Source organism: Sceloporus occidentalis, unplaced genomic scaffold (assembly GCF_023333645.1).
Source record: "Sceloporus occidentalis isolate IW3139 unplaced genomic scaffold, rSceOcc1.0.p SCAF_430, whole genome shotgun sequence".
Lineage (NCBI taxonomy): Eukaryota > Metazoa > Chordata > Lepidosauria > Squamata > Phrynosomatidae > Sceloporus > Sceloporus occidentalis.
Window position 1 is genome coordinate 107,298 of NW_028317410.1, and position 143,408 is coordinate 250,705.

Below are 143,408 nucleotides of genomic sequence, written 5' to 3' on the forward strand. Positions count from 1 at the left end.
TCGGAGGCCCTTGGCGTGGCAGTGTCCTCTTTACACGTTGATCAAAGGAAGGGCTTCTGGTTAATTAAATATTGTCCTAATTTAGTTGTTTGTCGGTTTGTTACGGACTGAAAGGCGCTCATTACAACTGCAGAATATAAATATTTAATTAATTAAACATCCAGTCACTTAATGTATCTGGCAATGGGGTCATCACCCTAAATACTTGAGCCGAATCCAACATTTATAAAAAAAAAACCAAACATAAAATATAATTGGTTTTAGGACATCCCGGTGTGGGCAGAATAACTACCCTGACTTCAATGATCACTTCAAAGCAATTTTACCGTCTGAGCAAAACCTTAAACGTAGTGATGTGTCTATTGATTCAAATCAAGTAATAGAATATAAAATGGACACCTTGATCTGCTGTGGAATGTGGTTTGGGGCTGCCCTCTAGCCGCTTTACCACTAGGAGACCTCATCAGCTCCTAGATACTCCATTACTGCCAGGAGACTCCATCACTGCCAGGAGAACCCATCACTGCCAGGAGAACCCATCACTGCTAAGAGAACCCATCACTGCCAGGAGAACCCATCACTGCCAGGAGAACCCATCACTGCTAAGAGAACCCATCACTGCCAGGAGAACCCATCACTGCCAGGAGAACCCATCACTGCTAAGAGAACCCATCACTGCCAGGAGAACCCATCACTGCTAAGAGAACCCATCACTGCTAAGAGAACCCATCACTGCCAGGAGAACCCATCACTGCCAGGAGAACCCATCACTGCCAGGAGAACCCATCATTGTCAGTAGACCCCATCACTGCTAGGAGAACCCATCACTGCTATGAGAATCCATCACCTTCTGGAGACACTATCACTGCCAGGAGATCGCATGACTGCCAGTCTGTCTCTCTCTCTCTCTTGGTGCCACCAATATTGAAGTGTTGCCATTTTACTGCCATTCATTGTCACGTTATTGCCCTGTTTCTCCCATTCTCTTGACATTGCCCTCTATTACTCTCTCACTCATTGCTGCGATGCCGCTCTGTCACCCCATTGTCATGGGTCTCTCTCTCTCTGTTGCTCTTTGTCCGGTGTCTTTCAGTGTCTCCTTCTCTCTCTGCGCTGCCCCGTCTTGGTGCCCATTTACGCATTAACCCCATGAGCTTGCTCTGCTCCCTGCTGTGCTGCTAAAATATAACCTGTTAGCAGCCAGCCCTCACACAACTGCATATTTTCTGGCAGTGCCGATGGCGCATGTCCACCTCCGGCTCCTGATGCCCTCTATGCGTAGACAGACTAAAATGACAGCCTTTGTCCCCTGCTTGGCCAGCGTCGTCTCCCAGAAGCAGTTAGAAGGGTGAGAGTTTCCAACAAGCGTCTCTTTGTGTCGAGTTAATTAACGATTTAACACACTGGGAAGTTTGTGCTTAGAATTCCATGTTTTCCTCCATCTGATTTGACATCATTAGGACACGCTGCGTGAAGCCGGCATGGGGACAGTCAGACACAAGTGTGCACGTGTGCCCCTATCACTCGGCCCCTGACGCAGGTTTCCATGTCGTCTTCTGCTAGAAACACGACTGCCCCACGAACGCCCCCCACGCAGCTCATTAGCGAGTCTCAGATTCAAGTGTGGGGCTCTCTGCGGGGTGACATCTAACGGGCCTTTAACACGAAGAAGAATTTCTGTCTGTGAAATGTTCCAGGTAATCCGAGCCTGTTATGGTTTGGAGAAATGGCTGAAGGGAGAGGGCTATGAATATTTCCACCTGTCAGCGGCAAAAGCCGCCCCATTGTAACGGCTCCAACAAAGGAGAGGGGTGTCAGTGCGGATTAAATGTCACATTGAGAGAAAATTTACTGGTAGAAATGACGAATTCTCATAAATTGAGCAGATGCCGCACTTGATGGGGGAGAAATGTAGCCTGTGCATCGCGCACAATCCTTTCCCAGCGAATGCACCACATGATGGGGCTAATATTATTATTAATAAATATTATAATAATAATAATATCGCTCAGCAAACCAGCAGGAAACGTCACATATGCTACGTGAACCTATACTGGGCACTGCGTTATCGCGCCGTATATTTCAGCCTTTAGACCGGTTCATTGTGGTGCATTCAGTAAAAGCTGAGAATTCTGCCTGCGAGTGTGAAATTCTAGTTGTGCGAGAGTCCTCTCTGAGGATTGTGTGATGGTTATCACGGGGTTGGGGCGTCTGTACGTATCGTTTATCCAGAGGCGGTTTATTTTCTCAGTCTGAGGCCCGGTGCCTGAAACTCGAGGCGGCGTCGGTCGCATTCTAGAGAAATAATGCCGCGCATGTTGTAACGCTATCACCTGTATTCTGGAAGTTGGAAGGTCTTAGATGTTCCACAAACGGCTCCTTTCCAGAAAATGACCCGGGGACCGCAGAGCTGCCATTCAGATGCTGAAACACAATGGGTCAGGCGACCGGCCGCGGCGTTTGTCACAATTACCAAATTCTCCGGCCCGGGGAGGCAGCTGTTTTCTTCAGCTGTTTGTCTTGTAATGCCAAGCGTTCTGGTGACCCTCATGGACAGAATATGACACCCGCCAGCCCGTAACAGGGATCACGTTACAAATGAAAGTTTTATAAACGAGACGGGCAAATCTCCACGTGGGCTTTTCAAGGATTCGGTTTCCCACGTGAGTGACAATTTGTAGAACAAAAGCCCAGCCGACCCAGATCAATGATTAATGCGCCGATATAGATACTTAACGTCAGTCCGCACCAACGAGCAATTCGGAGTATGGAGGCGGCTCTGGGCTTAGGGGACCCCGTGGACACTCGAACCCCGCGGACCTGATGTAAAATCCAGGATTACGGCCTTCGCCATTACATTTTATACTTATTTTAAGAAAAATTGCTTCTCAAAGAGACAGTGTGAATGAACATTTACAAAGTAAGGCAAGAGCAGTTAGAGCAGCCCGTACTTGTACTAGAACATTTCTAAGCTGGATGAGCCCATCTGTTATATCTGAGAGCCAGCGTCCGGCCAAAGGCTGATAAAGTGGGGTCAGAGGGTGTTTGTGTCGCGACGCGACAACATAAAGGAGCGTTACTCACCAGATAATGTGTAGGAAGGAATCACTTCTCATATTAACACCGACCCGGTGGGAGACGGAACCAATATTCTGCTTTCAGAGGAACCTGCGCAGCTGTGAAATCAACTCCATTCCCGCCGTTAAAATAAAATTAGAGGATTAAACGCACGCGTCCCGGTGATACGGAAAATGGTATTATCATGTGAAATCTTCACATTGCTCGAGATTTATTTTCCGGATAAAAGTCTGAGCCGTGGATGGCCGGTAAAGCTACATTCGCTTGCGAAGGTCATGCTTTGCCAATAAAAGCTCAGCCTCCAGTACTTAGCAAGATCCTCCGGACCCCCACTGGGTCTCTAATGGAGGCTGCAGGACCCCTGCCTTAGAAAGAGCTTTTAAAACAAATGCATTCAGATCACGCAAAAGAAAATGAATTCTCTGTATCAGGACGGACACAGAATCTGTGGAAGGTAGCTCTGAGCCCATCGTGTGGGGCGACCGGGGCAGCCCCGTTAGCAGCGTGTGTGCCACATACCTTAACATATGTATTACATACTCTCCCAATACGGGTTTACATGCTACATACAGAGTGATTCAGCAGTTTAGCCTGCTGAGGAGGCATAATCACAGACTGGACTGTCCAGCGGGCACTCCAGGCAAACACCCTCTGGGCCGGTGCCTTTTGTGCCTCCCGCTTACCATAAGCGGCGCTCCTGTGGCAGACCCGGCACTTTAGCGTGTGGCCGCCAACTGGATACACGTGGCATCAGTCCCTTCCTGTAAGTGTTGCTGTGGCTACCTGGCCCTTCTGTGGCCCGTTAGGAGGCTTATATGTCTTTAGTGCCGTCCTGTTATGACCCCTTCTCAGGGCCTTGCGTCAGGGGCTGACATTGGAGCAATGCAGCCGCTCCTCGTTTGTGTCTAATTTACCTTCTTTCTGGGTTCGTTTGCAGCTTCTAATTAATTCCTTTAACAGCTGCATGATTTCCATTATCGCACTTAATGGATTCCGGGATATAAATGGGTCAGTTGGTTTTCTAGTTTTTGTTGCCTTTTACATATAAACTTCCTCGCTCTGAGAGTGGAAATGCTCTACTGAGACAGGCACAATCCGCTGTCTTAATTAATGCATTTTATTAACAGTCACGTTGCATTTAATTAGAGCAGCATTTGTTTTCATTGGCGTCTGAAACAGACCCTCCCCAGATTCATATTTTGGCCCCATGTCCCATGTATTTGCCCCTTCATCGTTTCCACTCATTCCAAAGAATCTTTAAGTGTTATTATCAGGACCTGTCTTAGTACCAGGCAGCTTCCCCAGGACACCAGCATACCTCCCAACAGTCCTGAATTTTGCAGGACTGTGAATATTTGACATCACTGTGTTGTGGGGTCTTGCCTTAGGATCACCTGGTTGAGGTTTAAATGGAATTCTCCATCACAGCAGCCCCATCACCTGTTAAAGTCAAAGTATCTCCGCTCCTCTGACTGCGCAGAGTATCTCCCCTCCTGTGACTGCGCAGAGTATCTCCGCTCCTGTGACTGCGCAAAGTATCTCCGCTCCTGTGTTTTACCATCATAAACACGCTTAACATAAAACGCAGAGTATCTCCGCTCCTGTGACTGCAGAGTATCTCCCCTCCTGTGTCTGCACAGAGTATCTCCACTCCTGGGACTGCAGAGTATCTCCCCTCCTGTGTCTGCACAGAGTATCTCCCCTCCTGTGTCTGCGCAGAGTATCTCCGCTCCTGGGACTGCAGAGTATCTCCCCTCCTGTGTCTGCACAGAGTATCTCCCCTCCTGTGTCTGCGCAGAGTATCTCCGCTCCTGGGACTGCAGAGTATCTCCGCTCCTGTGTCTGCACAGAGTATCTCCCCTCCTGTGTCTGCACAGAGTATCTCCGCTCCTGGGACTGCAGAGTATCTCCCCTCCTGTGTCTGCGCAGAGTATCTCCGCTCCTGGGACTGCAGAGTATCTCCCCTCCTGTGACCACGCAAAGTATCTCCCCTCCTGTGACCACGCAAAGTATCTCCGCTCCTGTGTCTGCGCAGAGTATCTCCGCTCCTGTGACTGCAGAGTATCTCTGCTCCTGTGACTGGGCAGAGTATCTCCCCTCCTGTGACTGCTGGTTGAGAGTCCTGACACAGTGACTTGAACCCTTTTCTGTACAAGCAGAAAGCTTGGCAGCTTCCACTCTTACTGACTGCATCATGTGACTACAAAAGGAGCTTCTTACTGGCAGATCCTGTCACATGACAGGAAGCAGTAATTTTACTCTGATCTCATTGATCATAATCTCACAACTGAGTCTGTCAGTGTGTCTGCAAACACTCCTGCTGCAGGAGAGGGGCCCCATGCACCGAGGGGCCCCCATCTGGCTTTTTACACCTCAACAGCCAAGCAACAAGTGGGGGTCCCCTTATGACCAGGAGCCATGGGGCAAATACCTCATTTACCCAATTTTAATCCTCTGAGAACCCAAAATTTGTTGGCAAACTGGTTATTGCTGTAATGTTTGATCTCTGTGTTCAGAGGTTCCTCGCCCTACAAACATTTCATCTACCGGGAGTATAACTGACTCCAATAATGTCAAATGACCCCTCGCCTTTTCGGACGGGTCCCGTCCGTATTTCCGCTTTTCATCTGTTTTTTGTGCGTCCTGCGGCTCTCCCGACATTCAGCTTGGCCTCCGCGGCCCCTTCCGAAAATCCAGCACACAATGCGTGTGAGGAGAAGGAGGACAGCGGCGTAATATATGAGAGTGCGTTCCAGCCGGAGTTTGGGACTGGCATTTAGCGGCATAATTCCTTCCCATGCACCATTACTTCTGTTTTATAGCCGCAGCCTGATCGCCATTAGGTTTTTTTTCTTTCGCTAATGCTTTTTCCCATTTGGTTTTTACAATTAACAAAATGAGCTTTTCAGGGTATTTTTAAGCGCAGCAGTTACACAAAATGTCACGCCGCTTCCAGAGTCTTTTCTTAAAGCAACTGTCACCCAAAACAATGACTCAGACCCTGACTCTCTCATCAGAGACGCCGTCCCATCCTCGCACTCGCCTCCGTACCGAGTGAAGCCGAAGGGGTGATTACCCTCGGAGTGGTTGGTTCAACGTCCTCTTTTTGGTAATTATCTATTGACCGTTCCTTAAACTCGAGACGCAGTGTAAACGTATCGGGACAGGAGCAGCCTCTTGTCACGTTGACCGCTGGCGGCGCAGGTTGAGGAGACGCGTTTTCATTCACATGTTAACATCTGGACTCGGCGAACCGCGATGAGAACATTTCTCAAATAAAATTCACGTTGTCCGAAAAGAAATGGTATTTTGCTCTCCTTTAAGAATTGGCGTTATTAGAATAAGGTAAACAATGGGTTAACACCCCTCGATGTAACCCAAGCTTTTTGCATGCGGTTTAAATACAGACGTCAGGTGGCATTAAAACGACAATTTGATTTATTTAAAAGAAGAAAAACACAACTGCGTGCCCCAAACGCTTAAGCGACGTGTGGAACCTGTGACTGGCACCCGACGCGGTTTGCGTATTTTGGGTTGATCCCGTTGCATGCGCAGCCAAAAAATAGAAACTGGTCTCTGGCTCAGTGTTTTTAAAAACTGATTTAAAACTTGTGCGGGCGTTTGCGTTACTGGGAAGCATTTTGTGTCATGGTATAGATACGAACAGCATTGATGGATTATTGGTAGATTATTGGTGGATTATTGGTATATTATTGATGGATTATTGGTAGATTATTGATGGATTATTGGTAGATTATTGGTGGATTCTTGGTGTTTTGATTAATTATTGGTGGATTCTTGGTGTATTATTGATGGATTATTGGTGGATTCTTGGTGTATTATTGGTGTATTATTGATGGATTATTGGTAGATTATTGATGGATTATTGGTAGATTATTGATGGATTATTGGTGTATTATTGGTGTATTATTGGTGGATTCTTGGTGTATTATTGGTGGATTCTTGGTGTATTATTGATGGATTATTGGTGTATTATTGGTGGATTCTTGGTGGATTATTGGTGGATTCTTGGTGTATTATTGATGGATTATTGGTAGATTATTGATGGATTATTGGTGGATTCTTGGTGGATTATTGATGGATTCTTGGTGTATTATTGATGGATTATTTGTAGATTATTGATCGATTATTGGTGGATTCTTGGTGTATTATTGATGGATTATTAGTAGATTATTGATGGATTATTGGTGGATTCTTGGTGTATTATTGATGGATTATTGGTGGATTGCGGGGTTCATAATACCCCCGTTATCAGAATATGGATTCTCACGAGCCGGTTCGCTGTTTACAGACGGAGAATGTTAAGAACGGCATTAAAACTGGAAATGTGACGCCTCGTCCACATCCTCAGCTATATATTGATTTCTAATTTCCTTTTTCTTGTAGATGCGGATCCGTCCAGATGGGCCAGTAACGGTGAGTCTCGTTCTGAATCACGTTTTATTATGTGGGTTTTATGTGAATGAAATCATCTGTTCCCAAAATGTAAGACTCCTAATTCCCTGCTTTAACCCAGGTGAGTGACTGCCGGCAGACCATATACTTGCATCACCCCCCACCATAGCTGCGCTGTATCCGTTTCACATGGTGTCGAATGTGTCAGAATCCTGCGGGTATTTAATGAGACGATTCGCAGGGCGAGGATTTCTTACATGATCTTACATTTTAAATTATACATTACTGGAAACTCAGACCCTCGGGGGCCCCATCAGCACGCGGGACCCCATCAGCACGCGGGGCCCTATCAGTGCGTAGAGCGCTATCAGCACGTAGAGCGCTATCAGCACATGGGGCGCTATCAGCACGTAGAGCGCCATCAGCACATGGGGTGCTATAAGGGGGATACAGGGAACCCTCCCCACTGTGCTATCGGACACTTTCTTTGCATTAGGAAGTGCTTAGTAGAATGTGCCCAAACATTAGATCTTGGAAGGGTCCGTGTGGATGGCTCTGTCTCTTCTTACCCACGATGACCTGGCTGGAGGCAAAGCTATAGCTTAGGTTTTAGTGGAGGCTGGAGCTGACCCTGGAGTAGAGGCTGGAGTAGAGTCTGGAGTAGAGGCTGGAGTAGAAGCAGGATACTCTGCACTAGGCTGGAGGTGGCACAGAGGAGTATGAACGTCTCCCCCGGGTACTGGAGGCTGGAGGTGGCACTGAGGAGTATGAGCGTCTCCCCCGGGTAGCGGAGGCTGGAGGTGGCACTGAGGAGTATGAGCGTCTCCCCCGGGTAGCGGAGGCTGGAGGTGGCACTGAGGAGTATGAGCGTCTCCCCCGGGTAGCGGACGCTGGAGGTGGCACTGAGGAGTATGAGCGTCTCCCCCGGGTACCGGAGGCTGGAGGTGGCACTGAGGAGTATGAGCGTCTCCCCCGGGTACCGGAGGCTGGAGGTGGCACCGTGGAGTATGGGCGTCTCTCCCTGGTACTGGAGGTGGCACAGAGGAGTGTGAGCGTTTCCCCGGGTAGCGGAGGCTGGAGGTGGCACCGAGGAGTATGAGCGTCTCCCCCGGGGAGCGGAGGCTGGAGGTGGCACAGAGGAGTATGAGCGTCTCCCCCGGGTACCGGAGGCTGGAGGTGGCACCGTGGAGTATGGGCGTCTCTCCCTGGTACTGGAGGTGGCACAGAGGAGTGTGAGCGTCTCTCACTGGTACTGGAGGTGGCACAGAGGAGTGTGAGCGTTTCCCCGGGTAGCGGAGGCTGGAGGTGGCACCGAGGAATATGAGCGTCTCCCCCGGGGAGCGGAGGCTGGAGGTGGCACAGAGGAGTATGAGCGTCTCCTCCGGGTACCGGAGGCTGGAGGTGGCACCGAGGAGGAGTATGAGCTGGTACCGGAGGCTGGAGGTGGCACAGAGGAGTATGAGCATCTTCCCCGGGTAGCGGAGGCTGGAGGTGGCACAGAGGAGGAGTATGAGCGTCTCTCCCTGGTACCGGAGGCTGGAGGTGGCACCGAGGAGTATGAGCGTCTCCCCCGGGGAGCGGAGGCTGGAGGTGGCACAGAGGAGTATGAGCGTCTCTCACTGGTACCGGAGGCTGGAGGTGGCACAGAGGAGTATGAGCGTCTCCCCTGGGTACCGGAGGCTGGAGGTGGCACCGAGGAGGAGTATGAGCTGGTACCGGAGGCTGGAGGTGGCACTGAGGAGTATGAGCGTCTCCCCCGGGTACTGGAGGCTGGAGGTGGCACCGAGGAGTGTAAGTGGTCTCTCTAGCCTCTTCCATTCTTGGGGTTCATTGTGAGGGGAGAGCTCGCTGACTCTCCGTTTGACTCCTGTGAGAAGAGTCATTCGGAGGCGCTGCGTGGCCGTTTCTTTTAAATAACGTAATCCCCGAATTAATTAACAATTGGCTCAAAGACAACAAGCGCCTCTGCCTTTAACTCAGTCTAATGATCACGTTAAACTCTCTGTGCGTCTCTCCGGGCCCCCAACCTGCGCGCCTCCCACGCCTTTCCAAGCGCTCGCCATATGACGGGAATCCAGATTTTCGGGATTACAGCAGTGTTGCCGAGTGTCTCGTGTCTGCGTAGGTGGCCCCCACATCGCGTGGATTTATAACATTAATTAAAACTTTTTCACAGACGGAGCGAGCTGTCGGCAGACGTCATGTGTCGCTCTGACTCTTTCATGAATTCTCCTTCCCGGTTATTATATATATTATTATATGCCATAGTTACATAGGTACTGCGGATTTAGTAATAAACTGACATATCTATTTAAATCAAAACTTAATGTTTTCGGCAGAGAATTTGATGTTAAACGGCCAGAAACACCTCGGATAATGAAGACGAGACCCCCCGATGCCCCGTGAGATCCCCCGCTATGCTCTGTTTGGCGTAACCTCCGGGTATTACGGGGCCGGAAAGTTAATTCGTGGAACTTTTTGTTTCCGATTTGAAAGGGAAAAATTCCCAACGATTCACTTTTTGAAGCAAACCCCCCCAGAATGTATTGGGAAGTGCCCCCCCGTGTGCGTTAGCGGAGATGATCAGCATGTTACCCCTGATTACTGCCCTGGGGGGGCTGCTTACAATTTACGTAAAAGAAACAGACAATTAAAGTTTTTAAAAATCATTATTATTTATTTGGTTTAAAAAAAACATACAGAAGAAAAAAGGAAAATCAGGGATTGAAAATATTATTGTAAAAAGGTAAAATCAGATGCTTGTGGGCGATGTATATTCTTACCATATTTTATATATTTATAAATTATATATATATATGTTAATAAACACAATTTTGTTTGGCCGATAGTGGTTATTTTCTGCAGTTTTATCTCGTTTTAGTAGCTCTGTAAATACAGTTTCGAGGATTTGCTGAAATGAGTGGTTTTCACGGCGAATCTGTGAAATTCCTCTGAGAATTCATACTTTTATTCTGTTGTTTTGAGAAGTGGTGTGAAAACCCGCGGAGGGCGAATTCATGGGGCGCAGCATGTTAAGGTGACGAGCCCTTCATTCACAATTTGCAAGTTTAACTTTCACATAAATAATTTTCCCTTTTCCCCGAGTATTTAAAGAAAAAACTAAACAAGTAACAACGAGGCTTCTTTGTCCTCTAAAATTACGTAGGGATTACCGGGTCATTTATTTCACTTTTTTGGACCAAACTTTAATTTTCTAATGATGTTTTTAGACTCCAGCGATTAGAAACCTCCCAAAAATGACCTGAATCTTCCCGTGTTTGTTTATATGAAATGTTATTTTTGGGGAATTTTTTGGATAGAATTAAATTAAATCTCACGGAAAGTCGGCGCCTCGTTTTCTCCCTGGATTTTTTTTCTAATTACCTCTCTTTTCATAGAATATTTTTTCTTCTATCCCAGACTTTAGGCTTTACACGGAAGCTTTTTACTGAGTAATACTCCCAGAAAATACTGCAATGAAAAATAAAGAAATAGAAATCCGCCTCCATTTTCATTCATTGTCGGCGAATGAATGTAATTTAGTTCTATTGATGTTCAATTATTTACGTTCCCTGAATAATCGCGGGATTTAATGCTGACGGTATTACGGACGCGGCTTCAGTCTCCACTGATGAACGAGGGTCCATCGAGTAAATGTACCTAATGTGCCGGCCCGTCGCAGTCTGTTGGTCCTGGCTGTGAATGTAAGGACTGTAGGAAGCGCTGCAGAGATTGTTGGCGCTATAAGTAAAAGATGATAACCCTAGATGTGGGGGTTAGGGCTTGGAGCGTATTTTGTGTTTTTAGTACATTTAGTGGTTTGTCGGCTCTCGGCCCCGCACCTCAGCGAAGGGGCCAGAAGTGTTTGGAGGCAGCAGCCGGCCCTAATCCACGAGGCCTCAGCCGTGGAACGGACTCTGGGGATTTCAGAAGCATTTCTGGGGAATGAAAATAAAACAGAAACGTACGCGATCCGAGGAAGCTGCGGCCCCCTGAACGAGCGGCTTTGTTAACGGCCCCCTTGTCCGGCGGGGTATTGTCTTACGGATAATTACTAATGAAATCTCCCCACAGGGACGCCGCAGGCTGTATAAACATTGCTTCCCTCGGACCGGGCCCTAAAATTCATTTGTTTGCTTTTCTTGTCCCGTTTTTGGGGCCGTGTTTGTTTTCTGACGCCGCAGCCGTTTTACAGACACTTTATACCCGGTGGCGAGGATTTCCCCGGAACGTCCAAAAAACCCACGTTATGCCTCTTATTGCCCCGTGATTTACAGATCCTCTTGCACTGATGGCAAATCGGCCCCATCCGGCCCCCATCTAGTCACCCGTTTCTCCTGCTGTAAAGACTCAAACCTTAGTCGTTGGTCTCGTCTTAGATTCAGGAGCCGTATGTCTATCCCATGCGTGTTTAATCCCCTCACTGTATTACCCTCTACCACCTCTGCTGGGAGGCTGTTCCACTTATCTACAACCCTCCTACTAAAGTAACAAGTGTGTGTTCAGACAGACATGGTACCCGTTCTCCACGTTGTCATTTTCCTGAAGCCTTTAATCACGTAAAGGTCACGTATATCTGGAATATACACGTATGTAACGTCGTGCGGAGCGCGTCTCACAGGCCGAGCCGTCCGCAAACTGCGAATCTCATTCTTTTTCCACAGAAGAAATAAAGTGAAATGTGCTGCTCGGCGATTGGAGACGGAGAGGATCGCGATAAAAACATCAGCCTGAAAAATTCATTCGACTCCTTTATTGTCTTTACGGAAACCTCAACATTTTAGAGAATTTCGTCGTCCCGCTCTTTAAAGCATATATATATATATATATATATATATATATATATATATATATATATTGAGTTGCACCATAAACTGCCCCTCCCCCATCCTACCCCCTCTCGTAGCAGGATCCCGGGCGAGCGGCCAGCCCCAGTAATCAGTCGGGGCGGCTGAAAGGCTTGGGTTTCAGGCCACCTGTTGAGATGGCTTTAGCCTCCATTTCCAAATGCATCTCTTGGAGACGGCACAAGCTCCGTGCGCCAGAGCGAAAGCGAGAGATTGAAGGTCTATTTCAGGGCCGACTTTCTAATTCGGGGTTTGAATCCGTTTTATAAACATTTTAAACTTTAAACCCATTCTGCCAGAAACTTCAAGCCGTGTGTCCAGGCCGTGTGCAGCCGCCGTGTGTCCAGGCCGTGTGCAGCCGCCGTGTGTCCAGGCCGTGTGCAGCCGCCGTGTGTTCAGGCCGGGCGCGCTCGCCGTGTGTTCAGGCCGGGCGCGCTCGCCGTGTGTTCAGGCCGGGCGCGCTCGCCGTGTGTTCAGGCCGGGCGCGCTCGCCGTGTGTTCAGGCCGGGCGCAGCCGCCATGTGTTCAGGCCGGGCGCGCTCGCCGTGTGCAGTCGCTGCGTGTTCAGGCCGTGTGCAGCCAACGCGTGTTCAGGCCGGGCGCGCTCGCCGTGTGCAGCCGCGTGTTCAGGCCGTTTGCTCCCGATTTCTAAATTAAATTGCATCGATTTTTAATAGAAATGCAAAAAAATCATAAACCGTGTTTTGAAATCAGAGACGCAGAGACATTATTTACATTTTTAATAACCGTTTCGCGGTCGGCATCTGCCAAGCGGATAACATGGAGATAAAAGATTAACTAATAGTCGGCAGACGCCGCGATCTGCAGATAGGGTGAGGCCCTCCGAGGCCCATGTTCTCCATTATGAGATGGAATCGGACGTTACCTGCTCAGTATGAACCGGCCTACACAGCCTGGGGGGAGAGAAGAGAGAGAGGGGATGGGAGAGAGATAAGGAAGAGAGATGAGGGGGAGAAGAAAGAGAGAGGGGATAGAAAAGATACAAGGGATGGGAAAAAGAGACATGAGAAAGGGAATGGGGAGAGAAGAGAGAGATGGGATGGAAAAGAGAGGGGGAGAGAAGAGAGAGATGGGATGGGAAAGAGAAGGGGAGAGAGAGGATGAGAGATAATGACAGGAGACAGAAAAGAGACAAGGAATGGGAAAAAAGAGATGAGGGGAGAGATGAGAAAGGGAATGTGAGAGAGATGGGGAGAGAAGAGGGTAATACAGTAAGGGTATTAAACATGCATGGGGTAGACATCCGGCTCCTGAATCTAAGACGAGACCAACGACTGATTAAGGATTAAGGTTTGAGTCTTTACAGCAGGAAAAACAGACGACTAGGCGGGGGCCGCTGGGGGCCAGATGTGTAGCTTTTAAAACCTTTTTTATAATTATGATATGTGGATCACGGCTGTTTATTATTTTGTGTCTGCTGCATTCTTGCCACCCCAAGGGATCCTTGGCTGGCTCTTTTCTGGTTTGGGGTTTGTGGAAGAACCATGAGAAAAAGCCCCTATGTCAGGTTATGTAACGAGCGCCGTGCGTGCGCAGAATATAAGATTAACTCAGATTAAAGGCTCATTCCCATTGCTAGGGGAGGATCCCGATGCCCCGTGCATTTACCCTCCGATCGGGTAATAGTTGTGGCCGTTATTCCGTTATTGATCAGCTTCACTAAGGAAACGGAATGGAAGCCTCTGGATGATCCGGCTCCCTGCGGGTCGGACAGAGATTCCCATTATCTGGGAAATCCCAATGAATCGGCCAATCAGGTGTAGAATTAGGTGCCCCGCGTGGGAGAGCACATTGCGTTTAACCCTGGGGGCTGCGTTTAGTATAACAGGACTTAACGCGATGGAATTGCTTAAGTGCTGAATGCAGCCGAGGATCCTGCCGGCACACGGGACGAGAGGCGGACATTTTTGCTTCAATGCTCCGTTCGTTTCCACGATTGGCCCTCACAGGCGTCTGCGCATTAACCCGTCCCGTGACAGAGATTCCTCGTCAGATGCGATTTTACTCCTGGGCTGGGGTATCCTGACACGCTGGGCATGCAGCAGGTGCAGCCTGAATCGTGTTTCTGATGGTCAGTAGAGATGTAACTCTGCAGCGGTGGGCCAGTGGCCAAGGGATTTGGTGGTCCGTCTCTGTAGTCATTAGTCCATCGAGCAGGCTCGGCTAGCGATGGCGTTAATCTCAGATGGCCCCCCCCCCGTCCGGCGCTCTGCCGCCCGCTGTCTGTTTTTCCTCACTACGGTTCACTTGTAATTATGTTGATTTTGGGCTCCCACCCCGCGTGGAAGCTTATTAGTGGGAATATTTTTTATTTATTATCATTTCTGCAGACCCCCGCCAGCATTTCCAATTACTCTCCCGGCTTCGTTGTAATTGTCTTCCTGTAATGGTTCTGAAACAATTGCACTAAATGAGGTGTCTCCAGAAAGATGAGAGTTTCACTTCATTAAAGGCTAATGTATTCCGGGCTCGCGCTCCGTGGGCCCCGGCTCCGGAGTGACGGAGTTTAAACAGCTTGCTTCTTCATTTTATGGAGAGACGGGGAGATTTCCTGCGCTTTGTGGCCGCAACAGAGGTTATAGATTGTGTGCGTCTGTAACGGCGACCGCAGCCGCGAGAACCGAGAAAACTGCCAGAACCGAGACAACCACAAGAGCCGCGAGAACCACGAGAACTGTGAGAGCCACGAGAACCTCCAGAACCCGCGAGAACTGCAAGAGAACCGAGAGAGCTGTGAGAACCGGGAGAACTGAGAGCGAACCACAAGAACCTCCAGAACCGTGAAAACTGCAAGAGAACCGCGAGAGCTGTGAGAACCAAGAGAACTGCAAGAGAACCACCAGAACCAAGAGAACCGTAAGAGCCACGAGAACCTCCAGAACCGTGAAAACTGCGAGAGCTGGGAGAACTGCAAGAGAACCACCAGAACCGAGAGAACCGTAAGAGCAACGAGAACCTCCAGAATCGTGAGAACCGCGAGAGCTGGGAGAACCGCGAGAGCTGGGAGAACTGGGAGAACCGCGAGAGCTGTGAGAACTGTGACAACTGCAAGAGAATGCCGAGAACCACGGGAACCGCAAGAGACCCGCGAGGGCCGCGCTGTTAGCGATCGCACCGCGTTCCTGAGCACTTTGCTGAAGGGGAATGAATTCGGTTAAAGTGACGGTTATTTCCATGTTGCTTCCGGGGCCGTTCCGGTGCGAGGGGACGAGCATTTCTGGCAATTAGCTGGGTTTACCCCAGTGTCAGGGTCCCGGGGGCAACGGGCAGATTCTCAGGGTTATTACTCCAGTGTCAGGGTCTTGGGGGGAACAGGCCGATTCTCAGGGTTATTACCCCAGTGTCAGGGTCTCGGGGGGGAACGGGCAGATTCTCAGGGTTATTACCCCAGTGTCAGGGTCTTGGGGGGAACAGGCCGATTCTCAGGGTTATTACCCCAGTGTCAGGGTCTCGGGGGGGAACGGGCAGATTCTCAGGGTTATTACCCCAGTGTCAGGGTCTCGGGGGGAACGGGCAGATTCTCAGGGTTATTACCCCAGTGTCAGGGTCTCGGGGGGGAATGGGCAGATTCTCAGGGTTATTACCCCAGTCTCGGGGTGAACGGGCAGATTCTCAGGGTTATTACCCCAGTCTTGGGGTGAACGGGGAGATTTTCAGTGTTTTACCCCAGTGTCAGGGTCCCGGGGGGGAACGGGCAGATTCTCAGGGTCCTCTGATTTACTGGTATCTGAGAGCCCTGATTGGTGCTTTTCTCTCTGCTATATCACGGCTGGAATCCCTGCTTGAATACAAGTGACTTCATTCAGAATATCTCTATATCTTTCCATGGGGCCTGCTATTAGGCCATTGGCTGCCTTTATTAATCTGTGTGAGGGGCTAATAAAGGGTTAGGGGAGTCTCTGGTCTCTAAACCGGTGTCTGCATCCCCCAAACCCCCGCCAGCCCCCAGTAATTGCCCCGTATTAATGCCCCAGTATATCTCCCGGCGCGGGGATAGAAATTGTGCGTGTCGGCACCTGGAATATTTAATTAGCGCCCTTTCCCGGGGGGGGGATTGCCCCTTTTCCGCGGGTTGCAGTAATTGGGAGGCCGGCGGAGGGGGGTTTATCTAGACGCAGGAATGCGTCCGTCTCCCGTGTAAACATGGACCCTGGCCAGGATCTGTGCCTCTCCGAGACGGAAGATCCATTTCAGCCGCGACCGCACGTCCACGGGGGCCAGTTACACGTCCTGATTACCGGGCCGAGTGCTTTCTAACCCCCCACAAGACAGACATGGAGCCGTGAAAGGGGCCCCTGGAGACCCAAATCCGGCCCTACGGACTCTGTTACATCTAACTTTCTTCTGGAATTTCTTTTCTAAAAATGTTTCCATAGATTGGTGCGTGATTCCCTGTGCACCTCACGGCGTGGTGCGTGATTCCCTGTACACGCCAAGGCTTGGTGCATGATTCCCTGTACACATCACGGCATGGTGCGTGATTCCCTTTACACGCCAAGGCTTGTTGCGTGATTCCCTGTACACATCACGGCTTGGTGCGTGATTCCCTGTACACTTCACGGTTTGGTGCGTGATTCCCTGTGCACCTCACGACTTGGTGCGTGATTCCCTGTACACGTCACGGCTTTGTGCGTGATTCCCTGTGCACCTCACGGCTTGGTGCGTGATTCCCTGTGCACCTCACGGCTTGGTGCGTGATTCCCTGTGCACCTCACGGCTTGGTGCGTGATTCCATGTACACGCCAAGGCTTGGTGCGTGATTCCCTGTACACGCCAAGGCTTGGTGCGTGATTCCCTGTACACGCCAAGTCTTGGTGCGTGATTCCCTGTACACGTCACGGCTTGGTGCGTGATTCCCTGTACACGTCACAGCTTGGTGCGTGATTCCCTGTACACGTCACGGCTTGGTGCGTGATTCCCTGTGCACATCACGGCATGGTGCGTGATTCCCTGTACACGTCACGGCTTGGTGCGTGATTCCCTGTACACGTCACAGCTTGGTGCGTGATTCCCTGTACACGTCACGGCTTGGTGCGTGATTCCCTGTACACATCACAACGTGGTGCGTGATTCCCTGTACACGTCACGGCTTGGTGCGTGATTCCCTGTACACGTCACGGCTTGGTGCGTGATTCCCTGTACACGTCACGGCTTAGTGCGTGATTCCCTGTACACGTCACGGCTGGTGTGTGTAATATGGGCGTGTATTTTGCGTGTGATTGTCGTCTCGCTGATCACGCGCCGCGTGGTCCGGTCTCTCTCTTTGTGCGTTTAGTCCCCCGGGGGGGCCGGCGGATGGCTGGAGCATCGTTAGGGATCCGCTGGAGCGCGGAGACGTTTTACATATTTTAACTCTAATGGCTTAATTCTGGGTGTCCGTTCCCGGCCCGCTGAGAGAAATCTCCGGAACGCTCGCTTCTTTCTACCTGATTTTCATATAACTATCGGTTCCGTTCTTTTCAGACAATTCCGGGCATTAATCTGAAATGTGCGGAAATGTTTGGGATTTGTCGGAATATTAATGAGATTCCCGGCGGAGGCGACGCGTCTCTCACCTCAATCTCACGAAGCGGGAAATCACTAATCCAACTCCTGGCGCGGGGCAAATCTTTCCCCGATTCCCGTAGTTACTTAAAAAAGCCTTTTCTCCAGATTCGTCGAATCCAAGAAGCCTCAGATCTCAAACTCCCGGCCCTGGCGGGCGTGTTGGATGCGGGTCACCCAATGTCCGCCATAAGCAGAAAAACCCTGTTGTGAAAATGGGAATGGACGAGGGCCCGGAGCCGTAGCTGCTGAGCATGTTACCCCGGCTCCTGTTCTTTCGATGCCCCTCACATCTCACACGTTTACTGTTGGTTGCCCGGCTCCTGACCCATAGGCATCATGGCGGCCTCCAGGAGGGTCTTTGCGTCAGAACTTGGGATCTGCTGATCGTCACTTGGGTTACTATCCTAAGAGCTGAAGAGCGCGTTCTAGAGCCGTGTGTATGTTCTAGATTTCCATGTATATGAATGGAGAGTTAGTTCCACACCGGCCCCGTGACTCCTGTGAATCAGTATTAGCGCATCACTGGCCAGCGTGTGACCTGTTACCGAGCTCATTAACGATCTTCTGACGATGTCGCCTTTTAGTCCGTAAAGAAACATAAATATCTGAAGATTAGAAATTATTATGTTTCTCCGTCCTGAAAAAGCCGAAACCGTTCTCGCGATAGAAATAGTCTCTCCGTGTAAACGCGCTCCGCCAAGCGATCCGCAGAGTGATCTTTGTTTAAAGCGTAAGCTCCCTGTCCCCTAACTGGCCGGTTCACAGGGCGGCCATCTTGTTCTACGCGTTCTTACTTGACGTAGGTGCTGTAATCTGCCCCGGTATCATTAATACCCCCAGGCGAGGTATAAAGGAACATTTCTTTTGCCCTGTGTTACCTCATTGGTGGTTTTGCAGCCAAGATATGAGCATCCCATTTATAATGTAAAAGCGAGTCTGATGATATCGGGCCCCGGATCGGCCCCATGGTGTAACAGCTCGTGGTGAGCCTGTGGTTTATGGGACCGCGGGAAATCCCACCTTTAATGTTTTTTTCGTATGAATTCCCCCGTTCCCTGTTGGGGTACCGCTGATGCCCCAGTGCCCGGTACCCCCCACCTGATTGTTTTATTTTCCTGTTTTGGGGGTTTCAGCGTCCGTCTCCCCAGCCAGAGCTTTTAGATGTTTCTGCCGGCCGTCTCGCTAACAGCTGTGGTCCAGCTGCCGGAGCCCCTGCCGGGGAGGCTGTTAAAACCTCTCAGGGGTCAGAGCTGTGGTATGTCTGTTTCCATAGCAACCAGCCAAAGGGCCACTTTCTCCAAACAATCCCCCAGTCAGCCCTCAGCTGAGGGGTATGGGGGGGGCGGGCGAGGACAGATGCGTCAGGGATAAATCAGCCCTTTTACCCCAATTCGCTGTAAACGCTGGCTCTGCATTAACCTCTTCACTGACGTGGGGCAGCGCCCATGTCTGCTTTAACCTGCTCAGTGCCAGAGAGCAGGGGAACAATTCAAGAGCTAAACCTCAGGATTTGGGAAATTGACCAAATATTTGTTTGCATCGTACAGCGGCCCACTGCAGGGAGGGGTGTAATGTGTATATGGGGAGGAATGACCCCATTTGAAATAAAAAGATCTCTAGATTGTAAGCTCCTGTGCGCGGGGCATGCACATTGAGTTAACCAGTTGCCGTATCTCTGGCTCCGCAGGCGGTTAGTTCCCTCGCTACCCGCTGGGTTAATCTCCGGTAAACTGCCTCGCTGTGCCCTTTAAATCTGCCGCTGTCTCTATGTTTATTGCATCTCTGGGGTTTAAGATTTTAGGATTTTAGGAGCAATCATCAGATTTAAACCCAAATGAAAGTATATTTTATTAGAAGTAACCCCCCGTTTGCTGGAATGTATTTTCTGTACGTCTGCGGTTGGACCTGGAGCTGCCGGAATGGAGAGCTGATTGCCGGTATCACTGGGAGAGAAGTTTTGGGATTCGTTTTGGGGTCAGATGATCCGTTCATTAACAGGGAGACACATAGAGACCCCCCGGAGACGCACAGAGACCTCCAGGGACAAGCACGGGGGCCGCCAGGGACACGCACGGACACCGCCAGGGACACGCACGGAGACCGCCAGGCAGACTCACGGAGACCGCCAGAGACACGCATGGAGACCGCCAGGGACACGCACGGAGACCGCCAGGGACACGCACGGAGACCGCCAGGGAGACGCACGGAGACCGCCAGGGACACGCACGGAGACCTCCAGGGACAAGCACGGGGGCCGCCAGGGACACGCACGGAGACCGCCAGGGACACGCACGGAGACCGCCAGGGACACGCAAGGAGAACGCCAGAGACACGCACGGAGACCTCCAGGGACAAGCACGGGGGCCGCCAGGGAGACGCACGGAGACCGCCAGGGACACGCACGGAGACCGCCAGGGACAAGCACGGAGACCGCCAGGGACACGCACGGAGACCGCCAGGGAGACGCACGGAGACCGCCAGGGACACGCACGGAGACCTCCAGGGACAAGCACGGGGGCCGCCAGGGACACGCACGGAGACCGCCAGGGACACGCAAGGAGAACGCCAGAGACACGCACGGAGACCTCCAGGGACAAGCACGGGGGCCGCCAGGGACACGCATGGGGGCCGCCAGGGACACGCATTGAGACCGCCAGGGACACGCAAGGAGAACGCCAGAGACACGCACGGAGACCTCCAGTGAGACGCACGGAGACCGCCAGGGACAAGCACGGGGCAGCCAGGGACACGCACGGAGACCGCCAGGGAGACGCACGGAGACCGCCAGGGAGACGCACGGAGACCGCCAGGGAGACGCACGGAGACCGCCAGGGACATGCACGGAGACCGCCAGGGACACGCACGGAGACTGCCAGGGACACGCACGGAGACTGTCACCGATGCTCTAAAAACGGAAGAGCCCGACACTTGACATCTCCCAACGACAAATGGCGGCAAATCCAAGGTTTTAATGAGGCTGAACCGGGCAATTCTGCAAAAAACAATGCGTTTGGAGCAATGTACAAACATTTTAAATCTGGGAGACCTGGATAAAGGTCACGCCGAGGCCTCTGATTTATGTGACTCTTTATTCACCCCAGTAAATATTCCATCGGTTTCTCCACACAAGGATAGTTAGCCACGTAATTCCAGGTGACCCAAGGAAGGGCACACAGGTTTTGCCCCCATCCCTAAACTCGTGAGGCAGCAGTGAATACTTGTGGCCCCCCCTTTGCCGGCAGGGGCCCCACATCCCCAGTGACCCTGCTTGCTTAGTGTTTATTCCACTGAGATACCACAAGGGATATGCCCCGAGCCAGGGTCTGGGGGTGACAGGTTAACCCTTTGCTGTTGTTTCAGGAGGCGGCGGGTTATTTAACGCTCTTATTATTTGCTCAGCATCTGCTGAACAATCTGATGGAGATCATACTATTTACTGAAACAATCGGAATACGAAGAGATTCGCTCTCCGGACGCGCCTGTCGAGAATATGAAAAAATCAAGCGATCTCCTTCAATAGGATTATTGGGGCCGAAGAATTCTCGCCCTCAGTTGTTAAACCATTTGGGAATCTGATGATTGAGTCGACAGTAGAACATCTGCTGAATTTTTGTGATTTCACATCCAGAAGAGTCGTGTTTTCTGGGAAATTTAAACAAAATTCACCTCAGGAAACTAAAATCAAACTTTGGGGGAAGGGGGTTTGTGGACTGTACATCGAGGAAGGGAGGCATGGGCTGTGAATTGGGGAAAATGGGCTTGTGGATTTTAATAAGGGAATTTGGTCTTGTGGACTGTACATGGGGGGGGTTATTGGCTTGTGGACTGTACATTGGGGGGTTATTGGCTTGTGGACTGTACATCGGGGGGGTTATTGGCTTGTGGACTGTACATCGGGGGGGTTATTGGCTTGTGGACTGTACATTGAGGGATGTTGGCTTGTGGACTGTACATCGGGGGGGTTATTGGCTTGTGGACTGTACATCGGGTGGTTGTTGGCTTGTGGAGTGTACATTGAGGGATGTTGGCTTGTGGACTGTACATTGGGGGGTGTTGGCTTGTGGACTGTACATCCGGGAGGTTATTGGCTTGTGGACTGTACACTGGGGAGCGTTGGCTTGTGGACTGTACATCGGGTGGTTGTTGGCTTGTGGACTGTGTTAGAAAAATGCTTATGTAATCATAAATATTATTGCTGACAGACAGTAGAAAATGTCTAGTCTATGATGTATCACAAGTTGCGCCAACATATCTACTAAGAGGCGTAACCTGCTTAAAAAGTAACCAATCAGAATGATGCATGCTATTAGAAGCAGATAAGAAATATAAGAAGTTATATAAACCATGTAATCCAAACACATAATTAGACAACGCTTCGACTTTTGTGTGCTGTGTGCCTTGTCTCGATTATGCGCATAATCTATTAAAGGAAATAACTTTTTCTGAGGAGAATTCGACCATTAATTCAACCAACAGACTGTACATGGGGGGAGTTATTAGCTTGTGGACTGTACATCGGGGGGTTATTGGCTTGTGGACTGTACATCGGGGGGTTATTGGCTTGTGGACTGTACATTGAGGGGTGTTGGCTTGTGGACTGTACATCGGGTGGTTGTTGGCTTGTGGACTGTACATCGGGGAGCGTTGGCTTGTGGACTGTACATTGAGGGATGTTGGCTTGTGGACTGTACATCGGGTGGTTGTTGGCTTGTGGACTGTACATCGGGGAGCGTTGGCTTGTGGACTGTACATTGAGGGATGTTGGCTTGTGGACTGTACATTGGGGAGTGTTGGCTTGTGGTCTGTACATTGGGTGGTTGTTGGCTTGTGTACTGTACATCGGGGGGGTTATTGGCTTGTGCACTGTACATTGAGGGATGTTGGCTTGTGGACTGTACATCATGGGGTTATTGGCTTGTGGACTGTACATCGGGGGGGTTATTGGCTTGTGGACTGTACATTGAGGGATGTTGGCTTGTGGACTGTACATTGGGGGGTTGTTGGCTTTTACCCTGTCCAATTTTGGTTGCTTTACTATCTGCAGGGAAAACGGGGCGAAGGGTCTTCTTTATGAAATGACCCTGAGTACCTTCCGTCAGGTATGGACTTTCTGAGAGTAAAGGAAGGTTTCTTGAGCGCAGTAATTGTACCTGCGCAAGCCGTTTCATCGAACTGATCGAGTCGTGAATACCACTTCTGAGTGAAGTAACCCTCCTCATATTACGAGATTAGAGCGTCTATTAAGGACATTCCCGGCTGAAAGGACATCCCGTGTCAACATTTTTATTTTTGGCTCAGAACATGCTGGTCATTGAAAGAGCTCGCTGTCGGCCCCGACGCCTCTGACTGGCAGCTTTTTCCAGAGAGTGAATGGTGGAAGCTGCTACCGCCCCGTGGAATTAAAAATTCAAATTCAATTATTTTATAGTTATATAATATTAGATTTTTATTATAGTTAGCGCCTTTTTTTAAAAGCCAAGAATCTGCGTCATGCAAAAATATTGATTTTCTGCACATAAATAGCATATTTTTTTACAAATGCAAACACAGCGTGCGTGGCAGAGTAGACGAGGAGCATCGGTGTCACGCGATCAGCTGGGTTTTAGCACTTCGGACGTGTCTGTTTACAGCTGGCCTTTCTGTGAGGACTCCATAATCTACCCGGGGAGTGATCAGAATTCCCCCAAACCTCAGGGTTTCTTACCCCGTATCTGGGAACTGTCAGGATTTTGGGGTGAATGATGAGTCCTCTGGGTTTTACCCTAGTCTCAGGTCCCTGGGGTGAACGGGCAGCTTTTCAGGGTCATTTAGTAAGTCTCTTTGTACGATCTCCTGGCAGGAAAGCCCCCCACCCACCGAATGCACGAGGGCTCTAGTTAGACCTCCTGGAAACTGAGCGATTGCTGGAGCTGCCGGGGGTCAGCGTCTCGTGCATGCGCAGTCCTGAGCTGGAAGGGGCTGGAGCCGGGGCAGGAACCTTGCCAAGAGTATATCGAGCGTTGTGGGGAATCATGCTGCGCGTTAGCGTTCAATAAAGCTTGTTTTAGGGGAACGCTCAGCCATCATGCGCATTAAAGTGCACAAGCTTTATAGTGATCCTTTACGGCTGAGTGACAGAAACGGTTAATTGTTTCTTTTCCTTGAACGAGATGAATTAGTCATTAAGCGTATGTCTCGCTCTCGGAATTCTTCCTCGCAAACACCTTGTAAATGTGTGATTGGGGTGTTTAAATCTTCTGTAACGTCGCCCTACGCAGCTCTCGCAGGCCACGGAAGGCCCATTAAATCAGACAATTTACCCATTTAAAAGGAAAAAAATCATTGACTGACACCGGAGTTACTCTGCATGTGCCACGTTACTGTCTGCCAGCAGTGTACACGGCACTGTGCACGTCAGCAGCCAGACCGGGCGCACACTGCTGGGGGCAGCATTCACAGAGAGGGCTCATGGGGCAGGTGGGACGAGGGGCAGTATAGCCAGGGCTGCTCCTATGGGGTTGCAAGCAGAGTCTGTTATATAAAATATTACAATTTTGTAACTAAAAAAATCCCACCTAAAAGTGAACGTTAGTGCGAAGTCACCTTCTGACACGTTAAGCAAATCATACATGATTCAGCGAAACGCTTGTTCTGTAACAATACGGTTGCCATAGCAACAGCCTTTCCTGAGAAAAGGTCACCAGCAGGCGAGTGTTAGGAGGGAGTGTGTGTATATACAGTATATATATTTATAAATGCATAATATCTTGGCGAGCATTAAGCTCCGCCCTCGGGTTTGCTGCGGTTTCTCGTGCCGGTTTGCGGTACCGGCTGCTGTGTGAAGCTGCGTCCCCCTCGGCGAGGGCTGACGCTGCCGGGAGCGAGTATTGGCGTAAACTCCCAATCTTTGGTAAACGTGATGTTTGATCTTCCAGGAGCCTCTCCGGGGCGCGGAAGCCGTTCCATGTCCTGCGTCCGGTCTGCATTTGGGTTTCGGTCCTGATAAAAGCCTGACGATGGTTCTCATCATCCGCTGGAAAAGTATCTGCGTACCGGCGCGTCCCAAATCCACGGGCAAAGTTTGAGAGTTCGGAAAGCAGACTTATCACCAACAAATGGAATTCCCCTGTTGATTAGATCATTCCGTTAGTTGCTATGGTGATTAGACCACATCTTAAACCGGATTCACTTTTTATGCACGATTCCCGATACCAAAAATTGTTACTTTAACCCAAGAATTTGGCAATAAAATGAACAATCTCCATGAAAGACGATGCAGTCCGCGTCCGGCTGGGGGGCTTTTGGGAGAAGCTCGGGGGTCTGTAAGATTCACTCGCGTGTTTCAGCATTTTATTGGAAACTGTATTCCGACAGCAAATCCCTAAAAGCCGAATAGTTCAGGGTTAGGGCCCGGGGCCCCGTGCAGCCAACGAGGAAAGCGGACTTTGTAAGCATGCGTCCATCTACCTTTTAGTAGAAGCTGCAGCTCAAGTGCATCGGCCCCTCCATGATTGAGAAACCAATCCGTGGCTGGAAAGCGCTGCCTACCCCCCCCCCCCCGAGTCTTGCCCAAAGCTGGATGTTGGAGAATGCCCCCGACGCGCCGGTCTCCATGGAGACAAATACCCCGCAGGAGGAAACTCCCTCCATCACACAGCCCTCGGACCTGTACATACCCCGGGCAAATCTCCCGAGGGGGCATCATTCACAGCTGGATCCATTGGGTTGACTGTACCTATAATGTGGGTTTGCACGGCGCTTACTGAACGGTAATGGCATCCACCAGCGCGGGTTCGTGTAAACTCGGCTCTCTTTGCCCGCGGCCGCCTATTTCATGACATTTGGAAGTTAATTACGTTAAATCCCCCCAGCCGTTTAATTTTCTGCAGCTGCCGCTAGTTAAATCTGCTTTTTTGCATTGTTTTTCCCCAAAGTTATGTCCCTTCTGCTGTAGTTTTAGAGACCTTTTCAGACTGACGAGATACGTTTGGGTAACAGTTTGCTCTGCGCTTGTCCAAGGAATCGAGATTAAATGGCGTTTCTTGGAGATCACGCTGAGTGTAAACGATCCAAACAGGAAACGAACCCTGAATTTGTGCAGATTTGAGGGAAATGGCCGCGCATGGCACAGCGGGGGCCGTTTAATAGTAAGGTCATTGCCTCGAAACGTCGGCGACCCAGTTCAAGCCGCTGCGTCGTCTGCTGTGGTTTTGGGTAAGTCATTCTATTTCCATGTTCATTAGGCACCAAAATAGAGTGCAAGCTCTGCGGGAGAGTAATTGTTTTTCTCTCCGTAACGTTCTGCACAGCTGGCCAAAGACCAGGATGAGATTCTCCGCGTTCAGTGAGTGCAGCAAGGACACAAAGTCTTGGTAGTGCCTATAGGGACATCCATGCGCAGGGCCCGACGTCAGCTCTGCCTCTAGCCCCTCATTGTTGGGGGAGGGGGATTGTCCGACTTTAAGATTATCGTTCTAACCTCAGCATTCCGAAGCCCCTGGGAGGGCCGCGTGTTCCGTGTCTGTTGGGTTATATGAGATATGTGTATATATGTGTGTGTATGTATATATGTGTCATACCCCGAGACGGTAACGTGAATGAGGATGTAAATGGGGTCGGGATGGTTCAGGTCTCTGTAGAGCCGGCAGCGTCTTTGTTCTGGTGACTCGGCGGATGTTCAGTCGCCGGCTCGGGGATCGCTCTCACCTGTCGTCGGCACCTTTTCTGCCGAGCTCGGCTCTGACTCCCAGAAGAGTTGGCGGCTTTTATCCGTCTCAAGTACTCTATTCTCGCAAACAAGTAACATTGTAACGTAAAGCTTTAACTCTTTGTGTGCGAGGCATGGGACAGGAAGTTCGAGGAGAAGACGCAGGAAGTGAGGTTTCCACGGAAGATAATTGATACCAAGTAACCTAAACGGATACAAATCGCTGCGGTGTTAAAGCGGCTGATTGTGAGCTTTTGTGGCGTCACATTAGGAGCCGTCTCCAGGTTCCGCCGGTCTGTCCGTGGCTCGGGGCCGCTGGCTGACAGCTGCATTTTCCTATCAGTGCGAATCGGTGGCCCCGACGGCCATAAAGTGTAATCTTAGTGTCCCATGTGATTGCATTGTTAATGTCAGGGGGTAATGCGATCGCCTCTCGGCTATGAATAATGACACTTTTTATGTGTTGGACATTTTTGAATCTCGCTGCCAGTGTTCCTCGGAACTTTCCTTCCAGAGCCCGATGTTCTTATCGTTAGGATCCCTGTCCTGGTTGGACCTCGCCCCGGGGCAGCGTTATTTGCCCCTGATTACGCGTTGAAGTTGGACAGTGATTGGAGCGGGATCCAGCGTTCACTTATAGAGCTCTATACATGCATTTCATTCAATAAAAATGTAACTGGAAACGGGTTCATTATGTTTTTGCTGTTTAACCATTTCATGTTCTGCTGCGATAGCACAGTACAGGCGATTAGGGCAGAGCCTTGTCCCACATATATATATATTCTTCTCTGTACCTATATATATATATATATAGATATATATAGATATATATAGATATATATAGATATAGATTCTTCTCTGTACCTATATATATATGTACAGCTGGGGAATTATATTTAATTATATTTAATGGCGTCGCTGCTCTTTAATTCTCTTTTCTCTATGTTTTGCACACGCGGTGCAGAGGGAAACATTTGGATGACACATTCAGACAGGAGTCTTGCCTTTGCCCTAAAGGTAATCCTTTGCCCCTCTTTGTGGCGATAGTCTGCGGGGAAGTTTTTCGTGGGCTTTTGCTGATCTTATTTCTGATTATTCCTGAAATTCTTCTCCTGTGGCACCCGCTGGAGAGGAGATTCTCATTCAGACCCTTTGGATTGAGCTTGCTGTATGCACCCAGGGCATTCACATACACAGAATTCACTTATAGTGGGCCCTATATTGTCTGGGGGCTGCCGTACCCTCCATATTGTCCGGGGGCTGCCATGGGCCCCATACTGTCCGGGGACTGCCGTGGGGCCCCATACTGCCTGTGAGCTGCCGTTGGCCCCATACTGCCCGTGAGCTGCCGTTGGCCCCATACCATATAGAACTGTGCGCCCGTGATTGCTTTATCACCTTAATACAGCGCAGAGGCGGCTGCTTTAGAGCTCGTTACTAGACCCGGATCATCGCACAGAACCGATTCACCATTCTTTATGTTTTTTGTTTTGATTGACGCGATGAATAGTAAAAGACGGTTTGAAATCCTTCACAAAGTTTGCTCAATCAGTACCCAGCGTGGCGCCGGCTAATTGCGCAGTAATGGTGTTTATTTGCTGCCGGCGTTATGAGTTATAACATGACAGCGCATCAATATTAATGCTGCATCTCGCATGGAAATGGCTGCCAAGGATCCTGTTTGATGCTCCGGGAGCCATCATCGGGAGATAAAGAAACAAAGCTGCCTTTAAAGGGACCCGGCGAGCAGAGGCACGGACTCATTATACATCGGGGAATTCAGCCGTACCCCAACATACAGCATCCCTGCAAATACATTCATTTCTCTCAAACAAATATTTTTTCCTCCAATGTCGGCGGGTGGCTGGGATGTCGGCGGGTGGCTGGGATGTCGGCGGGTGGCTGGGATGTCGGCGGGTGGCTGGGATGTCGGCGGGTGGCTGGGATGTCGGCGGGTGGCTGGGATGTCGGCGGGTGGCAGGGATGGCGACGGGTGGCAGGGATGTTGACGGGTGGCAGGGATGTCGGCGGGTGGCAGAGATGGCGGCGGGTGGCAGGGATGTCGGCGGGTGGCAGAGATGGCGGCGGGTGGCAGAGATGTCGGAGGGTGGCTGGGATATCGCTGGGTGGCAGAGATGGCGGTGGGTGGCAGGGATGGGGACGGGTGGCAGGGATGGCGACGGGTGGCAGAGAGGCAGAATTTCCAGTTTTATTGGTAGATAATATGGACTCCTGGCCTGTCCACTCGCCGCGCATGGTTTACGCTCTCAGACCGCCGCCTCCTCCTGGTGGAAGCGAATGTTTTCGGAAGCCTCGCTCGCAGCTGTCGAAAGGATTTCATTTCTCGCTGATCGGGCTGTTAATGGCTTGATTTAGGGATCAGCTTTGCAGAAATCGTTTCATATTTTGGGCTGTTTCAGTTGTTTTCAGATGTGCCCCTGGGGGCCCGGAGCGGTGTTAGTGATCTGTCAGCGCCGAGCCCCCGGCCTCTCCGTCATGTCAATACTTTGGCTCTGTAGAAAGGTCTAATCCCGGCCACCCAGGGCATGCGGCGAGCGCAGAGTCCAAGTACCTGCGCGTGATATGAAACATGCCACCGACGCCAAATGCGAACCAGATGTGCCGATTCCGCGGACCCCACTCCTCTAACAAGGGGAAGGTGCAGGGCCAGTAATTACCAACCGTCTCGGGGCTCAGAGAAAGGAGAGGGGGCCGCAGGGGCAACATTTTCTTGGCTTGTGAGCTAACAATCTACTGCAAAATTAGTCCAAGCCTGGTTTGTTGTAACATTTCTCATTAATATTTACATAGATATAAAAAAAAAATATTAATATTATTATTTTAGTCTTTTATATAATTTATGCCTCAATGGTACATATTAATCGCAGTCCGTGCGGCCCTCTAAGGGGCTGCCGCAGATTTCTCTACTGAATTTCAGGAAACTTTTCCGGGTTGAAGTAGAGGACTCGCTGCCGCCGCCGCTTAATCAAATCCCTTTTATGTGATATCTGCCGCGGAATGATTACCTTTAACCCGAAGAGCCGGAATTCAGATTTATTTATTTAAGGATATTAAATAAAATCGTATAAATTATGACTTTGAATTTAAATTGAAATTCAGGCGGAGCCTCACCAGTCCGCCCGCCTGGTGTTACAGCTTATGGGGGGTTTGGTTTATTGCCCCCTTTTCTGTTTCGAGGGGGTCTCGCCCCGGGGAATGCCGGGAACAGTCAGTGTTGGCTTTTATTTCATTTTTGTTTCTAGAAATGCGGGATCTGAGTCCAAACACCAGCGGCCGCCAAACAGGACCAATTTACCTAAACGCCATGAAATCGCATTAACTGTTTAAAGCACGTCATGCAGCAGAGCCATTTTAATGTAACGCAGAATGCCGAGCGTTTTCTGTATTAATAATGGGGAATTTCACCTTTTTCCCTGCTTTCTCTGGTTATTGGCGGCTCGGAGCAGCCTGTGTATAATGGCGTGCGGCGGCGGCGTCTTCGCGGAGCTTTATATTGCAGGTTATAATTAGGAAATTGTGTTTTTAATGTTCCTCCGTAGCGGCTGCAATAAACGTTTCGGGGGAATGATTTGTATTTGTGCGGAATTTAATGGAATGTACCTGAAATGGGAGCGTTCGTCGAGCCGTAAGGAAGTCCGTCTGAGCTCTTTCCAGACGCAGTAAGCGGCAGGACGCCTTCGCTCTGCATCTCGTAATAACGTTCTCGCTGCCATTAAGAAGTTTGAGGGCCTGCTGGCTGCCGGGACGCGGCGGCTCTCGCCGGCAAACAGATGTGTCGCAGCGGGGGGACGCTACCCACTCCAGGGGCACTAAACGTCCCGGAGGAAGAGAGCGCCGGCGTGACATTCCATTCATGGAGCCTTAAACATTATTGTTCTAAAGATGCCAAAAAAAGTTATCTGCACCTAATCGGAAGCTTTTTAAGTTTCAGGGAGAAAGGAAAATAGAAACTTTAAGTTTCTTTACTGCACTTTTATTATTTTGTGGGGGAAAAAAACCCTTGATAGCGTTTCAAGCCACCAGATAGCGGAGCGTTGGGGCGAATCAATTCTTATCGGATGGTAAATCGGGTTTGGGGAATTTTAGCTGCAAATACTAATTTCTTTGTCTGGATTTTGTGGCTCCTTTTCCTTCTCCTCATCTAAATCAATTTGAGAAGAAACAGAGTTCGTTTTATACAAGACGAGGTCTCCATGTAAGCGCCGAAGAAAAATAATATTAATCTTGCGGACCAGGACCCCCCGTGCGGAGACTCCAAGCCGTGCACGCGCTCAGATGGAAGCCCCGGTAACGGAGCGTCTGTATTTTATTAACCCTTTTCATTTGCATCATGATCTTCACCTGAACGTCTTGACTAAGATTCATAATTAAGGTTTGTGTTTCAACTTGGAGGAGATAATTAGGACCCGGCAGATTAATTACGTTCAGGCAGCGGATGGTTCGGTTACCGTCCCCTGGCGACTTACCTCGTGCGACCTCAGACGGCATGAACTTTAACCCTGTCGGCGAGCTCCAATATCACGCTTATTAAAGGTCTTGTTCAGCGTCATCTTGGAGTCTCAGGTCCCCGGGGTTTGAGCGTGAAGCTGGGGATATGGGGGGGCGAAGCCGGGGATATTGAGGGCGAAGCCAGGGATTGCGGGCGAAGCCGGGGATATGGGGGGCAAAACCAGAATATTGGGAGCGAAGCCAGGGATATGGGGGGGCAAAGCCGGGATATTGGGAGCGAAGCCGGGGATTGTGGGGGAAGCCAGGAATTGCGGGCGAAGCTGGGGATATTGAGAGTGAAGCCGGGGATATGGGGGGCGAAGCTGGGGATATGGGGGGCGAAGCTGGGGATGCGTTTATAGCTGGGAATCAAGTTATTTCCTAAATAATGAATAAACAAAAATAGATTCAGAGAGGGCCGGCTGGACTGGCCAGTTCTCCTCTGCCATCACTGCGCTTGTATCGTTGTACAAAACCACTAGATTTATCTCCCAATCATAACCGGTTTCTACCCGAATACAGACGCAGAATTTGCTGTTTCTGTCCCAGATTGTCGCTCGGCGGGGAGGAGGCTACTAAATCTCTACAGCGGGAAAACAAAACTCGTTAAAACGCGATGGAAGCGAAAACGCTCACAGTCTGAAATAATTTGTATTTTTCCTCTCTTGTTATGGCCGCTGCTTCTTTATACCGAGGCCGTTACTCGCCTCGTTTCTGCCAAAGAAATTAACCAATGTTTTCCAAAATCTACATATTTCGCTCAAGGAAATTCTGCCGATTCCATCATGAAAATAATAATCACAAAGAGCCGGCCGCGTGTATCGATGGTCGGGAGCTCGGGGTCCGCGGTCTGTTCTTTACAATCCACTCGTGGGATTTGGGGGATCAGATTACAGGGTCAGAATGGGGGTCTCAGCAAAAGGGCAATTGGTATTAGTGACTGCCCCCCCATATACCGTGATTATACGACGACCGGTCCCGTTACTGACATTGGCCGCCGCAGGAACAGCCATTATCTCAAAATGTACACATTTCTAATTTGTTTGAAAAAAGGGAATTAATTTGATTTGTTGATTTGTGTAAATTATTTGCAGGTTTGTGTAATCGTTTAACTTATTAGCAAGTTTGTATAGTTGCGTAAGTTTTTGCCGGGGTGTGTAACTATAATTTATTGTGGGTTTGTGATATTGTGTAATTTAATAATGTGTTTGTGTAATTTATTTGCAGGTTTGTGTTATTGTGCGATTTATTCGCAGGTTTGTGTGATTGTGAGATTTGTTTGCCGGTTTGTGTTATTGTGCGATTTATTCGCAGGTTTGTGTTATTATGCGATTTATTTGCAGGTTTGTGTTATTGTGAGATTTATTCGCAGGTTTGTGTTATTGTGCGATTTATTCGCAGGTTTGTGTTATTATGCGATTTATTTGCCGGTTTGTGTGATTGTGAGATTTATTCGCAGGTTAGCTTTATTCTGTATTTTATTTGCAGGTTTGTGTTATTGTACGATTTATTCACAGGTTTGTGTTATTGTGAGATTTATTGGCTGGTTTGTGTTATTGTGAGATCTATTTGCAGGTTTGTGTTATTGTATTCATAATATTCTGGCTCCTCGTTACCCCCCCCGCCGTCAGACGCAAACATTCACTCTGCTAATTGTAAAGCATGAAGAGCCGCCATTAAATCTGCGTCTGCTGCCGGCGCTCTCTGTAGGTACCGGTCTGCCGGCACTCTCTGTAGGTACCGGTCTGCCGGCACTCTCTGTAGGTACCGGTCTGCCGGCACTCTCTGTAGGTACCGGTCTGCCGGCACTCTCTGTAGGTACCGGTCTGCCAGCACTCTCTGTAGGTACCGGTCTGTCTGCCGGCACTCTCTGTAGGTACCGGTCTGCCAGCACTCTCTGTAGGTACCGGTCTGTCTGCCGGCACTCTCTGTAGGTACCGGTCTGCCAGCACTCTCTGTAGGTACCGGTCTGTCTGCCGGCACTCTCTGTAGGTACCGGTCTGCCAGCACTCTCTGTAGGTACCGGTCTGTCTGCCGGCACTCTCTGTAGGTACCGGTCTGCCAGCACTCTCTGTAGGTACCGGTCTGCCGGCGCTCTCTGTAGGTACCGGTCTGCCGGCGCTCTCTGTAGGTACCCGTCTGTCGGCGCGCTCTGTAGGTACCGGTCTGCCGGCATTGTCTGTAGGTACCGGTCTGCCGGCGCTCTCTGTGGGTACCGGTCTGTCTGCCGGCGCTCTCTGTGGGTACCGGTCTGTCTGCCGGCGCTCTCTGTGGATACCGGTCTGCCGGCGCTCTCTGTAGGTACGGCTTTTATATTTGATGCTCTGATGCATTCACGTGGATATTTTATTGTTACTTGTTCACAGGTGGATTGAATCCCAGCCCAGAGTCTCCTGTAAATAACCAGATTCCGGACACGCTGGACGCGGCTGATCCCGGCGTTAGTTTTCATGGTAAGAAAAATTTAAAGATAAAGTCGCCTCCTAACCCGAAATCTCCCAGGCGTCTTGGTTCTAGGCGTCATTCAGCGCCGCGCAGGCACTCCTTACTCACTTGTGGCCTGAATCGCACTCCGCATGTCCTTCCTCGGGGACCATGACAGTTTCTGTGCTTCTGATTCTGATGCAAAGTTTGAAAATATCTTTTATTGTCATGGCAACCAATGGATGGACCAATCAAAAGGAATATTTTATTAGTTGTTAAACTTTCCAGACTTTTACAGATAAATGTTTCGTCCTCCGCAGAGTTTAACTCTTTCGTAACAGAACGCAGCGCTAATCATTGAATAATCATCATTCATACTTTGCTAGGAGCGTCTGTCATGTGATTGGAAAGCAGGCACTGGTAGGTTGTTGCTATAGAAACTGAAAAACTTCATAACCGAGTTTCTGTGGGAATAGAAAAAAGAAGTAAAATGGCGGATCTTCCGAGGGTTATTTCTTCACATACTGGAGAGAGCGATTAGTGGAACAGCAGCTTTAAGGACAAAAATGAAGATTTCGGTAAGGATTGTCCCTTTTTGGCGGTAATAATAAGAAGTTCCATGCAGTGAAGAGGAACGGGGGAAGCTCCGCTTTTTGCCGGTGAAATTTATGAGGAATTTATCTTAATAAATATATATGAATGTAAGAGCCCGTGGCCCAAAGAGCTGGCGCTTATTGCCGTCTCCGCGTGCGGGGCGTGGAGGGGCGGTTGCTGCTGGTGTGCGATGAGTACCGGCACATAAGACTCCCAGCATGAAGCTCAGGTTTGGGCTACTTTCAGCCGCAGTTGGCTTTATCATCACCTGCTGTTACACCCGCCGGCGAGACCCCGTAACCTGCTGTTACACCCGCCGGCGAGACCCCGTAACCTGCTGTTACACCCGCCGGCGAGACCCCGTAACCTGCTGTTACACCCGCCGGCGAGACCCCGTAACCTGCTGTTACACCCGCCGGCGAGACCCCGTAACCTGCTGTTACTCCCGCCGGCGAGACCCCGTAACCTGCTGTTACACCCGCCGGCGAGACCCCGTAACCTGCTGTTACTCCCGCCGGCGAGACCCCGTAACCTGCTGTTACACCCGCCGGCGAGACCCAGTAACCTGCTGTTACACCCGCCGGCGAGACCCCGTAACCTGCTGTTACACCCGCCGGCGAGACCCCGTAACCTGCTGTTACTCCCGCCGGCGAGACCCCGTAACCTGCTGTTACACCCGCCGGCGAGACCCCGTAACCTGCTGTTACACCCGCCGGCGAGACCCCGTAACCTGCTGTTACTCCCGCCGGCGAGACCCCGTAACCTGCTGTTACACCCGCCGGCGAGACCCCGTAACCTGCTGTTACTCCCGCCGGCGAGACCCCGTAACCTGCTGTTACTCCCGCCGGCGAGACCCCGTAACCTGCTGTTACTCCCGCCGGCGAGACCCCGTAACCTGCTGTTACTCCCGCCGGCGAGACCCCGTAACCTGCTGTTACACCCGCCGGCGAGACCCCGTAACCTGCTGTTACTCCCGCCGGCGAGACCCCGTAACCTGCTGTTACTCCCGCCGGCGAGACCCCGTAACCTGCTGTTACTCCCGCCGGCGAGACCCCGTAACCTGCTGTTACACCCGCCGGGAACAAAAAAAGAGACAACGTTTTAACACGTCCTGCTCCTTAACACGTCCTTAACACGTCAGTTCCTTAGCCGGGATTATTGCGCATGTACCGTGTCTCGTGCTCTCCATAAAGCGGGAACATGTTTTGGGGGTCCGGGGGGTATTTATTAGCCGCTCCTGTAAACCTCCATCTCGTTTCATTTTAACGCAGTGAAGCGGCCTCGGCTCAGACTCTGTATTAAGCGGAATGGGGTATAAAACCAGCGTTTTGCCTTTTTTATTGACGTGACTTTTCATTTCGATGCGAGGGGCCGAGTGGTTTCTGGAAGGAAGCCGTGGATCCAGGCTCCGGCCTCGCGCGCGTTTAACGAGCTCTGTCAGGTTTGATTGCCAATAAAGTTTCTGCATTAAATGTTTATTAAAAAAAGTCAATTACCTTTTTAAGTTTTTCCCAAAAGGGGAGAGCCGCTCGCAGCCAGGAGCCGGATTCCATCACGAGCGCCGGGCCCTAAAGGCTTTCACTTAGAACCCGCCGGCAGATCGGCCCCATCCGGCCCCCGTCTAGTCGCCCGTTTCTCCTGCTGTAACGACTCAAACCTTAATCAGTTATCTGTCTCAGGATTCAGGAGCCCTATGTCTATCCCATGCATGTTAAATACCCTCACTGTATTACCCTCTACCACTTCTGCTGGAAGGCTGTTCCACTTATCTCCTACTCTTTCAGTAAAGTAAAACTTCCTTCCATTCCATCTCAGTCTCTGACCCTCTAGTGTTAGATTCCGATCTCTTGTTGTAACTTTTCTCCTTTGAAATAAACTTCCCTCCCGTCCTTTATTAAACCCCTTTACATATTTAATTGTTTCTCTCCTCTCTCCTTCTCTCCCTTCTCACCCCCAAGCTGAACATATCGGGATTCCTTGTATCATTTTTATCCTGCAAGCCATTAAAGGGTTAAGTGCCGGCAGCCGAAGTGATGTTATCGGTTTTAAGCAGGAATCCCTGTAATGCGGCTGAATGTAAAGGAATTAGCGAGGTTTTTCCGCCCCGCTCAGCCTCAGCCGTAGCGGGAGCTTCACTGAATACGCTGGCCGCTGTTATTCTGCATTTCGTGTTTCACTCTTTGAAATTCAATCTGCCCAATTACTGAAGACTCATCTCCTGCACCCGGGGAGAGACCGAGGCACCGATTCCCTGGCGGCCACCAGAAAAACCCTGAAATCCTGGCCATTCGGGAGACTTGCAGACAGCTTTAACCCCGAGGTATCAGATGGCAAGAAAGAGTTAAATTGGTTTAACTTAGCAGAAATGGAAACGATTAGCGCTCGCGGGTTCTCTTCTGGAGCGAGGGATTCCAGTTCTCCACCGAGATGCTGCCGCTCCAGCCTGCCGCGCTCTCCCCGCCGGAGCCCAATTCCTCCGGCAGCCTCCAGGTCCGGCTTTACTCTTCCCGCCGGAGCCCAATTCCTCCGGCAGCCTCCAGGTCCGGCTTTACTCTCCCCGCCGGAGCCCAATTCCTCCGGCAGCCTCCAGGTCCGGCTTTACTCTCCCCGCCGAAGCCCAATTCCTCCGGCAGCCTCCATGTCCGGCTTTACTCTCCCCGCCGAAGCCCAATTCCTCCAGCAGCCTCCAGGTCCGGCTTTAGTCTCCCCGTCGGAGCCCAATTCCTCCGGCAGCCTCCATGTCCGGCTTTACTCTCCCCGCCGAAGCCCAATTCCTCCGGCAGCCTCCAGGTCCGGCTTTACTCTCCCCGCCGGAGCCCAATTCCTCCGGCAGCCTCCAGGTCCGGCTTTAGTCTCCCCGTCGGAGCCCAATTCCTCCGGCAGCCTTCATGTCCGGCTTTACTCTCCCCACCGGAGCCCAATTCCTCCGGCAGCGTCCAGGTCCGGCTTTACTCTCCCCGCCGGAGCCCAATTCCTCCGGCAGCCTCCAGGTCCGGCTTTACTCTCCCCGCCGAAGCCCAATTCCTCCGGCAGCCTCCAGGTCCGGCTTTACTCTCCCCGCCGGAGCCCAATTCTTCCGGCAGCCTCCAGGTCCGGCTTTACTCTCCCCGCCGGAGCCCAATTCCTCCGGCAGCCTCCATGTCCGGCTTTACTCTCCCCACCGGAGCCCAATTCCTCCGGCAGCCTCCAGGTCCGGCTTTAGTCTCCCCGTCGGAGCCCAATTCCTCCGGCAGCCTCCATGTCCGGCTTTACTCTCCCCACCGGAGCCCAATTCCTCCGGCAGCCTCCAGGTTGATGACCGTCACAGCCCTGTTAGCCCTGCGGCTTCTTCATAATACAAATAGACGAGGACCCACCGCCGATACAATCCGCAGAATACCAGCCCAGAGCGCAGCCGCCGTGAATCACACCAAGCGGGTTCACCGCGGAGCGCATTTAATGCGTTAACTAATAGCCGTTACAGGCCGTGCGATTCATCGATATGTGATCATGGGCCACCAGCCACATGGAGGCGCTCACGCTGCTGGCGTCTTCTGTGCCTCTTACTGAACCGACTTCGAAGTGTTTTCGCTTGCGAAGTGATTGCCGTGACCTCGGCTGAGGAGTGGAAGGTTGGATTATTCCTCCTCGGTCTGTTAATGAGATAATGTTCCTGAATCATTTCCTTTAATATCGTGAGTGCGCTGCGGAATATGTTGGAGCCTTATTAATAAATTATGATGATGAAATATTGATGTCATCCGATTTACTAGGCAAAGTGCTGTGCTTTTTCTAAATTACATTCAGCGTGTGCTCCGTCCGATGCCACTATTGACGTGTAACCCAATCCGAGCTCAGTATGATGTCACAATTAAGTGTGAGCTCAGTGTGAAGTCACTATCAACGTATAATTCACTGCGTGCACCAGTGTGATGTCACTATTAATGTGTAATTCAGTGTGTGCTCAGTGTGATGTCACTATTAAAGTGTAATTCAGTGCGTGCTCAGTGTGATGTCACTATCAACGTATAATTCAGCGCGTGCACCAGTGTGATGTCACTATTAAGCTGTTCTCACCTCTGTGCCCCGCGGGATCGGAGACGGTCTTTGCTCTGTGCCCCGCGGGATCGGAGCCGGTCTCTGCTCTGTGCCCCGCGGGATCGGAGCCGGTCTCTGCTCTGTGCCCCGCGGGATCGGAGCCGGTCTCACCTCTGTGCCCCGCGGGATCGGAGCCGGTCTCACCTCTGTGCCCCGCGGGATCGGAGCCGGTCTCACCTCTGTGCCCCGCGGGATCGGAGCCGGTCTCTGCTCTGTGCCCCGCGGGATCGGAGCCGGTCTCTGCTCTGTGCCCCGTGGGATCGGAGCCGGTCTCACCTCTGTGCCCCGCGGGATCGGAGCCGGTCTCACCTCTGTGCCCCGCGGGATCGGAGCCGGTCTCTGCTCTGTGCCCCGCGGGATCGGAGCCGGTCTCTGCTCTGTGCCCCGCGGGATCGGAGCCGGTCTCTGCTCTGTGCCCCGCGGGATCGGAGCCGGTCTCTGCTCTGTGCCCCGCGGGATCGGAGCCGGTCTCACCTCTGTGCCCCGCGGGATCGGAGCCGGTCTCTGCTCTGTGCCCCGTGGGATCGGAGCCGGTCTCACCTCTGTGCCCCGCGGGATCGGAGCCGGTCTCACCTCTGTGCCCCGCGGGATCGGAGCCGGTCTCTGCTCTGTGCCCCGCGGGATCGGAGCCGGTCTCTGCTCTGTGCCCCGTGGGATCGGAGCCGGTCTCTGCTCTGTGCCCCGCGGGATCGGAGCCGGTCTCTGCTCTGTGCCCCGTGGGATCGGAGCCGGTCTCACCTCTGTGCCCCGCGGGATCGGAGCCGGTCTCTGCTCTGTGCCCCGCGGGATCGGAGCCGGTCTCACCTCTGTGCCCCGTGGAATCGGAGCCGGTCTCATCTCTGCACGGCTGCTTCTCGGGATCCCCGGGGGGTGAGGACGTCGTCTCCCGAGACATTAATCCCACCACCAACATTTCTTTCTCCCCTGATTAGAGATGTCGCTCTCCCGCAGAGCCACCGACGCTGCAATTACTGGGGCATTATTTCTGCCGACAGATTTATTTAAAGGCTGGAGAGTGAAACAAACAGATAACATTATCCCGGCTTGGCGGCTGCTGCCCTCGCGGCTCGGACAATTTCTACTGATTGCGAACCAGTCACCTGCGGTTTGTGCCGCAGTTTGCGGGCGGCAGTTCCCTGCGACGCGGGAAATTGGATTCTTTCCTAAAGAAAGTGCCGGATCAGCAGGTATCTCCAGCCGCACTCCGCATCGCACTCCGCATCGCACGCCACTCCGCTCCGCATCTCAAACCTACACTCTCAGAAAGACAAGGGGCAATTAACCCCCTTGTGCCCCATGAAGCAGCAGATCCATTAGTGGAATGTGTACTTGGCTAATGGGCTAATGTCAGCAGCTCCTAATGAGCCCGGATTTAATGAGTTTGTTAGTTTCCAAAGTTTACATTTAGATAAGACATGGAGCCGGGGACACTGATCCGGCTCTTTGCGTCAGTCTAGAGTCTGAGATTTGGGCTTGTCTTCCATTCGGAGCAGAGACTGCAGCGGGTCCCGTGGCTACGAAGCAGAGAAATGGATCAATTAGTGATAACGAGTCCTAATAATTAGTATCTGGTTAGAAACCAGTCTGACCAGAACCGAGACAGATCACAGACATTGGACCAAAGTTACCATCTATACTGATCGGTGGATGTCAGCATCGCAGGGGCAGATAACGTTACCCTTTTGCCCCCAGGAGGCATTTGCTTGGTGAATGACGTTCGGACCGGCACAGAATGGCAAGTAATGGAGCCCCCGTCCACGATGATGCTTCGCAGGGGCAGTTATTTGGGGTGTTGGGGCAGGTGGTTTGTGTTGCGAGGCTTTTATTTAAACAGTCTCGTGTTGTTGCCCTGTCCGTGTCGCTCTGTTGGGTCTTCGTCCTCACAAAGTGTTTTAAAGGCCGGCGTCGCACCCCAACTGTCCCCACTGTGCAGCGATTAAAATGGCCCCCCCTCTCTGAGGGTCCTGGTTTGCTGGGATGTTGGGGTCCTAAACGGTTACTCCAAAATCATTGTCCATTTACACAAAAATGGGGCCAACCAGGCATGGGTCTCTTTTTTTCCCCGAGGGCCGCTGAACATCGACACCTGTGTTCAGGCAGGAGATTCCTGGGTGATTGAACGATGCAGATATTTCTGTCCTGATGAACATAATGCTCTAGTAACTATCGGCCGAGGCACATGCGCGGAGCTGTGTGGGGGACTTGTTTTATTTGCTGTAATTATAAGCGGCTCTCTGCAGGAGGCGCCACCGGGAATCACGGAGTGAAATGACGCCGCTGACAGCGGAATCAAGATACGTTCAGCTTGTAGCACCTCGTTCTGCGTGTCACACAGGTTGTGTTTCAGCCTCCGTCTCATTCTGTCTGCCCTTCTTTCTTTGTCTGAGAGGTAATGTGTGTTTCATACAGTGAGGGAATGTAAACATGCATGGGATAGGCATTAAGGTTTGAGTCTTTACAGCAGGAGAAACGGGCCGGTGGGGGCCGATCTGCCGGCGGGTTCTGGGTTTTTGTCTTTCAGTATAAGAGGCGGCTCCAGCCTCGGAGTCAGAGCTCGCCGGAATGTGTGAAACTCTCTTTTCTAATATTTGTTGATGTGGTTAATAATGTGCAAATATTTGATAAATATCTGGCCAGCCCCCCTCCCAAACCCTGATACCCCAATGTCCCTTTTTTTACTCCCCCGATGCCCCTCTTTTCTAGGAGGCCAGAATACCCTGAGGGTATCGCAGGGTTCTACCGCCCTAAAAGCCCCGATAATGTGTATAGAAACGGCTTTATAAACTAAACGGGTAAATAAAAGGATAAATGCCCCACTCAGTTACACGGATAACTGGCGATCGGTAACGTCTGGTCGGTGGATGACACAATGCCACCTCTCGCCACTGGGGGTCACTGGTGGATAGGAATATATAAAAACCGCGCAACCGGCTGCCATTTTACATTCCGCCGCCATCAGGTGCGGATGGGATTTCTTTTTGTTACTTTTTCATTTTATTTTTGCGTTGCCCGTCTCCTTGGGCCTAAAATGAGGACTCAATTTTTTTCTCTCCACAGGTTGCACCCTTTAGTTGGTTTTTAGAGGGCTCTGGGTCTCTCCAAAGGGTTACACATATTTTTACCTCTTATCCCAATGGGCAGGCTATGGGGAGGGGGGGCATAAGCAGGCCCTGTACTCCCCTGGGTATTTTATTGTATAGGGAGCGTGGGTGGAGGTTCAAGGTGGGCTTCATGCCCACTCCTCCCATCTTCAACCCCAACCCACCAATCCTTGTTTTAACCTATCGCTACCCCCCTTTAACCTAACTCCTGCCATCTCCAACCTTAACCCACTAATTCTCATTTTAACCAATCCCAACACACCCCTCCACCTCAACCCTTCCCGTTTCACCCCCAAACCACCCATCCCCACTTCACCCAATCAGAAGGCTGAGTTCTTACTAGATCCTGCTCCATTAACACCATGCGCACTTACCTGTCTCGTTGCCCGGGGTGACATGTTGCATCATTCAGAGACTGATTCTTTTGCAAAAAAATTCAAAATCTAAAATTTGGAAACTAAAAGCTGCGTGAAACGTCATTAGCGCCCCCCCTTCATTTGTACGTTTCTGATTATTTACAAAAGTAATTGTGATGGATCCATATCTATTTAATAAAGAAAACTTTCTCCCCCTCAACAGGGCTCTAGATGTGAATCATTCCCATGATGCAACATGTTTCCCCAGCACCAGCTCTGACAATGATGGCCACCCAGAGTGTGCCCCCACCCCCTTACCAAGAGAGTCAGCAGGTGAGTGCCGCCAGAGTGCCGCCGAAGGCCAGGGAGGGACTGGGTTCTGATTCAGAGCACAAGTGCAATTCCCCATTCGGTCACAGGTGGCACCAGGGATCTTGCAGTGAGGATCCTGGCAGGATCCATTCTGTGTTCTCTCTGTGAGATATTAATGGGGTCTTTTGGCCGGTGCCGTCAGATCATATTGCACCGTTATCCTGCGTGTTATTGGTGGGCCCCTTGGAGTAACCTGGTCCCCGGAATAGCCGATGCTGCCGGGCCCCGTCTGTATTTTCAGTTATATGGCGCAGCACAAGCCAGCCTGATCCGCGGCAGAGATCTGCGGATATCTCTGGAGATTAAACCGTATTACGTGTCTCCTGCTGTGTTCTTATTTGTTTGTGGGGCTTTTTTTATTCACCCAAAGGCTGTCAAATCATAGACATTTACAAAAAAAGATGCGCTTAAAGCCATATGCATTTATACAGAGATATCCCCACATGAGCACATGTATACATGTATACACCAGCTCCGGGACGTCCGTCTGTCTGTATCTATACACCAGCTCCGGGCCGTCTGTCCTTCTCTATCTATACACCAGCTCCGGGACGTCTGTCTTTATCTATAAGCCTGATTTCAGGGTTAATCATAAAGTGGTCCTGGGGTTGGGGCTCCTGCTGCGGGGTAAATCCATGTAGCTGTCTCTTGTGTGATGTCACTATTTGCTACTGATGCGTCATTCTAATAACTCCTTTTTTTCATGCAGATGACGGCTACAGCCCAGCAGCAGGCCAAAGCCCAGCCAGTGCATCTCCCAACATCCTCTGCTCCAGCCAACCCGGTCCCCGGGGCCCCCATCGACCCTCAGGCACAGCTAGAAGCTGACAAGCGTGCAGTCTACAGGTACGGGGCGCTCAGACGCCTGTCACATGCTAATGTGAGTCTCTGTGGCAGACACCGCGGGAAGGGGGCTCCGCTGCGTACTCTACAAGCAAGTGCATGAGTCCTCTGTCTCGAGTCTTCCCACAAAAGTACGCGTGCTTGCGAGTGTGCGACTCCTATATTCATTAAAGCTGCCCTCCATTAGCACTCTCAAACAAAAATATGAAAGTTGCAGGTGAGGGCATACAAGTTATGTTAACTCAACTGAACACTTTGCTTCTTAGTGAATAGACCCGTCCGCTGCCCTCCAGCTCAGGGTGGTTTTAGTAGCTCGCGCCCCCGGGTGGCTTCAGTAGCTCGCGCCCCCGGGTGGTTTCAGTAGCTCGCGCCCCCGGGTGGTTTCAGTAGCTCGCGCCCCCGGGTGGTTTCAGTAGCTCGCGCCCCCCGGGTGGTTTCAGTAGCTCGCGCCCCCCGGGTGGTTTTAGTAGCTCGCGCCCCCCGGGTGGTTTTAGTAGCTCGCGCCCCCCGGGTGGTTTTAGTAGCTCGCGCCCCCCGGGTGGTTTTAGAAGTTTGGGGCGCCGGGTGGTTTTAGAAGCTCAGGGCGCCGGGTGGTTTTAGAAGCTCGCGGTGTCGGGTATGCTTTTTTCGGCACCCTGCAGGACTCGGGTCGGCACAGGCCTTCCTCCGGGCCGGGTTTTGGCTGATGCTGGTTTCCGTGGCATGACGGGTCCTGCCAGCTCGGTGAACGGATTTTTTTCGCTATTACCGGCTTCCAGAGACATTTTTAATTAAAATTTCCTGCCTGTGGGCAGCAGGACGGCTCCAAGCGGCACGCGGATTTCTCATTTCATGTCAATAAATTTAACAAGATCTTATTCAATTCAAATTAACACGCGCTCTCTGAGGCTTTCCTGCTGGAGCAGTAATGGCGGGATAAAAGAGACATACTAACCGTGGGCACCTCAGACAGATTATTGTATGTAATATCTGGCCCGTACTGTATGTAATATCCGGCCTGTACTGTTTATAAAATCCGTCCGGTTCTTGTATACAGTCTGTATGTTACTGTATGTAAAATCCGGCCCGTACTGTATGTAATATCCGGCCCGTACTGTATATAATATCCGGCCGGTTCTTATATACAGTCTGTATGTTACTGTATGTAATATCCGGCCCGTACTGTATATAATATCCGGCCGGTTCTTATATACAGTCTGTATGTTACTGTATGTAATATCCGGCCCGTACTCTATGTAATATCCGGCCCGTACTGTATATAATATCTGTCCGGTTCTTATATACAGTCTGTATGTTACTGTATGTAATATCCGGCCCGTACTGTATATAATATCTGTCCGGTTCTTATATACAGTCTGTATGTTACTGTATGTAATATCCGGCCCGTACTGTATATAATATCCGGCCCGTACTGTATATAATATCTGTCCGGTTCTTATATACAGTCTGTATGTTACTGTATGTAATATCCGGCCCGTACTCTATGTAATATCCGGCCCGTACTGTATATAATATCTGTCCGGTTCTTATATACAGTCTGTATGTTACTGTATGTAATATCCGGCCCGTACTGTATATAATATCCGTCCGGTTCTTATATACAGTCTGTATGTTACTGTATGTAATATCCGGCCCGTACTCTATGTAATATCCAGCCCGTACTGTATATAACAGGGGTTCTCAAACTGCGGCCCTCCAGCTGCTGCAGGACTACATCTCCCATACTCCTCAGCCAGCCCCTTAGCTGAAGGAGCATTATGGGAGATGTAGTCCTGCAGCAGCTGGAGGGCCGCAGTTTGAGAACCCCTGGTATATAATATCCGGCCGGTTCTTATATACAGTCTGTATGTAATATCCGGCCCGTACTCTATGTAATATCCGTCCCGTTCCCGTGTACGGCTTCCTGTTGTTGATAACCCAGTGTCTATTTGGATCTTTGCTGCGCTTGCTGGATGTGAAGGTTTGGCCCCTGAGCCCCCTTCTGCTCTTGCCCCTCACACAGTAACCGGTTTCCGTTTCATGTGAATCTTTCAATTTAGGTAAAAATTCTGTGTCATTTAAAATGTAATAAGAAGCTTCTGGTGGCGGCTGCTCTGAGCTCAGAGCCTGGATTCTGCAAGCTCAGCGGCGACCCCCCCCCGTTACAGTATGTAAAATTAGCACTAATTGGGTAATAATGTGCACCCTATAAAATTCACAGCCATCTTTCAGCTGATTATTAAACGTAGGTGACAGAAAAATGTCTCACACATATGGGCCCTGACTCCGGGACACCTCCGTACATATATATATATATATATATATATATATATTATATACATTGTATATATATGTATGTATGTATGTAACTATTACATATACATCGTCGCCAGGGAGCCCGAGGGGCCCTTCTGTGGCCAGCATTATAGGGCTTGAGAGCCACACAGGGCAGATACCTTTGGCTTCCTGATCGGCGGCCCAGGAAATGTTAAATGTGTTAACAGCTCTGCCGGACATGAAGGGGTTAAAGGGCAGCAGGATTTAGAAGGCAAATAAATGCCTTTTCTGAACTATTTCTAAGGAGAGTTTGATCCTCGGCAGCGAAGAACAAATAAAAGGCCTGGACGGGGATGACATTTTACTGCAGACAGAGGGTCGTTTGCAGGCGCTAATAAAAAGGATCTGACACCGGCTAATAAAGCGAAATGAATTCCTCTAATGGCCTAATTGAGAGCATTCAGCACAGCTCTGCCCGTCAGCCAGGGGGGGGAATGAGATGGGGACAAAGGGGAGGGAGAGGGGGGAGAGAGGGAGGAAGGAGGGAGAGAAGAGAGGGAGAGAGGGATGAGATGGAGAGAAGAGAGGAAGGAGGGAGAGGTAGTATGGGATAAAAAGAAAAAGGAAAGTGGAAGAGTAGAGAGACAAGGGAAGGAGGGAGAGGACGAATGGTAAATAGGGAGATGAGGCATGGGATAGAGAGAGAGCGAGTAAGAGGGAGATCAGGGATAAGAGAGGAGGAATGGGGAGGGAGTAGGATTGGGGAATAGAAAGAGGAAAGTGGGATGGAAGGGAAGAAGGAGGGAGTTGAGGAATGGGGTAGAGAGAAAGGAGGGAGAAAAGCAAGAGGGAGATGAGGGATGGAGGGAGAGAAAAGAGGAGGCATGGGAGAATGTTAGGAGAGAGGGGGGCGGGGGAGAGAAGAAAGGGGATAAGGGAGTAAGGAAGAGGAGGGGGTCGCCCCCCACATGTTCCTGGCAGAGGCTGGGGCAGGCGATACCTGACTGATCTCCCGGCCCCGATTACGGGGCTCATTTGCTCTTTCATTTTTAATTGATCTCCTGTCTGTTTAAATGGCAGCCGGCGTCCGCCGGGAGCTCGGGAGGTGCAATAACTCCTACCCCAGCCTGTGATTTCATATCCCTGCCCCCGACTCCTGCATTAAACAGGGATTAGCGCATATTCGGCTTTAGAAACCACCACGTTATTAACTGCAAACAAGGAGCCTCCGATTGCCCTTAACCCTTGCATTGCAGCTTCGTCTGTGATTTGTGGATATTGGTTGGGATTTTGGGGTGCAGTACCGCTCACATATCCACATAGCGTGGCACTTATTCTTACTTTGCTTTTATATTTTTCTACAAATGAATGGTTAGGGGCCCATTTTACTCGGTCCGGTGGCTTCCATCCTCTTCCTGGCTGGGTATCTGCCCGCTGGGCCATCACATAAGCGGCTGGTATGAACGCCGGGGGCCCGGCAGGTTCACTGATTGTCGGATAAGTTCTCTGCAACCCGTTTCATGAAGCTTGGGGCAGAATGCGCTTCCCCCGCAGCTCTGAACCCCCCCCCACATCTTAAGTCTACTTCTTACCCTCTGATCCAACCTGCGCCCCTCGCCACCACTGCGCCCCAATAACGCTGGCCTGACCAAAGCCAGAGGCTTAACTGTTGGTGTGCCAGAATATACGCAGTGACACAGAGGTTAAATGACTAATGGCTGATATGGATGTTTGCCCCCAGGCACCCGCTCTTCCCGCTCCTAACACTGCTGTTTGAGAAATGTGAACAGGCCACGCAGGGCTCGGAGTGCATCACCTCGGCCAGCTTCGACGTGGACATCGAGAACTTCGTCCACCAGCAGGAACAGGAGCACAAACCGTTTTTCAGCGAAGACCCCGAACTCGATAATCTGGTAAATGTGAATATTTGTGTTTCTAGTCAAGAAATTCATTAGTCTCACAATTAGCTGGGACCCCCTGGAGTCTGTGAGACGTCGCAGGGACAGAGAATTGCCTTCCAGGTAAAAACGTTTACGTTGAGGTAACGGGGTCTCCGGCAAACTCTGATACCTGATGACCTCACGTGAAGCAGGTATGATACGATGTATTGTTACACAGGTGAGAGCCGCCGGCCCTCGGCCTCCTTCCAGGGCCACCCCTGCCCGCTGGTCACACGGAGGTTAAAAATGAATACATGCGGATGAGGAAAGGGCCGTCACTGAGATCACTAACTTATTCATTGCTTAAGAAAAGTAAAACGTTACCAAATGGGAATCCTGGCCCCGACCACGACAGGCAATCCACGGAAACAGCCCCTGAATTAAACGATTTCAATAAACGATTTGTTACACTTTCAGAAAGCGGCACACGATTCCCGCTCTTTGGCGCGTATAAAAAAACGAAAAATAATGAAGGTGTCGTCCGTCGTTAGCCGCCCAATCTGTGAAGCGTCAGCTTTTTGTTCCGAGTTTTGCTCGGCTTTCATGTAAATGTTAATAGTCCGTCTCTCCAAAGTGAATTCTGGGAGGGATTGCATCTTAAAGGTCAGCGAATGTAATCTCTGCGACTGGAGGGCTGCGCAAGCGAACAGCGCTGGGAAATGTAAGCATTTACACATCTCCTAAACAGCGCTGAGTGCAGGACGTCGTCCTGAGCGCTGGAAACGAGTTTAGTGCGAGTCTCGGTAATCGTTAAGTCTCCCCTGGGGGGAGCCCCTGTGCATGAGCGAGGGCCGTGAGCCCCTGTGCATGAGCGAGGGCCGTGAGCCCCTGTGCATGAGCGGGCGCCGTGAGCCCCTGTGCATGAGCGAGGGCCGTGAGCCCCTGTGCATGAGCGGGCGCCGTGAGCCCCTGTGCATGAGCGAGGGCCGTGAGCCCCTGTGCATGAGCGGGCGCCGTGAGCCCCTGTGCATGAGCGGGCGCCGTGAGCCCCTGTGCATGAGCGTGGAGTTAATAGGTTTCACTTTTTCCACAATAATTTGTTACGTTGGAAGCTGCAGTAACGCGGTTTTGCTCCCGGCAGCTCAGGCCTGGTTTATGAGATTAATATTTACTGCCGGTACCTCCCGGCACGGAGACGCCGGTAACGGATCTCGCCCTCGGATCAGAGCGGTGGGTTATAGAACCTGCCGCCGCGTACCGGTCTCAGAGAAACCATTAAGCAATGGAATTACCTGCATCCACATCCCAGGAGCCTCTGCCGACAGCTCTCTACGGCAGCTCTCCACCGCACCATGCGCCGCTGCGCCTTCCATCCAAATTCAGAAAAACTGTTCTGGCGGAAAGAGGATGAAAAGGCCAGCGACATTAGACATCATTAGAGCAGAAATCATGTATTCTGCGCAGCCTAGATGCACATAATTAGAAAATAGAGAAAGGTCAGATCTCGCCATTATCAACTCAATCAGCCGCCGAGCGCCGCGCAGGCAATTAATTCAGCATCTGTGTTCCTTACAGCCCGGCACACGTCTCGCTCTGCACCGTAACTCTTCCCTCGGACAGATATACTGCCCGGCTGCACCACGCTAAGTGGGAGATTGATGTCGCGCAGATATTCCTGTGCTGTACATGCGCGGCAGAGAGAAGCAGGATAGAAAACCATTGTCAGCGGATTCCCGCCTTATCCGCCTCACACCAATCTCTTTATTAATGGACTTTACAACTTCTGGGCCAGAGCCGCCGGGCCTTCTGCATATTGCATTACACCCAACGTGTGGACGAGGTCACAAGTCAGAACATTTCACTCGCTGTGAGGTCATAGGTCCAAAGATTTTATTTACCATCTCATCCCAGACGCAGATCCAGGGGCTGCCGGTTCATGAGTGATACACGCTACACTACCACTTTGCCAAGACGGCCGCATTTTAGTAACTATGAGAGAAATGAATATATGTTTTTGATGATGTCATCGTCCGCCCTCATTTACGATGATTCTGTTACTGGAGCTCTAGCATTTCTGTGAGTGGGGGGTATCAGCCGCATACAGGGGCGGCCGGGTAAGAACGTGTCACATGTAAAACAAGATCCCCAAAGCTACCCCTTTCAGGTCATCACGGGGTTAATGCACTAGGCAGTCATGCCCTGGTTGGGGTGATGTGGTGTTAACGCGATGTGCGTCTCTCTCTCCCAGATGGTGAAAGCCATCCAGGTTCTGCGGATCCACCTGCTGGAGCTGGAGAAGGTGAATGAATTGTGCAAAGACTTCTGCAACCGCTACATCACCTGCCTGAAAACCAAAATGCACAGCGACAACCTACTCAGGAACGACTTGGGGGGCTCGTACTCCCCAAACCAGCCGGCCAATAGCATCCTGACCCAGGTGAGACCTGACGTCAGGTGACATGTGACCGCCTTGGGGGTCCGTGGGTAAAATGTATCGCTGACCCGTTCTGAACCGGATGAAACGTGTCAGTATAATGTGCAGATCGTGGTTAACCCCGTCAGCTCCATGGGGCCACCACGCTCAGGAACTGGAGGGTAGCCCTGTAAAGCCCGCTACTTTCATGACGGCGTGGAGCGTGAACCACGCACGAAGGTGGCGGTATTAGGCCTGTCCCAGTAGATCTTCTGACGCTTTCAATGGGAGGTTTCAGCGTGTGGTTGCTGGAAAGCAGGGGTGGACTTGGGGGCAATTGGCACCGGGGGTGGTCAGATTTCGGGAGGGAGGAACGGCCCAGCGTGTATGGGGGAGTTTGTTGGGGTGTTAGCGGTGGGGAGAGTGTAGGGGGGGAACTTGCACCCCGTTCCCCAGGAGTGACAGTCGTTCCTCTACCCGGGATATATACGTGTAACACGGTATGTGCCTCTTACGTGTTATTTCTTCAGTTTCACCGACTTTATCACCCAGTAGGTAGCGCGCGGGAACATGTCTGGAGTTTAATGATCTCAACTACCTCCGACGTGCACATTAATATTGGGAATTTAGTGAATGTTTTAAAAATCTCATTTTATCTCCAATGAAGGATCCAAATTAATAAATAAATATGGAAATAAAATTCTCTATCTAATTTAGACATCCTGAAAAAACTAAATCACTTAATCACTGATCTTAAGAAGGGGAAAGGTTTTTTTCCTTGTTTGCTAATATCCTCTAGAAATAGACTTATTATTCCTCCAGCGCTTTATTGCAGTTTCCCTTATGAGCGAAATTAGCAAGAAACTTGCATAAAGGAGGACAATAATTGCTCAACGAGCATCTCGTTTTAATTTATTAGCTTCTATTATTGCGGGTCGTCATGGCAACAGCTGGCATCCAGGGCGACGAGAGATGTTTGATATGAGCCAAGGAGGCTGCAAACTCCGGCGAGCGGAGATGCACATTTTTATCAGTAATTTTGCTGAAAATAAGAAGTGAGAAGCTAATGAGATGTTCAGCGTTCCTGCGGCTGCTGAGAAGCGTTTTTTTTTAAGCGTTGATCTAATTAGAATACGTCGGTCAGGAAAAAGAGCGAGAATTCAGCAAAGATCCGAGGATCCAGTGAAAATATTATCCCTAAAATAAATAGCTAATGGAGCAATAATTACCCCTCCGTGTGCCCCGACAGCCCCAGCGCTGCTGACTCAATGCAGAGAAATCCCACCCAAAGGGGCAAAGCGCCGGGATCTGTGTTATTTATTACCCACAATAAACAGAGTTTATGTAACATAGTTGGTCATAATCGGCAGATTATTTTCTGAAATACCCCCTTAAACGACATCATTGATACAGAATGCGAGAAAAATTACCCATTTATATATTATATATTTCATGTAAAGAGAGGGCTGGTAGCGGGGGGCCACGGACCCTCACTGGCTTCTCATCCAACAGCCAAATGGCCCAAAGCCCAGAAACCCACCTTCCGCCGGCACATCAGAGCCGTCTGCCCGTCTAATCCGGCGGCTGTAAGAGCTCAGACCTTGCTCGGTCCTCCATCTTGCATGGAAATGGCCCCTTATTCTGCGGCTCCGGGAAGATCTGTCTTTTACTGGATTTCGGATCTTTCGTCCTGACCATCGGCCCTTGAGGGATTATGGTGGGATGTGACCCCTTGGTGTGTGGCTCGTACAGATAGCCTTGACCTCTAGGCATCCATGGATGAGCTGCTGGCCACCAACTCTGGGCAATGTCTGAGGCTCCTTATTTTGGAGGCCTGCCCTGATGTACATCTGTAGGGGAGGCCGGAGAAGTGGACCGTGGGAAGTCATCTGGTTTCCGATCACATAGAAGAGCCTGAGCTGCTTGACGAGAAGCACGGGAGTCATTAGGGCCGAAGCGAGTTCACTCCACAGCTTAATGGCTTCGGATGCAGATAATTAAACGTGTGGAACTTGTCACGGTAAAGCTGTAATCTGAGAAAACGATTGCGCTCTAAAATAGACTGCAGATCACGCGTGTGCACAAAACACAGTCACCCGTCACATGCTGTTTATAAATGTATCATCTATTGTAGCTAATAAATTCCGCACAGTGCGTTATTCTAACACCATACTCTAACATACACACTCTACTGTCCTACAGTAACACACTCACTCATACTAACACCATACAGTGACACACACCCATTCTAACAGCATATATTCATACACTCTACTGTCCTACAGTAACACACACACACATACTAACACCATACAGTGACACTCACACTCATTCTAACAGCATATACTCATACACTTTACTGTCCTACAGTAACACACACACTCATACTAACACCATACAGTGACACACACACCCATTCTAACAGCATATACTCATACACTCTACTGTCATACAGTAACACACACACTCTTTAACACCATACACTAACATACCCACAATCCAACACATATACTCATGCATACGCACTAACACCATACACTCAACACACACACACACTTGCTAGCTTCCATCTTGCAAACATGAAATATGGTAAAGTCTGGAGTGTATCACCCTCCTGGCCAAGGACCCAGTACGGTCTGAGCTCTGACAGCAGCGGGAAAATGAGAAGGTTCAATGGGGCGACGGTCAGATTTAGATGAGCCCCTCACCGGGTGAGATTTCATATCACATGAATGTTTGTTGGGTGCGTGTGATTCTCGTGGGGGGTTATGAGTGCCGGCACAGACTGAATCTAGTCGGGCTGTGAGTCCGGGTTAATAGAGTGGGTTTCCATCATAACTTTGCTTCCTTACCTTCCCCAGGACATGTTACAGAACTCCCCGAACTCCCTGAGCGCCTTATCCCAAAACCCGCCAGGGATCGTGGTCCCTGCCTCGGCTCTGCAACAAGGAAACTTATCCATGACAACCGTCAACTCGGCACAAGTCGTGTCAGGTGAGAATGCTGCCAGGTATTGAACATTGTGACGAGAAAGGGTTGTGATGTAATCTAATCGCTTCTTAACTTGAGGAACATTATGGCACTTAGAAGATTATGAAGTCATAAGGATTTTTTTCCGCTTTAACTTCTCACGGAGAGACAAGACGGATCCTCATCTGTCACTGACGCCGGGGCACATGCGCTGTCCCCGCTTCCCATGAACATGGCATCTGTGAAGTGATGATCAATGTACATTTGGGGTTATTCTTCCCCAATCTCTATGGCCCATTGTACCGAGCTGCAGAATATGGTGGTGCTATATAACAAATAATTAAGATAATATAAATACTCCTGGCGGTGTGGCCCTTGGTGCGGTTTACATATTCTATCCTGGGGGTCCGCTGGCTCTCTCGGGGTACCGTGTTCGGCTGCTGGCTCACTGCAGCCCCCGGTGACCGGCCATATTTATTGGCTCCTTCAGCTTTTATCTGGCTCTTTTTATTATTTGGTCTCCTGTCTGTGAGCCGGAGGTAGTTTATCCTCCGTATTGTCTCGCTCCCCGAGGAGAGGAGGCCAGCCTCGCTATATTGTCTTCCTGTGAACATATCCCCTGATATCGTTCCATTATTCATGAATTAGAGCGCCTGCCGCCCTCTCGAGGATACGTTAACCCTTCAAAGCCCTCTTTCCTTTAAAATGTATTTACCAAATCTGCGGGGTGAAGCGGGAGTATTCTCTGTATTTTACTCACTGATGTCCGAGCCGTTGGAATAACGTTTTTTTGGGTTATTTTGGGGGGTTTTGGCTGCTCGACATTTTCAACTTTCCAAATTATCCAACTCCCCCTGTGCGGCAGATGCTTTATCCAGATAAATACCTAGCGTGCTGTAAAGCTGCGGGGATACAGCCGTTGCGTTATTTTCATCTCGCGGGGGGATTAATATTCCGGTGAATCTGTATGGGGTTTTACTGTTTCTATATATTCTAATTGACGCTTATTTCCTCACTAGGGGGTGCGTTGTACCAGCCGGTTGCCATGGTAACATCGCAGGGTCAGGTAGTAACTCAGACAATCCCTCAAGCCGCCATACAGATACAGAATGCGCAGGTAAGCTCCGCCCACGGAAAGGCGGGATTTTAACTTTATTATTGGGGCATTTATAGTATTTACATACAACATACTAATTACACCCCACATTGCACATGTACCGACCTACACGGGAGGATAACACACCGCGTCCCATGGTACCCCCTGTACAGGAAGCCCCCGAACAGCCATCTTGGAAGCCCACCCCCAGTTTTTGTTGTCATTTAGTCTAAAGATCAGCTGATGATCAGCTTGGGCCATTTTGGGCTGCCAGCTGTAGCTCTTTTCTATGAAATGCCACCAACATCCAGAATAAGACCCCCGGGTCCTTCAGAAGATGGGCCGTGTTTTCCGGGACACGTATAACTTTTCCGTATTTCTGACCAGCCCAGGTAAAGTCCTGCCCTGCAGTATGGAGGATGTATAGACTTATGGAAGGGAGCCAGTTAGTCAGTTATACATCCTCCATACTGCAGGGAAGCACTTTAACTGGGCTGGTCAGCAATATGGAAAAGTTATACGTGGCCGACGTGGTCACCCTACCCCAACGGCGTCCTCTCGTGGGTTGGGACAGGAGAACTCGTTGCATTAAGAAACGTAACGCACGTAAAATGTGAGAGGGAGCAGCGAGTGTGCAGCGCCACAGAATCTGCTGCCGCTATAAAATGTAACAAGTAGGAAGCGGGGAAGGAAAAGTCAATGAGTTGTAATGAATCTCCGCATGGAAGTTACCCCAGTACCCGGCGGTACGACGATCCAGGCCGTGGCTTCTGGAACAATAGCCACATTTATGTGTTTATCTGCTGACCTTTTAGGAGGTAGATTCCCGGAATAGCACTTACCCCGAGGCAGGTACCCCAAAGCAGATACCCCGAGGCAGGTACCCCAAACCAGATACCCTGGGGCAGGGAGTGCAGGATCCGACGCCCCCCATGCCTCTCTCTGTCTGGAACATGGCGGGTGATTCAGGCTTTTTAGGTCATCCTGACTTTGTGTCTCTCTCGGCAGACAGTCTTTCGGTAAAACACGTAAAGAGACTTCTGCCAGAGCCTTTCTCATGTATTCTTCGTGCCGTCGTGACCTGGTGGCTCCGGAGTAGGTCCGTCATCTCGGAGCTCGTCTCTTACCTCACGTTCATGCCCATGCTGGAGCCTCGTTTATTTGGGTTCGTACAGGGAACCTACATCTGATCCCAAAAACTTCCCGGCATTAAAAGGGCAGCTGCTGTCAGACATATTTTATAAACTCTCCCTCCAGCCAGGTTTAAAGTGAATTTAACCCTAGGGAACTGAATGAACCTTACAGGAAGGGCCCCTGCACTCCGTGCCAGTACAGGAAGGGCCACCACACTCAAGTTAAGGGCTAACTTGGATCCTCAGACTTAAATCACTTGCCCTTGCATACCTTCACTTGCATAAAATACGAGCTGTTTGCCATTTGGGAGTTGCAGGTGAGGGTGTGCAGTGGGAATAACAACACGCATGTCCTCACCTGAAATAAAAAAATAGACCCCCCTGAATACATTACATTAACGAAAATAGCAATAAAAAAGTATATATTTACATATATTAAATATCTTATAAAAAAAATGACATAGCAGTCCCTAGGACCCTCCATTTACTAAGGGAAGGTTTGGGGGGCGATTAACAAATGTTAAGACATTCAAGAGGGTCCTGATCCTGGAGTATGATTCCTGTACTAACCCCTTTCCCTGCCTCTCCCCTGCCTCTGTCTGTACTCTGGGATAATAAATAGTGAATTAGAGTCCTACCCCGGGTAGGGAAAGGGGTCCATCCACGCACCCTTTGGGTGCCATTCATCTCTTGAATGGGGCCCATTAACTTTCAAATCAATGCATCCTCCAGCCACCGGAGGCCACTGTTGCACAGGGGTATGTACACACGGTCCTGCGCAAGCGAGTGGCCCTCCCCAATGACCCAGGATTTATTTTGGGGCATACTGGTTTGCAAAGGAGGATGAGGTTCACCTGAGAAGAACGATGTGCAGGGAATAAACCCTTTACCTGCCAGGCAGGAGGGACAGACTCCATATTCTGTATCCAGATTATCAGTGGCCCCGGCTCCAGATCAGCATGTCTGCCCACTCCCTACTACTGCATAGACTGTAAGCTCTGCGGGGCAGGGCCCCTTCTCCAACGTATTCATTCTTACTGTGAGTGCCTCTGTACACATACGACCCTATATAATGTCTCCCTTTATTATACTGTAAATTGTAAAGCGCCGAGTACCTCTGAGCTAAAATCATACATACGAATAGCGATGTCTCCCCGTTACTGCTTCAATTCATAACTATTTACAGTATGGCCCATCCTGGCCCCTTGGGGTGAATTCCTGTGACCCCTTGGTGCGATGAATGCGGATATCTCGGACCACATTTGGGCCTCAAGATGATTCACGAGCGCGGGACGAGTGGAGAGATCTGGGAGCCGCAGCCACGCTTACTCCACACGCTGCTAAACAGGGGTTAACTTAGTCGCTTTAACCCCTTGCACGCCGTGTAAGGCAAGAAGAAGATGCGGCGACTGCTTGGGATCCACGTGTCTTGTTTATTTATTAGGATCACATAAACTGGCTAAAGTGCCACCGGATTTTATTCCTTCGCCCCCAGTTGCCATGGAAATCAAGATGCTATTGTAAACCAAGGATTGGGAAGGTGGTCTCCATGACAACGTGCTGCCTTTGTATAAGAAGAGGGGCTTATGAAGCGGTCGTCTGTTTGAACAGTGATAAAGCCCAGTCTCGCTGATACAGGGGGGTTTATCACAAGAGCATCGACTCTCAAAGCCCCTCGTGTGAAATGCGCGTGGAACGTGCGTGGAATGTGCGTGAACTCAATTGCTAATCATTGGTGCAAATCTAACAAGTCCTGTTATTGGAACCCTAGTGCCCCTCCATGGCCGTGAGATGGGGTAGGAGAGAGGCCACAGTCCCCTAGTGTCCCTCCATGGCCGTGAGATGGGGGTAGGAGAGAGGCCACAGTCCCCTAGTGCCCCTCCATGGCCGTGAGATGGGGTGGGAGAAACATTAGTAGCTGTGCTCCCTGCGTGGCCATGAGATGGGGTGAGAGAGAGACATTGGGGGCCAGGGGCTTGAATGGGGGGGTGCACAGGGGCCAAAAGGGGTGTGGCTTACTTTGGAGCGGATTTCTCATTCTGACCATTTTTGCTCCTTTCCTTTCTGTCTCCCTGCGAGGCTCGGAAGGCTCCTGTTTGCTGAAGCTTTGTCTTCTCCTGCCCTCAGGTTAACTTGGAACTGACCTCCCTGCTCGACAGCGAAGACAAAAAGGCAAAGAACAAGCGTGGAGTCCTCCCGAAACAGGCCACCAACATAATGCGCTCGTGGCTCTTCCAGCATCTGATGGTAAGAAAGTTTCCACTCAGAGCGCCGCTTGATAACGTCCCAAAAACGCTTCTCTATAGTGGGGTCCGTGAGCCCTCCACATCCCGCCCCATCGCCGGGGGGCATCTGACAGCCAGGGCAAGCAGTCAGTGACTTCCTCGCTCTCCGTGACCGCGGTGCGTGGCCTCCTCACACGTGGTCGAGCGCGACACAAAATCATTATTAAAGAGACCTTTTACTGCCCCAAACAGCCCCATCAAACGTGAATACATAAAGATAGCTCGTTCTTTAACGTGACTCTCCCCCCCAGTCTCACCCCTGCCACTCCCACGGAGGGGTAACGCAGGTCCGTCTCTCCCACCCAGTCTCACCCCTGCCACTCCCACGGAGGGGTAACGCAGGTCCGTCTCTCCCACCCAGTCTCACCCCTGCCACTCCCACGGAGGGGTAACGCAGGTCCGTCTCTCCCACCCAGTCTCACCCCTGCCACTCCCGTGGAGGGGTAACGCAGGTCCGTCTCTCCCACCCAGTCTCACCCCTGCCACTCCCACGGAGGGGTAACGCAGGTCCGTCTCTCCCACCCAGTCTCACCCCTGCCACTCCCGTGGAGGGGTAACGCAGGTCCGTCTCTCCCACCCAGTCTCACCCCTGCCACTCCCACGGAGGGGTAATGCAGGTCCGTCTCTCCCACCCAGTCTCACCCCTGCCACTCCCACGGAGGGGTAATGCAGGTCCGTCTCTCCCACCCAGTCTCACCCCTGCCACTCCCACGGAGGGGTAATGCAGGTCCGTCTCTCCCACCCAGTCTCACCCCTGCCACTCCCACGGAGGGGTAACGCAGGTCCGTCTCTCCCACCCAGTCTCACCCCTGCCACTCCCGTGGAGGGGTAACGCAGGTCCGTCTCTCCCACCCTACTGTGGGGTGATATAGCTTCCTCTCTCCTCCCCTCGGGGCCAGTGTCTATTGCCCTCTCTTTATCAATATGCCCCCCACTGGGGTACCATCCCTGCCTCAGCAATCAGCCCCTCTGACCTAAAATTAGACTCTAGGAACTGGCACCATGAAGGCAAAGAGATTTCCTCCACCTAGGAGCCGTCGGTAACCAGAAGACCGCGTGAAGCCCCAACCTCCAGAAAGGGCCCATCAGTGTGAGCGGGGCCCCTGTGTTCAGGGAATGGAGTGTTTGGGGGCCTTTTCAGCTTTATTTACGCCGGATCTCTTCTGAACGTTTAATTCCCGCACGAAGAACGTTATCAGGAAGAGACGACTTTAACGAAGACATCAATTCTGCGGTAAATGGGAAGCTGCAGCGCTGCAGAGCATTAACCCCTTCATGCCCGGGCCCGCAGAGTGGATTCCTCCACAAGCGCATTTCAACGTTTGCGGGAATGAGCTGGCGCTTCATGCCGAGACTCTGACGTCTCATGAAACCGCGTTTACCGGTCCGCCAGGGGGGCTCGGTACGCCGTGGGCACTCGGGGCACTCGACTGACCCTTCTCATAGAATCCTACATCACATTTAAAACACGTTTCAAGGTCTCAAAAGATACAAAGTCTCCTGTATCCACGCGTCATACTGAACAACGGACACGTTGCGCTTTCCGTGAATCCAGGCCACTTGCAGCCCCCGGTCACGCAAGCCCCTAAGCCAGGGAGAAGGGGCTGAACGGGTGGTGTTGGTGCAGGTGTGATGGTAAAACGCTCTTCTTCATACTAACTGCATGTAGTCACATTTTATATGAACTGGGTGCTTTAACCTCTGGCCGTGGCTGTGTGGGGGCCACGGTGCCCTGCTGGGGTGTACCCTAGTCTATTTCTGATACCCTGTATGCTGTATTGCACAGAATGGGTTACCCCAGTACCACAGATGGACCCCAGCCCTGTAACGGGCTTTATGTAGAAAGGCAGTTACGGGGGGGGGGGGCTTAGAGGTCGTTGCCTCCATCACTCACACGGTAGCTGAATTGGGGCTGAGGGCTGCTAAGCCGGGCTTTCCCGGCTCTGCCAGAGACTATTGTGACCCGCGAGTAGCTATATTTATTACCAAGGATTAAACCAAAGAGGGGAGTGGGGAGGGGGAGCCGTCCCCAGACCTGCTGAAAGGAATTCGCCTGCAGGGGGGTTCCAACTGTAATCATTTTGTTTCTACTTTGCATGTCTGCCCTACGTGTGGTTTTTATTGGAAAGGACAACATTTCGGGGCCTCTTCGTTTTGGAGAATCAACGTGGGTCACTTGGGGCCTTACCTGCCGACACTCCATTACACCAGAACCCTTTAAATGCCCTGCTTTGTCACCATGACAACCTCCGCTATCTTCAATGCACATATATTTTATATAGATTTATGTTCCCCTGGAATGCCGGGGTAAATCCCGGGACAACTTTCCTGAACGGTTCTGCTGTTTGTTTTTAGGGGGCTTTTTCCGCCCCCCTTGGGAATTAGGGATTTCCTCATTTTCCGTGCCGGTGTCTGAGATCTCTTGAGCTTATTGAGGGGATTGTTGAATTTCCGAGAGATGTAACGGCCGGACCCCTCATCTGTTTGTGTTTTGGGGGACGCGCGGAGAGATCTCCCGGAGCTGCCGGTGCATATAAGGTCAACTTTACTCGAAGGGCAAAGTAATGAAATCCGAAATGTCACCGAACCTTTAATATTCATTAGCCTGTTGGTGACCCGCTGCCGGTGCCCCGTGTTAATGCCGCTGTAACGCTTTTCTTCTTTTGCTGGAATTCGTTTTTTTTACTTCTTTGGCTCCTGCTTTTCATTTAATACCCCAAGGGCCCCGTGAGCCGCCCTTCGCCGGATCATTTCCAATCTATTAGTTCTTAGTATTAGGAAGCAGTAAATCCTCCTTCATGTTAGACTGACGCGCTGCACCCGCTTCCCACGCGCCGCACCCGCTTCCCACGCGCCGCACCCGCTTCCCACGCGCCGCAGCCTCTTCCCACGCGCCGCAGCCTCTTCCCACGCTCCGCAGCCGCTTCCCACGCTCCGCAGCCTCTTCCCACGCTCCGCAGCCGCTTCCCAAACTCCGCAGCCGCTTCCCAAACTCCGCTTCCCGCGCGCTGCACCCGCTTCCCGCACGCTGCACCCAGCTGGGTCCAGAATGTTTTACTGAACAACCTGACTCCGGGTCATTCTGGATCCAGCCCAAAAATGTCTCACAGGTGCTATTACACGCATCCTACCCCTCACCTGGTACATGGAGCTGCTTTGGTGGGGTAAAGGACCTCTTATGCTGTGAATTTGTGTAAATGAGCTTTTGAGGGGGATTTCTAACTCACTACTGCCACCTGCAGCACAACATGCGCGGCACAAAAAACTACTGAAAAGTGTCCGGTTTCAGGAGGCAGCTGATTAGCGCAAAATGTTCTTTAGTCATTATTATTAAATAAACTTTGCGTGTATTTAGATCAGGGGTCTCCAACAGCACCCCCAGAGAGGCCGGCGCACATCTCGTCAAATTTAAATATCTATCAATTGTTTATAAGATGTTTTTGCTGCATCCCAGAAAAACATCTCAGTGCTGGAGAGCCCGGGATATAAAGACACAGCTCCTTCCTGGGTTTTAGTGGGGATAATGGGCAGACTAGACGGGCCCCGTGAGGTCCCGGCGCTCCACTCGTACCCGGACATTCTCCATAATGCTGACTTTAGGTTCTTGCACCAGTATCCCACCCCTAACTGCCTGTCTTTCTCTTCCAGCCCCCGTATCCCACCCCTAACTGCTTGTCTTTCTCTTCCAGCCCCCGTATCCCCCAAACTGCCTGCCTTCCCCTTCTAGCCCCCGTATCCCACCCCTAACTGCCCGTCTTTCTCTTCCAGCACCCGTATCCCACCGAGGATGAGAAGCGACAGATCGCAGCTCAGACAAACCTTACGTTACTGCAGGTCAACAACTGGTAAGTGTCTGCCCTGGAATGGTGGCCCCAGGTCATGCGCGATGTGTCTGGCAGTGAATTAAAGAGAATATTCCTTATAGCTACAGATAGCTGAGTGAGGCTCCTGTACTGTGACCATAATGTGCTTCAGGAACGGGCTGTACCCTTTAGCATGGGTATACTCGCGGGGCCAGTCCTCATTATCACACGCACAGCAGATGACAAGCGACTCCAGCGTTAATCTCGTGGAGCGGAGAGCCGGAGAATACTCAGTGCCGCTGTAGGGGATCGCATGTAGCGGCACTGTACAAATTATTGATTGATATAGTGCCATCATATTCCGCAGCGCTGGTTTTGTGTATTCCCTCAAGCTCACTTTTTGGGGGCTTCTGAGGGTCTTCTACCTGCATCCAGTATGTGTAACCGCTGCTGATTCCTTACCCACATGCCATAAAATCTCAGGTTTTCAGAAGACAGTCTAGATTCTTGTTTTTAATAGAAATCATTAATTTTTATGATGTTTTTACACCAATTAATATCCTAACTTCCCTCTGTTGTGTTTCCAAGGTTCATCAACGCCAGGCGGCGCATTCTGCAGCCCATGCTGGACGCCAGTAACCCTGACCCTACACCCAAAGCCAAGAAGATAAAGTCCCAGCACCGGCCGACTCAAAGGTTCTGGCCTAACTCAATCGCAGCCAGCGTCCTGCAGCAACAAGGAGTCCTACCCGGGACAAACCCTGATGGTAATGTATCGCCTGTAAGACAGTCCATGCGCTGCTCTCTGAGGTCACCAAAGGCTTTTAATACACACAGATTTACAATATTAGTGTTTTTGAGGACCCTCTTAATCTCAATAAAACAAATTAGCCAGGGACCCCTCACTGTGCAGAAAAAATCTATAAAAAAAAAATGACAGCAGAGCGCGGTGTGTTTGTAAATAGTTGTTCAGTTGCTATTTCCTCACAATGTGGTTTTTCTCAAGGTTAAAATACGTTATTGTAGATCTGCTGTAGGGACCCAAAACTCACGGCTTCTTCTCCTTCAGGGTCTGTGAATGTGGACGGCCTGCAGTCCCTGTCCTCCGACGCACTGACCATGCAGCAGGCCATACTGGGGGCCAACGACGACTCGCTGGATGGCTCCGAAGAAGAAGACGAGGAAGAGGACATGGAAGAGGATGAACTTGACGAAGATGGCGAGGAGCTTCAGACAACGAATGTCAGTGAGCTGGGTTTGGGGAACAGTGACTCCTTGGAGTAATGACCCAGAAATAAGCACAGAGAGAACTGATGCAACCTTCGAACAGGTTTCTGACTGCACTTCCCACCTAACTCCATCGGACCCTCCATTTATTGTTTGTTTTTAAGCTGGGCAGCCCTTGCAGGTTCTGGGCGGAATAACTTTTTTCTCTGCACAATAAGTAGGAAAAATTCTGAAAAAGGGAAAAATAACTCAGACCCTCTCCCAAAATGCCCTATTCCTTCTGCTTTTACACTACGAGGATCTGAACCTGGAAATGCAATGTCCCAGAGACAAACCGCACTCCCCTGCGCGCCGTCGTGCCAGGGAATGACCTGCGAAGAAAGCGAATGTGCAACTTTTTATTTAAGTGAAGGACATGTTTACAGAACCACATATTGTGGGCCGCACGCTTTTTCTTTGGTTTTTTTAAAGGACTTAATGTGTTTTTAGGTAAAGCTTCTCCTGTATCATGACAGATGCCGCCAGAGCTCTCGTGTATATATAGGGTGTATGTGTGTGTATATGTGTATATATATATATATATATATATATATAATGTACACACACACCCACACATATCTTTAAAGAGACTGGAAGATAACACATTATCAGATACAGGAGTAAATTGTGAGCAAAATTATAGAAACTGCATCTCCCAATCTTTCGAATGATGTAATATGAGACTCATCTATTTTGGCAAGTAAACTGTTTTATGAATTTCCATATAAACAGAGTATGATGATAACGCTCAGTCGTGTCTTTTCACAGCATTTGGCATATAATTTAGTGACCTAGAGGTCGGGGCTGCACTTTTTCCAGATTTGGGGGTCAGTGTTGGGGGCTTCATGCGGGTTTCTATATCACTGACCAAAGGCTTGGGGGGGGCGGACCTGACACCATGCAGAACAACATTTCTGTTATTTGAAATGTCAATAGCAGAAAGATAGAGGGCAAAAAAGGTTATGTATGGGAGAACGATGACATAATGTGACCCTCTAAGAAAATCTATTATTCTTGGCAACTGTGGCCAAAATAAGGTGAACGGCCTTCCAAGCATGAGAACACGAGGGGGGACATCAGTAAATGGGTGCAGAGGACACCTTTTAAGCTTATTACTGGGTGTATTCCCTGTTTATTCTGTACACAAAGGCGATGTAAAGCGGGGTTTGTGGCGCATTCCTGCCAGCAGGGAGAGCTCCTCATTGATTACAAGAATTCACTCGACAGCGAGCCGAGTCCCATGTCTCCCCCTGCTGGCAGACACGGGAATAAACGCCATCACTGCCTGGCAGTGACCACTAGGGGGCGACCTTTGAATGAAAGATAAATATAAAAATATATATAAAGATACAAGGATAATGCTGATAATGTGAAAATTAATAAACGTGTTGTTAACCCTTTCCCAGGTTCCGAGCCCAGGAGCTGCAGTGAAACCTGATAAGTCACATTTTTTGTTCAGCAGATTAAACAGAAGCCGCATAGTTACCCTTCACACCCGTTTATTTACCTAAAAATGTGAATTATATAGAGGTTCATTTGTTTGGAGCTGGGGAAGTGGTCTAAGCATTATAATAACACTGCTTTCTGTGTGAGCCAATCAGAGCTGGGCATTATTAGCCGTGTATATACCGGTCGGCATAATTCCTTCGGTGTAAATAACTCACGATGTTATTAGGCAGGACGTTACAGCCAATTTATTTCAAATATATTACACGTCAAGACACGTTTGAATACATTACGGTTTACATACAACCCCCGCGGCCCCCCATTCTGTCTGTCCTGGGTCAGTATAACTGATTCTTGTTCACGATTGGTTGGAAAGACATGAAATACTGAAACATTTAAACCAGGAGCCTCCTTCTAACCCTGCAGACGGTATCGGCCTTGCGTGACATTTACCCAAATTCATCAACCATAAAACTAGCGTGGCCTGAAATAATTCACCAAACCCTGAAAATTCTCCAAATCACATTTTTTTTTTTTAATTTCCAAATGTGTTTAAGGTCATGGCGTTTAATCGGGGGGAACCTCGAATGCAGCCAAGGTGGTTAACATTTCCCGTAGCGTTATTACCATTCAGCGGGATGTGATGGTTATAGAGCAAAAAGGAACTTAATACTTATTAACGAGGGCAACCGGACAAAAAGAAAACACAATCGACAGATGAACCTGGCGTTTGACTAAATGGTGGATGCAGCGAACCCCCAGCTGACACTAATGCCCCCTATAAACATGAACCCACCCAGAATCCATGCATTTACCCGGCTGCAGCAGATGCCATTTTTCAGAACCGTGCAGAACAAATGACTTTACAGACAATACCAGCCTGGCAGCCACTCGGTGCTCCTGTTAGAGTAGCCATAGCTGAGCTCGGCCTCCCAGTGCAGTTGTTTGCAGCCTGAGTGTTGTACCAACCATTATTTCTAGTCTAGCACTTAGCAGTCATCCTGCTTGAAAAATTAACCATTTGTATAACTGGTTGGGAAATGAAAAGTCTAGTGAATTACATGAAACGTGGACCCCGACATCCCGCCAAGTGGTGACGTTTGTAGCTAGGTCTTTCCCAGAAGTGGACATTTCACGTGGTTTTCGTGGAGGTTTAACCCCTTGGAGCTGAGCAGGTTTCTGGCACCAACCGCAGCCAGTTAATGGGGAGGGGAAGACGCATTGGATGGTAATTTGACGAGTAGCCAGGGTCCAAGGTCAACACAAAGGTTCAAGGGTTTAATCCAGATTAGAGGTTAAGGTCTTCGTGAGCACAAAGGAGGAACGTGGCGAGGAGAGCACCTGTCTGGAATCTGGATAAATGTGATGTGGTTTAAAATGCAAAAATATTGGTTGTTACTCCATGCAGCGCCGGACGGTTGCTCCTTAGGGTCCCTGTCAGTCCATTAGGTCGGGCAGAGCACTAAAACGACAAAGAGAATAGCAAAAAAAATTACACACAACGCGTATCAGACCCTTTTGAGCTGAGAGGCACGTCTCGATGCTTGTTACCTTTTAAAATGTAGTCTGTTAATAGCATGGGAACCTTTTCACTGTCCTCCTTCATGGCGAAAAGAACTGAGGAAAGGGTTAAAGAGGGACCGGTCAGCATCGGCGCAGCTACAATCATTCATTAAAGATTCCTACAGCCCGGTCTCTGTGTCGGTGAAAGTATTTTGGAGATGGTTCAGTATTCACCTTACAGAAGCTGAGATTGGTGGCAGTCTGTGGCAGAGCCAGCATTATGTCATCAATTTCCTGTCCTGATCTTCTCTCCTCACCCTTATCAGCAATTTACCAAAAGGGAGAGAGAACTTAACTGAAGATAAATAATCCTGTAGATGCTGAGAACAGGACATTGAGACGGCTGCTCCCACGGGATATACATAAAGGGGTTTCTAATAAATATATGTGGCTTATTTGGCATTTGTAATACATCTGCTTAACTCACTATAACATTGCGTAGCCATAATATCAGCCGTATATATTTCATGGTGTTTGGTGCTCATGTATAACATGAGTGGCGTTAAAAGTGGAAAATGTGAGGATCATATAGGCAATCTGACAGTATTTACTGAATCCGAGTAAGAGGTGCTTGGAGGGGATGACAGTTATTAACGTTTGCCGTTGCCATAGACTCGAGCCCAGGAACCGCAGTGATTTAAGACACGGAGTGCCAGGATATGATGTTTAGGTATGTGTTGGATGTGCTGGTGCAGTTACACAATGTGCCACCGGAGGGCAGTCTTACTGTTTGTGAGCATCTGCAGGTCCTCGACAGAGGGTGGGCAGCCCTTCTTCTGATACGGGATCACCGTGTTCAGATACTGGAAGGGAAAGGGACGCACATCCGCGTTAACACAACGTGCAAACATACCTGGTACATTCTAAAGCCCTTACTATCCCGGCTGTGACACGCATGGCAGCTTCGTGCAGCAAATGCATACATGTAACATAGTAACATAGTTCATAAGGTTAAAAAAAGACCAAGTCCATCAAGTTCAACCTATATACCTATTGTGTCCCTACTGTGTTGATCCAGAGGAAGGCAAAAAGCTCTTATGAAGCAGATGCCAATTGCCCCATACCAGGGGGAAAATTCCTTCCCGACTCCAAATATGGCAATCAGAATAAATCCCTGGATCAACGTTCTGTCCCTATTAATCTAATATCCATAACTTGTAATATTATTGCTTTCAAGAAACACGTCCAGGCTCCTTTTGAACTCTTTTATTGAGTTTACCATTACCACTTCCTCTGGCGGAGAGTTCCATAATCTCACCGCTCTTACTGTAAAGAACCCCCGTCTGTGCAGGTGTAGAAACCTTCTTTCCTCCAGCCGTAGAGGATGTCCCCTTGTTATAGATACAGTCCTGGGAGTGATCTCTGTACTGCCCCCTTATAAATTTATACATAGTTTTTAAGTCCCCCCTAAGCCGTCTTTTTTCTAAACTAAATAACCCTAATTCTGATAATCTTTCTGTGTACTGTAGTCCTCCCATTCCCCTTATTACTCCGGCCCCAATCCTACAGGATTTTACACTGACCCGTATTTATATTGTGCCAGCAGGGTCCGTAGCCCATGTGAATCACTATGTACATAGAGATATATAGACACACACACACACACACACACACACACAGAGCAGTGTTAAGGATGCATTTCATATGAGCAGTAGGTCGGAGTAGCTCTTTATTCCTCTCTCTCTGTTCTTATTTTGCTAATCTTGTTTAGGAAATTCTCTTTTGGCTTCATTAATTTCCTGAGGAAGGGACGTAACAACTTGGTCTTGAAAGCTTCCAATGAAACTCTCAGCCAATAAATGGCATGACTTTAACTTTTCTCCTGTTTTTCCACGGCTAACAGGGAAAAAGGAGGCCGTCGGCCTGAAACCCTGGAAACCGTGGAAAGGTTCCGTGTGCCGAGTATTTTGGTGGAACCTGTGGAATTGATGTTATTTGGCTTACCGGACAGTCCATAGACAGAGTTATTCTCTGACCAGAGGGGGATTTATGTTTTTTTTAGTTTTTTTCACACAACTAAGTCGGATCTGGCGGCTGTTTTTCTGTTTGATTGAAAACTCCGGCCATCCAGCCACAGTATCCGTACACATTTATGTTTTAGATACTGTGTGGTTGCATTAGATAAAAGAATACAAAATTTGAATTTATTTAAAATATAAATAATGCAATAAGCATCAATAAAAAATTGATGTCCACAAAAAGTCTTCAACGCAGGTATGTATATTCTGATTGCAGATGACCGAACGCGTTTCGCCTGGCGGCATCTTCAGAGGTATATTCAGAACATATAAATGATTACCTACCCATCACATGAAAACAGAAAAGAAAGAGAGAAGATAATAATAATATATACAAAAACGCATATTAAGATAATATCCAATCACTTGTTATAAATGCCACACAATTTAGGCGTTACGTCTACCAACTTTCTTTCTTCTTCTTTCTTTCTTTTCTGTTTTCATGTGATGGGTAGGTAATCATTTATATGTTCTGAATATACCTCTGAAGATGCCCCGAGGCGAAACACGTTCGGTCATCTGCAATCAGTTGAAGACTTTTAATTCTATTTGTATTTGATGCTTATTGTATTATTTATATGTTAAATAAATTGTAATTTTGTATTTAAACAGTATAAAAGTTCTATCTATCCTTGGCGCTGACAATCGAACACAACCACCATTGTATCTTCTCTTTGGGAGCATTTTGGAACTGCTCCAATAAGGTGTTCTAGCAGCCTATCTATTAAAAACTATACTTCTTATATAGAATTCCTTTCCCTTTCTCCCATTTTTTTTTTCTTTCTCTACCTACTATGTTGACCCCTGGCACCGCTCTATACATGTTTCCTTATATCCAGTGGCATCGCTGTCCTTACGGCCGGGTATCGTATTATAATATCATATTCTGAGGCCCCACTTTTAAGGAAAGTGTGACAGAATAAAACAGCCCTCCATAATGTTAATGACCCGTTTGGGGAGATCAGTGATCTCCTTTTTAACCGACCCATTGAGTAGAGACGTTAGAGGGAGCCTAAGGCTGGAGAGAAGCTGCCGTCCCCCTAGTCGGTCTAGGTTAGAATAGCCCCCTGGCTATATATACATTTATATATTATATACCCTGATACATATACACTTAGATTCTATATACTGTGTGCCGTGAAATTATTAGTCGGTAGACTTGCTTTCCTGGACGTCCCTTTCTCACCTGCTTGTCGTTTCCCGAATTCCCAAATGTCTGTCGGATGCCGGTCTGCAGGATGTTAGAGATTCCCTCCATGCTGAAACGCTGCCAGAGCAGGAACAAAATCAGCCATTTTTATCTAAAGTTTATGTTCATGAACAATTATTATTTTTACCAAATCTCTGTTAATTCATGAATTATTATTATTAATAAAGAATGTCCCATTGAGATAAACTCTGTACCCTGCACCAGTGGCTCTATAACCCTCCCACCCAGCGGGGCCGGTGGCTCTATAACCCTCCCACCCAGAGGGGCCGGAAGCTCTATAACCCTCCCACCCAGAGGGGCCGGTGGCTCTATAACCCTTGAACCCAGAGGGGCCGGTGGCTCTATAACCCTCCTACCCAGAGGGGCCTGGGGCCCTTTACCGCGTTCGCCTGCTCTGGAGCACAGGTGAGGCTGAGGGCTCCGTATACGATAATGGGAACGCTATAACGCTTCTACATATAGTTACAGGGAACTCATATCTCCCCAGGGAATGTGCCGGAAATTCCCAGCACGGACACGCTCGGTGCCGCATTACCTTCATTGGCATCTGGCCCGTTCTCTCCGTGCGGTTGCTTTGCAGGCTCAGCCCTCTCTCTTTTCTTCTTTTCTTCTGCAGTTCCCTCTGCTCTTTCTGCTTGTTCTGGACCTCGATCAGGGCAGTAATAAAGGAATTCTTCACCTCCTTCTCAAACTCCAGCTCATCTCTCCGGGCCAAGTGCTGCACCAGTTCCTCGGAGTAATCGCATATGGTGCGTTCCACCCTTTCCAGTAACTCCGACAGCTCCATACTGGTCATGCGCTGCAGCCCTGCTGGACACACCACAAACCCACTCAATATTGCCGTTAAAGAGAAGCAAACGTTACAGATCATCTCGGAAATAAAGTGGAAAACACCACTTTAATTTTAATCACTTAAATAGGTAGATTTTGGTCAAAATCCTCCAAACTGCTTCTTAGGAACGGCTCTGGTGTTTTTTGCTGTTACTAGATCTTTAAATAATGTTCTGTCTGACCGCCAGAACTCTTTGACAGGATTCTGGGGTCCTGGGCTAATGCGGCGCTCGCTCACCTTCAATGGACCAGTTGTTGTTAAAGGTCTGGCTCAGAGCCACCATCTCCTGCAGGAGGACAGAGTCGGAACGGACGGATAAATCTCCAGCATCATCATCATCATCATCCTCTTCCTCAAGCTCATCCTCCGGATCCGGGGAGTTCTGCATCATCTCCTCTATCTCCTCGATAACCTGGAATACAGACAGCTGAGCGAGCAGCTCCTGGGGGACATTTTGGTGAAAGGGGTTGGGGTGTCAGAGATGATGTCATAAAGTAGGTAAGATACAGACAGTGAGGGGTTATTTCTGCTAGAGAGCCGTGACCGGCGGCACCTGATCTGCAGTAATCAGCGGGTCCTCTTTAATCCCAGAATCCTTTTCTCCCTTCTCGTTCAGCTCCTCCTCCTCTTTTTCATGAAACTGGAAAGGAAGCGACTGACAGTTTATACGGGGCACACTTTATAGCAGCTGCTCAGCGCCCCTACACGGCGTGGCCCTGTGGACAGCCCCGCGCGTGGCCCTACAGATAGCGTGCAGCTCCCCGCGTGTACACCGTGTGGCCCTACAGATAGCAGCCACTCCATGCGCATCTACACTCCGGTCCCATCGATTCATAGACAGATCTCACATTACACAGGGGAGCGAGAAAACGGGTGCACGAGACAAGGAAATGGAGAGCAGGTAACGGGTGAGTGGAGGATACACTGTGACTGCAGGTAACGGGCGAGTGGAGGATACATTGTGACTGCAGGTAACGGGCGAGTGGAGGATACACTGTGACTGCAGGTAACGGGCGAGTGGAGGATACATTGTGACTGCAGGTAACGGGTGAGTGGAGGATACATTGTGACTGCAGGTAACGGGTGAGTGGAGGATACATTGTGACTGCAGGTAACGGGTGAGTGGAGGATACATTGTGACTGCAGGTAACGCGTGAGTGGAGGATACATTGTGACTGCAGGTAACGGGCGAGTGGAGGATACACTGTGACTGCAGGTAACGGGCGAGTGGAGGATACATTGTGACTGCAGGTAATGGGCGAGTGGAGGATACATTGTGACTGCAGGTAACGGGTGAGTGGAGGATACATTGTGACTGCAAGTAACGGGTGAGTGGAGGATACATTGTGACTGCAGGTAACGGGTGAGTGGAGGATACACTGTGACTGCAGGTAACGGGCGAGTGGAGGATACATTGTGACTGCAGGTAACGGGCGAGTGGAGGATACATTGTGACTGCAGGTAACAGGTGAGTGGAGCACACACTGTGACTGCAGGTAACGGGTGAGTGGAGGACACACTGTGACTGCAGGTAACGCGTGAGTGGAGGATACATTGTGACTGCAGGTAACGGGTGAGTGGAGGATACATTGTGACTGCAGGTAACGGGCGAGTGGAGGCTACATTGTGACTGCAGGTAACGGGTGAGTGGAGCACACACTGTGACTGCAAGTAACAGGTGAGTGGAGGATACACTGTGACTGCAGGTAACGCGTGAGTGGAGGATACATTGTGACTGCAGGTAACGGGTGAGTGGAGGACACACTGTGACTGCAGGTAACGGGCGAGTGGAGGATACACTGTGACTGCAGGTAACAGGTGAGTGGAGGATACATTGTGACTGCAGGTAACGGGTGAGTGGAGGATACATTGTGACTGCAGGTAACGGGTGAGTGGAGGATACATTGTGACTGCAGGTAACGCGTGAGTGGAGGATACATTGTGACTGCAGGTAACGGGTGAGTGGAGGACACACTGTGACTGCAGGTAACGGGTGAGTGGAGGATACATTGTGACTGCAGGTAACGGGCGAGTGGAGGATACATTGTGACTGCAGGTAACGGGTGAGTGGAGGATACATTGTGACTGCAGGTAACGGGTGAGTGGAGGATACATTGTGACTGCAGGTAACGGGTGAGTGGAGGACACACTGTGACTGCAGGTAACGGGTGAGTGGAGGATACATTGTGACTGCAGGTAACGGGTGAGTGGAGGATACATTGTGACTGCAGGTAACGGGTGAGTGGAGGATACATTGTGACTGCAGCTCTCCATCGCTTTCCTCCGGCCCTCGCCTTCCAGTAAAGGTTTTGCTTCCACGAATCTGTTTGCAAGGTCAGCAATAATAGAGCAAACATCCTGCTTTCAGAGGAGCGAATACTCAGCAGCTCATTAAACCCATTAGAACCGGTAAGAAAAGCACTAAAAGTCTCCCTCCCATTCAGGGGTTTTACACAAAATCAATGCCATTAACCATTTCAGCTCTGAACGCACGCCGCTGACTTCAGAGCACGGCCAGAGAATTATGTCAGACTTTGGGTGATGAAACCTGCGCGGGCCGGCGTGATAAATACCTCAGAATCCGACTCGTTTCCGTTCAGAGACTCCAGGCTCGGCTCTCTCCATTTCTCGCCCGTTAACGGCATGTAATTGTCGGTGAGAGCGTCCCAGACCCTGAAATGAAAGAGACGTCTGTTAACATCATCTAGAGGGCCCCGCAGAAAATACAGAGGCAGGGGTCTCATCCGAGTGCGCTATACAGAGGCAGGGGTCTCATCCGAGGGACATATACAGAGGCAGGGGTCTTATCCGAGGGACATATACAGAGGCAGGGGTCTTATCCGAGGGCGCTATACAGAGGCAGGGGTCTTATCCGAGGGCACTATACAGAGGCTAGGGTCTTATCCGAGGGCACGATACAAAGTTAAGGGTCTTACCCGAGGGAATTATACAGAGGCAGGGGTCTTATCCAAGGGCGCTATACAGAGGCAGGGGTCTTATCCGAGGGCGCTATACAGAGGCAGGGGTCTTATCCGAGGGCGCTATACACAGGCAGGGGTCTTATCCGAGGGCGCTATACAGAGGCAGGGGTCTTATCCGAGGGCACTATACACAGGCAGGGGTCTTATCCGAGGGATTTACAAAGAGGCAGGGGTCTTATCCGAGGGAATTATACAGTGGCAGGGGTCTTATCCGAGGGAATTATACAGAGGCAGGGGTCTTATCCGAGGGCGCTATACAGAGGCAGGGGTCTTATCCGAGGGCGCTATACAGAGGCAGGGGTCTTATCCGAGGGCGCTATACACAGGCAGGGGTCTTATCCGAGGGCGCTATACAGAGGCAGGGGTCTTATCCGAGGGCACTATACACAGGCAGGGGTCTTATCCGAGGGATTTACAAAGAGGCAGGGGTCTTATCCGAGGGAATTATACAGTGGCAGGGGTCTTATCCGAGGGAATTATACAGAGGCAGGGGTCTTATCCGAGGGCGCTATACAGAGGCAGGGGTCTTATCCGAGGGAATTACAGAGGCAGGGGTCTTATCCGAGGGCGCTATACAGAGGCAGGGGTCTTATCCGAGGGAATTACAGAGGCAGGGGTCTTATCCGAGGGAATTATACAGAGGCAGGGGTCTTATCCAAGGGCGCTATACAGAGGCAGGGGTCTTATCCGAGGGAATTACAGAGGCAGGGGTCTTATCCGAGGGAATTATACAGAGGCAGGGGTCTTATCCAAGGGCGCTATACAGAGGCAGGGGTCTTTACTCTTCATCTCTGAGCCGTTCCTCCTCCTCTTGGATCTGCAGCTGGTTCCTCACGGGCGCGAGGTTCTCGGTTTTCGTGTTATAATTCCGAAAGCAAACGTTCAGCTTTTCATCAAACTCGTTAACGAGATCCTCCATGGACTTAAAGCTGATGATCTCCGAGGTGAAGTTTTCCAGCTCCGAGAGGGAGGCGTCGTCCGCGTGTCGTGATGATGTCATATAGAGACCTCGAGATTTCTCTTCTCGATCCTCAGAGTAAGAACGAACGTCCTCAAACTCCTCGTCCAGGCAAACCAGGGGGGCCTCCATCTCGGAGCTCCGCAGGGGAGGAGCCAGAACGTGGAGCTGTCGGAGCTTCTGCTGGGAGACAAAGAAAATAAACTACATCCTGCAGCCGACGACCAACAGACAGTAACCAGAATGTGACCCCCCCAGGGGTATAACCTACAGCCTGCATCGTTACACAAAAGTCACACTTTGCAGTCGGTTTCATAAAATTTAACTTTTTTAGAGAAAAGCCGAGGCTTATTGGGGGGTTCATGTCAAAGTATAAAAATCAAACTAGTATCTAGAAGCCTTTCAGCCCATACGAGTGACCAGGGGGCAGATTCTAGGCTCCGGTTGGGCCAATGAAATCATGTTGCCAGCCAAGATCTCTGCTGTTCTGCCCCCAGACAGCCCCCTGTTCATCCCCATCATGGAAGGCAAGTGTGGGGTAACTAGCCTGTACAGGGAGTGCGTGCTACAGACCCCCAATAATGAGAACCCCACTTTAGAAAGGCCTCTATATCCACCCGCGTCTTTTCAGCATTCCCCCCATAGTCTCTTTTACGCTCGATCTCGTCCTGGCCCGTCTCTGGGAACAGGAATCTGTGCGAAGCCTCCAAATCCATTCCATCTCTAACCTTCCCCACTACAGATTTTGCACCTTCTGATTAGAGACCTCATTTCCATTCTGGGGATATTCGTACCATAAAACCCAGCTCCTGTGTGTGGCCCCTGGCTGCCGGGCTCTACGGTCTCCCTGGCGTAGCTGTTAAAGGAAACCATGTTGCACTCGGCTCGTCTGTGAATCTACCTGTCTGTTCGTCCCGCTGACACCGGATCCCTCTCCCCACGACGCCTTCCAGGGATTAATCTATGACCTCATAGCAAGAAGGCCGCCCAGCAGCAGGGGATCACTCACCTCTGCGTACGGCGCGCGGGGATCACTCACCTCTGTTTGCCGGACGCCGGGATCACTCACCTCTGCGTACGGCGCGCGGGGATCACTCACCTCTGCGTACGGCGCGCGGGGATCACTCACCTCTGCGTACGGCGCGCGGGGATCACTCACCTCTGCGTATGGCGCGTGGGGATCACTCGAGGATCACCTCTGCGTACAGCACGCGGGGATCACTCACCTCTGCGTACGGCGCGTGGGGATCACTCACCTCTGCACGGATCGCTCACAAGTTGCCACACAAGCAAATCCATTAGCCCTGATATCTTCCTAAAAACCCTGAACGCGCAGCAGCCACCACTCGCTGAGTGTGACCCGGGGGCTACCGCTTCGTATTAGCCAGACGATGAGCCATCGAAAGCATCAGAGCATCCTCCATTGGGCCTCTGCGGAGGCCACCAAAGCCCTGCAGACTCCCAGACGGCAGGAATATTCACCTGCGCAGCGGAGGAGGCGGCAGGGTCTGAGGCCGGCGGCGGGCGCTGGGCTGGGGTGGGCTCCGTCTGAGGGTCTCTCATTCCACGGATTTGTCAGGAGATGCTGGAGACAAACGGCATCCCTCCCTCCAGACACCCAATGCAGGCAGATCCAGAGCCTGGGATCACAAGCCCCGCCCTGACTCCTCATGAATATTCAGGACTGTGTTGACAAGGACATAGTCCCGCCCATTCTGTGTGACTGACAGCCACGATGTCAAATCAGCATGAAGAATCCATGTGGGAGCAGTGGGGCCGTTCTCTGCCTATTGTGCTGAGAGCAGAAAGAAGAGCAGCATCCCCAGGGGCCCCAGAAATAGAGGGTATTAACCCATCGGAGCCCGGGCCATGACCATATGGCGTATTAACCCATCAATGCCTGGACCATGACCATACAGCGTATTAACCCATCAGAGCCTGGACCATGACCATACAGCGTATTAACCCATCGGAGCCCGGGCCATGACCATACGGCGTATTAACCCATCAGAGCCTGGGCAATAAACATACAGCATATTAACCCATCAGAGCCTGGGCAATAAACATAGAGGGTATTAACCCATCAGAGCCCGGGACATAAATATACAGGGTATTTATCCATCGGAGCCCGGACCATGACCATACAGCGTATTAACCCGTCAGAGCCCGGGCCATGACAATATGGCGTATTAACCCATCAGAGCCCGGGGAATAAACATACAGGGTATTAACCCATCGGAGCCTGGGCCATGACCATACGGTGTATTAACCCATCAGAGCCTGGGCAATAAACATACAGCATATTAACCCATCAGAGCCCGGGCAATAAACATAGAGGGTATTAACCCATCAGAGCCCGGGACATAAACATAGAGGGTATTAACCAATCGGAGCCCGGACCATGACCATACAGCGTATTAACCCACAATTAGCTGCTTCCCATCTTGCCTAAAATTAGCAGAAGGTTGCTAACAATTTTGATAACATTGTGGCCGGCCCTGGTCCAGGAATAAACCAGCTTGGGCCGGCAATAATCCTGCGCCCCGTGCACTGAAGCTGGCGAGGCCGTCGCGTTCCCGAGCGCTTTCTTTCTGCTTCTCGGCTGCATTTTTCTAGGACTCCATTTGCATGCTAGACGTGTTCTCAAAGATTAGACCTGGGGCTCCGTAACCATGGAAACCCAAATACCCAAAGGTGCTCACGCCATAGTCGTGACCGAGCCTCAGTCTCACAGCTACCGTTAAGGGGTCTCGCTCCTCGCAGACCCTCCAAGCCAAGACGTCTTCTTCGGAAACAAAATTAATTTCTGCCAACGACGCGCCAGAAACATCACAACTCACAATTTACACATTTCTATTAGTTAAAGACGCAAACGTGGCCCAAAGCCGAGAGGATTCATATAAAAAAGTAATGTTACAACCCCCCGGAATCGCCCCCCCCCCCCGGTCACTGAAAGGAAGAAACACCGTATTTGGTAAAAAACTTTTCTGGGGTAAGTTTTCATTTTTAGGGGGGTCGGAAGTACAATCCCTCATACAAATGCCCCTCTTGCCCACCCCGGTACCCAGAGGGGCCGTGAATAATATTAGAAAGATTGGAACATGGCGCCCGCTACAGACTGACAGCCGCCGCTGCGCTCTGTATGGAAATGTCTCAGGCGGTTCACGGACTGTCACGGAATGCGTGGACAGAGCGGTCTCTTTACAAAGCGAACAATAGCGCAGTGTCTGGTCGCCGACGGCAGCGATAGCCGACAACGGGAATCACGTGTCTCCAAATAAGCAAAAATCCAGAAATATTAGGGGATCCATTATTATATAATTATGTAACGATCCATGTGCCTGGACACCACCATCGGGGGGGGCAGATATTCAGCGGGGCCCCGTAACACAAGGCTCTGTGGCCCCTCCGTGGTTCCATGGCCGATCGCACTGCATGTAAAAGGCAGCTGTGTGGTCAGTGTGGGGCCGTGTGTGAGTGAGAGCGAGAGTGTGGAAACTCAGATTAGATTGGGGGGTACTTGGTGAAACGTGCCAACTGCCCTGACCTCGCTCATAACGGGATCCTTCTTGACATTTTTTGGCTTGTTGCTGAAGGACCTACTGTTATTTATTGAGGTGTATGGCACCAACGTATTCTGCAGCGCAGTACAATGGGACTTCTACAGAATATAAAGAACGTCGGCAGGTTTGTGGCAGTTTTTTGGTGACACATGGGATCGCTGGCATCGTGCCGGCAACAAAGAAGGTACATCAACGGATTTGGAGTTAGAATTCTTTAAACCTTGGGGGGGCAGCAGCTTTAGTAGAAGCTGCAGCAGGACACTTCCTCTCCGTCCCGATGTTGTTCAGCTAGTAAGTGCTCCCTTTAACATGGGGGGCTCGTAAGACCCACCCCTGGCGGTAAGTTTATCACGTGTCAAGAGGCATGTTCGGTCAAATAAACCTTTGCGTCTCCTGTGGGACATTTGCAAAGGGGAGCACATGCAGACGTACGGGGTATCCCCTCCGATATAATATGAAGTGCCTTTCACACACACACACACCTTTCACACGGGGCATTTTTTATCAGGGAGGGGTATTTTGGGCTGGGGTTCCACTGCTTTGGCTTTTTTCAGTTCTCATTATTTTTATTATTTGCTATCCTGTATATTGCATCCCACAGCCTCCCGGCCAGGACCGGGTGCAGACCCTCATTCCCAGCCTGGAACTGGTAAGCGCCGCAGTGTCGGCAATGAATAGGTTAATAGCGCGCCGGGGGTATTCCGGGACGTATAACAAGCCCCTACGTGGTTTAGTGGATCAGAAATGGCCGACGGGCGTTAAATGATCACGCAACGAGGGGTCACGATGCCTGCGCTGCAGCGAGATAAACGGCCTTTCGCAGCACGCTCTGTGGGGGCTGTATCAGACCCCTCTTGTTGCTAAGCTAATGCTGTTTCCATGGTTACCAGGAGCTCACATTCCTGCGGGGGTGCGTTAAATATAGAATTACTGTGAGATAAGGTGTATGAGCTGCTCCCACAAGCAAAGCCTTACCCGCCGCCATATTTATACTAAACAATACCTCGGATTTATTACTAAACAATAATATCCGCCACAAAGTTCTTTCAATCGTTTTGGGGTATTAATGTAGAGCATAACGAGGTGATTGACAGGTTCTTCCCTCACATTCGCAGTCCCATTAATGTGGAGCATAACGAGGTGATTGACAGGTTCTTTGCTCACGTTCGCAGGCCCATTAATGTGGAGCATAACGAGGTGATTGACAGGTTCTTCCCTCACATTCGCAGGCCCATTAATGTGGAGCATAACGAGGTGATTGACAGGTTCCTCCCTCGCGTTCGCAGGCCCATTAATGTGGAGCATAATGTGGAGCATAACAAGGTGATTGACAGGTTCCTCCCTCGCGTTCGCAGGCCCATTAATGTGGAGCATAACTAGGTGATTGACAGGTTTGCAGGCCCATCCGCTTTACGGTTATTTTTATAAAACATCGTAAATCAGATTTTATATTTAGAAAATTATAAATGACCCCTCCCCGGGGACCCTGTTGTCATAGGAGCCGCAGCTAGAGGCGTGGCTGGGGGTGGAGCTATATTAAGATATTTTATGTGACTTTGAATCCTACGGATCGCTACAGTTTAATTTATAAAGCCCTTTCCTGCTGTTTCTATACACATTATCGGGGCTTTTAGGGCTGGAGAACCTTGCGATTCCCTCATACCCAGCAAACATTCTGACTCCTATAAAAGAGGGGCATCAGGGGGAGGAGAGAGGGGCATCAGGAAGGAGACAGGGGCATCAGGAGTTTGGGGCCCAAAGAGGCACTGGCCAGACTGAACAGAGACACTCAGGAGGTACACAAACACTCTACATTCATATCTATGCATGAGGTGAGACTTACCTGGTGGCTTCTCCCTCCAAGCTACACATCTAATCCAGTGACACAGCACCTTAGTAATTTAGACATACCTGCGAACTGTCTGGACGCTTACCTGCATCTCCAGGATCAGCTTCTTCTGTCAGGGCAGAGGAATGACATTGGGTCACGCCCATTTCCTACCCACTTCCCTCCCACTCTCCACCCACTAAAGCTGTCTGGAGCTATCTCCGCCCCTTCAGCCACTCCCAGGAAGAGCTCTGGGTAGCCTAGACAGTTTCCAGTTAGGTTGAGACTAGTTCCTATCCGGTAGAAGGACCTTGTCCTTTACAGGGATAGGAAATAGCTTGCTCAGTGTGTGTGAGCTATTTTCTATCCAGCAAAATTACCTTTTGCCCCCTAGTGGTCAGGTCCTGTACAGGGATAGGAACTATCCAACTCATGTAAAGAGAGCTAGTTTCTATCCCTGTAAAGGACCTTTTGCTCCATCGTGGCCAGGTCCTGTTAACGGATAGGAACTAGATGGTTCATGATGAGAAATCTAGTTACCATCCAGCTTAAGGACCCTTATCTCTCCAGCTCACACAGGTCCCTTACAGGGATAGGAACTAGACGATTAATACTGAAAAATCTAGTTTCCATCCAGCTAAAGGACTTTTATACCTTCAGGTAACAATGGTCCTTTACAAGGATAACAATCCCTAGTTCCTATACTGCAAAGGGACTCATATCTCCAGCTCACGCAGGTCCCTTACAGGGATAGGAACTAGACGATTTATAGTGAGAAATCTAGTTTTCATCCAGCTAAAGGACTTTTATACCTTCAGGTAACAATGGTCCTTTACAAGGATAACAATCCCTAGTTCCTATACTGCAAAGGGACTCATGTCTCCAGCTCACGCAGGTCCCTTACAGGGATAGGAACTAGACGATTTATAGTGAGAAATCTAGTTTCCATCCAGCTAAAGGACTTTTACACCATCAGGTAACAATGGTCCTTTACAAGGATAACAATCCCTAGTTCCTATACTGCAAAGGGACTCATATCTCCAGCTCACCCAGGTCCCTTACAGGGATAGGAACTAGACGATTCATAGTGAGAAATCTAGTTTCCATCCAGCTAAAGGTCTTTTACACCATCAGGTAACAATGGTTTTTAACAAGGATAACAATCCCTAGGTCCTATACTGCAAAGGGACTCATATCTCCAGCTCACGCAGGTCCCTTACAGGGATAGGAACTAGACGATTCATAGTAAGAAATCTAGTTTCCATCCAGCTAAAGGACTTTTATACCTTCAGGTAACAATGGTCCTTTACAAGGATAACAATCCCTAGTTCCTATACTGCAAAGGGACTCATATCTCCAGCTCACCCAGGTCCCTTACAGGGATAGGAACTAAACGCTTCATAGTGAGAAATCTAGTTTCCATCCAGCTAAAGGACTTTTATACCTTCAGGTAACAATGGTCCTTTACAAGAATAACAATCCCTATTTCTCATACTGCAAAGGGACTCATATCTCCAGCTCACGCAGGTCCCTTACAGGGATAGGAACTAGACGGTTCATAGTGAGAAATCTAGTTTCCATCCAGCTAAAGGACTTTCATACCAAGGATAACAATCCCTAGTTCTTATACTGCAAAGGAACTCATATCTCTTGCTCACACAGGTCCCTTACAGGGATAGAAACTAGACGGTTTACAGTGAAAAATCTAGTTTCTATCCAGCTAAAGGACTTTCATACCTCCAGCTCACACAGGTCCCTTACAGGAATAGGAACTAGACAGTTCATAGTGAGAAATCTTGTTTCCATGGTCTTGCCATGGTCAAAAAGGCAAGAAACAAAAAGGCAGAAACATTGTCTATTAGATTTTATTTAATCTAACGCCGTTTCATAACATACCCATAGATATTCCTAATAATAATTGTTCTGTTAATGGGTACCGACGTGTCCTTTTTATGACTCCAATTTTAAGGCAAGACAGGAGGCTCATATTCGCTACAATACCGGTAAGTTCTCTTCATGTTTATCCTTCTTCCCTTCCACAAGTGGCTGGTCGAATATCCAGTTTTTTCCACTATTGGGAATTAATTACTTCCGACCCATGGATCCTCCATACGGTCCAAGGGTATTGCATAGATTTTGTTGTTCCACCAGTTCAGCGTTTGTACCGTCCAGTTTTCAGGGCTTCCAGGACCGCAGATTTGATAGAAGAAGAGTTATCTTCTCTTCTAGAGAAAGGTGCAATAGAGAGGGCATCCGGGCCCCCAGTGTTCGTAAATTCCATATTTTTGGTAAAAAAGAAAACAGGAGATCTTCGTCCTGTCATCAATTTACGTGCTCTAAACCAATTTGTCAGGTACCATCATGACCGTATGGAGGATCCATGGGTCAGAAGTAATTACCGTATTGGCTCGGATATAGGCCGCCCCCGTATATAGGCCGCACCCTAAAAGTTTGGTGCTTTTAAAAAAAAAAAGTTTTTTTCTTTAAAAAAAGCACCAAAAAAACATGCTGCCACTCTGTCCCCCCCCCCCCCCCCCCGAGATATGCTGCCACTCTCCCCCCCCGAGATATGCTGCCACTGTCCTCCCCCGGAGATATGCTGCCACTGTCCTCCTCCCCCCCCGAGATATGCTGCCACTGTCCTCCCCCGGAGATATGCTGCCACTGTCCTCCCCCCCCCCCCCGAGATATGCTGCCACTGTCCTCCCCCCCCCCCCCCCCCCCGAGATATGCTGCCACTGTCCTCCTCCTCCCCCCCCGAGCTATGCTGCCACTCTGCCCCCCCCCCGACTTACCAGAGCAGACTCCCGGGTGTCTTGCGGGGCCGGCGGGGGACATCTACACAATACGCGTACACAACTTCCGGTGCCGGCACAGACAGAGAGACACTCACTGGCACAGAGAGAGAGACACACACTCTGACACAGAGAGACACACACACTCACTGGCACAGAGAGAGAGACACATACTCACTGACACAGAGAGAGATACACACAGTCACTGACACAGAGAGAGAGACACTCAATGGCACAGAGAAAGAGACACTCACTGGCACAGAGAGAGACACTTACTGTCACAGAGAGAGAGACATACTCTGACACAGAGAGAGACACACTCTGACACAGAGAGAGACACACTCTGACACAGAGAGAGAGAGACACACTCTGACACAGAGAGAGAGAGACACACTCTGACACAGAGAGACACACACACACACACACACTCCCTGGCACAGAGAGACACATACTCACTGACACAGAGAGAAAGACACACAGTCACTGACACAGAGAGAGAGAGAGACACACACACACACACACACACACACACACAATCACTGGCACAGAGAGAGACACAATCACTGGCACAGAGACAGAGACAGAGAGAGAGAGAGAGAGAGAGAGAGAGAAAGAGAGACTCACTGTGAATTATTTCACAGATTCAAGTTTTCTTCTGCCTCCATAACATTCTGTATTTTCAGGAGTTCTGTTAAAGCTTCATCCTCACATCCCATGTTATTGAAAAAGAAACAGCAGCCCAGCACAGCCCATTTGCAGTCATTTGCACGTCCCGCGCTGCTGCTTCTTCTTCTTCCTGTAGTTCTTTGTACCATGTGACCACACAGTCACATGGTCTGCTGACATCACCAGAGTCCTTCTACTGGGTAGGAACTAGCCGCTACCTTTCCTCCAGTTATGCTGAGGGGAGGTGTGTGTGTGTGTGTGAGATGACCCCCGGTTTCAGGTGATGTCTCATGGATTGGGGTGATGTCTCGTTTGCACTCATGCCCCCTGGTTTGGGGAGGATGTCTCTAGATGTCTCGTTTGGGGTGATACCCACCAGTTTAGGGTGATCTCTCGCTTGCAGTCATGTCCACTGTGGGGCGATTTCCACCATTGGGGGGTATTAATCCATATAAAGACACATAATACGAGTTAATTAAAAGCAGGAAGACTCAGCTGGTTTCCATGGTGACGGCTTTGCATTTAGGGGTTGCCTGTGAATGTAGGTTTATCCCCGTTAGCCGTGTCTCCCACGTCACCGTACCGGTGAAACGCTGCCCCCGCAGGATGCTAACGGTATAGCGGAGTAACTCCCTGACCCTACAGGCGGCAGCACTGTACCCGTACCGGGCGGTAGATGTGACATGAATGCATCCTGTAAACATGGCGGGCGGGATGGCGCTTCGCGAGACCCTCGCGTTCTCTCCATTATTATGCTCCAGGTTTCGGACTCCATATCCCATCATGCCAAACGCCATTTCCCGGCACGCCCCGCGTTCGAACTCCATTTCCCGGCGTACTCAGTTCTGACATGCGCATTAGGTCTTGGCCGCCTGTAAACTGAAGGGAATACCGAAACTCGGGGCCCGGGGACGGGTAACGCTGACGCGGGGTACGTTTGTGAGTTAGTGCAGCTTATTGCCAGAGGGATAGAAATTATTTGGCGAGTTCACCCGTTAACGGTCCCTGCGTCGGTTTAGCCGCTGGTTGTGAAGTCCATATTGCCTAGTGTGGCAGATCAATCGTTGCTGATGAAAGGAGTGTGAGAATTATGGACCCTTGGTTCTGGTTAAGGGCCCCTGGGTAAGAAGCTGGCTACCGCTGAGGTCTCGTGGTCCCGTGATGTGCGACGGGAAATAATTCATATTAACGGCTTTCCTGTTTATGAACAAAAAAAATCTGCTCCTTTATTCATATGACAGCGACCTGCCATTAAAAACTAGATGCTGACTCCCTCTGCCGACATGGAGCATGGACCTGGCCCCGGCGGACAGCCGGGTTTTTGTTATATTGTGGTTTGGTTTTTGACGGTTCTGTCTGGTGGGTAGAGTCGGGGTGTCTTCTGTGTGGGGCGCTCTCTTGGTGTCTGATGGGTTCATCTGTTTGTCTCTCCCAGACTCGGCTGCGCCCCAGGCTGCTCCATGATGGTAAATTTTGGACCGTTTCACCGCCTCTCCCTGCGCAGCTGATACTCCGGACAGCGTAAGAGTAGAAAATGGCTGACAGTTTGAAAAGTTTCCTTCAGGACTTGGCTCGCGTACGTGAATCCCTCGTAACGGCGCTAGTAGCTTCTCTGTGGGATGAGAAACTCTCTCGGGGCTTCTTCCTCACCGATCCGTCCTTTTCCTCTCCTGCCCAGTTAGAAGAACGCCGGAAACGGGCGACTAGACGTCCGGATGGTTCTTATCTGCCGTCAAAATCTATGTTTCTATGAAATCCCGAGCCCCCCCCGTCCTCTAGTCCGCCCTGTGACTGCCCGAGCCCCCCCGTCCTCTAGTCCGCCCTGTGACTGCCCGAGCCCCCCCGTCCTCTAGTCCGCCCTGTGACTGCCCGAGCCCCCCCGTCCTCTAGTCCGCCCTGTGACTGCCCGAGCCCCCCGTCCTCTAGTCCGCCCTGTGACTGCCCGAGCCCCCCGTCCTCTAGTCCGCCCTGTGACTGCCCGAGCCCCCCGTCCTCTAGTCCGCCCTGTGACTGCCCGAGCCCCCCGTCCTCTAGTCCGCCCTGTCACTGCCCGAGCCCCCCGTCCTCTAGTCCGCCCTGTCACTGCCCGAGCCCCCCGTCCTCTAGTCCGCCCTGTCACTGCCCGAGCCCCCCGTCCTCTAGTCGTTGTTTGCTCCTAGACATTGACAGCTGGTCTCCTTTGCTTTAATACAGGGCATTAAGGACTCCGTTTGGGGGATCTGCACTATATCGAAGCTGGATGCCCGGATCCAGCAGAAGAGAGAGGAGCAGAGAAGGAGACGCGCCAGCAGCGCCCTCGCACAAAGAAGAGCTCTGAGTGAGGAAAAGAAGCCGGAGAAGTGAGTGTCACTAGACGAGTGTGGTTTAAACCATAAAAAACGGCCCACTCTCAATACCTAGATGCTTGTACAGTCTGTGTTGGATTAAGTGCCCCAGGTACCCGATTTGTCCAAAGGGTGTCAGTTTTGCTAAGAATTTGAAACCGTTGGCATGGTTGATCTTGGCCGGTGTTGCACAGACGGTGGGAATCCTGTACGAGTCATGGTCTAGCAGTATAACTGGGTACACGAGCCGTGGCACAGTCATAGTTCCTCAGTGAATGGTGGACGTACCGGCACCACTATGGTCCCTGCTGTTCCGAGCGGTGGGTGCAGCCATCTGTAACCTGATGCTGGCGATCCCAGAACTGCCCTGCGATGAGGTGTTGGGGCAGGTTAGAAGAGGAGAAATCCCTAAATCTGGAGTGTTGAGGAGCGTGGCAGGGAATGTTTTTTTTTTTTTGATCGTAGTTCAGGTCACACACTGGAGCTGCTGTTCCGACGTGATTTTTTTTTTTTTCTTTTCTCAGTGAACCTCGTATTGTGACCAGAATCTTTCATTGCTGCGCATGGAACGGAGGCGTCTTCTGGGTATGTTAATAATCTTTATGAAAGTGTGGGTTTGAAGGGCATCATAAGATTCAGATGTTAAAGGAAGACCAGTGAAGAATGTGTATTAATGTAAAATACATAAAATAAAAAAAACTCTAGGAGAAGCACGATTGGCTGTTGAAAGTCCTGTACTCTTCTGCTGCCCCGGTGTCTCACGACAATCAGTAATGGAGGCTCAGAAGTGTCTGGGTTTTTCCATTGTGTTTGCATGATGTATGTAGAAGTTGTGGTTGAAAAGGCTGGAAGGGGCAGCGACGGCGGCAGGGGCAGTCCTGAATATATGTGGAGGGAGCTGAATCCTTTGTATGTTCCTTCTCTTTAGCTGAGTCTCTTCCTGTTTTACCGAATGATCATCCCTCTGCTCCAGACCTTTACCGTGTGGATAATTGGTAAGTTAGCACAGATTTGGTTAACGTAGGTGACTTTTTTTTTTCTCTGTGACTCTGACATTAGAGGCAGTTGATAACTGCTTTTAGAAAATTGTCACCCTTCTCTGAATTCTCCTCCTGACTCCACCTTGTGAGGCTGCAAGAGCCAATCAGCCCCTCCAAATGGGGGAGCAATGATCTCGTAGAAAGGGGCTATAGGTTTCGCAGGGTGCACATGGGGGCCTCGCGTTTCATTGTATTTTGTGTTTACACCAGAAATCGTGCCAGCGATGTAGGAACTGGGGCAAACCTGCCCTGGTGTGTGTCGTATAATTATATAAAGCTGCCCGACTTGCAGGGCGGGTGGGATTCTTTCCTTTAGATGTCTGCTTTCCTAATATGTCTTTGTTAGGTGACCCATCGCTACACGGAGACGTCTGGTCCTGGCTGGAGTTCATCCTGATGTCGGTGTTCAGCGCCCTGTGGGTCCTTCCCCTATTTGTGCTCAGCAAGGTGGTCAATGCTATCTGGTTCCAGGTACAGTACGGCCGGTCAGAGTATTTATTCTGCTGTCAGCCTGACCTTCGGGAACTTGGATTATTCCCCTTAGATTTTGCCGGTAATTTCACTTGACGGGCTGGATATTAAGATGTTTTGCTGCATTCTTGGCCAATACATAAAAATCTTGTGGGATCTGATCTATGTGGTAATTTTAAACCGGAATAAGGGTGCAGCCCTTTTAATTCTTCTTCTATAAGGATATCGCTGATTTGGCCTTTGAGTTTTCCGGCCGGAAGTCCCAGCCGTTTCCCAGCGTCAGTAAGATCATTGCTGATATGCTGTTTAACCTCCTGCTGCAGGCGCTCTTCCTGATCCAGGTATGTATGTATGTATGTATGTATGTATGTATGTATGTATTTTACAGTCCTTTACAGTCCTTTTCCATTGTAGGGGATGTTTGTCAGCCTCTTCCCCATTGATATCATTGGGCAGTTTGTCAGTCTGCTCCACATGTCCCTCCTCTACTCGCTCTACTGCTTTGAGTATCGATGGTTCAACAAAGGTAATTAGCTGTTCATCTCCCCAAACATTATACAGGAACAGCCAAGCTCTTCATCATGTATGGTGAACCATAACTCTGTTCCACGATCTTGGGCTAGTTAATAAACCCACTGTCTCTCCACCCTACGGCCTCTTAGCATTTTGTGAACTGCTGGATTCTCTTCCAGGAATTGAAATGCACCAACGGTTGTCGAACATCGAAAGGAACTGGCCGTATTACTTTGGGTTTGGATTGCCCCTGGCTTCCCTGACCGCTTTGCAGTCCTCTTACATCATCAGGTAGTAAACTGCGTGTGATGCGTGAATTCTAGCCAGTTACACAGAAGGCAATTCTTTTTTGTAGTGAGGTTTTCTAAAAGAAGTGAGCTTTTAACCCAACAGCCCCTACTGTATGTGCGAGGGCCGCGTCTCGCGCTCTGCTTTAATCATTTAACGCTAAACTAGGCTTCTGTTCGCTGGTGTTTGTGGGAGAACTTCCTGACTTTGCTGACTCGGGGTAAGTTACTGAGACCCTGCAAGTTCACGGAGAGGATTTTGATGAAGCTCCGATGCATTTGGGTTCCCATTCTTTATATTACTTATAAAGGCTCCAAAAGCTGCGTCATACTGCAGGAAAACCCCCCAAAAGAACATGGGAGCAAACATAAGAGCCACGCAGTTGAATGTAAAATGCTGCGTGGCACAGAAACCCCTTACCGGCTGATCGTGTTCTGGGGTGAAAATGTTAGCTTTTGGTGCAATGTTTGTTAAAAGCTGCGCTGACCGCTTTTCCTCCTGTCTTGCAGCGGCTGTCTGTTTTCCATTCTTTTCCCGCTGTTTATTATCAGCGCTAATGAGGCCAAGACTCCCGGGAAAGCCTAGTAAGTAACGGGGTTCTTTTGCTTATAAAAAGGGGGCGGCATTCCGCTCCCCCTTTTCTGTGTATAATTTGAGCCGTTTCCGCCTGTTTCATGTGAGCTTCTCCTGTCTGCATGCGCAGACTGTTGTAATATAGCTTGCAGGCCGTGAGTGTGTGTGTCTGCGCTAACGCTTTCTTTGTGTGTTTGCAGCCATTTCCAACTTCGCCTTTTCTCCTTGGTGGTCTTCTTGAGCAACAGACTCTTCCACAAGACGGTGTTTCTTCAGTCTACCCTGAGTGGTTCGTCTGAGAAGCTGCCCAGCCCTCACCCCTCTCCCGCCAAGCAGAAGGTCGCTGCGGGCCACTGAGCGAGCGCCGTCCGCCCCCCCCCCCCCCGCCTCAGCTTTTATATCTGTGTGAGAGGACCTCTTTCCCCATCGTGTTGCGTTATACCCCTGTCCTGACACCCTGAATCGCTGTCCTTCTTTCTGGTGGGGAACGGCGCGGCTGGATATTCGCCGATGTTCTCGTAAGAGGTGCTTCAGCCGTCCGCCGATGCTGGGCGTGAATCCGGGCTATACCTCGGACGCGGTCCCCCTGAGGTCTACCGAACGCCCGTTACCGGGTCTCACTACTGAAGCTGCTCTCTCTATTGTGTGAGATGGCGGAGGATAAGAAGGAAAACTCCTCCATGAAAGGACCGGGGCCCCGCAGCAGCGCATGTCCCTGTGCGTTATAGTAGGAGCTGTGCCGCTTTGTTTTTTATGGGTGTTGCATATTGTGTGTTGTGTTAACGGTGTTCTGGTGCCCGCAGGGGTCTCCCGAGGCTGCGCTTCTATTTCCCGCTGATATTTGGGGTCGCTCGCTGTCCTTAAACCCCTGAGCACAGTTCCTGGGCGTAGTGCTGCGCAGGCGCCGCCGTCCCGGTCGGGTCCGGTTCTAAGGATCGCGTTCGTTCGGGGGTAAATGACTTCTAGCCCTAGCCGAGCTGTGAGCGCGTGGGAATATTAACGGCCTGGGACAGATCGCCGGAAAGTTAAAACGGTCCAATGAAAGCCCGGATTCTGTTCCATCAGCCTTCACCGTCAGTACCTCTGGGGGTAGTTACCGGTACAGCACATGGCACATTGCCCCCACTGCCCGCACGTTGTGTATTCGGTAGAGTGACGGGAGACCGATGAGCAGCTCTGTGCTGTAATTATGTGATAAATAACTGATTAACGGGATGGCTGTTTTTAATATCCGCCGCGGCCCCCCGGTTCCGAACGGTGTCGCCTCTTTATACGAACACTAATTTTAAAAATTTTGTTTTATAATAAAATGTCAGCTGCCCCTGGTGTCTGCTGTGATGTCATTTGAACCCCTTTTTCCCCACCACCTCCCCCTTCTGGGCTTGACAACTTTCTTTCTGTACTGAAGAAGTGACGAGAGAGGATGATGCCGTCCTGCGGCTCTGTGGGGAGGTGAGGTGCCCCTGCGTGACTGCGGGGAGGTGAGGGGCCACTGCGTGACTGCGGGGAGGTGAGGGGCCCCTGCGTGCCTGCGGGGAGGTGAGGGGCCCCTGCGTGCCTGCGGGGAGGTGAGGGGCCTCTGCGTGCCTGCGGGGAGGTGAGGGTAGTAGCGGGCGCTCTGTTTCAGTGCTTCTGCTGGATGACTTCCTGCGCACCATCGCCCGACTTCCGTGTGTCTCCATGGGAACGGCTCACTGGGCAAAATGTCTGCAAAAACAGTAGGCCAAGAAGAAATCGGGACACAAGCTGGGGCAGGGGGGCAGTAACTGCCCCGAGGGAAGTGCAGCAGCAGAGCCGGATTGAGCCTGATGCTCAGAATGTTTGCTGGGTATAAGGGTATCGCAGGGTTCTACTGCCCTAAAAGCCCTGACAATGTGTATAGAAACAGCAGGAAACAGCTTTGATCGAGATTCCAGTTTACCTAAAGTATTATTTATACTTAAGCTCAAGAATGGTCCAGAAATCGCAGGGAGGGTCACTCGGTTGGGTAACGCTGTGCAGGGGACTGGCCAAAATGATCAAGGAGCCGTGGGAGGTACGTGTGTCGCTCGTCGCAGCCGCGGGTGACCTTCCCTCCTGACGCCGCTAGGCGTCGCTGTCCTGTTAGGCCTCAGATGTACCTCCCTATACCCCCCGCCAGGCGTCGCTCTCCGCGGTCGCTGATGTACCGCCCGCCGCCAGGCGCCGCTGTCTGACTGCGCGCGGTTCTATCGCAGGCATGGACACGTCACTCCTCGCGTCTCAACCTAACCTTTTCGCGTCGGTGACACGGCTGAGATCCGCCTCCCGCGGTAACATATGCCTGATACGGCCAATAGGAAAGCGCCTCTAGTTCTTCCCTCCCCTGTCCGGGTTTGCTTGGACCAATAGAAGAACGCCAGGCCCGGAGAGGAAGTGGAAACCGCCAATCAGCGTGCTGGAGAGGTGGGGCTGAAGCCGACTCTGTTCGGTTGAGAAAGTGTGGGGAGTTTGATGGGGAGAGTGAGGGAAGAGGAGCGGCTGCCGGGTGAGCGGGGATCCGTTTTCGGAGCTCGTGCTGAGTCTGGGAGAATGGAGCTTAGCGATGGAGGTTCTGCTGAGACCTCACGGGGCTCTCCCTGCAATAAGGGCGCAGAGCCAAAGGGGCATCGTTACAGGGAAATGCGAAGGGGCCCCCTGTGCGGCAGGCAGGCAGGCAGGCAGGCAGGCGAGGGGCCCCCTGTGCGACAGCGAGTGAGGGACCCTGTGTGACAGGGGGCGAAGGGGCCGGTGGCAGAGGGTGATGGGGGGCCCTATGATATTAGATGGCAAGCAGGGAGCGCGGTGACAGTTGTATAGATTAAATGGTTGCTGCCGTTCGCCCAGATCAGGGGCCCCGCAGCCGCCGTTTAGTCCGAGCTGTTTTGGGTTTATTGTGTATTTATACCAATCCGTGGTGAAATGTGATGCTCGGTAGGCGGGGGGCGGTGAACGCGCAGGATGTTGCTTAGATGGCATCGATGGCCCTGGGCCCTTAAAGGGTTAAAGTGAGTGTGGTCCCCACAGGCTGCATTTGCGGGTTCCATTGATTCCTTTCTGTGTTTGCAGGTGTTTAGTTTTGTGTCCCTTCCCAACGTGTGAAAATGACGAGATTAGGATTCCTGCGGCTGTCCTATGAGAAGCAGGACACGCTGCTGAAGCTCCTCATCCTGTCCATGGCAGCGATCCTCTGTGAGTACTGAGTGTAAACTGAGCCGGCCATCTACTCGGGTGAGGGTCTCATGGGGTTAAAGTGGTCACCTGGCTTACTTATCGCACCTCCTAAGGAGCCTCCAAAAAAACCTCTTGGTTTCCAGAAGCAGAGGTTCTAGGCTACCTTCTCCCACGAGCGGCTCTGATTGCATGCGGACCCCAGGCTGTCTGCGCCACGCGGTACGATAACCATTTCTTGCTGCAGAAGCTGTGCGGGGAATGCTCGTGGTGCCCCTGAGCACATGGGACCCCGTATGGAGAACCCCAATACTGAGTATGCTTCTAAGATAATTGTGGAAGCAAAGCGGGGATACTTAATAAACTGTCATTGGTCGGTTTCCGTAAGGAACACCATACATTATGCCTAAGCCCCTCCCCTTTTGTCATGCCCTGATGCCCCCGTCCGTCTCCCATGCCGATCGCGCAAACGGGACAAACTTGGCACTAAAAGGCGGCCGGGGGTCGTGTCTGCGGGGACAGGTAACACGCGTGATTTGCGCCTCTGATCTGTGTGACTGCCCCTCCAATACTCGCTCCATATGCTAAACCCGCTCTGCCGGTACCTTGCGGCATAAAGTTAGTCTTCGGTGCCCCAGATACCCCCCAGGTACGTCTTGCTTGTGCCTTTCACCCCTTGAAAGTTTGCTTAGTGTGCTCGAGTATTGTGTTTGGCTTCTCCCTTCCTGCCCGGATATTTATATAAAACAATCTTCCTTTTTTCCAGCTTTTTCCACCCGGTTGTTCTCCGTTTTGAGGTTTGAAAGTGTCATCCATGAGTTTGATCCGTAAGTGCCGCTTTCTTTCTGCTCAAGTTTTTACATTTGAAAGTTGTGGTAACCATGACAACAGAACCAGCTGGCATGGTCCCAGACAGTTGGGTGGCTTTGATGAGAATTTCTCCCGTTCCTGAGCCGTGTGTTCAGATATCTATATATGCCTCGTATAGGTGCTTCCTGCGCTCAGGTGTATAGGTGACTGTAGGGGAAGTGAGTGTTGTAAATCGCCCCCCCACCAGCCTGACACCAACCTGCAGGGAACCCAGAGCTTTTTACCCCACGGGGCAGATTGAAATCACCTGCATGTTGAAGTGTGAAGCCCTTCGGCCCTAAGAGATGGAGAAAGAAGATGTTGCCCCCTGTGAGGGCATTTCTTTTCTCCATGAGGATGTTTCCGTGGTGAAGGAACATATAATGGATCCGCTCAAAGCTCCCGTTCCGTATCCCGAGTTCACTCTAGAGTAGGACGCGATCGCCTCCTGGGAAGGTCGCCCCGGCCGGGAGGCACCGGGACTCTATATACGTCTGTTTTATCTCTTAGGTATTTCAACTATCGGACCACCCGCTTTCTGGCAGAGGAAGGATTTTACAAATTCCACAACTGGTTTGATGACAGAGCCTGGTACCCGCTGGGAAGGATCATCGGTGGAACCATCTACCCAGGTGCAGTGTGCCCCAAACTCTGAATGTAGACCAGCCCTTGGCTTTTAAATCAAGCAGTTATAGGTCATTTTAGTCAATGTAATAATATCAAAAGCCCCGTAGGTTCCGTATTGTTGTATGTCGGCAGCTCTTTAGGAGGCTTTTCTCATTAAAGTCCCAGACATGCCATAAAGCACTGGGGGTAGTTTGTGGCCCTGGGGTTTCTGAAAGATGACATTGAGTCGTAGTGACAGAGACCTGTGCGGGTGCTCAGTTTTGCCTCGTGTGGCCCTGACGTCCATTGTCTCCGCAGGTCTGATGATCACCTCGGCAGCGTTTTATCACGTTCTGCACTTTTTCCACGTAACGATTGACATCAGGAACGTTTGTGTGTTTCTTGCCCCTCTCTTCTCCTCCTTCACCACCATCGTCACTTACCACCTGACCAAGGAGCTAAAAGTAAGGCTTGTCTCTGTGGAGCGAGAACCCCCTCTCCTCACCCCGGGCTCTGGTACCTGCTGGCTTCATGCGCGCCGGGGTGATGTTACTGAGACACGTTCCACCAGTAACTGTCAGGCAGCTGGACCTGAGATGCTCATTAAAGCGGGTTTGTTTTTAACAGAGTGATGAGGTTCTAGTTTTGCATCAACAGTAAATATATGATGTCATACAGTACCTCTGCTTAATGCTCTGGTGCTTTGCAGCTGCTTTATCCAGTATAATGTATATGTTCTGTTTATATCATATTGTGTATATATCCTGTATAATATTATATTTACTGTCCCGTCTGACTGTCAATGGGGGGTCCCGGCCGTTATTTCAGGACGCTCTGCTTTATGTCACAGGATGCAGGCGCTGGTCTCTTAGCCGCTGCCATGATTGCGGTCGTTCCAGGTTACATCTCAAGGTCTGTGGCGGGATCCTATGATAATGAAGGTAAGATCTGTGTATTTGGGGTAGCGCTCCGTGCTTATACTGGGGATGATATTTCCATGTAATAAATGACTCTGTCATTTTCAGGAATTGCTATATTCTGTATGCTTCTCACGTACTACATGTGGATTAAAGCAGTGAAAACCGGCTCCATTTACTGGGCTGCGATGTGTGCCCTGGCTTATTTCTACATGGTGAGTACTCGCCACGTCTGTCCTCCACGCTCGTGTTCTCAGGCGGCTGTATGACGGGGTGCTGGCTGGGAATGTGGCGAGTTATGTAAATGCATTAAACGACTGGGGTGAGCTTTGGGTAAGGAGGCTCCAAGGCACCGTATGACTAGAGAAGTGACCGCAGTGCCAAGTCTCTGCACCCCTGGATGAAGCGTGATGAGAGTTGTGGTCCTCGTGTTCCCTCGGATAGATGTTTCCTTCGGTCGAGATTTGTTCTCGCATAGACATGTTCAGGGTTCAGACAGCTTTAGCAGCATGTTAGATCGTCCACGATAACACGCGGTATCAGAGATCGGAACGTGAATAAGCTCGCCAATGTTAACGCCGTCCATGTCGCGTCTCTTGCTTTTCTTACCTCGTGCCGGAACCTGCGCAGAATATTTTTCTTAAAATACTGTATAAACATTTTGATTTCTTTTTTTCTTGGGATCCAGGTTTCCTCCTGGGGAGGTTACGTCTTCCTGATCAATTTAATTCCTCTGCATGTCCTTGTCCTGATGCTCACGGGCCGATTTTCCCACCGGATCTACGTGGCTTACTGCACTGTGTACTGTCTGGGAACCATTCTGTCCATGCAGATCTCGTTTGTTGGGTTTCAGGTGAGTCCTCAGGCTTTGGGGGATGAGCGATGGGCCTGCTGCTCAAACTCAGGTGTAGTTTGGCTGGGCCAAGATGTTGGAGACATCTAGCATCCCATCAGGGTTTGGTTTGTTTGTATCTCCGTGACCTGCAAGTATTGGAAGAAGCTCCCTTCGCCCCTGACTGGGTCCTACGCCGGTAATTCTGGCCCGTGGAACATGGCTTTAGTGCTGTAATGACGCATCTTCTCTTTTCTCACAGCCCGTGTTGTCATCTGAACACATGGCAGCCTTTGGTGTCTTTGGTCTGTGCCAGATTCACGCCTTCGTGGACTATCTTCGCAGCAAGCTGAACGCCCAGCAGTTTGAGGTCTTGTTCCGGAGCGTCATCTCTCTGGTGGGGTTTGTGCTCCTCACGGTCGGAGCGGTGCTCATGCTGACAGGTACGGAGATGTTAAACCGTAAGCAGCTTAGAAACCCGGGCTGGGAAGAGGCATCCATTGTGCGCCTGTCGGCAGATCTCGCATCCCTCCGATGTGTTTGACCTTTTTCCCTTCTTTCTGAAGAACATTAATACATCTTTTAGAAATAAGTGCATTTTAATCGTTTGAATTCTTTTGTATTTTAGGTAAAATCTCTCCATGGACGGGCCGTTTCTACTCTCTGCTGGACCCCTCCTATGCCAAGAACAATATTCCCATTATCGCCTCTGTGTCCGAGCATCAGCCCACAACCTGGTCCTCGTATTACTTTGACCTGCAGCTCTTGGTTTTCATGTTTCCAGGTTGGGTTTTAATATATATATATATATATATATATATATATATATATATATATGTACTTTTTTTTTTTTTATGAATCTTATGTTTTTTGCCGAAATTTGGGTGGAAACCTGCAATCTCCTCTTTGGCTGTTCCAGGACAGAACGTTCATTAAACAGCCCTCAAGGAATAAAGTGTTTTCCATGTTGATATTTGGGAGGCTCTTCTGGCTCTCCTGATCTTTCCTGGGAAGGACCTGGAGATGATTCTTCCCCATTTTCTCTCCTTGCAGTCGGCCTCTATTATTGCTTCAGTAACCTGTCTGATGCCAGGATCTTCATCATTATGTACGGTGTGACCAGCATGTACTTCTCAGCTGTGATGGTAGGTGGGAAAACATTACATTGAAGGAGTGAGGGCCTGCGCGCATGCTCCATACCGGCCCTGGGATAAGGCCGGAGTCATTGGTTCCCCCGGTTCTTCATCATATGTTCAGCCCCTGCCCAGTTTGTGGCTAGCAGAGCCCGTGCTGGAGACCTTGGCAGGGAAACGCTTTAATGTGCGTGACGGCTGAGCGTTATCAGCAGGCGGTACGCGTTCACGTATTGCGACAATGTTTGAGGCTTTAGTTACTGTGCTGTCTGGAGGTTCCCGTCCATCTCCTTAATCCCTTTACTCTGGCACGCCTGTCCTGTTTGTGGCCCCTGTGTTCTTGCATGTCTCTTCTTGTCAAAGCACTTAACATCAAAACACACCAAACCTATTCATGTTACCAGGTCGGAGCGCTCTGCCCGTCGGAGAGTTTTTTTTCTGCCGCTTATTTAATTGGTTTGTAAAAGCTGGTGATCGGCAGCGTGTGATTTCCCCATACTTAAAGGTGCTGTCCCACTGAGCAAAAATATAATCTCCTCTGCCACCAGATCTGTCTCTTTTTTAGTTTCTGTGGAAACAAGCTATTGGTGCCTGCTTATGTCACATAAATGTTCCAGCAAACTTACAAACACTTTTAAACACAGAAAATCCTTTAAACCAGCGTTAAACCTGTAGGACTCCGTTAATGTATGTAATGCGGATGTGTTTGGCGCTCGTGTGTCGTGGGGTGGGTTGTGGAAGTTCCATAAAGGTTTTACAGTTTAACCCTCTCCTCCAGGTGCGTCTTATGTTGGTTCTCGCTCCGGTTATGTGTATTCTGTCTGGCATTGGGGTGTCTCAGGTCTTATCCACTTATATGAAGAATCTTGACATCAGCCGTCCTGACAAAAAGACAAAAAAACAGGATTCCACTTATCCCATTAAAAACGAGGTAATTAACGTCTGTAAGGCAGCATTAAAGCCGGTATCTCGCACGTACCGGTCGCCTCGCAGACACTGCATCTTCACCCTCTATAGCTTTGTCGGCCTGCATAAATTGTGCCCCAAAATTGTTATGCAACGTCGCATCCGCCCGTCCAGTTTGTTTTCTAGAAACATGGAGTCAGGAACGGGGGAGACCAGGGTGCTGAGGATGTGGCTGGACTGCTACACACCGGTCACTAGGGGCTCCTGCTATTATTCCTTTAATCTCACGCTTTCTGTGCTGAGATGCTGAGTATGTTGGTGCTTTATCCCGCTTTACTGTATCCCGGACAGGTTGCCAGCGGTATGATCCTGGTCATGGCTTTCTTCCTGGTCACTTACACTTTCCATTCCACTTGGGTGACAAGCGAAGCGTACTCCTCCCCGTCCATCGTGCTGTCTGCCCGCGGTGGGGACGGCAGCCGCATCATCTTCGATGATTTCAGAGAGGCCTATTACTGGCTGCGGCACAATACCCCGGAGGTAAGGAGCTCCGGCATGCGCCTCCGAGCAGAGCTCTGCTTCATTCGAAGTAACTTTTTACATCATTATTTAAACTGATTTCCCAAACATTGTCCTAATTCTCTATTTTTAGGATGCAAAAGTGATGTCATGGTGGGACTACGGCTATCAGATAACAGCAATGGCTAATCGAACAATCCTTGTGGACAATAACACCTGGAATAACACTCACATCTCCAGAGTCGGGCAGGTACGGCATCATGTGCCACCATAACGCCTTTCCTTCTAAATATCCGGTCTGGGCCAAATTCCTAGTAAACAGACGAGGTGTGAATGATTCGGCCCGGGTCCTTCGCCCGTGCCCAGCCTGTTACCGCTGCAGCTCACCCACCTATATCCTCAACCCCATAAAAGCGGGCAAAGGCTGGGCTGCTTGCTGACTGCTCTCCTCTGATCTGCAGGCGATGGCTTCCACTGAGGAGAAGGCCTATGAGATCATGAGAGAGCTGGACGTCAGTTACGTGCTCGTGATATTTGGCGGTCTCACCGGATATTCGTCGGATGGTAAGAAATAGGCATGTCTGTCGGGGGCCGGCCCACGCACCTGTCCGCTAGATGGTGGACGGACGTCTGGGTTCTTATCGCTTGAGTTTGATCTCGGGGAATGTGTCGGATCTCTTAGGGATGGAAAGAGAATCTCTGACTTTTCTGCACGTTTTCCTGCAAGATGTTTTTGGCCTGTTGGTCACCAGTGACGGTGGTCCCAAGTGTGATTTAGTTTGCTTGTTTGTGAGGGCCCAAGATAACATCATCTGTAAAGCAGCGGATCTGGCCCCCGCTTTCTGCTACTAATTCCTCTTGCTGTACTAGAAGTTGCGCATGTGCCGCTGGTTGGTTCATGAGTACAATACAACCACTCCGTACAGAGACCATTCATCTGGACGGCTACTGAACCGGGCATGTTGGGTTTTGTTCACTACACAGTGAGTTGAGTCTCCTAAGTGTTGATTGCTACCAGCCCGGCTGTGGTTGCATCTGGGCTTTTATAACTGGTGCAAATAACGAAAAAGATGCAACTAGTGGAAAAACACCAGTGATCAATTCTCAGCAGCGAGGGGGGGCACTTACTATCCCACAGTAACCACACACACACAGCAATGCATGCCAAAGGACAGCGGGCTAATTGTTGGGGTGATGGGAGACGTGGGATTGGTGGAACGTGCGCAGGTAGAGTATAGAGAAGATGATTTAGAAGCCGATCTGTACCGCCGTGTTTCCTGTTTCTAGATATCAATAAGTTCCTGTGGATGGTGAGGATCGGCGGCAGCACAGACACCGGCAAACACATCAAGGAACATGATTACTACACGCCGACCGGCGAGTTCCGGGTGGACAGAGAGGGTTCTCCGGTTCTTCTGAACTGTCTCATGTATAAGATGTGTTACTATCGATTCGGACAAGTTTACACAGAAGCCAGTAAGTGACCTGGGCCACCCCCTGCTCTGAGCTGGCAGCGCGTGACCGCGTGTGTCCTGCTGGCGGCACGTGACTGCACGTACCTGTTGGGGTGGGAGTTTTTTGTTTTTTTCTTTTTGCATTTTTTTTTTCCCTTTTTTAGCATATTCTGTCCAAAATGAGAGGCTCTCGCTGACCTTGTTGTTTTTCCCAATCAGAGCGCCCGCCGGGTTATGACAGAGTGAGAAACGCCGAGATCGGCAACAAAGACTTCGAACTGGATGTTCTAGAGGAAGCGTATACCACCGAGCACTGGCTGGTCCGAATATACAAAGTACGTGGCCATAGCGAGACCCCCGTTACTTCCCTGTCACTGCGGCAAACCTGAACCCCAGAAATATAATACCCCCCTTGGATATTATTATTATTTATTTATATAGCGCCAACAATTAACGCAGCGCTTAATACAATACATCTATTCAACGGGTCCGACAGACTAAGACAAACCGACACATTAAGGGGAGAGGCTCGGCTCGTTTACAATCTGGAGGGGATTATCCTCCTTTGCACTGAAAGGATGCGGTTTTCTGGGTGTGGGGGGTAAATGTGGGGTCTGCAGAAGACCCCCCTTAGACTGACACGATGCGGTTTTCTGGGTGGGGGGTTAACGTTGGGCCGTTTTCGGGGGGGGGGGTAGCAGGCTCCGTGGGGAACCGGCAGAGTTTCTCACGCTTTTCGTTTCCCGGCAGGTCAAAGATCTGGATAATCGCGGATTGTCAAGAACATAAATTGCCTTCAGCTTTAACAGAACAGCACTGAGCCTTCGCCTGCGAACCAGAGATTTTTTTATACTCTTTCTATTGATGTGAATTGGCGGGGGACACGCTGGGGGCCACGCTGGTGGCTCTCCGTTCTGGGTGGGAAGCTTTTTATGAATGTGCTACCGAATTTTTTTGTTTTGTTTATGGTGGTCAATTAAAGGTGGGATACAAACTGTTCTTAATTATTGGAGTTCCTGTGACTCTTGTGCTATTTTGTAAGGTTCTGCCAGCAAAGGGTTAAGACAATCTGGAGGTTATTCCTTTAATTTTCGGCGGATCCCACGCCGAGGGCCGAAATAACAAGGAGCCCCCTGAACACCCTGCTTCCTGGGCATGAGCTGTAGCCTCAGCTGCTGTGGAACCTATTGGCTGTGTAGTTACTGCTATTTCCTGCACCACGGGGGCTGTGCTCTGTACAGTGAACATGCATGTTCAGGGGCTCTAAGCATCAGCACCTGAAAGAGCACTAAAAACTGATGTAACTATACATTATACAGGGGCCAGTCACTGATTTAACAATACATTATACAGGGGGGGGGATGGCTCACTGATTTATCTATACTCTATACAGGGGCCGGTCACTGATTTAACTATACATTATACAGGGGCCGGTCACTGATTTAACTGTATGTTATACAGGGGGCGCTGTCTCCAGTAATTACATATACGGGCTGCTCCCCAAACTGTGGATTATAAGGGGGTTCTGTCCATTCTAAGAAGCCCCAGATTCAGGTTTTTGTCCCGTTTCAGGCTGACTCAGAGCTGTTATCCGCCCGTGAGCTCGGTATCAGGGCGTCGGAGTATAAACTCACATATAGCCTCCCGCCCCACAGCCCGCTGGGGCAGTAACATGTATGTGAGCCGGTAAACGCGCTATCAACGTGTCAACCCAGCATCCGGGCTCTTCCTGATTCCGCGTTCAGGCCCCTCCCGACGCGCCGCGATGATGTCAGCACGTTCGCCGTGGGCGTCGCAGACATGACGTCGTGGGAAAGCCGGTCAGTTTGAAGCCTCGAGCGGGAAGCCGGGACCGAGACGGAACGACAACCGGGGGCTGGCCAAATAGGCAAATATATACACCCGCCCCCCGACAGATAGACAGACAGACAGGCAGATAGGTGAATAAACCCCCTCACAGACAGACAAGTAAATAAATACCCCCACCCGCGAAACTGACGGATAAATCGACAAATACACCTCTCCGAGACAGGCAGATAAATACCCCCCCCGAGACAGACAAATGTACGGTTGTGACCCCGTGTTGTTGTGACGCTGCCCCCCCAATGATATTTCCCTCTCTGTAGGGGCATCATGGCGATTCCGTTTGTTGAAGACTGGGATCTGGTGCAGACCCTGGGGGAAGGAGCGTACGGAGAGTGAGTGGAGTCTTCTGTAGTTATGTGACCCCCTCTAGTTCTGTTTTATGTCAGTGCCAACTGATACCCCCATCAGGGCATTATTATTCCTATTTGTTTTATATAGAGCCATCATACGCCGCAGCACTGTACAAATGCCCCGAAATAAAGCCTTTTCGTGTTCTCGGTGTCAGGGTGCAGCTCGCTGTCAATCGCAAGACGGAGGAGGCCGTGGCTGTGAAGATCGTGGACATGACGCGCGCGGCCGACTGTCCGGAGAACATCAAGAAGGAGATCTGCATCAACAAGATGCTCAACCACAGCAACATCGTCAAGTTCTACGGGCACCGCAGGGAGGGCAACATCCAGTACCTGTTCCTGGAGTACTGCAGAGGGGGCGAGCTCTTCGACCGGATCGGTAGGACTCCTGCTTCCGTCCTTGGGGGTCCGGCGCGGTGAACGTGCTGCGGGGGCTGCCGGCGGGGAGTTCTGGGTAATGGTGTCATATTGAAGCATTAGCTGTCATTAGTCTGTGCACTAAGGGGCCTCACCATATCTGTTCCTCTGCCTTGGCCAACCAGGGCTGTGTCTCCCCCTACTGGGGGGTCTCACATACCCGATGGGACGTAAGAATCTAGAATGGGGAAATAGTCCGCATTTTGCGTGAAAGGCTAAATCTCTGCATGTCGTACGATGTCTTCCAGAGCCGGACGTGGGGATGCCTGAGCAGGATGCCCACAGCTTCTTCCAGCAGCTCGTCGCTGGCGTGGTAAGATCCCCATCGGAATCATTCTGTCACTGGTCCCGGCACTGGGAGTACTGGTCTCTGGGAACGAACTGACTGGGGTATTCATGGGAAAGCTGGTTTTGTGCGGCTTGGTCATTCGCTGACCTCCTAAGGATGTCTTTATCCCTCTTCCAGGAGTATTTGCATAGCCTTGGAATAACGCACAGGGACATTAAGCCAGAGAACCTGCTGCTAGATGACAGAGGTACGCATGTTCTTCTATGTTTAAAAACAGTTTTCATCCCAAAATGCACCGATTGTGACTCGGGAATCACTGCTGTATTTTTCGGGGAATCGGACGGATGCGAATGTTCTGTTTGCAAAGATTCCGGCTTCTTTTCCAAGTTTAAATAAAATTTCCCTTTTCCTCTTCAAAGATCGGCTGAAACTCTCAGACTTTGGATTAGCCACCGTATTCCGACATAATGGGAAGGAGCGACTTCTGAACAAGATGTGTGGAACTCTTCCGTACGTGGCCCCAGAGCTGATAAAGACCAGAGGGTTTCACGCGGAGCCGGTGGATGTTTGGTCCTGTGGGATCGTGCTGACAGCCATGCTGGCCGGAGGTGTGCGGCTCTCGCTGGCGGGGTGTATGGATGAAATTAGAAGCCCTCTGTGGCTGAGGAGCTTTATTTCTCTGGTCCGCTGCTTGTATGTTTGAATCTGGGGGCCCTTTTCATTGTCCTGTCTCACCTAGAACTTTCTTCCCGTGTGCTGAAGCTGCGGTTATAGATTCTCCGCCTGCTTATTGCTTTGCAGAGTTACCCTGGGATCAACCGAGTGAATCGTGCCAGGAATATTGCGACTGGAGGGAGTCGAAGCATTATCTTAATCCATGGAAAAAGATTGATTCCGCGCCCCTCGGTAACCAAGAATCGCTTCTCCCCTCTTTTATTCTGTTCGTTCGTTGGGATCGCGTGTTAGAAAGGTTGGGCTCATAAGCCGCGCTCACAATATATTTAACGCAAAGTTTGTGCTAAATGTCTTTTAATTCAAAGTTTGTTTATTGAATTTTTTGTGTGTTTGAAAGTCCATCCCAATAAACGGTAACCCTCTTCTTCTTTAGCCTTGCTGTGTAAGCTACTGAAGGAAAACCCAGGCTCCAGAATTACCATTCCAGACCTCAAAAAAGACTGGTGGTTCACAAAAGCAATCAAGAAAGGTATGTCTAGTAAGGCTTACTCCTCACGCTGCAGCCTGCTGGATAGTCCAAGGGGGCCAGTCATTTCCCAAGAGGACCCTTTAATTTATAGTGGCTGGCATAGGTTGGCCGTCGGGGTAACGCAGACACTGGATGTGGTAGATTGTCCTGTGTTCTTCAGACGTCCGATAGAACTGAATTATTCTAAAAGCCCCCCCCTGAGATAACCCATCAGGCGGGTGTTTTCTAGCTCCTGTTTAAGGAACTGTTTCTTTGTAAAGGTGTAAAGAGAAGTCGCAAGTCTTCAGGCGGAGAGTCTGAATCGTCCGGTGGGCTCTTTAAACACATCCGATCTGACATGGATCTCTCGCAGGTCTCTCACAGGTCAGAGAGTTTGTACGTACAATTCTTCACGCAGTTTATAGCCGTTGTTAGAAACGGGACAACTTAGGAATGAGCTTTTTGAAGAAATCTGCTGCGTCTGTCATTCATTCATTGCTTTTTTCACGGTAATGCAGTGATGAGAGGACGGCGTATTCCAGCACACAGCCAGAGCCTCGCACAGCCATACCTTTGTGGGACAGTAATCCCGCGCACATCGATAAACTGGTCCAAGGCAAAGGGATCAGTTTCTCTCAGCCTGCCTGCCCTGACAACATGCTTGTGAACAGCCAGTTGCTGGGCACCCCCGGCTCTTCTCAGGTAAGCAGCCAGATGCTCTCCGTAACAGACCCCGTACAGTGTCGTCTCACAAGCCACCTGCCTGAACTATATGCTGCGCAATGTGTCCTCCCTTTCTGACAGCAGATCGTTTGGCCGCTTTCCATCCCTCGCGCTGTTCGGTTTTGTCCTAAGTGCTAAATGTTTCCACTTTACGGTATCTGTATTGTGTCTTTGTGGGCTCTTTTACTAAAAAAATTGTTGTGTGCACAGAATCCATGGCAGCGATTGGTCAAGAGGATGACTCGGTTCTTCACGAGGGTGGATGCTGAGAACTCGTACAGAAGCCTGAAGGAGACGTGTGAGAAGCTGGGATACGTGTGCAGGAAATCCTGTGCCAACCAGGTGAGCTTGGTGCTTTCCGCCCCCGTGGGTGAGCTGGAAGGGTTATTTACTCGGATCTTCTCTAAAGTATGGGTTAGGGTTAGTCTGTTACTGTAATCGTCTACAAGCTTAAGCCGTCCTTATTATTTGTCACAGCAGAGGGTGGGCAGCACATTATTTGGCATGTCGCCTCTGGTACCAGGAGCTATAGAATCTCTCTGTCGACGACCGGCACAATCTGTCTTCTCCGTGGCTGCCGTCAAACCATCTGCTTGTAAGTTTGTACGTTTCTGGGATCTCACACCTTCTTCTGCTTTCTGTCAGGTTACGCTTTCCACTACAGACAGAAGAAACAATAAGTTGATATTCAAAGTCAACCTGGTGGAAATGGACGAGCGCATTTTATTAGACTTCCGTCTTTCTAAGGTAAGGGGAAATGCTATTTGTTTTTAATCATATTTATTGATAAATTCATGAAATTAAAATCTGCATGCGCATGTGACGAAACGGCCACTTTGCAAGCAGGGCTCCAATGTCCGCTAACAAAATTTGAGAATTTGGGCGACGGGGGATGTAAGGGGTCTGCAGCTCTGATTCGCATCTCTTCTGTTACCTTCATCTTATCTCTTGTTTCAGGGAGATGGTTTGGAGTTTAAAAGGCATTTCCTGAAAATTAAGAAGAAACTCGATGATATTGTTGCCAATCAGAAAGTGTCTCTGGCTACCACCTGATCTCGGGGCCACTCGCAGCGGATGCAACGTTCTCGGCCCTTTCACCTCCTGCACAGGTTCCTGTTTAGTGGTTCAGTCACCTTGTCGTTTGCCATGTTCTTTTATTAATGTGTCACTGGTAGAGTTTTCTTTTTGTAGCTTTTAAGCGGTAGGTGTTCAGGAGGAAGGATTGGAGGTCTGTGAGTTGGGCTGGACGCAGGGAAACCTGCACGGCTTAGCAGAGTTGGCAGAGGGGTTGATGTTAGAATACAATTGCCTCGGTGCATCAGAGCACTGTCTGTCTGTCCTTCCGTCTCCCATACGATCTCAGGATGCTCACTAACCTTTTGGGGGGTTGCTTTCCTTCCGGTCTCACTTGGTGAATTAGACTTTGTTCTTCAATACCTCTCCAGCCCTGTGTTTCCATGGGCCTTACCAAACTATTCAGGGGTAATGGTCACAAATCTCCCTATACTACCCCTGGGTAGACTCCGGGTGTCAATGAGCCGTCCCTAGTCAGCAGCTTTGCCTAAGAGAGCAGCCACTGCAGATGAGCTGATCCGCTCGCACCATGTGGGCTACTGGGGAGGAATCTTGTGAAACGCGGGCCCAATAAATGAGGTGGTTTGGGGGGGGGGGGGTTGTCAGGTGCCTTTTTTTTCGGCCTCTGTCTGTATCTTCGTTTTCTGTCACACAATAAAAACCTGTACAAAAAAAGTCCTATAAACGGAATAATCTGAAATTAATATTTTAATATAAAAAATAAAAGCCATTATGTAAATGAGTCGTGTTCATCCTTAACCACTATGTGTGATATGTGACCGGCGTGTGGAAAAGTCATCCTTCTTGGAACGCTGGTGGCACCAAAGCTTGCTAGCTGATAAATGAAACTCTGGCTTCTGTCATTTGCCTCGGATGCCCTGAGCTCTGTATCCACAAAAATATTTAGTTTTAAAATCCTGCATTACTACACTATTACTATTAAAAGTACTTTACAATGGATTCTTTAAAAACAAATACAAATCTGCTGCCCTTTTCCATTGCAGCCAATCAGTGGCAGGAAATCAATGGGAGTGCTTTACAAACGCAGAGTGCCCCGTCTGTCCGCAGAGTCTCCCCCATGGGTTTGCAAAATGGACGACATGCCACTATCATTCAGTAAAGTGCATAAGATGGATGGACATTAATTGCCCCGTTTGTGACAGCGCTATGGAATCTGCTGGCGCTCTATAAATAAAATGGAATGTCCTTCCTGGGTTTAATAAGACAGGAGTTTCCAGTTAAGTTTCTCGTTTAGCCCAATTTCATGTTTCTTGTGAGGGTGAAAAGCTCGATTTTCTGGACAAACTACATTGGTGAAATATTTGTGATCTACAGAAAGGTATCAGAAGGCTGCTGGCAGCCAGAGGCGACAGGAGAGATTTTGTACACAAGCAGTGACCGTATCTATCAGGTCCGCCGGGATCTCGTGTGTGAGGATCCGGGAGGAACGGCTGCCCGACGGATTCATTTCTGGGTGATTCTCCGGAAATGGCTTCGTTACCTGCAGGTTCCTCCATTTGTCTCCCGAGCCTGGGGCAACTTTATCGTTTTTAATGAAATTTGGGTTCAGTGAGTAAAAGAATTATGAAATCACGTGTGTGCGTGACATCATATGAAGAATTCTGCTGAACGACATTCCTCTTGATGAATTTGGGGATAAAATGGACTATTTTGGATTTTTTGGGGTAATTGATAGCTTTTTTTCATCAGTGTTTTCACTGGTGATTCTGTGGCTGTTGAGCATCTTCCTTTATGTAAAACTGGATGAATTTGTTGAAATTCAGCAAAAGGTACGTGATGTTTCACATGTGCGTGGGGGGGTGCCCAGGGCGTGCGTGGGGGGGACACATGGCATGTGTGGAGCATGTATGACCGGGTTAGAATTGGTCACAGATGTGCATTGATTTGCTTGTCTGTTTTCCTCCAGGTAAAGGAGAAAGAGGGAAGAAAGTCAAGTGACGAGACAATGTAGGTGTATAAAGTTTGTGGGGAAAAAGTATTGTTTCTGTGTTTGACGAGACCCCAAAATCCCAACAGCCCCCATCACCCAACCCCAGTGACTAAATCCGCAAACCTCTGATGTGTGATCACGGGTTTGAGCGGATCCTGCCCTGCATTCCAGTGAAGCCCTGCTTGGGGCAGAAAGTAACATTTACCTATTTACCCAACAGAACGAAGTGAAGCCGGGCAACCGCAAGTCCCTCGTCTAGCTTCACGGAGAGTGTAACGGGGGCAGGCTCACTAAGCGATGCGTCTGTGTATTTGTAATGAATATTGGACCCGTTCTGCGGGATGCCGTCTGATGTCACTTTGTTGATACTCTTATTTTTTCTATTCTTGAAATTGACATTTCTTTAGTAGTTTTATGAAGCTACAAAATAAAATAACCGGTTTATGTTACCGGAAACCCCTCTGTCTCCCCGTGAGAGCCTCCATGGCTTGTGACGCCGGACTCTGTTCTTGGGCCGTAAGAAATTATTATTTAGCAGAGCATCGCCCCCCTCATCTCAATTCCTGCGGTAACGCCACGTCCTCTTCTCCCTCCAGCAAAGCAAATTCTCCTCTAGTCGCCAGCATCGAGAACGCAGAGAATTTTGTTGCCCTTTTCAACAACTGGCTGTTTGAAGTGGATCATATAGACGAGGGGCCGCCATCGGTGCTGGGGCATATCCACAAACTGCAGGTAGGAAACTGGGGCATTAACCGGTGTTGGGGCACATCCACAAACCGCAGGTAGGAAACGGGGGCATATCCACAAACTGCAGGTAGGAAACGGGGGCATATCCACAAACCGCAGGTAGGAAACGGGGGCATATCCACAAACTGCAGGTAGGAAACGGGGGCATTAACCGGTGTTGGGGCACATCCACAAACCGCAGGTAGGAAACGGGGGCATATCCACAAACTGCAGGTAGGAAACGGGGGCATTAACCGGTGTTGGGGCACATCCACAAATATCCACAAACTGCAGGTAGGAAACGGGGGCATCAACTGGTGCTGGGGCATATCCACAAACTACAGGTAGGAAACGGGGGCATATCCACAAACTGCTTCTTAAACATGAGGATACCCGGTAAATGCCCCGGAGCAGGGGGTGTTCTGGAACTGATATTGGGTCATGCAGAGGCCTCCCTGACATCATGACACTCTACAGAACGCCGAGAAGGAGCTGAAGAAGATCCAAATGGTGATCGATTCCCTCGAGAAACAGATTTTCTACAGATTGCACCCTACGAAGGATCACGAGAATGAGAGGATCCGGGGTCTTCTTGAAAAGTTTGAGCATACTAAGGTTTATGTGGAATTAAGGTACTTTTCTTTCGATTTTTGGATAAGGGGATCCAGTGGTTTGCTATTCTGTGGCCTCTCCCTGGGCGCTGCATGGTGTAATGCTGTATATTTTTGTATCGGCAGGCACTACTTGCTTCATGGCGCTCAGAAGCACCTGAAGCTCTGGTTGCAGCAAGGAAAATCACTGAAAATCTGGTTATCGGACTCTATGGCTCTGCAGGAGCAGCTGCACCGAGAAGCATCCGTGGCTGAAGCCCACATCGCGGAACATCTTCAGTTACAAAAGGTACAAAAGCCACTAACAGTGGAAAGTCCTGGGTGATGCCACGGGCAAAAATCTTCAGATAATATTTATTTATCCTATTTTTAGAAATATAGAACCTGCTGGCAGATCAGACCCCGTCGGCCTGTCTAGTTGCCCGTTTTTCCTGCCGTTGGTCTCATCTTTTTTACTTTTTAATTTAGGCAAAACTATTCTGTTTATAAGGGACGATGAAATCCACGCGCATCACGATGCTTCCTTGCTGTTCAAATGTTTTTTGTTGGGAAGTAAATATTTTTTAGATCTATATTTATTTTCTGATGGACTTTTGAGAAGGAAATAATGATGAAAAAAAATCCGAAACAAACATAATGTAGAATACAGGCACGATCTTCTTAGCACGGAGCCGGCAGGATTATAACACCAGCCCACGTCACCGGCCTTGCTGGCAGAGGAGACTGTCCTGATCGTCTCATCTCACCCTCATTTAGATCCTGATTAAAGAGAGCGTCTGTATGGAGACAGAGCTGGGAATCTGGAAGAATATTTTATACCAGATGACGGATACCTTAAAGGTAAAATATTGATTGATTTAGTGAAACTATCGGTGAAAAGATATGTTTTATTTAAGATCTAGCGTGCGTCTCCAGCGTCCCTCCAGCCAGCGTGAGCCTCCAGCGTCCCAACAGCCAACGTGCGCCCCCAGCGTCCCTCCAGCCAGCGTGCGCCCCCAGCGTGGCCCTCCAGCGTCCATCCAGCCAGCGTGCGCCTCCAGGGTCCCTCCAGCCAGCGTGCTCCCCCAGCGTCCCAACAGCCAGCGTGCGCCCCCAGCGTCCCAACAGCCAGCGTGCGCCTCCAGCGTCCCAACAGCCAGCGTGCGCCTCCAGCGTCCCTCCAGCAGTTGCAGTATTCATGTAAAAGCTCATAACCTGCCTTTGTTGTAAATCTAAATATAAGTCACAGACGCCTTCTGAATAAATACCAAATATTAACGGTTTTAATAAAATATTTAATCCAGGAAGTTGGAAATTACTCAGAGAAATTTGAATGCTCATTGGGAAAAAAGACATGTGACGATGAACCCAAAAGATGGTCTGAAGTTCTGATTGATGCCCTAAATGAAGAGGTAACATCGGGGGGAGATGGACAAAGGTGGGTAACAGCTGTGATTGGAGCTGGCTGCATAGCTATCGACATGGAACTAAGGCCTCGCGTGTAGGTATCCATGTGGTACAAAGGCCTGGCGTGTAGGTATCCATGTGGAACCAAGGCCTGGCGTGTAGGTATCCATGTGGAACCAAGGCCTGGCGTGTAGATGTCCGCCAGTATGTTTATTTGAGGATATATTGCCAGAAGCTCAAAGCCGTTCTCTAGACAAAGTTTACTCAACAGAGCAATTTCTATCGTAACAGAAGAACAGGATAACATCTCACGCCTTCCCCGTTGTGGCTTCATTTTGGACATTGGTTCTAATGGCCACCCTGTCTGTTTGGAAAAATAACGCCGATTTTTCTTTTTAATGCAGATGGATCAGGTTCTTCATCGATTTTCAGCGCTGACCAACCTAACAAAATGTTACCAAATGCATCTGGAAGAACTTCAGAAGATAAAATCCCATCAGTCTCAGACAAGGAACCCGAGGCTGGTATTTTAAGCACTAGTGGACATTTCATTCAGTGTCATTGTGGGATCCGAGCAGTGTGTCCGGGATCTGCTCGCTCTGGAACCAGTGATCAGTCCGGAGAACATTTCAGGCTTTGGGCAGCAGTGATGAGCATCAGGTGCCAGCGAGCGTTAATATCTAAGATAATGGGAAGTGACAACTTCTTAATAAAAATAAACAAACAAACACAGGTCCAGCAGTTAAGATCATCCAGTGGATGTTGTTAGAGGTGTTGTTGGGGTGGAGCTATTTGCGTGTTACTGAATGGGGCATTTAGAAGAAGAATAATGTTTTTTATTTACCCCGTTTAATGAATAAAGCCGTTTCCTGCTGTTTCTATACACATTATTGGGGCTTCTAGGGCTGGAGAACCCCGTGATACCCTCATACCCAGCAAACATTCTGACCTCCTAGAAACAGGGGCATCAGGGGACTAAAAAGGGCACAGGGATTTGGGGGCCAAAATGGGACTGGCTAAACTAAACCGGGGCATGTGGAGTCACACAACTTGCAGATAACATAATTTCTGAGACACATTGAAACGACTCCTGGGAGAGAAGCCAGCGGGGTTCACAGCCTCAGAGCTGACAATCTTATGAAGGGTTTGTGGGGATGACCAATATTTGGTCTGAAACATTTAATGAGTGAAAAGACAGCATCAGTAAGGAGAGAGCAGCAGAGACACTAAAGAGGTACCTCATTAAATTATACCCCAGTATATATACACACACTCTTTCCTGGGTAGTGTTACCTGCATCGAGGGCCAGTAACGAGGGGGTAACCATAAGGGCTCCGTTCCTGCACTGGGGAGGGAGAGCTGGGGGTTATTAGACAGTTATATACGTTTTTATCTTTACTGATCTGTAGAAAAAATTCTCTTCAGCCACAAGATGGCAGCAAAACATCACCGCCTGATCCACTGCTGAAGGGAACGTATTCACTAAAGTGAATGTCTGCAGAGAACAAAACGCCGTCCATTCAGACAATTTTTACCAAATCCAGATAAAAGATGTGGAATCCGCAAGATTCTGCAGGATGGGATTAGTTATACGGCCGGAGAGTATATAATATATAATATGAGGAATATACAGGGATATAACGGGTTATAAGGACGGAATTAGTTATACGGCCGGAGAGTATATAATATATAATATGAGGAAAATACAGGATATAACGGGTTATAAGGACGGAATTAGTTATACGGCCGGAGAGTATATAATATATAATATGAGGAAAATACAGGATATAACGGGTTATAAGGACGGGATTAGTTATACGTCTGGAGAGTATATAGTATATAATATGAGGAATATACAGGGATATAACGGGTTATAAGGACGGGATTAGTTATACGTCTGGAGAGTATATAGTATATAATATGAGGAATATACAGGGATATAACGGGTTATAAGGACGGGATTAGTTATACGGCTGGAGAGTATATAATATATAATATGAGGAATATACAGGATATAACGGTTATAAGGAAGGGTATTAGTTATATGGCCGGAGAGTATATAATATATAATATGAGGAATATACAGGGATATAATGGGTTATAAGGACAGGATTAGTTATACGGCCAGAGAGTATATAATGTATACAATAAGGAATATACAGGGATATTACTGGTAATAAGGACGGGATTAGTTATACGGCCGGAGAGTACATAATATATAATATGAGGAATATACAGGGATATAATGGGTTATAAGGACGGGATTAGTTATACGGGTCAGAGAGTATATAATATATAATATAAGGAATATACAGGATATAACGAGTTATAAGGACGGGATTAGTTATACGGCCGGAGAGTATATAATATATAATATGAGGAATATACAGGGATATAAGGGGTTATAAGGACAGGATTAGTTATACGGGTCAGAGAGTATATAATATATAATATGAGTAATATACAGGATATAACGGGTTATAAGGACGGGATTAGTTATACGGCCAGAGAGTATATAATATATAATATGAGGAATATACAGGGATATAAGGGGTTATAAGGACGGGATTAGTTATACAGCCGGAGAGTATGTAATATATAATAGAGAGCAATCTTTAATTTATTGGTCCCATTTTCAGTCCACTGATTGTCTGCTTGAAGCATCCAACTGTCCGATTAAAATCAATAGGCACACTTTTTGCACGTATACACAGGGGTCTCAGACTGCATTACTGAGTGAATATGATGGCTGGGGTGTCTCTACAGAAATTAGAGAAGGGAGAACAGAGGAAGAGTCATAACAATAAAATGATATGAAATCCACAGCATTTTAGTTAAAGCTGAACGTTTATCCCAGGAATAGTGGAGGGAAGTAGGGCCACCCGTGGGGGGGAGCAGACACAAGATAAAAGGCATTTGCAGGGATCTGGGTCCCTTATCTCTGGGAAGAGAGTAATAAAGACATGTGGAAGCCATTATATGAAGGGCAGATAATGTGGTGTTTCCAAAAACTACACTTAACTTTATCACCTCCAGTCACCTTTATGATATTATAGCATATTTTGTTTTATGTGTTTTATTTGCTTTTGCCAAATTCAGGCCATTAAAAAAAGTACAGTATAATAAAATTTATTTAAATCTTACTTTAATCTGGAAACACTGTTACTTGGGCTTATTTAGTACAAATATGGATTTTAGCAAAACTACAGACGTAACATACAAGCGCTTGGTGACATCCATATCCAAAGAGCTTACAGTCTAAATTATGTTTGGGGACAGTTGCCGACTAGGATGAGCCACAGGTGCCTTTTTTATTTGTTTGGAGATCTAGGGTTACCCTGCGCCATATCACTGAGTTTATTCCAAGACAGAACATACATATCATATACAAGAATTATATATATATATATATATATATATATATATACGGGGAACGGTGCAGAATTCCTCAGCACAGTACATACAGAATGTGCGCAGTTAATAGCCGCGAGCCCGGCCCTCATTACCTAATGTATTCGTTCATCTTGGTCCATCAGTTCCAGTTCTGCCGGACATTATCAATTTATGGACTGTATAAATAAAAGCTGGTAATAGAAACATCATGGTTTATCTGTATTAGTGGGTGAGCGTGCAACAAGTAACCTGGGAGAACCAGCTTCGCATCTTCAGATCTTCCAGTAAGAATACAAGCTTTATCACCAAAAGTATGCAATGTGTTCCTTTCAGCCAGAAAACAATAAAATGTTTCATCGATGACGTGTCCTTCAGAATTGTCTTATGAGGATGGTTTGGATGTGGCATGGAAAAACTGCCTTTTTTCAAATGTTCACCATAAAACAGATTAATCCTGACAAAGGGTAAACTAAACCCCCCTTATTCTGATTCTTAATCTCTCACAGGACCCTTTGTCTTCAAGCCTCTTGGAAAAATATCCCATTCATGAAAGAGAGGAGATTGTAATACTTTTTGTCAGTAGGATGGACAATTTTTCAATCATCAGCAAAACTAGAATTTACAACGTTCTCTCTGTTCCTCTTCTTCCAAAATCCTTCAGGGAGAAGAAAAGGTGCGTGATCGGAGTCATCGTCACAAGGCCTTCCTCACGCAGCATTAACTGCAATATAACACCTTAACGCAACGTTACAGAGAGAAGAACGGGCAACGTAGCTATACGAAAAGTGTTCCATATTTACCCCAATCACAGGAACCCAATACTGATGAAAACTGATATCACACTCACATGCAGTAATGGGGGACAATGCTCACGCTCTGTATATTAAACTCTCAGTGATTACAGATAAGATGTGCATGGGAAAGATGAGCTTTAACAACATTTGCAAAAAAATGGCTCAACGGCGCTTTATTCCGACTTCCTTGTGCGATTCTGTCTCTGACATGTACAACGAACTAGAAGCGGAGTCGGTGGTAGAATGTTATACGTTTTGTGCTTTCTTTGCCAAGTTTTGGAGTTAATGTAAATCATCTTGTATTTAGTGCACACACTATAATGTTTCTTTGGATTTTACACACAAAAGAAATAATTCTCTGGATTTAATCTCATAACAATCTAGATGACAAGCAGTTGTTTGGAATGTAACTTTCCCAGATATTTGTTCCAAATTACTTAACTAAAACTGGAATACAGATCATGTCCTCCGTGTTTTAAATCTGTTGAAATCCAAGGAACGTTTGGGGTCTGGATTTTGTCTCCAAACGACAGTAAATGAGTAACCAGAGATGTATTACATTCTATGCTGAAAAACTAAGCCCCAATAGCTGCAAGTGATGTTATCGTCCTGATTAATGGCTCGGTTCCCCAGGAAATACTTGGGCTTATCGCATAAAACAAGCTGGCCCAACATCTCCTCCGCAGACCTACTAATTGGCTTCCAAATGTCTCTGGGATTTTTTACAAAAACAGTCGTGGTTGTAGAGACCCGGGATGGGTAATTGTACGGCTTGTCTTTCTGTAACATGACTGGAGTCCAGGTGAACAACAAGGCAACACAGACCAACTCATGATATCCAACTCGACAGGGGTTGTACCTGCTGAAACCCAACTAAAAAGTGAGAGCTTTATCCTGTGTAGTTTTTAAATGAAGAGACATGTTAGAACTAGATACCATAATCTACAACCAGAGGCTTAAATGTAATATAAGGAAGTTGTACATAACTGAGAGGGTGGTATATAAGTGAAACAGCCTCCCAGCAGAGGTGGTAGAGGGTGATACAGTGAGGGAATTTAAACATGCAAGGGATAGACATATGGCTCCTGAAGAGGAGAACAACGCCTCGTTAAGGTTTGAGTCTTTACAGACGGGCTGAACATGGCTGATCTCCTGGCAGATTCTACTCTGTAGATACCTCCTGGGATTGGAACCAGTAACCCTCAGCATAGGAGGTCGTTTACCCTCCCATGTCACCAAGAGAAGGCTCAATGCTTATTGGGATTCCGTCTCCCCGGGTCCCCTGCCATCATTGTGCCTCATCCAGTATGCAGGACCTTTATAAACCCGGGGCTGCTCCCAGCTTTTTTGCTGAGCCGTTGCATCCTGCTAACAGCATCTGATGGCTACCTAGTTTTGGAAGTTGTTTTTCTTTAACCTGGTATTAGGCCTTGGCCTGGACTAGGATTACGCCTTTACTGTTCATGCAATGATCTGGACAGGGTTTTAAAATGGTACGTTTGATTAGTGGCAGTAATTACTCAGAATAATGATCTCTTATTAGTTATGGTTGAAAAATAAGCCTAAAAAATAACATCTTGTTTATGTAGCTGAGAGTAGCGACACTCATGTTGGAGAGCAGAATACAGGTCCTCTGACGCTCTGTGACTTCCGGCCCCTGGGTGACATCATTACAGACCTTTGTCTGCCTTTGGACCGACTCCTTATATTTCCTTATATTTCACAAACTATATTTTAGGTGGAGTCCAAAGAACTTCTGCCATAAAGAAATTATCATAGACTCCAGTTCAGTGACGTTTGCAAATGGAATTTTGAATAAAACTATTTATCTTTGTTTATTACATGACTGAAAATGTTCTGAAGTTCAGAATTTATTTGCCTTATTTTTCTAACTCCAAAACTAAGATAAAAGGACATATAAGATTTGATTTGCTGAACTGTCTAAATCTAAACTAATTGGTAATAATGGTCAAATAAGCAGCATTGGCCAACCCATGAACCATGGCATAACAAGGAACACAATGCTGCTACTGAGCTAAATGAAATGCATCAGTTGCTAAGTTTTATTAATCACAAACAACTATATTTATTTAGCACAGAGGTACTTGCTATAACACATTGGCTGTAATGAGCTTCTGCTGTGGCAACACCCTGCTGTAATGTCAGGTCCACATTCGGACGTAGCATCGGCACACACTGAGCTATGGTTTTGAGATGGACCACTACGACTGAGATGGTGTCTGGGGTAAAAGGACCACGTCTGGATTCATTAGCAGGTGCATGTTTTATTCACACGCTCCTCAGCAGGATTACAGAAACAAAATAAACAACTCCTCGCTCTTCTGAGCCCTTCCTAAACACAGTGCTTTGTCTTACTAACCCTGGACAGCTTGTCTGCTTCCCAACATAAATAACCGCTACGCTCTCTCGGTCTGAAAGACTCTTCCCTACTCCGCTCGCAAACAACTCCCACACGCTCTACACTCAGCTGGCTCTTTATAGCCCTTAATAGGCCACAGGTGGCCCCAATCAATTAACCAGCTACCTGAGTCACAGTCCTTGAGAAATATGGACCAGACTTTTCAGGACATGGACACCCTGTTGGTGGGATGGAGAACCGGCTCACGCAGGTCTTCTGTATACCCCAGGGACACAAAATACCCTGAATAAAGCATAGCAAATATTATACTATACCCTTCCTGGGGCGTACATCCCCCTATACAGGGCCGGAAATGCAACACTCTGGATCCTAAATACACTCAGTTTAAGACCTCTCACTCTGATTTGGATTTGTGTCCTGGGAGTTGCACGGGATACGCATTTTAAGCACCGTCTAGATGTCTTTCACTTAGGCTCATGGAATCTGAATCCCTGCTCCTGAATAGGGGCAAATACCCAAACACCTGCCCTCGATGATGCAGTGATATCAGGGGGTTGAAATGTTCACCTCTCCTGCAAACTCTCCATTATAGTGAATAGACCCCTCTACGTATGCATGAGCTGCATATGAGTGGAAAGAAGCTTCTGTGACATATGTAAAGATTTCTTTTCTATACCGTCTTGTCTGACGGATCCCTGATTATCTTTATAATTTTATAAAAGAGCTCCCGCCATCCTGTCCAATATGTTTAATCATTATGTAAGTAATACCCCCCCCCATAATTAACACATGTTCAGTAACCTAAATGTTTCACCCCGGTACTTGCCTACCTTTGATCCTCTGGTCCTCGTGACCTGGAAGCACCCTGGAGATCGTAGCTCTTTAGCGATCACTTTACATGCAATGCAGAGTTCAACTTATCGTGAAAATATGGATGTCAGAAAAACATTTTTTCAGAAATAAGTTCCCCTTTGAGGCATCATTTAAGGGCCCCTTGTAACAGTGTTAGACTTTAATTATTATTGCAGGGAATCAACAATATTTTGGGCTGTTTGGTGATCTTTTCCCCATGGAGTTTAAGGCCTGACCCTGAAGACCACACATGCTGAGAAGAACAGAAGAAAATAGTGAGGCCCTAGGTCATAAAGTAAAGAGATTTCCAATTATTTTCCGATGTTTAATGATATTTTTAGGAATCTTGGCTTGAAAAAGTGACTTTTCTTTATATGTTGCTGGTAACCCCCACATTACCAAAGGTTTTTCTATATCCCCTTGCAGTCCTGTATTGGAGACTCAATAAAAGCAGTAAAGTCCTGTCTACCAGTAGCCCCAAGTCCCAGCCTGATATATGAACTTGTGCAACAGGGAACGCCACCGGGAACGGGCGAGGAAGAGACTGCCGCAAAAAGTGAACCAACATCTGCAGCGTCCCCCTGAGTCGGTGTCCATCCTGGGAAAGGGCTCTTAGCGGGACAGTAGGACTAGGTTTCGGAACATCTGCCCTGGGCACACATTGTTTTTTTATAGACCATTTGGATACAGCTGTGTCCCCTACATGTTCTTTCACCTAAGGGTGAGGGCTCTAAACCGTCTGTTTGATAGACACTCGTGGGTTACATGTGTTTTCACAATTGAACAGTCCCTGGGTATCGGACAGTTGGAAACTATTATCTCCCCAGTAAATGCGTTTTCCAGTTGTGCTGGAATCCTGCTCAGCAGGATTCCAGAATGTTCCGCCTCTTCTGATTGGCTGCTGGTGTCCGAAGGAATGCGCGGACTGCTCTGGGATCCAGGCATTAACAACAGCTGCTTGTTACCACATGGGGCAAGAAAGGGCAACAAATAACGACAGACAAATGGTTGTTTCCTCCTGTGATAAAAATATTAATTGAAGTGCATTATTTGACTTATTTGTTAAAAAATAAAGAAAAGACCCAAATTCCAATGTAGTTTGCGTGGTTGAACTATGTTTTAGGAGGCGCAGCACCAGCTTATAAATAGCTATATATTTGACTCATAGAATGGATGGGACAACGTTCCATTTTCTGAACAAAAGTGGAAAAGTCTGCACATGGACCCAGTGGGATCTGTCAGGTATAGGTTGCACCGTATCTTTTCTTCACATAAAAATAATGATAGCATTTTCACGAGATAGGAAGAAACAAGTTTTCACAGTAAAATACAAAAACCATACAGGACCTACGTGTGCCTTGTTAGAAAATGCAATTCATAATTAGTCATAAAGTCATACTTCAAAACTAGAATTAGATTCAAGACTAAAAACGTGGAGCAGCTTCTCAGCAGAAGAGGTAGAGGGTAATACAGTGAGGGCATTAAACATGTACGGGATCAGCAAATCTAATCTCCCGAATCTAAGACGAGACCAACGACTGATTAAGGTTTGAGTCTTTACAGCAGGAGAAACGGGCGAGTAGATGGGGGCCGATCTGCAGGTAGGTTCTAGGTTTCAATGTCTGTAACACAAGATGCCTCGAGAGATGGCTGTGCACCGTGTGAGCTGTCTGTAAGTGTAATGACCTCTACCTGCCACTAGGCTTCACCCTACTTCGTTGCCACATAACAGGAGCGGTCACACTTCCCTCTGTCGGCTCCGGATTTAGGTGCTAAAGAAACCCCCGCTTGGCAAACAGCAATCTCTGCTCCGATTTGTGGTAAAACTCTTTATGAATTTCCTTCACTGGGGCAGCAAGAGTAAGAATGTGACGCCTATTAAGACAAATGTCATCCGCGTGTCTCTATGCCCAGTACACAAACGTATGGCTCGACAGCACTGACCACGGTGGGTAGAGGCCCAGACGGGGCACCTCTGCATAGTTCATTTTATTAGTAGTGGAGGCAGAACTGATTTGCGCCTTGACGGCTCTTCCGCTTATTCCCGGGAAGCAGGGCAGGGGCCGCAGGAATTCCACACGTTCCTCATAGAAAGGGTGTCAGCAAAAATCATAACCAAATGTACCCAGGGTCTGTTTGACATTATTTCAAAGAAGATGCCAGAAAATAAAGTGAATTATAGATGAGAAAAATACCTTTGCACCAAATGAACATCATATGTAACCTGTGGCAAGAGAAATGCTGGAAATCAATGTTTTCAGTCATGGATTCCTGGTCCCTGCAGTTCATTTCTGGAGCTGAAAAGAATGCATAAATTTCAACGGCGCTCCGTGTGTGTCGGCTGTGGGTAGAACACATCTGAAAGACTCGATCCATATAGATAGATGGAGATACACATACACAGAGGAGGTCGCCTATGACCCCTGTCCCAGAAGGTTCTGCTCTTGGTCTAATGCAAATCAGATCATCCCCTTATTACAATGAAAATACGAGGACGCGGCAGCGTTACTGGGGATCCTCGCAAACACACCTTTAGCATGTGCCGTGTGACACTGTTCACTAACTATCGTATCAGCTCTGATGGCCAATGTAATGAACCAAAGAGGTCCGGGACTTCATCACAACATAACTTTAACCTACTGAAGAGAGGCTTCTACTGCTTGGCTTGCTCTAGATATGGGCCCTGATAGATCTTTTTTGGGTGCTGTATTTCTTCAGTACCTCCCCACCATAACTGAAACACACACACACACATACTAACACGCACTTACTCTAGCACCATACACATACACATATGGACTCTCATGCTGTCTCTCTCATACCACTAACTCTAGGCTCACTCAAGAAACTGTAGGCTCATTTGCCGACACACTTATGTTAACACCGAGCACTCGCACACACAAACACCTACCAATACCATAGACTAATACACATTCACTTACACCATACACTTACACATACATACTTATGCACACACACTGGCACAGCTCTTCCTCTTACCTCTATCTGAGCCCATGTTTTTACTTCTCATTGTCCTCGCCATGCGTGCTGAGGTCCTATTATTGCACATTGGTTACTGGTTCCTTGGTGGCGTGCACTCACCTTAGCAAGCCAGTAAATTTATATTCTTGCTTCTGTGTTATTAACCCTTTCTGATCATACTGACGTTTGTTCTTATGGAGCCAGTCATTGGCTTCCAAGGAGCATAAGGCGGAGCGAGGTGCTTTCATGAGACGCAGAACAATTCATGTCCCTTTGAGGCTGGGCTGTGGAGAGACAGCGGGGGCTGTCTCCATTTTCATGTTCCTTGGGCATTACCAAGAACGGGCATAAGACATATTTTAGAAATGTCATTGAACTATGTATCAATAATTACCCCTGAAATGGCACCGAATGCCAGGTGTATGGCGCTGTCAGATGGGTAAGCAACCCAGGGGCAAAACTGAGAGGCCTCAAAATTTAGTAATTTCCTTGAAGCATTACTCATGCATGAAAATGAAATTAGGCCAATAATTACCGGTGACGTAACTCTGTTTAATACAAACAGAAATGGAGAAACATACGGAATTGTCTGTAAACGCTGCATTTATGGCCAAGGTAAGAGGGAAAGGTTTTAATAACCAGCCAAGACCAGTGAAGGCGGGTCATTTCTCAGGAAGGTGTCGGCGTGCGTTTCGGTCTTCGTGTGTGAATGATATAAATAATATTAGATAAGGGCAAACGCATGCTGGGGTCCTTAAAGCCGAGGCTGGAATGTGATACTCAGTAACAGGAGCTGGAGTCAGGGGCTTAGTGGAAATGAATGGCCCTCTCTGCATTGGGACAAAGAATGGCCCTCTGTACCTCCTTCTGTAGGCTATTTTCTTGCTCCTTTGAATTATTCCAGCTCCCGTGGAGCGGCTGGGAGCAGAGGGAGTGGAGGATGGGAGCTGAAATGTAAAACACATTGGCTGGCAGGCTCTCGGCGCTTTACCTCATTCTCCTGTGGAGACCTGTTCAGAATGAAATGTTACTTTTGTTTTATTTCTTCCAGGTCCCAGCCGTGGATAGTTAGGCCGGGCCTGTCTGGAATGCCTTTATATTTATCCGAATCCACCATCCTGCACGTCCACGACACTTCGGGAACTAAGACTGCTCATAAAATAGGCGCAGCTGTAAATGACTCACTTCTGCCGTGTAATGTTTGTTGCCCGGTCGCTTGTGCAGGACAACACGGAGCTTCTGCCCAGAAGGCAAGCTGAACCCAAACGTTCAATATATCTTTATCTTAACAGACGCCGGGGAATAGCTACACCCGCGAACAGAATGGCGTAGAATTTAGCAGTGTACCTTATACACTCACCGACAATTCAACCGTGATTATCGCGCACGTAAAATAATCCTGGAAGAAAAATGAAACTAGATCAACACGTGCATAGATTGCACGTACCTTTCTTTCCTTTTACTAACACTAATGTGCGCAACCCTCTAACGTTTAGCAACTCCAGGGATTCCTCTGTGTTTATTGCACATGCAATCTAATAATGAGCCGCTGGACTTTTATCTAACTCTGCAGACATTTTAATGAGAGGATAAAAGACTGAAGTAACAATGATGATCAGCTCTGTTACAATGTAGCCAGCAAAATACGGAGCACTTATTGCCCATACGCAGCCGTCTAAGACTGAGACCCAAGGTGTGCCGCTTTTTCATTCCTTTTCCATGGTCACATGGGCGCCCTCATTTGCATACCTCTGGCGTTGCATTGGTAACTAAATGAATGCATCACATTTTACCTAATTTAATTGTTTTGTTACATTTTTTTTCGGTGTTTTATATCCACCCCAAACTCTTCTTCAGTTTTAGCCTTTTAAACCCAAAGTGTTCTATTTGCCTTATTATTCTTTTTAATTTCTTTGCTTTTGCAGAACGTCCCCTTTCTGATAATTTTATAGAGTCAGGATTCCGTTGATGCCTAATGCAGACATGGACCCCAGAATCAGAGTAATCGAATGCCTCCTGCACTCACTGCATCTCATTCCTGGCATCTATACCTGTCCAAAAACAGCCAGCATCTGGAAACGTTTTCTCTAATGACCTCATTATTTTGCCTCTGCGGCTGATGATGAATGCGCCTCTTTTTGGACTTTTACAAAAAGGCTATTAGGTTGTGTTTGCCTGTTACTGCCATCACTCCTATCACTCCCATCTTAGACAGTTCATGACAGCTGTTTAAATGTAATTATTAATTTATTTTGCCTTAGTGGAGGACCCCTCAAACCTTTGAGTTTCAAGAGAAGAGATGAATTTGCTGACCTGACAGGACTTAGCAGATAATGTGAAGGAGAGATGGTGTCTGTTCCAAAGGCTGCCCCAGGATGGGGTAAAGGAGATCAGGGTACATTTACTTGCCCTAGGAGGAAGCTGAGACCTTGGGTCATTATAAAACCTTGGAATTCTTTTGGCGAGCGAGGCCCATTCTTTCTTTTTAATGCTGTAACACCTGTAACAGCAACCATGGGGAGGTTAATCACTGACCAATCACTGACCAATCACTGACCAACACACCTTCCAGAGTCTGAAATGAGCAAAGAGGGGCAATTTTGTCCACAAGATGTGGTTAGAGGCAGGGCTTAGGTGGGCTTATTTGTGTAACTGAGTGGGGCATTTAAAAGAAGAATAATGTATTCATTTATTTACCCTGTTTAATTTATAAAGCCGTTTCCTGCTGTTTCTATACACATTATTGGGGCTTTACCCAGACTTTGTGCCCTATTGCAGGTATTTGTGTAACTGAGTGGGGCATTTAGAAGATGAATGAACATTATTTACCCCCTTTCATTTATAAAGCCATTTCCTGCTGTTTCTATACACATTATTGGGGCTTTTAGGGCTGTAGAACCCTGCGATACCCTCATACCCAGAAAACAGAGAGACTGGCATGGCTAAACAGGGAAACCTGTGCGGTATGACCTCAAAAACATCTACCCACCATTCTCAGTAACACAATGGGACTGACCCCAAGTGTTGCCCACCACCTGTAGGTGTCCCTGACCCCCTCTCACCCTGTAAGAACGGCCTTAGGGAAAAAGGGTACGAGGGACCAGGTTAGTGTTAACCAGGAATGTCCCAGTCATTAGTAACGTGCCTTTGTGGTCTGACACCCGAGTGGAAGTTTGAACTTCTGGGAAATAACATCTCATTTTAAGCTGCTCAATAAAATGTAACACTGTAACACTATTTATAGTGACGAAGACATCACAAGTGACCAGTGTTACTGCTTTCAGCAGCTCTGCGGTGTCTCAAGAGCTCTGAAAGCCGTATTAACTTTCCTTCCCAACATTAAAAGGATTAGGATTCACCTTACAGAAGAACTTTGGCAGAAAATAACTGGACATAAAGATTTCACAAAAAGGATATCTATTTGGATGTCCTCATTGAAAGATAAGACAAATTAGAGAGCCTCTTCTCTGAAGTATTTTGCGCCAGGGTGTAAAAATGGCTCCCGGTTCCTCTGGGTTCTGCTTAATGCTGTCATGGTTCCTTATTCCTCTGTGTTCTGGGTAATACTGTTGTGGTTCCTGTGTGTGTCATGGCTCCTAATTCTTCTGTGTTCCAGGTACTGCTGTCAAGGCTACTGGCTCCCCTGTGTTCCCAGTAACACTGCCATGGCTCCTCATTCCTCTGTATTCCGGGTAACTGAGTCGTGGCTCCTAGTTCCATTGTGTTCTGGTGTTCTGGGTAATGCTGTCATCACTCCTGGGTGTTCTGGGTAATGCTGTCATCACTCCTGGTTCCTCTGTGTAATGCTGTCATGGCTCCTGGTTCCTCTGTGTTCTGGGTAACTGAGTCATGGCTTCTGGTTCCATTGTGTTTTGGGTAATGCTGTCATGATGCCTGGTTCCTCTGTGTTCCAGGTAACACAGCAATTGGCTCCTGGTTCCATTGTGTTCTGGGTAATGCTGTCATGACGCCTGGTTCCTCTGTGTTCCAGGTAACACAGCAATTGGCTCCTGGTTCCATTGTGTTCTGGGTAATACTGTCATGACGCCTGGTTCCCCTTCGTTCCAGGTAATGCAGTCTTGGCTCCAGATTCCTCTCCGTTTCAGTTAATGCTGTCATGGTTCCAGTAGTGCTGCCCCTGTTAATCACATATACAGAGTCCCAAGCTTATTTTTAGGGCATTTTCCTGCAGATATTTTAGGGTTTCTCTAATTAGTCTGTTATCCGACTGTTAGTACTTTGGGCCTTAGAGCAATAAGTATTATCCTGAAAGGCACTAAATCTGCAGCCCTCTTGGCCAGGTTTACACAGCCCTGCACTGACGCTTTCTTTGTGTATGTAAGGGTTAAAGGAGCAGTCTCAATGTTTACCTTTCTCATGGCGGAGATGCAGATGATGCTTTGACCCTGGTGGTCACTGCTGCTCTGTAAAGCGTCTGGATGATCAGCCATTTTACACTGTCATGTAAATGAAGGCTCCACATGGGTCCCGCACAAATATCAATGTGTTTGCCACATCTGCATGAGAAAGAGGATTCCCGTGCTCTGCCGAGGCCACACACTGACCTGACACAGGGGCTCTTTACAGCTCGGCGCAGGCTGTTGTGGCTATTGTGTAGCACGCACCATCTTTTAGGAATTAAACACAAGGGCTGACAGCTCCAGGAATAGTGCTATAGGAACGTCATCTGGAAAATAGCTGAGATCATGAAAACACCAAGTGCTTTGTGACTGAAGAGATAATATTGGGCAGCGTCTCATCTATTGATTATTTATTGGTAATATGTTAAGGGACTCTTTCTATGTCACTGAACCTTGGAAGAAGCTGGAAAACCCTGTTCATGGTGGAGACCTGAATTTCTCCGTAACCTCCACATGATTAATTGGCTCCAGTACCCCCTGTTTTTTCCTGTTAAGAGGCAGCAGCCCCCCTGATCTGGACCTGTCTGGTGTGGGCATAGTGCCCAAGTGATGTTAATGTATGGACGTGGCTGTAAGGGTACAAAATGGCAGATTATCTAATAAGGATATGTCTGCAAATTTCCTTAAATGTAACCTCTCAAAATATGAACTCATCTTCCCTCCCACCAATGCTAACATTTCCCTATTGTTAACGGTGCAATCATTTCCCCGTCTCCTTGCGCTCGCTGTCTTGGTGTCACCCTTGACTCTGACCTCTCGTTTACCCCTCACATTCAGTCTGTATCTAAAAACTGCAGTCTCCATCTTAAAAACATTACTCTTCCTAACACAAGATGCCACTAAGGCTCCTGTCCATGCCCTCATTATCTCCTGCCTGGATTATTGTAACTGTCTAAACTGGTCTCCCTCACACCCATCTCGCCCCTCTGCAACCCACCATGAATTTATCTTCCTCTCCCATCGCTTTACTAAAGCCTCTCCCTTCTGTCAGTCTCTTCACTGGCTGCCTATGCGCTTCAGGATTCATTTCAAAATACTTTCAAAGCCCTTCACAGCTCTTCCCCACTTGCATCTCTTCACTCAACTCTAAATTCCCTCCAGCTGGGTCTCCCCGCGTATCTCTAAATACCTTCCTGCCCAGTCTCTCCACCCATCTCTTCCAAAAAATCCCTTAATACCCACTTCTTTAAGGATGCTTACAACATTGGAGATTAACGCCCTCCCATATTCCTTCACTCACCTTTCCTCGTCCCTCTCCTGGGATAATTATACTAGTGTGGCTGCTCCATCCCTAACAGCGGCACTTTTACCTCTTGTGTAATACACCCCCTACTCCTTCTAGATTGTAAGCTCCTGGGAGCAAAGCCCTCCTCATCTGTTGTTTCTTTGTGTTATCTTGTTATGTTATATACTACTTGTTATGTCCTGTCTACCCTTTGTACAGCACCTTGGAATCTGATGGCGCTATATAAAACAATAAATAATGATAATGATACATTATTTACTAGCCCAGTAAGGGTACAAACAAGGCCCATTACATGCACAGTTCTGGCATGTGGAACCCAGGAACCCACAAACGGCAGTGAGAGTACCTAACCAGCCGCTAGAGACCCTGAGTTTAGGGGAGTTGGGGGTAAGTGGTTGTGGAGTTTCACTTGGCGAGCCAATTAACACTGGTTAGAACAGAATGTCACTCAGTGAGAGGACTGAAACCGCTCCGGGTAGAATGCCCCACTCAGGTCTGATGTTAGCATGACCCGAATTCTGTGGTCTCCCTGTCAGAGGGGACAGATCTTACTCCATGGACAATACTTGTCTTTCTCCTTCAAGAAGCTGTGAATGGAGCTCCCTTGTTTGTGAGCTCAGTGACACTGGAGAGGGTGAGATTTGTTGCAGACCCTTGTGTTTAATGAGGTGACTCTCAGTTGTAAGTGAAGCAGAAGGCGGAGTAGGTGGACTGACCCCTGACCTCCCCGTCTGTCAGCCGCCAGTTTTATAGGTTTCGTAAGCAGCTCATATGGAGACCCACCACAAACACCAGCTCCTCATACTACTGCCTCTGATTTCAATATGAAAGTGTCGTGTCTCTCTCAAAGCTCCCAAAACAACGTTCAACCGGGTTGAACGTTCTGTGACATAGGATCCAGAGCCATCCTGTCAAATTACTTTCTGTAAAAACCAAAATTATTGGCGCAGGAGACCTTCGTGTGTTCCAGAATATTATGGCAAATAATGCCTGATGCAGGGCTGGGCTTAGGTTTAGAGAAGGGATGACAGAAAGGGCCGTAGAGACCTGGCATGGGTAGCAAATATTAGTAGTCCCTTTCAGATTATCCGGGTCAGGGGATTTAGATTCCTGTTAGGTCAGGGGATTTAGATTCCTATTTCCCCATCAGAAGGTTGGCCCCCTGTTGGATTTTTTTGGTGCAGTTTTAACAGATTACCATCTGAGAATGAAATGCCCACGAGCCCCATTCAGATGATGACAGGTTACTGTGTCCGCTCGCTCTTATTAATCATGGCCCACAATCTCATTGCCTCCATTTACTGCAAGCTGTCACTTCATAATAGGAGAAATCACTCAGGAAACCTAAACAATTTCCTCCACCAGACGAGGCTGTGAACCAAGCAAAGGTCCCTTTTATAAAGCTCTGCAGTCTTGGGAAGTGAGAGAGAAGGAGCTTTCAGTGTCTCTGTCGTGTTACATTTGGATGAACAGCTCCACTTAGCAGCATTAGGAGTGACTGATAGGATGATGGTGTGGGGCCAGTGAAAGCTAGGAGGGCCCTTGAAAGGGCCAGTGGGGAAGTTCTCATCCCAGCATAACCTCTGCCTAGTGAGAATAGAGCAGCTCCCAGAATTTGAGCTCCAGTTTATGATGTAACTAGTAAAATGTGCGGTTTACCAAGGTGAAAGATTTAATTAGATCTGCTTTGTAATCCAAATGAGAGGATGATAATATACATCCACTGACCCAAACCCAGACTCTGAACAGACTTACCCAACAATCTGTAGTAATAGTGTCACACTGATGGGAAACTAAAGTCAAAGAAAAGGACATCAGATGCATACTTTGCCTAGGAAGCTGGAACCTTTAGGGCCAGTCATGCCCTTAGGCAGCAATGACTTGGATGCCGATGACCAAGTCTCTTTGCTTTCTCACTCGTTCCATGTGTCTTAACGGTCCCTTCACAGGGACTTCTGAATTATTATTAATCAGAATTTTATTGATATCAGGAGTTATGCCCAAAACCCAGAATGCTTTCACACAATTTCTTTGATGCGTACATCACAAACTTCTTACATGTGTTAAAACTTTTCAAAAAACAAATACATTTTAATACATTTTTAATGTGCGTGTGGCACATGGATATCCATGATCTGCCCAACTTGGCCCTTCCCTGGAAGTAAGGAAATGTAAAATAACTCACAGAGAGCCATTAACCTTAACCAGCTGCAGCAGTTTAGAGAGCAGGGTCCTCTCTGTGCCAGTTTGGTAATACAGGGGTTAAGAGGTGACCCCCACGGCTCTGTTGCAGCCCCTTTCACCGGGCTAACAGGCATAATGTGTTCCTTCTTAAAGGGTCGGGGGCTCGTCACTCCCCTTCTCTGCCTGGGTGAAAAATGAAGCAGCAGGGGTGGCTTATGTGAAATAATTCTCAGGCTAAGCCCGTCCTGTGAGAAATGAGCAGGGGATTGTGGGAAAGCAGCTAACGGAGCAGTGTCAGCCCGGATTCCCACCTGCGCATGTGACAGGCTGATAAAGACACCCATTGTGTGCAGCTCATGGTGAGGTTTGCAAAAGTGACACCTGCCACCCACCCGTCCCCTCTGCAGCCACAAGAGCCTCGATTCATGTTCAAGGCCAAAAAAATTCAAGGGAAACTTTGCAAAAAACGCCATGAAAATATTCCTTCTCCTCATCCTGCGCAGTCCCTGATGGGGGAGTTTGATGTTCATTAGTGGCATTGATGGGGAGACCGAGAGCAGCCAGGTGAGACCTGAAAGACAAAGCAGGGAGAGCATTCTAACCAGGATTATCGCTTTAACAAATTCAGGGTCGGGCCGAAACTGGGCAAATAAACAAACCGATCGGAAACATTCACTTAGGGCTGAATAACAGAACAAAATAATTCTGCACAGAGCCTGTGCTCAGAGCTACACCGTTTGCTCCCTCCTTTTAAATAAATGGCAGAAGTTGTGAAGGATAATATAGTGAGGGTATTTAAACAGGCATGGGACAGACATAAAGCTTTCCTCACTATAGAACCTGACCAAAGACTGATAGGGGTTAAATCCCTTACATCAGGAAAACTGGGCAGACTAGATGACCGAATGGTTCTTATCTGCCGTCACATTCATGTTAACCCAACATGAATGATAACTTTTTAAGGGCCACGGTCATTTGAAACCTTTAGTATCCATTTAATTATTAAAATATATAAGATGTTTTTTTCTGATATAGAAACATAAAGCAAAACATCCAAACTCCTCCAGTTTCGCAGTCACTCATGTGTGGCCCTGGGGCCACAGAATAGATGGGGCGGACGGTCTGTTTATGTACCGTGTAGGGGCAGATTCACTAAACCTGTGGGTCTGTTCCTGCTTCAGACTTCACCAAGGGGCTGGAGTGTTAACCCTGCACAGCCTCTAGGGGGTGGCATTTAAAGGAAAGTTATTTGGTAAATTTGGGATCTCTCGTCCAGAGATGGGTCCCGTGCTTTACATGTTTGAGCATCACATTCACACATTTTACTTGAAGATGGTGGTTTCTAGCAGGCGTCTCTAGGCTTAGTATCTACAGATGGACAGATATATATAGAGTTTGGCACATGCTGTAAACGGATCAGGTTTCCAGCCTTTTGCTCATATATCCAAAGCACAGATGCCTTTCCCATGTGATCTGCTTTAGAACATATAATAAACAGCAGCCGCAGTAACATGCTCATCAAAGGTCAATTCAAGATGGCGCTGTCTGTGGTCTTAGGTCTTGCCGTGGCCGCTCTTCCGCTCTCTGTACGCTGTAGTGTGTGTCACACAGAGCATAATGGTCCTAGACGATCGAGTCTTAAACAAACCGATTCACTGAACACACAGAGCACTTCTCTCAGAAGTGGTGAGTCTTATGGTTCCAACAATGTTTTCTTTCCCAGCATGGAGGTGATATTTTGTAACAGCCCTGAAATAAGTGACATGATGTGAGGTTGGACAACATGAATATGAATTAATTAGATATTGCCTTTTGCTTTTGAACACCATCCACAGTGTAAGGGGCACCAGTGCTTTTGCGGGGTAGACATTGCCGGATACGTAGAAGAGATTAGCTGCTTCCAGCCAGCAGAATGATGGAGAGTCCTTGGTCAAAGTCACAGATCGGTTCCCGTAAGGTAGTACAGTATCCAGGGATAGGCACCTCAAGTTTTTTTCAGCCCCTACTCAAGATGCTTTCAGTAGATTTCCAGGCATTAATGGTGAGCACTAAATACAGTGAATTACAATGTGTGAAGCCGATCTTCTCTCTAGTTGTCTCCAGTTTCCAAAACTCGTGGCCTACATGAAAGGGTTCATGGTTCAAGGTGAATTTCCCATTAATAGTCCACAGGGTACTCTGTATCTGCTTTACCTTTGAATTGACACCAGGAGTTACATCAAATCTTATCACAAACAAGAAAAATTAGAACTGATTTGTTAAAATGTTTCGGCCTCTAGTTCAAATTCTCAATGTAGAAAATGTTTTATATCCGAATAAGACTCATGTCTCGACTTGTCTTGCTGGAAGCAGCTCAAACACAACTTATTTAGTATTTTGGTTTGGATGAAGGCCGATATAGCCAACCATTTGACCTTACCTAATGTGGTGGATGAGCTTGGCTTGGCTTGTGCATTGTGTCATTGAATTTACATGACCGATAAACCCTTTGTCTGGATAGTTTACCTGATTGAAAATCTGTGAACTTTCCCATCAGGATTGATGCCAATAAAATTATTGCAAACTGTTATTGAGGATTTACTGCAGTGCTTAGTGAACATAAATAGAAACCATTCAAGATTGAGGTGCGTTTCTTTAATGTTCCTTCAGCCCGATAATGTACTGGTTAGCCATTTGTGAGTGAAGGTCTGGGATTCCTGGTGCTCAGTTTAATGAGCCCTCAAAACTACTGCTGGAAATACACATGGTACATTTTGAAATCATATTCACAATGAAGCAATTCAACATCATTAACCACTCAAATGCACTGATTTCAAGCCAAAATCACGGTGTGCCTGATAATATCAATGGAAAACCATTAATTGATGTTTGCATATGTAGTTGCCACAACAGAAGCTGATTGTAGCCAATGTGGCACAGCCAGTATTGTATATGCTTGAACGTTTGTTTCCATGTCTGTTTTCTTCTCTGTTATATAAACGTTGTCTTGGCTTTTAAATCATTTCAAGAGAATAACATAAAGTCAGCTCCCCTCTCTAAACTGTCACTGAGAACTGAACTGTAATATTTTTAGCGGAACATAAAACCATTTCTGGAGAAATCTGGTGAAACGCAATGTCTGTTGGTTTGCCGAGAGGAAGAAGGAATATATGGACGCGCTTCAAATAAAGAGGCGTTTTCTTCCATCTGGTGACTATTACATTCCAGAGAATTCTGAAAATCACATTAAAAGATCTTCCTGGATATTCTTTTGCTCACAAAATTTTTGGGATGGTCCTTGAATATATTCCATCTCAGCGTCTGGTTTTGTGGTTTCGGTTTTAACTATTTCAAAATCTACTTTCTGCAAATCGATTGCTGTTGAAATGATAACAATAAATAATAAATGGGTTGGAATTTTCTAGCAGTAAATCTGACTCCGGTGAGTTTTTGTGGTGCAGAATTCAGAAATGATTCCTGAAATGAGAATGTTATCTGAAAAAACCTTCTGCGGCCAAGTAATTCACCCCCCCCCCATTATAAAGTCTGTTTCATCTTTTGGATTTGCTTCAGCAGATGTCGTTCCAGGGGTTTTAGAAGAGCACAGTGATGACATGTTCCTCATTAGTGTTTTAAAGTGAGTGCCACCCTTTCCAACCAGCTTTGCTTTTGTCTTCTAAGACCAACTAATTTTTCTTGAATGCTGAAGCTTTACATCTGCCTCCTATTAACTCCAAGCCTAAAATTGACTCAAAGTATTTCACAGTTAATACATTTCCAGAATTGGCTTCCTTTCTGCAAATCGCTTCTTAAAATAACTAACTTATTCATAATTGCGTGTATTTGAGTCTCCAGATACATGCGCGCTAGAGACAAGATGTTCATGTGATACTAAGAGATTTACAAGTTTTATAAATAAGGAGAGTTGCGTAATTTCCCAAGACGTCTCATAATTTATTTTATTGCAGTAAAACAAGGAGTGGATTGTGATCAATTACCAATTTTTTGAAAATGGTCATTAAAATATTGTGGTTTGTGCGATACCTCGTTCTGTCATCTCTCTGTAGCCCAGCGTGGCAGTTTAGTAGCGTCCCAGTCTGCTGCATCTGGTGGAGTCTCTGTAAGGTGGTGTGGCTGTTGTATAGGGACTATGTAGGCTGGCTTGGCAGTTTAGTGGGATCACAGTAGGCTGGCGTGACCTTTTGGTGGGGTCTCTGGAGCCAGGCTTTTGTCTTGTGTGGTGTGCAGGCCCGGCGTCTTAGTTTAGTGGGTCTCCTGAGCATGGGTCACAGTTTGGTAAATTTGTTCACTAAATAACAGGAAATTAATGGCGACTCACACAAAATCTATATTTTATTTTTATGACAGGAGAGTTAAAGGGGGTGATGGAAAAACCTTCATCCTCACCACAGGGCCAGATCCAAGACAGATAATTACAGCTGAATGTTATTTTCTAATTGAGTTTTTAATGAGTACCGACCTGTCATAGGTTATTAAGACCAAATCCACAGAGAGCGGCAAAGGGTGACCGACTTGTCAGGAAAAGTTATCATTAAGCGGCAGAAATGACTCTTTGGGAGGTAATTGAATGTTGATTGCTGGGTGTTACCGTGACTCAGCACAAAACCCCCCGAAACAAGTGGACATGAGCCGTGGGAACTTGGCGTGCGCCATCCATTGGCGATTTGCATAACAGTTTGTTAGATAAATGAAATCAAATGTGTGTAAAACTTTAGGATTAGAAAAGAGAATTTGCCATTTCACATACAATGTACAATCTGCCTGATCTCTGGCTCACGCTGATTAATTTACTCATCTATACCTTTTTTCACATTAAAATTCAGTGAATAATTGGCTTCTTTACCAGGATTTTATTCTCTTGATGCGATAAAGATCATGGAAATACAGGGGGCAATGGTCTATCATGGCCTGGCCCCTGGCCCACCACACAATGGTGTTGTCACACAAATTAAGGTGGTCTCCTGCAGCAGCCTAATTATTGGTGGAGCCAAAACCCTCTTCTTAGTGTCCATCATATGCCAAAATTCATAGTCCCTGGTTTATCTCTGTGACAATAAGTGCTATTCACTGCTGCCCCCATGAATTCATCTCAATCAGTCCTTCCCCCTCCCTAAGAACTTGCTAGAATGTTTTTGTCTCCTTCAGCCCCCATCTGAATCCATTACTATACATTAATAGAACCTAAAAGAACTCTGCTCTCCTAAGTTTTACTTTTTGATATTTGTTTATTGAAGGTGAGCTCATTAAATGGCCTCGCACCTCTGTGTTATTTGTTATACCTCTGGGTATTTAATGATCTCACCTTCAATAACCAAATATCAAAAAGTAAAACTTAGGAGAGCAGAGTTCTAGTAATGTATAGTAATGGATTCAGAGCTGCAATGCTCTAATGTTGGATTAATTTAACTTTTATTTTACTTTTAATCTTTTTTTTTCTCTAGATCATCTAGACACAACAAATGTTGTGTACTGTTCTAGGCCCATTTCGATAACCATCACATTTTAAACCCCTAAATCAGATTAAGGTGTAAATGAGGTTGGCAGCCTCCATGCTCCTTGCAGTTCCAATGTCTTTGTGTAAGCTCCTAGGTGCCAGGACTGGTATGGGGCTAACCCACCATCAAACAAGCTGTCTGGGCCCCCTGTAAAACTTCTCCAAATACCCACTCTGTGTTTGATTAAAATGATTTTTAATGTTTATTGTTTTCCAGAAGTTTGAAGCGAAGCCCCCGGATGGGGCTGGGAATGCAAAAGCCAGAGAACTGTATACGCTCTCTTGTCTCTCGTCTGCAACTTAAGAGAAATAAAGTTAAAATGAAAAGCTGCAGGTTGAATTCCTTTTGCTTATTACATCCTGATTAATTTGTTCCCAATGAGGTCTCCTGCCAGATGCACAGGCTGTCGGGAGTCAGATGCCTCTGTATCAAGGACCTTTCCAAATAGACTTTTAATTAAAATGTATTTTCATGGAGGGTTAAGCAAGAAGGAGTGGAGTATTTTTTGTTTTTTTGCTGGGAACCCCTTTGAGAAGCAATTACTGCACCTCTTTTGAGATTTTTAATTGAATATTTGTATTGAAACAGAAGAGGGACCCGGAGCGCTGATTAACAGAACTGGGAAACATGCATCCGAGCTTCGCCTTTCAGGCAGGATTAGAACTTTTAATTGTTCCAGAGATCAGAGATTGTGCTCTTGGATAATTGGTCGGATACACTGACTCCTCCCACCTCCCAATCAGATTTAATTTAAAGCCGTGCCCTAAATTACCATCCGGGCTCTTGGTGTCAACTTAATTTCTAAGGCATCCTTGGTTGATGATGCACTCTGCCACTTAGTTCATACAGCACCACATATAGACACCCCATATCACGATCATTTAAATGATTTACCATATGTGTGAATATTATGAATGGAATATTTGTTGGTGATATTTGGGTAAGTGTTTGCCATGTGTATTACTAAAAGTAATTATCATCATCGTTGTTGGGCAGCATTGACTTTGTTTGGCTAAGCCTGCTTAGGGGGCCGGATGATCTGGTCAACACTGTGAATGCCATTGTAAAATTCACCTCTTTCGGCCATGTGTGGTGAGACCCAGAAGAGGAGCTTCTAGCCCTCTGTTGGCTATTGCTTTTAAAACAATTTTATAAAATGAAGACATGTTTTGATCAGACGTGTAAAGCATAACAGCCGTCTTTCTTACATATGGACCTCACCTTAGGGACTCATGGCAGCTGTCCCTTTGGCATCCTCAACAGCCGTCACAGTCCTCAGATCTAGGCCTTTACACAGTGGCACAAACCTGTCTTACTGCCTCCTTCTTGCTAGTGGAGAGCACCCAGATATGACATCATATCCTGTTGCCCATCAGTAGTCACATGTAGACCACAGGGGAAAGGTTAGTGGAAAGGTCTCTGCAGGTAGCTGAGCAAGACCTCCAGCTCCACTTAGGTGATATTGGGCACAAAGGGGGTTTCTGTTTAATGGCAGCCCTGAGTAAATTGGTAATTTTTCTGATTTATCACTAATTACATGATATGGATATTAGATTTGGCCTGTTAATTTTTTTACAAAACAAATTACATTCCGGATCAAATTGTATGAATTTGTTTAAAGTTTTGAAGTTTTGTTAAAATCCCTTCACAAAATTTAAATGAAATTTTGTGTGTTGGAATAACAAGATGATGTCACCGCATTTCAAAGAAAATTGGCTTCAGGCCATGGAAACAGGAGAGGGCTTTTGTTTTACACATTTTTGGACAGTGGGAAGGCAGGGTTTTTGGAAATAGACTAAATACATAGAGCGATTTGCGACACTTCTGAGTGAACCTGAAAGAGGGTGAATTGCAACTAATTAGAGATGCCCAACTTTGACATAAATATTTTTTTACTTTGCTGTTCTAGAGTAAGATTGAAAATTGCTTCCTTTTATGTTTTAATTCCTCCTTGAGTTTGTAATGGTTTAATATTTTATTCAATATGTTCTTTCATGTGTAATATTTTATTTAAAAATATTCACTCTAAACATGAATGTTTTAACAAATTGTGCTTTAAGACATGATGTCATTATCTATGCTCCACTCTCCCTTTAACCCTTTGGGGAAATTCACTAAGAGTTCTGTAATTTCTGCATGGTATAATTATGCTCCATAGTCATCACATTTATACCCTTAAAGCTGATTGGGCTATCTTTGGCTGTATTGAGCCGCTGTTCCTTTTTATATTTTAATGAATAACTCAGTGATTACCTTCAAACGTTAATGCAAAATTAATTTACAAATGTTTTTCTACATTATTAAAATAAACAGATAAGAGAATTTCAGGTGCAGTTTATACAGGAGAGAAATTAATGTTAAGACTTAATACAATATTTATTGAGCTCTTCTAAAAAAGTGGCTTCTCACCTGCTTTTCAAATAATGGTTGGCATTTTTTAGCAGGGAGTGGGTTGCTGGTGAAACCTTTAAACTGACTTTAAATATGACAAAATCACCCCCAGCCAGGTTTCATAATAGGATTAAACTGTCTACTCCCATCAGATCAGGAGAACGGCTTTAGGGGAAAGATGAAAATGCAGACCTGGTGAACTCCATTAACTGTCAGGGAACCAGCATTCATCATAATCCTGAGCAATTTGGCAAGAAATGAAAGGAATGTTTGCCCCGACATGTCTGTCCAATGAGCACATGATTCACATCAAACCTTCCCATCTTTCACCTGACGGACGTCTCCAGAAAATAATATTTTCCAAGCTGTCAGAGAGAAGGGATCCAGAACTGACAAGATCTGACATCTGCAAAAAGCAACAATCTAGCAAGAGGAAGCTTGCCATTATTAATATATATATATATATATATATATATATATATATATATATATATATATATATATATATATATATCTTATATGATATTTAACATTCACTTACTAAAATCATGCAAAATATTGGGGTTATGCATTAATGCATTAATATTTTGTTACAGAACTCAGTAATGGAAACAATGAAATTAGAATGTGCAGGATGTAATGGATAGAATGCTCCAGATACAATAGGATAGAACGTTCAGGGTATAACATATAGAAAGTGCCAGATACAATAGGATAGAACGTTCAGGGTATAACATATAGAAAGTGCCAGATACAATAGGATAGAACGTTCAGGGTATAACATATAGAATGCACCAGATACAATGTCACAAAGTCTTTTGTTGCCTCCCCTTAGATACAAGTGTTGCTATTTTTACAGGTGAAGCAAAATTAAGTTTTTTCCATTTTCAATGTGAGAATATAAAAAAGTAACGAGCAGCTGCGCATATCCAGCCAGCAGCTGCAGGTATGCAATTTGGTGACCACAAGCCTTAAAGTGCCAGGGCTCCTTAGTCACCCTCAGTCTGGTCCGCATAGAATGATGGAGGGAAAACAAAAAAAGATATCCTGAAATTTCCAAAAACATTCCAAGAGCAGCTAGTAGGACAAGTTCTCCTTCTACCAGTCATGGCAGACATAACAGCAGCATGCGCAAACTCCCAGAATCAGAAGCAGAACCACCAGGCAGCTGCTCAGGGCAGGTGGTCCGATGCAACACCAGGTTCTGTTGTATGTTAGCAGCATGGGGTGCAAGAGATGTAGATGCCATAAAGTAGGCTCTGCTACGCATGTCTCTGAGGATAGTAGCTGATATAACCTCAGTAGATCTGTCCTCTAATAATTGCACAAATACATTTTTCAGATAGACCGATATATAGACAGACAGACTAAGAGTTTTTTCACTGAACAATTTTCCTTACAAAATTTATATGGATCTTCATTATTTGTGCCTGGCCGTGAGCAGCTTCTATCTGATGACACTTTGTGAATGTAAGAACGTGTTATAAAGAGGCTGCACAGAAACCCCCCCAAATGGAAATCGCCACCAAACTCCCTTGGCTTCTATTTGTCCATTTGACATTGTTCGGGTTGGAATAAAATGGTTCTGAAACGAGTCTGGAAGAGAAATGTGTTCCAAATGGTCATTTTTTTTTAATATAATTGAATGCACAAGAGAAGATACTTTACGGATATTTACCAAGAGTTTGAAATTAAGGATCTCTTTGCTCATTTATTTACTATCACATCACACAGATTATTCTATGGGAATCTATTTTTATAGCCGGCCCTGAAAAACCTTTGTGTGTGTGTGTGCATGTCTGTGCGTGTCTATGTATGCCTTTGTGTGCGAATAAGGGCTCTTTCCTTCCATTTAAAACATTGTCTTGCTGAGTTGGAGTCTCCTCTGTCCTGACACTGGGAGGAAATTAAACTGGAGTCAGAGAGCCGGGGGGGGGGGGGTACTCAGAGAGGAACCAGTCAGGATTAGTGCTACCTGTGGCTCCCATCTAAGCACAATCCGCGCCCATATCTTCTCTCTGTGGCTCGTGGGCCTGGAGGGTAAAATGGGATCCTGGCACATCTCCTTTTTACTGTCCGTGGATTCCCATCCATACATTCTTTGGGAATGGATGTACGGTCATTATTTGTGAAGTTATAAGCGTGATTTCCGTGTGATATGATGGGGTGTGTTTGCTGTAAAGTAATTCGATAGAAGTGGTTTTATTCACGGAAGGACGTCTTACACCCTTTACTCAGTATAGCACTAGCAGCAGGCGGGAGCACCTCTCTGGGTCTAACATACAACACGTTCCTCTCAAAATCTTGTGGCTCTATTTGAAAGGTTTTTGCCAGGACCCGCAGCTTCTGTTTTGACCTTTTTAAAGAGCTTCAGCCTGTAAAGTAATCTTGGTTTATTCAGTAAATTTCATTAAGCTGATGCATTGTAAACAAGGCCTGCGATCTGGCCTTGCGTTTAGTTTGGTTCATTGTGGCCAATATAAACACGCGTCGTGCTGCCTGTAATCCGACACGGGGAGCTACGCCGTGTAATGTGGCTCAGCATCTCGGCAGAACAATTACCAGCCATGGATCAGCCTCCCATTAACTGAATGGCCAGAGATTGCCGGATCCACGTAAAAGTGTTGAAGGAAAAGGAGGAATTTACAAAAAAAAATCACAAATGTTTTAAACTGAAAGGGCTGTCAGATTTGCGGCAGCCGCAGGCAGCTTGGTGTCTCCGGCTGGTGAATAAGGAACTAACGTGAATCGGCCCCTCCACATACCCACAACCTTCAGGACTCCTGCATTGGGGGTGTGGCAAGAGGTGAGAAGGGCAAGGCCAGCCTAAGAAGTGGGTTGGGCCTACCTCAGAAGCGAGTGGGACTGGAGCCTTGGTAGAGTCACAAAGTGTCGGAGCTACCTCCATCGACCCTACAGCTGCTTGGGCTAGTCAGGGGAGATCAGAGGATCTACCAAACAGCCCAAAATCTGGCTACCCAGGAAAGCAAGTCTGGGCCCAATTGTGCCCAAATGCCAGGACAGTCCTGCTAAATCTTGGACTGTAGGGAGGTACATCAGCACATGGTGCAATTTTTACTCGCGTACAATAAGGGCTTTTGAAATGGAACAGTCTCCCAGCAGAAGTGGTAGAGGTTAATACAGTCAGGGAATTTAAACACGCATGATATAAGAATACGGCTCCTGAATCATAGATGAGACCAAGGTTTAAGTCATTACAGCAGGAAAAACAGGTCACTAGACGGGCCGAATGGGTCTGATCTGCCGTGGTTTCTGGGTTAATAAGTTTTGACTGAAAAGCTCCAAAATAACCTGAGGGCCAGATGGGAATGCAGGAACCTTTGCATTTCCATCTTTACTATTTAACTACATAGATACAGCCATCCATTTCGCTTCCTGGCGATCTTTCCTAATCATCCCATACCTCCTCTTGCACTTTTCTCCCAATCACCCCATCTTGCCTTTCTCTGCCATCCCAGTACTCCTTCTGCACCTCTGTCTCAACTGTTATGTCCCTGTCCTTCCCTCTTGATCGTCCCATCTCTTCTCCTGCCCTAATGTCCCAACCATTGGGAAAAACTCTCTCAAACAGTCTCTTCCTTCCCTCGTTTTTTTTACTGTTTACTATTCTGTCTTTCTTCTTAATAATGCAATAGTTTCACACCATTTACTGTGGGAAGGACTGCAAAAATTGTTTTCTGGCTTTTTTCACCAATGAAAGGGTGACTTGCTTCACTTCATTCTGGAACGACTCCAGACACGGCCAAAAACTTGAGCCAGACAAGGATGTGATGGTTTAATAGGATTTGGGAACCTTCCAACCAGCTCCAAATCCACTGCAAGGATGCTTCAGATCTTCCTATTTTCTCATGAATAAAACCTCATGAAAGAAAGTTGGTCAGCGGATCTGGATAATATCCATCCATGGAAGCTTCTCGTCTGACCAGTCCCATATTCCCACCAGTTAATATCATCTTCTTGAGGAAACTGACCTGTACCGTACAGCGGGGGCTGTACATGAGCAGTCAACAGTATGCTTGGGAATACATTACACCTTTTACTTGAAGAATTAAATTTTCCAGCCATGACGGAGGGCTGTCTGCTTAAATAACGAGATACAGAATCTCCTTTTCCATTGTAAGGGAGCCCATGAATCAGAGCCTTCTCCAATAATCTGGCTACGGACATTCAGAAGTCTGACCTATAATGAATGTCTTATCTTCATATAACCTGTTGTACGTGTTGCTACTTGGACTAGAAAAGGCATGGGTCTGAACATGGAATAACTGTCCCGATGGTGTGTGGGTGTATGTGGGTGTGTATACTGTATGTATTTGTGTATATGTAATGATTTTTACTATTTTTGGTCTAATTCGCTGATGCTGATAGTACAGAGAGGTCAAAAACATATCATGTCTCTAAAAGCTGATGGGAACTTAAAGAAGTTTTCCTCCAAGGTATAAAACATTAAGGCAGAAACCTATGAACTTTAAGAAGGCATCACAATGATTGCTTCATACTAGTTGTTTGTATTATGGAATTTATGAACCGATGGTCCTCCATAGAGATATTTCAGTGATGGCTTCATGGAAGACCCTTCCAGTCAATGGAAACATCACGTTATTGGGATTTCACCAATACAGTGAAGTTAGGAGCCTCTCGGCTGGTAACAAACGTGCAAGGAACATTTCATAAAATGTGCAGTTTGTTACACCGCTACGGGTATCAAACTGACACAATGTAACACTTTGTAAATCTCAGGCTGGGGAGGAAGGTTCTGGCAGCTCTGGGACAGGGGTGTCTTTCCACCTCTAAACACCTGGCGTTCTCCTAGGAATATCTGTTCAGGGAATCCTGCTAATTAAAACCGGTCTGCTGTTTTTGGCACCACAGGCTTTCATGACATCAATGGTTTCAGGTGTGTGAAACCCTCTCTACGCAGTAATAACTGGTGACTTCGGCACAGAATGTATGGTCCTGCCAGTTGGTACTGCGCCTCATGTCATTAATTCTGAAAGGGTTAAAAGCTGAGAGCATTGAATATTTTAATGGCTCCTCTGTGAATATAAACAAAATATGTGCCGGGCCCCAGTAATTTATGAGATTGTGAGATGAAGTCACTGGAATTAATGAAAGGTTTAATTCAGTGAAGCTGCCTCCTGCAAGGCCAACGGCTTCACAGAAATCAGAATATGAAATTCTGTGATATATCTAGAAGAATAGGCTCCGCGGCTTCTTCTTGCACACAGCGCATTGACGCTGTGTGCATACAGGCTGCACTGAACATGGTGGAGCCTTATGGTTAATCTTTGAACCATACGGTGTGCAGTGAAGCCCTAAAGAACTACTTGAACCTCACAGAATTCTGAATGTCAGTCGCCAGGAGATCTCCAGAGCCTGTTGGCAGATTGGCCCCATTTGGTCTATCTAGTCGTCCTGTTGTAAAGACTCATACCTTAATCAGTCGTTTTCTTGTCTTAGATAAAAGAGCCATATGCCTATCCCATGCTTGTTTAAATTCCCTCACTGTATTAACCTCTGCCATTTCTGCCAGGAAGCTGTTCCACTTACCTACCAACCTCTCAGTGGAATGTACTGGCCGGAAATGGCTGTTAGAAGGGTCGCTTGGCAGACTGCATCCCTTTAACCTAATTCCTAAGCTCGATCTGGTAATGGGATCTAGTTTCCTGCAAAGGGTTAAGTGATTTCCATGCGCTTGCTGATTCTTATTTATTTTCCTGATTTCTCTGAATCCCTTCCAGGCGGTTCCTTCACGGTGACCTTATTAATGGCCTGCTTATCGTTGAAACAGGAGAGCACGCGTGTTACCAAAGGTGCCATTAATTGGCAAAGACTTGAAGTGTAAGTGGCAACACATAAATCCTAGCCTCATATAGAATGACATTCTACAGATGTGCAGGTGGGCCAAATCTAAGGATGTGAAGTATTTTCCGGGGTCTCCACCTCAAGCTGGCCTACTGCCTATGGCGGAGCCATGGGGCAGCTCTATAATGAGAGATGTGAGAATGGACTGTTCAAGGAAATCATTGTTCCCCCGATTCCTCCAGGACCCAGGTAATCTGTCTAAGTCGTGTTAACATCCAAATTGTTTAAACAGATCAAGAGGCTGCGGAAGGACATTTGTTTTGGGAAATTTCCATCGACTCTGTTCCTGCTCCGAATTCCACATGTGAAAACAAAAACGTTTACGGGATAATTGAAATCGTTCCGTGTTTATTCCATCTATAAACATACAGCACAAACTACCGTACAACACCCTGTCTGCAGCTTGTAACGTGTGCGTTATTCCTTTAAAGCCTAGCATTGGGCAAACTTCATGAGGAGGCAATTGAGCTGTAGACATAGAAGTTACACGGAGGGGGTCTAAGGGCAAAATCTAAATTTTGGTGCCACAAAGCACCTAGGCTCAGGGCATAGCTGGGACGGGTGCGGACAAAAACAGATGGGGTAAAGGGCAAATATTTCAGATTTGTATCTCTTTGTATCCACAGCCTATTTTTATACACATTCCAAACTCAAAGCCATCACATACTGCCAGGGCTTGAGGTAGAGGTTCACATCAGCAGATCTCAACTCACGTCTTTGGACCCAGGACATCTTTGTGGTTAAGGAGGCAGACAATTTCTATAGGATTGTGTACAACCGCCTCATTAACTTCCTCTCCTCTAATTCCCTCCTTGACCCTCTACAGTCTGGTTTCAAACCCCTTCACTCTACTGAAACAGCTCTAACAAAAGTCTCCAATGACTTGCTCTCTGCCAAAGCAAAAGGTCACTTCTCTATTCTAATTCTACTGGATCTCTCTACTGCTTTCGATACTGTTGATCACCACCTTCTTCTACACTCACTTACTTCTATAGGCATTCGAGATACAGCTCTCTCCTGGATCTCCTCATATCTGTCTAACCGTTCCTTCTCTGTCAACTTCTCTGGCAAGACATCATCACCCCTTCCACTTTCGGTTGGTGTCCCCCAAGGTTCAGTCCTTGGCCCTCTGCTGTTCTCTCTTTATACTTCCTCTCTTGGCACACTAATCAACTCATTTGGCCTCCAGTATCACCTATATGCAGATGATACCCAAATCTACCTGTCTTCTCCTGATCTCTCTCCATCTCTCCTGTCCCGTATTACCAATTGCTTGTCTGCTATGTCTTCATGGATGTCACAACACTACCTGAAACTTAATCTTTCTAAAACTGAACTCATTATCTTCCCTCCCTCCATCTCCACTCCACTACCTGAATTCTCTATCACCATTAACAACACGACTATCTCTCCTACTAACCAGGCCCGATGCCTTGGGGTCATCCTTGACTCAAACCTCTCCTTCATCCCTCACATTCAGTCCCTCGCCAAATCCTGCCGCTTGCACCTAAAAAACATCTCTCGTATCCGCCCATTCCTCACCCAAGAATCCACAAAAACACTCGTTCATTCCCTTATCATTTCCCGTCTTGACTACTGCAACACTCTTCTGGTTGGCACTCCACTGTCTCGACTCTCTCCTCTACAGTCTATCCTAAATGCCGCTGCTAGGCTCATCTTCCTTGCACGTCGCTCCTCTTCTGCTTCCCCCCTCTGTGAAACCCTCCACTGGCTCCCAATTACCTTTAGAATTAAATTTAAGATCCTGGTACTGACATATAAGGCCATCCATAATACTGCCCCCATACATAACACTGCCCCCCAATAATACTGCCCCCATAACACTGATCCTCCGTACATTTCTGACCTCATTAGCAAATACTCTCCTACTCGATCCCTACGTTCCTCCCATGGGCTAAGGCTCTCCTCCTCACTCATCACCTCTTCCTTTTCCCGTCTACAAGATTTCACTCGAGCTGCCCCATATCTCTGGAATCTACTCCCAAGGAACCTTCAGCATTGTCCCTCCCTCCCAACTTTCAAGAAACATCTAAAAACCCACTTCTTCAGAGAAGCCGCACCATCTTAGCTGCTAGAACTTCCTTGTCATCGATACAACCCCCACAATACCTCTCACCCTTTCTCTATGCCTTATGTTTGTCACCCCATTTCCCTCTAGATTGTAAGCTTGCGAGCAGTGCTCTCTCCACCAAATGTATCGGTTTGTCTTAGTCTGTCAATTCTTGTCTTGTCATATCCCTTGAATTTATGTATTGTATTAAGCGCTGCGTAAACTGTTGGCGCTATATAAATAAGGGATAATAATAATAATAATAATAATAGGATTCCCTTACATGCCACATACATATTCTACATTTTCCACTTTACAAATATTTGCCACGGGTTGGTTTCAGCCCTGTTGGGTGAGAGAGTACCTGCCAGGTCTTTAGCACTGGACTGGCCTCTCAAGACCACCAGAGAGACCTGAACCGTGATCTTCAGGGTCCTCCGGCACACTTGGAGAAGTGGTGGTCAATTGGAATGGTGGACTTCCAATTCAGACAATTCTTCAGGCAAGAACTGGGTCTTCTGTGAAGATAACCTGACACTACCTTAATAAAGAAACTTTTGGGTTCATGGACCCTTCGAGATCAGATGTCGGCAATCCCAATCACTTGGCCTGAGACACTGTTTTGGTATACATCTTCCCAAAACGTTTTATTGATACCAAGATGTGAATCCCCAAAAGCCATCATGTATGTTATGGTGACACAAAACAACACATACTAGACTCAATAAAATTAATCAATAAAATAAATGATTTAATGTAGCGTTTTCTATCGTTTTGACAAAAGTTTTTGTTTTCAGATTTTAATATATCTACCAGTTCTCTCTGGTTCTGATAAACTGTTTTTGTAGCTCCAGATGGAAAGCTGTTTCTGACTTTAAACCTTTTCATTCACTGCCATCTGAGCTGATAACACCTTAGTTGTATTAGACAGTTCTGTGTTATTTATTTTTTATTTCCGAGGAGTATATATCAAACACATGCAAGAAAGGTCCCACATCATATCTCATTTATCCATTTGGTATCAGGGGTTTATCCATGTTTTCCTACATGTCACCTGAAATGATGAGTATGACCTAATTGATGTGACTTTTTCTTGATATTATCCTGCTTTCTTCTAATGGGGGGCATATGTTTCCTTCCACCTCTCATATGCTAAACCTGCCCTGGTTGTTTTCAGGACCTCTGTATTTTTGGGTTGTTGCCATCACATGGTTTGTGTGGAGCTCGTTTAAAGCTTAAAGAGCATCCAGGCCCTTGATCAACATTTTCCTGCCATTCCATTTTTTTCTATTTTTTTCCATGGAACCCGTA

General features: G+C 48.3%; 4 protein-coding genes and 1 pseudogene across 10 annotated transcripts; 4 read left to right on the top strand and 1 right to left on the bottom strand.

Moving 5' to 3' along the window:
- Window positions 1-41,902: 41,902 nt before the first annotated feature.
- Window positions 41,903-61,991, top strand: LOC149272622 (homeobox protein PKNOX2-like). Of its 4 annotated transcripts, none has more exons than XM_089506887.1 (10): window positions 41,903-41,989; window positions 42,738-42,874; window positions 46,869-47,040; window positions 49,256-49,444; window positions 52,282-52,414; window positions 53,410-53,507; window positions 56,747-56,866; window positions 60,673-60,749; window positions 61,296-61,474; window positions 61,777-61,991. In XM_089506887.1, the coding sequence occupies exons 1-10, from the start codon at window positions 41,903-41,905 to the stop codon at window positions 61,989-61,991; spliced, it is 1,407 nt and encodes a 468-aa protein (XP_089363013.1). The 4 variants fall into 4 exon arrangements, with proteins under 4 accessions (XP_089363013.1, XP_089363014.1, XP_089363015.1 ...); XM_089506888.1 differs by having other exon boundaries at window positions 52,294-52,414; XM_089506889.1 differs by lacking the exons at window positions 52,282-52,414; window positions 53,410-53,507.
- Window positions 61,992-72,801: 10,810 nt separating this feature from the next.
- Window positions 72,802-73,113, bottom strand: LOC149272623 (fasciculation and elongation protein zeta-1 pseudogene; annotated as a pseudogene).
- A 10,254-nt stretch (window positions 73,114-83,367) lies between these two features.
- Window positions 83,368-87,399, top strand: LOC149272624 (etoposide-induced protein 2.4 homolog). 2 transcript variants are annotated; one of them, XM_089506894.1, is made up of 10 exons: window positions 83,368-83,409; window positions 84,027-84,172; window positions 84,682-84,742; window positions 85,086-85,152; window positions 85,544-85,668; window positions 85,890-86,009; window positions 86,083-86,194; window positions 86,361-86,472; window positions 86,979-87,053; window positions 87,243-87,399. In XM_089506894.1, exons 1-10 carry the CDS (start codon window positions 83,368-83,370, stop codon window positions 87,397-87,399), a joined length of 1,017 nt encoding a protein of 338 aa, XP_089363020.1. The 2 variants fall into 2 exon arrangements, with proteins under 2 accessions (XP_089363020.1, XP_089363022.1); XM_089506896.1 differs by having other exon boundaries at window positions 84,069-84,172.
- Window positions 87,400-90,143: 2,744 nt separating this feature from the next.
- Window positions 90,144-98,215, top strand: LOC149272625 (dolichyl-diphosphooligosaccharide--protein glycosyltransferase subunit STT3A-like). The gene is made up of 17 exons (XM_089506886.1): window positions 90,144-90,231; window positions 90,977-91,037; window positions 91,570-91,691; window positions 91,984-92,129; window positions 92,516-92,606; window positions 92,691-92,797; window positions 93,271-93,435; window positions 93,677-93,857; window positions 94,043-94,198; window positions 94,468-94,559; window positions 95,326-95,478; window positions 95,805-95,993; window positions 96,106-96,222; window positions 96,434-96,536; window positions 97,260-97,448; window positions 97,646-97,761; window positions 98,177-98,215. Exons 1-17 carry the CDS (start codon window positions 90,144-90,146, stop codon window positions 98,213-98,215), a joined length of 2,115 nt encoding a protein of 704 aa, XP_089363012.1.
- Window positions 98,216-99,559: 1,344 nt separating this feature from the next.
- On the top strand, window positions 99,560-103,307 carry LOC149272626 (serine/threonine-protein kinase Chk1). 3 transcript variants are annotated; one of them, XM_089506891.1, is made up of 12 exons: window positions 99,560-99,624; window positions 99,798-100,021; window positions 100,308-100,372; window positions 100,526-100,595; window positions 100,768-100,956; window positions 101,150-101,254; window positions 101,457-101,552; window positions 101,813-101,927; window positions 102,050-102,233; window positions 102,465-102,596; window positions 102,900-103,001; window positions 103,212-103,307. In XM_089506891.1, the coding sequence occupies exons 1-12, from the start codon at window positions 99,560-99,562 to the stop codon at window positions 103,305-103,307; spliced, it is 1,443 nt and encodes a 480-aa protein (XP_089363017.1). The 3 variants fall into 3 exon arrangements, with proteins under 3 accessions (XP_089363017.1, XP_089363018.1, XP_089363019.1); XM_089506892.1 differs by having other exon boundaries at window positions 101,813-101,915; XM_089506893.1 differs by lacking the exon at window positions 102,900-103,001.
- The last annotated feature ends 40,101 nt before the right edge of the window (window positions 103,308-143,408 follow it).

Coding starts and splice junctions, on each gene's coding strand:
- LOC149272622 (XM_089506887.1), top strand. CDS start 41,903: ATGATGCAACATGTTTCCCCAGCACCAGCTCTGACAATGATGGCCACC. Junction 42,875..46,868: donor GACAAGCGTGCAGTCTACAG/GTACGGGGCGCT, acceptor GTTTGCCCCCAG/GCACCCGCTCTTCCCGCTCC. Junction 47,041..49,255: donor ACCCCGAACTCGATAATCTG/GTAAATGTGAAT, acceptor TCTCTCTCCCAG/ATGGTGAAAGCCATCCAGGT.
- LOC149272626 (XM_089506891.1), top strand. CDS start 99,560: ATGGCGATTCCGTTTGTTGAAGACTGGGATCTGGTGCAGACCCTGGGG. Junction 99,625..99,797: donor GGGGAAGGAGCGTACGGAGA/GTGAGTGGAGTC, acceptor TCTCGGTGTCAG/GGTGCAGCTCGCTGTCAATC. Junction 101,928..102,049: donor TCTCACAGGTCAGAGAGTTT/GTACGTACAATT, acceptor ACGGTAATGCAG/TGATGAGAGGACGGCGTATT.
- LOC149272624 (XM_089506894.1), top strand. CDS start 83,368: ATGGCTGACAGTTTGAAAAGTTTCCTTCAGGACTTGGCTCGC. Junction 84,173..84,681: donor GAGGAAAAGAAGCCGGAGAA/GTGAGTGTCACT, acceptor TTCTTTTCTCAG/TGAACCTCGTATTGTGACCA. Junction 87,054..87,242: donor AAGACTCCCGGGAAAGCCTA/GTAAGTAACGGG, acceptor GTGTGTTTGCAG/CCATTTCCAACTTCGCCTTT.
- LOC149272625 (XM_089506886.1), top strand. CDS start 90,144: ATGACGAGATTAGGATTCCTGCGGCTGTCCTATGAGAAGCAGGACACG. Junction 95,994..96,105: donor TGCGGCACAATACCCCGGAG/GTAAGGAGCTCC, acceptor CTCTATTTTTAG/GATGCAAAAGTGATGTCATG. Junction 96,537..97,259: donor CACCGGATATTCGTCGGATG/GTAAGAAATAGG, acceptor TCCTGTTTCTAG/ATATCAATAAGTTCCTGTGG.